This window comes from Lagopus muta, chromosome 1 (genome assembly GCF_023343835.1).
Source record: "Lagopus muta isolate bLagMut1 chromosome 1, bLagMut1 primary, whole genome shotgun sequence".
NCBI classification, from domain to species: Eukaryota; Metazoa; Chordata; class Aves; order Galliformes; family Phasianidae; genus Lagopus; species Lagopus muta.
The window spans coordinates 54,484,358-54,607,993 of NC_064433.1; the positions used below are offsets into that span (position 1 = coordinate 54,484,358).

At 35.2% G+C, this 123,636-nt stretch overlaps 1 protein-coding gene across 1 annotated transcript; it reads left to right on the forward strand.

Moving 5' to 3' along the window:
• Positions 1-55,751: 55,751 nt before the first annotated feature.
• IGF1 (insulin like growth factor 1) lies at positions 55,752-111,268 on the forward strand. Its single transcript, XM_048960856.1, has 4 exons — positions 55,752-56,053; positions 60,334-60,490; positions 94,323-94,504; positions 103,441-111,268. The coding sequence occupies exons 1-4, from the start codon at positions 55,991-55,993 to the stop codon at positions 103,498-103,500; spliced, it is 462 nt and encodes a 153-aa protein (XP_048816813.1). The 5' UTR covers positions 55,752-55,990; the 3' UTR covers positions 103,501-111,268.
• The last annotated feature ends 12,368 nt before the right edge of the window (positions 111,269-123,636 follow it).

Sequence of the window (123,636 nt, forward strand, 5' to 3'; positions counted from 1 at the left end):
GTATAAACACTGTAAATCATGCTGTGTTTTGGAAACAACTGCACAGAGAATTTGTTCGAGTAATTTTCTCAAAGTGACTGAAGATGATTCAAGGAGTTTTAATGGTCCATTTGTTCACTGAGCAGACATGGCATGCTTAAGGCATAGGGAATATTCATAAAGGGTGTGTGAAAATATGCTAACAAAACTATGCTGCGGATGAGCAAATCAAGATTACACAGAGAAATGCAAGGTGGCTAAAGCTGGACAAATTTTTAAAGTAATAATTTTCAAGGCCCATATCTAAAACTGGGCCTTAAACATATCTACAATCCCTGTAGCACGTAAGTCTCTCCTCCGAAGTATGGACTTGTGATCATTATCATGGTAGCAAGCATAAGACAAGCATGTGTAAATCATACTCTGAGAAAATGAAACTTAAACAAGTTCAGTCCCAGTCAGACAACAAAATTCCAACCCAAACAGTTAACATTTAGCAAAGGTAGAAGTGCTTTAATAAACAGTCCTGTAATGAAAAATGTTGGAACACCACATACACCACTAACACACCATCTTAAAGTGTCTCTAATTTCAATGTCTATGGCACATAAGTAAGTGATGACAGTTTCTCTGACTTCTCTTTGCAAAACGCAAAGAACTTCCTTTTCATGTCTTGAATCACAATGCAGAATTTTAACGTTCTAAATGCATCCCACTATTTTTCACATCTGGGGTATAAATTAAATAAGAGAACAACTGACTCCAAAAGAATAGATAGCGTTTGCAGATTGTGTGGCAGAAAATAGTAATAAAGATGAAAGCAAGGTGAAAGTAGAGTTGGACTGCAAGTCACTGTATGCCCAAGGGACAACAGAGCAGGTGAAAATATGGGGTAAAATTGGAAAATAATTTAGGCTGATATTTCTTCCTGTACAGCTCTAGAATGCATCTTTGGCCCTTATTTTTTAATTGACTGAGCAACTTATTTGTGCAAGAGAGAGTCGAAGTTACACAGCAGTTTTCCCTTGGGATGTGCTAACTTGAAGATGGATGTAATGATTTTCTTAAACAGAGGGAGCAGAAGAGATGAGAGTTCCATTGATGTTAATTTTCCCTAGAGTATTGTCTTTGTGAACATACAATTTAATCACAAAGTAAAATTAGATTATTACAGAATTAATAAGTTCATAAATTAAAAAGACTTTCCATGGTTCCCATCAAGACTTACAACTCAGAAAATTTAAAGAAATAGAACTTAAATCCTGCAGTTATATATAAGGCATAAGTAAAATGAACTTTCAATGTGGTTTTAAGAAATGGAACCAACTGATGCTCATAAATACCAGTGTGAGAACCTTCACAACCAAAGTACACTGCAGCAAAAACATCTGAGTACGGAAAGCTTGAGTCTTTAAAACCATACATTAGAGGGTGGGATAATCTCTGAAAACTAGTTTGAAGCCTGAAATAATACTAGAACGAATTGTTAACCTGAGATCTGATTTCATACTTTCCCTTTAGTGTCATATAGACAGGAGTTATCTTGAATATAGTGAAGCTTAGTTTGTCTGCATCATATAAATTTACATTTAAAGCTAAGAAAGTGAGTAATCTCATTCAAATTAATGTATGTTCCTAGGATCAAAGGTATAAATAACAGATATATCTGGTGTAGAAGACAGACTAGTAATTACAAGGAAAATGTACCTCAATTTCACGTCAAAGATCAAGAGGGATTTCAAAATCAATCAATAAATAATCAGTCTTGAAAGCAGAAGTCCATTTCTTAATTCTAGATGTCTAAAACAGGTATTTTCTGTTTGAAGTACCAGGTTGACTATAATTCATATGTTTTAAAGAACATTTACATGCAAAACAAAGTCAATAGTTTTTTTTTGGATGTCACGTGCATCTGCTATTGTCAATGAATTACTATTCCAGCTGAGAATTTTGTTGTAATAGTCTGGTATGTATTTAAATGCTTTGAATTCAGAAAATATGGTAATATGTATCTGTGGATCTCTACCAAAATAGAGACAGAATATAGCAAAAGTGCAGCAGGTTTGACACTTGCTGGTACTTGGTTCTGCAGTCATAGATGAGGTCCAAGAACTCCAAAAGGGTACTGTTATATTTCAAATCTAAAAAAGTATAAAATTTACCTAAAAGTGCCATTTGAAATGAAAATTTACCTTGATGTGCCATTTGAAATGTTCTGCTAAATGTACTGCTATAATTATAGTACTGTGGTATTTTACTGAATTATGGAGCCAGTGTATTCCACACACTCATAGTATTCTCTTTTTCAAATACAAAAAAGAAGAAAAAAAAAAAAAAAAAAAAAGACCATACTTCCAAGTTTTTGAGGTATAGTTCATTTCTTAAGAATTTGACAAGATGTTCTGTAAAGTTTTGCTGGTGCTGCACTTTAGCAGCAGAAGAAAAAAAAAAAAAAAAGGAAGATTTTTCAACAGTTTAGTGGAAAATCAATTACAAATTATGTGAGGTACCTCCAGAATTTTCCACAGAAATGGGAACACATCCATTCATTTTCTGTAAAACAAAATGGCAGAGTTCCCTGCAAATTTCTTCCAATTTTTCACCTCGATTTTTAACTGGACTCAATGATATTCTTGTTATATTTGGGCTTAAGACATCTTTTTACAAGACAGTTTTGTTTGTTTTTCATGTGATGTTTTCTCACTTAGATGGCAATTCTACTTAAGTAATTCCCATGAAATCTAACAAATCTAGTCTTTTGAAATCAGGTTAAACTTTGCAGTGAATACCACATGGAGATTGTGGGTATATAGACAACACAGCTTGTTTGAATATTTGTTCAAACAGGAGAAAAAAGACAGACTCCATGCAGGGTTGAGTATTTCTTGGGTTTGGTTTGGTTTGGTTTTTATCACAGTATGATGGAGACCAGTAACACTGAAAATGGCAGATGAGAACACTATTTTTCAAATTGCCAGGGAATAGAAAAATATCTAGAAACACAGAATAAATTTATGTTCCTTGTCTGCCTAAAGAAACTGTATCCATTCGGATAATCTATCTATTAAAATTCATAGCCCCTTTTCAAATAAATAAAAGTCTTTTTTTAACTGTAATTGGAATCCATACAATGCAAACTAAAAATGATCTGCAAATGCAAACCGATACCTCATATTTATAGCCCTGGTCTTGAAGAAACTGAGCTCTGGCTCCATCAGCCTAGAATTACCTCTGCATGCACTGAAGTGTCAATTTTTTGAACAGGAAAATTTTAATATGGGAAGGAATTACAGCACCCACTCACGAGTTATAAGAATGTACACTAGCTATATTCTTGGTACAGACTATATATATACCTTGTGTGGATGCATTTTAGAGATACGTCTATAATACAGATAGTGATATAGTGACTATATCTTCATTCTTGTAAGCTGATCATTATCACAATCCAAAAAAAAAAACAAAACAACAAAACAAAACAGGAACCTACTTCAAGATGAGGAAAAAGAAAGCTGATCTTGGAATGAACTTTCAAAGAAATCAAAAAGGCAAATTAAGTATTTTCTGATTAAGTTTATGTTTTTAAATTCTAAGGGAAAAAAAAAAAAAGGATTATTGAAAGCTCTATTCCTTTCACACTTAAATATTGCAGATCATCTTGAGTGCAATCACTCAGCATGCACAGAACTGACATCATTGACATTCATAATAGACAGGTCCTCCTTGACCAACCTCATCTCCTATGACCAGGTGACCCACCTGGTAGATGAGGCATGTTGACATAGTCTACCTCAACTTCAGGAAAGCCTTTGACTCTCTTTCCCACAGTACTCTCTTAGAGAAGTGGCAGCCCTTGTCTTGAGCAGGTGCAGTCTTTGCTGTGTGAAGAACTGACTGTAGGGCCAATGATGAATGGAGTTAAATCCAGCTGGAGTCTGACCACAAGTGGTGTTATCCAGGGACTGAGATTGGGGCCTGTCCTGTTTAACATATTTATGGATCATTTGGATGTGGGAATTGAGTGTACTCTCAGTAAGTCTGCAGATGATACCAAGTTGGCAGGAAATGTCAGTCTACCTGTGGATAGAAAGGTCCTATAGAGGGATCTGGGCAGGTTGGATGGCTGGGCTGAGGCCACAGAGGAAGTTCAGATTGGATATTAGGAAGAATTTCTTATCAGAAAGAGTTGTGACGCACTGAAACAGGCTGCCCAGGGAGGTGGCAAAGTCACTGTCCATGAAGGTGTTTAAGGAACAAGTAGATGTAATACTTACAGATATAGTTTAGTGGGCATTATTAGTGGTAGATGTATGATTGGACTAGATGATCTTAGAGGTCTTTTCTAACTTTATGAATCTATGCGAGCATTTAAAATACAAACAAATTAGAGTCCCTTCTTTCCTTCTCTCTGTTGCATGTCATATGATTTCAATCCTTCCATGTGACAGACAAGAAATAAAGAAACCTCAGCCTAATCCAAATGCCAAATTTGAAAATGAAATTATTGTAATAAAAGAACATTATCTTCCAATGTTACCTGAAGAAAGGAATTGTCCTAATACTTTAGAAAATTGATTGATTCTCAAAATCATAGAAAAATAAGTCTGTTTACTAGGGCATTAACACATTCTAATCTTCACGGATGGTTGTCCACTCTTACAGTTCAAAGCTTTTGAGAACTGAAGAGAATATGAACTGTCAAACTGAGTTCATTTCCTCTGGTAGCAAAAGTTAGAGGCATCCTCTGGCTTTGTTTATATTTATCACACTCCTTCCAGGCTTCCAGAAGTTGAGTATGCCCAGAAGAATATTCCCCTTTCATGTTGCTAATATGAGAACTTCATCATCTTATACTAACATTCACTTTATTATAGAATCTCAGAATAACGGAGTCATAGGGATTGGAAGTCCAATTCCCTGATAATGCACATTCCCTAGAATAAGTTGCAAAGGAAAACATCCAGGAAGATCCAGAGAAGGAGATATCCACAATCAGTCTGGGCAGCTTGTTCCAGTACTCTGACACCCTCAAAGTAAAAAAAATTTTTCTCATGTTCATATAGAACATTCTGTGTTCCAGTCTGTACCCATTACTCCTTTTCACATCGATGGGCATTACTGAAAAGAGCCCTGCCCCATCCACTTGCCAGCTAGACTGTAGATATTTATGTGTTGACAGGATCTCCTCTCATTCTTCTCTTCCGCAAGAATGAACAATCTCAGGGCTCTCCACTTTTCTTCACAAGGAAGATGCTTCAGGCCATTCATTATCTCTGTGGCTCACTGCTGGAATCTCTCTAGAAGTTCCCTGTCTTTCTTAACTGAGGAGCCCAGGACTGGACACGATGTGGCCTCAGCAGGGAAGAGGAGAGGGGGAAGATCACCTTTCTCAATCTGCTGTCCATTCTCTTTGTGATGCACCCCAGGATGCCATTGGTCTTCTGGACCTCAGGGGCACATTGGTGGCTCATGCCCAACCTGTTGCCCACCAGGACACCCAGGTCTTTCTCCACAGAGCTCCTTTCCAGTAAGTCAGCCATTCACTAGTAGCTATGCATGCAGTTATTCCTCCCCAGGTGTAGGACTCTGCAGTTGCCCTGGTTGAATCTCATCAGGTTCCTCACTGCCTCACTTTCCAGCCTATCTAGATCTCACTGAATGGCAACATGATCTTCTCTCAGCTTTGTATCATCAGCAAATTTGCTGAAGATGCATTCAACCCTTTCATCCAGGTCACTGATGAAGATGGACCCAGTACTGATCCCTGGAGAACACTGATAGCTACAGGCCTTCAACTAGACTCTGTGCTACACAACCCTCTGAGCTCTTCCATTCTTCTCAATCTACCTCACTGTCCACTCATCTTTTCTACACTTCCTAGCCTTACCTACAATGATGTTATGGGAGACACTGTAATAAGTCTTGCTGAAGTCAAAATAGACATCATGCACTGCACACCCCTCATCTACCCAGTCAGTCATGGTATTATAAAAGGCTATGAGATTGGTCTAGTATAATTTTTCCTCCATGAATCCATGTTGACTGCTCCTAATACCATTCTTTTCTTCCACAATAACCTCTTTTTCTTCCACTGCTATGGCCTACTAAAAATTAATTTTATCCAAAATGCTTGCTTTTATTACCTATGTACAATTAGAGTTCACAGACAGGATTGTTCAGAAACAGATCAATTTCAGCCTTGGATGGAGGTCTCAAATGGCAAAGATGAAAATAAAGACTGGACACGAAGGTCTGCAATGAAGCCCAAACCAAATGTTATACCTGGGGTCTGTGTCAAAGCAAGCAGATGGGCAGTATCCATAGAAGGTAAAATGAATTCAAAGGGAAAAGAGAGGAAAAGGGAAAAGTCTTCATTTATATATTCTAGGTGTAAGATAACATCTGAAAATTGATAGAAAGATCTGGAAGAGATAGTAATTAAAGTCAGTCGTTAAGTATGTTTTCAAGTATCTAGTGGAGTGTTACCTTAATACTCTGGCACTATTTTTCAAATAAAATAATTATTTTCATTTGAGAAGTTTTTGAGAATATTTTAATTATTATCATTGTCCTCCAAACTTTAACTACTACAAACCAGTTTTCTCCACCAGCTCCTTTCTATTGATGTCTCACGCACGGCCATTTTTAAGAGCTGGAAAATAAGTTCATGTGGCTTTCATGAAAAAATGTTTTGGTTCTCTGCTAGGCAACAATATATATAGTTTCTCTTAATGTTTTTCCTTAATCACTGTAACTGGCAAATCTCCTGTGTCCTACTATTGAAACTGTGTCATTAATCTGGAAAAGGTCAACCACAAAGCAAAAATTTAAATTGAGTTAAGCACAGTTCAAACATTCTATAAAAACTGGGAGGCATATTCAGAACGTTGAAGGGCTATTTAACTTCAGTTTTATCTCTCCTCTTTACAAAATCTTTGTGGATTCATTTCCCAGAGTGCCTTTTTTACAGTTTCTGTGCTTAATGCACCTCTAATTAAGTCCTAAATCTTGAAATGCCACTTTTTTTTTTTTTTTTTTTTTTTTTTTTGTACAGAACCCTTTATTCTCTCTCTATCCAGAAGGAAGCTGACAGTGCAGGTCTTTGAGATGATCTCTGCAAATATGACTACAGGAGTGAATCTCTGTCCATGCTCTCTTTGGAACAATGACAGGTCTAATAAGTGCATAGCCATCTGTCACAGTCTTAGTTATCATCTACTTAAACCAATAAAAGCTAAAAGAGAGAAGAGAAAGCAATTCATAAAGCAAAGTATCATATGCAAATCTAGATTATGAAGCAGGCAACAACGATCTATGTGAGGAACCCGCATGGAAAGACTGGAGAGCCTGATTAAATTACTTCAGGTCATTTCTATCGTCTGTTTTCCAACAGAGACCCTTGTCCTGTCCTGGAATATACAATGTCACCTTTTCATTGGAAAGGTTTCATATAGAGTTCTTTGTGTTCATAATCTACCAGAACTCTTTAATAAATGTGTTATTTCTCAGAGTGAATCTTCCAAAGACTCCAAATCACCCTTGCCAATTGAGATTAATGGCCCTGACAGAGTCCTTGAGTCCCTGAACTTTCCCCATTCCCAGTAACCTTAGGATCACCAGAAAAACCAGAAAGATGATCATATTTGCTTGATTATCCACAGTTTATAAAATACTGTTTGCTCTCTGCTTTAAAAGACAGATGATTCTAGCACATCCCCAGATTACACAGTAAGTACAATACCCATCATTTTGATGCTGATACAGTATCAGTGTTCACATAATAGAGAAATCAAGCTTAACAGTATTGTTTTGAAAAATCTAATAGGCAGAAACACCTCCAACTACTGCAGTCCACTACCTACATTTTCTTTTACATCTTCACAAGACTAAATTCTTTCAGTTAGTTGCCAGGCTCAAGCTGAATATAGTTTTGTTCACTACTAGATAATAAAATCAGAAATGGTTCTCAAGATAAATGCCTCCCAAATTCCTTCCAAGTGTTATGCTATTTGACACTTGTTTCACCAAGCATCTCCCTTCTCTTCTCTTGTTCTTGTAAATCTCAGACTTGTTAGCTGGAGACCATAATTTCACTACACCAGAAAAGGCCCAATCCTCACTGCCATATCCCCATCTATTCTTATATAACTCAGTATTGTTTTGACAGCAAATCTGACAATTAAAAAACAATTGAAAAATCTTGTAAACAATTTATCTGTTTATAACCTGCATAACAAAAAAAAAAAAAAAAAACAAACAAAAAAAAAGATGGAGAGAGTAAGAATACTGTATGAATCCTTTAATAATCTTTAAAATATTGCAATTCCAAAGCAAACATTATTTCCCTTCCATTATCTTCCAAGCAGCATTATAAAACACTTTCTGCCACTAAGCAGATTTCTATTCCTAGATACAAGAACTGCTATCCTAATATAATGTGTTACAACATTAAATTAGCTTTCTCCATAAAATATTTAATCAATCCACAAAAGTAGAATAAAAGATAATGGGCAACACCATTAAACTCATGAACATATCTTATAGCAAATCAGAGTAAATAACCACATCCTAAAACAGAGACGAATATACGTATGTGCATGTTATTTCAGTAAGAATTTCATTGGATTATTCATTTCCAAAAAAACAGATTATCTTCACTGTTGTTGAGATGAACATGTTTCAATTCTCACTGAAACTTCTGAAAGGTCCGTGTAGAAAAAGAAATTATTATTGTGGTTGTAAGTATCAGTACAGCATCAAAATATTGCAAATATAACCAATAAAGAAGAATAAATACATTTTATATGTAAACATCTCTCCCAGTATGCTAGCCATTGGAAAAAAAAAATATGGTTCTGCACAGATATACTGGCACTTTTTTTGCTTAATTTCACAGAATCACAGAATCATACAATTGCAGGGGTTGGAAGGGACTTTGCAAGATTATCAAGTCCCCTGCTGAAGTAGGTACCCTACAATAGATCGTAGTTAGGCATCCAGATGGGTCTTGAGTATCTCTGTAGAAGGAGACTCCACAACATGTCTGGACAGGCAGCGCACTGTAACATTTGCCATGATGATGTTCTTCCACACATTTTTACAGAATTTCCTATGTTCAAGTTTTAGGCCATTACTCCTTGTCATATTCCCACCACTGAGAAGAACCTAGGCTCACCCATTTGACCTTCTGCCTCTCTTTAGATACTTACAAACATTAATCAGATATCCCCTTGATCTTCTTTTCCCCAGGCTGAAAAGGCCCAGGTTACTCAGCCTTCCCCCATATGGAAGGTGTTCCAGGTCATTTATCATCTTTGCGGCTTTTCTCTGAACTCCTTCTAGTAAATGCCTGTGTTTTTTTTTTTTGATTGAGAAGACCAGAACTGGACACAGTATTCTAAATGTGCCCTCAGCAGGGCAGAGTAGAAGAGAAGGACTACCTCTCTCAACCTACCATCCACGATCTTTTTAATGCACCCCTGAATACCGTTGGCCTTCTTGGCCACAATGGCACACTGGTGGCTCATGACCAATCAGCTGTCTACATGAACACCCAGGTCCTTCTCCATAAACATTTTCTCCAGCAGATAATCCCATAACCCGTATCAATATATGCAGTTATTCCTCAGCAGGTGCAAGACTTTACATTTGCTCTCATCAAACCTCACCAGATTCCTCCCTGCCCAACTCTTCAGTCAATTTACTCATAGAAAAATAATAAATGTGATAAAAGTTCAAATGTACTATGCAATGTCATTTTCATAAGTCAGGCTGGATTTGCCCTGAAATTAAAAGAAATAACTTCAGAAGGGCAATGAAAAATAATTTACATATATATCAACAGTGAAAATTCTACTTAATTTCTAAGATCTACCCTAGAAGCAATAGTTGGATATTATTTGGTTTCTCCATGTAAACCTAGATATTTCTCTTAAATCCAGTAAGATCTATGAATTTCTTTTAAATACTTGTACAAGGTACAAGAAAATGTTGAGGAAAAAATAAAATCCCTGTGAGCTAAAACTTAATAGATTGCAGTTGGTTGCTCCAAACTGTTTGTGGTTAAAAGCATTTTAAAAGCACGGTGTTATTACATTATGAGTAAGTCAGGCTTTCTTTCTTTCTCTCTCTCTTTTTTTTTTTTTTTTTTTTTTTCCCCTCTACAGAGTAATTTTTACCAGGAATTGTCACCTTGAGAAAATCTTACATTAACCCAAATGCCAGATGTTAATTTCCCTAAACCCATTTTTGTGTGACTGTCTTCCCTGAAGTATCATGGAAGCCATAAGCCCAGTTTCAGGGGTACTGAGCACCCAGAGCTCCAGTTAAAGCATTAGTGGCTGTGGATGCTGGACAACCTTTAAAAACAAGTTATAAGGCAATGCTGCTGACATAGAGAAAGTAGTTCTGGAAGCTCCTAGCATGGAGAACACCCATTGACTCATCTGGTATTTCCATACATGAAAGCTTGGAAAACTATTTCTGTTCTCAAATCTTAGGAGAAGCTGAGACTTCATTTTGGATTTTCTTAGTTTCCATCTCACTTAACCACTTTAAAAAAAGTTAAAACTACCCTCTCTGTATGCATGCGTTTATTTACTTGTGTTTGTGTGCAGATTGATATGCAAACATACATGCACACATAGACAAATCCTTCTGTATTTTATATTGAGGTAGCAAATACGAACCTTTGTTGCTCTTCAGCATTTTGCTAGTTAGAGTTTACAGAAAGTGAAATGAAATGCATATAAATATGATTAATATTCCTGCCCATACCTGGAGTAGAGAAGAGAAGACCTGTGTGCTATAGAATCAGCAAACCAACCATTGCCAATGCCATTTTGGGTGATCTTCCAATTTCAAGAACGTGAGCATATGTACCTTTTAGTAGGATATCACTTTATTTTTGGTAAATTCAGTCTTGTGAACTTTCATTCTCCTCAGCAAACAATAAGGATGTAAGAGCTTTGTGATTAATATAGCTTGTAACAATGTTACTGGGAAGCCATCTGGTCAGATTAGGATTGCCAGAGCTTCGGATGCATTCTGCCAGCTACCAAACAGGATGAAAGGTGGAAGAAGCAGGCTCTGTAACATATGGTTCTCTATGATGGCTTTATATTTGCTTGGAATTCCCTCAAAATAAACAAAACTTTCTTTGCATTATCAGAAAAGTACTAGGAAAAGATGAACGGGCTAAGCATTAGGAACTTAGACTACGTGGGAGAAACTGGGCTCTAAAAAGGCAACAAATGATTGACACAGTATGCCAGATGCCTCCTACCATAATTCACAACTCTGAATTTCAAGAGAAAAAAAAAAGTATTGTTCTTTTTTCTCTTTGCAGATGTTCTGAAAAGCGAGTACTAAAACTAATAACAAAGAAATAATGGTTTTATACTTGTTTATTTTAATGGGAAAAAAAAACACAACATAAAACAGCTGCAAATATGAACCTTCCTTCCGTACTCTTTGGTGAAATAAAACAGTGTTGAGCTGGGACCCAAATCAATGCAAAAGGTATTTATCTTGCAAATATAGCCCTGACACTGTGTTCTGAGTAACCTCTTTTAGCCTATGGCTGGAGTAAGGATAAGTCCACCAGATCTTTTGAGAACAGGCCTGACAATAACAGCTCCTAAAAGCTCAGACTGCATGAAAATAGTGATTTACACTTTTATGAGAAGATAAGAAACCAAGTAATTTTTCCAACATTAGTTACATTTCCAAAAATAAGCCAGTGTCTGAAATTATGTCAAAAGATTTTGGGCCACGTAAGTTGCTTCAGTGAAGTTTTCAGTCAAAGAGCAGATAAGCTGTCCAAGATCTTTTCTGGTCTCTGTCTCTAAAACACTTCCTCTTATACTTCTTCTCTTTACAGCTATATGAATGTTGTATGAATATGAATGTATATATATATATATATATATATATATATGTTATATAGTTAATTTGGTGGTAAAACAAAATTATGATGTTCCTGTCCCCTTGCCTCTGTAATATAAACAAATCATGGAAACAAAGCTACAAAAAAGGTGTCCGTGGATAGCTATATCAGTTCAAGCGAGGGTGAAATTTTTATTCTGCTTCATATGCAAGTAAGCAGAGAAAAAGCTACCGGAAAAGGTAGCAAAATAAAATTTTTAGAAGTCCATCTCCATCTACAGCCAGATCAGTTCACCGAGCTGAATTAGTGAATGAATGCTTTCTCCTTAATGCCTCATAAAGGGAAGATGTCAAGACAGGAATACACAGCCAGAAGACTGGGAAGGGAAAGGCTGCCCATTTCAGTGACAGCCTTCACGTAGGTTCAATTATAACGGCCACAAAATCACTCCTGGGAAGGAAAGAGCCTAAGCCATAGTGATGGAGTGAACCATATGTTTGAAACTACCACTTCCTTTCTGTATAAGGACACAGGTAATAACCAAGGCTGCTTCAAGATCTTCTGCTGCTTCTCCAGTCTTCCTGTCCTGTTCCTCTGAGTCATTTTCTAATGTCTCTACTTCTCTGGTTCTTATGAAACTGTGTTCCTTTCAGTTAGAAGATCCTGAATCTTTCTTCTCTAGTAACAAGCACATGGATTTGGTACGTATTCTGTTTGGCAGTCAGTCTATCCTGTACAATTGGAGTGACAAAAAAAGGATATTTTAACCAAAGTTTTAATACTTCAAATGTTTGTACATATATGAAAGAGCATTCTGCTGCTCAATATGACTTCCATTAGCAACGTTCAGGTTTGTGGACTGAGCAATCATTAGGTGGCAGGACTTCAACACAGGTTTTATGTCCACATTCATATATAGCCATGAACTTATTTTGCTCTGTGATGTAATGTTAACTCAGGCAACAGAGGCCTACACTTTTAATATGAGAACATATTTATAGCTCTTTATAGGTAGACACAGGCAAACTTTTGTCAACATGAACACAGCCTGTAGCATTTAAAGTTCAAACATAGCATAGAGCAACTATGGAATCAGCCAAGAAAAATCAAGTCAAACAAGAAGAGAATTTCTAGTTTACAAAAACAAAACAGAACAAAAACAAAACAAACAAACAAACAAAAAAACCTATAACCCTATAAAACCTACTTTTTTTTTTTTTTTCATTAAAACCAGGCATTTTGAATAAAAAATGAATAAAAAAGAAAGAAGAAAAAGTACAAAGAGATACTTGTTCATTTGTTCACCTTTGACATTCAGGAGGATAAACAGTCCACAAGTTGGATGTGGTATTGACATAAGAGGCATCATTCTAATTAATATGGAACATAGAACTTTTATTGGAGAGCAAGAGCAATGAGTACAGAATAGCGACTTTCTGTTTTGAATATTTGGAAGATAGGCTCACACTATGACCCGCTTCCAGTTTCCAGTGGTATTAGGGGTGATGCCAGTATAAATCTAGTTGTCACAAAAGAACAAGTTATAGTATATATTAAACCACAAAAAAAAAAAAAAAAACACCTTTCAAATAACATTAAGAATATGACTTAAGCCCTCAACAGCTAGAAAATTCAGATTTAGGGCTGCAACTCTGTCCTCAAGTCAGTTCATTTTGTTTAGGTATTATAGCAGATATGAAGAGAACTCCATGAAATATGATGGTTTTGGTTTACAAGCATTAGCACAACATTTGGCATTTGTGCTAGGTAAAGTGTGCCAGTTTAGCTAGATGACAAAACTTTCTCATAGAAAAGAATGTTACATGAGCAAAAAGTCAAATCCCTGAATCGAATGTTAACAATAGAATGCATGTTTCCCTTTACTTGATTAACACTGTAAATCGTGTTCCTGGACATCAGATAGTTAACTTCTGAAAATATTTGCTGGAAAACATGAGAGTAGTGGGCTAACCTAGGATTGCATCCAGGTTTGAACTGAGTAAGCAGGTGATCACAGTGACTGTTATTTGAATATTCTAAAGATAACAGCCAAAACACAAATGCAGCAAAGTGGGTAGACAAATAGCAACGATTCTCTAATGAAAAATATATTATCATTTGATCAAAGTGATGAGATTCAACAAAAATGATATTTAAAAAGTAACAACAGGTTGAGAGATGAGAATAAGAAATGACTAAAAGCAGAAGACCATCCTCAGAAATGGAAGGAAATATTTTTTTCTGATATCCAAGAATGGGATGAGTTGCATCAGTCTGAGTTGATGCTGTGAAGAAAGAGAAGTAGAGCAACATATGTGCATGTTTTATTTATCCATACTTATGTCTTACACTTGCTGAAGTGAAGAGTGATTGCTTTCTGCAGCACTCAAACTTCATTATGTTTGCTGTCATGAGTTGTAAACATTCAGGATTTCCATTTAAATTTGATCAACCTCTGAATCATTCTAGCAAATATTATGAGTAGTTCCACCATCCCAGCAAATGTCAGCCTTCCATGAAGGAAAAACTCTGTAATTTACCATATTCTGCAGATAGAATTGAAGAGGTGGCTCGAGATTTTTCTGACTCATTATACAAGCAGAAATGCCTATCACTGAAGAGATGAACCAAGGATGCTTACAACATTTATACTTTGAAAAGTGCACATCTGGGAGTGAAAGTTTGACAGTGGAGTCCAAATACTCTGAGGAATTAGTGGATGGAAAGCATGCAGTGAGAAAATGTGCTAGAAATGGCTGAGCTAGAAATAGTTGCTGAATCTGACTGAGATGTGGGGAAATTAAAGAATATACATTTATTAACATGGACCCATAACACAGCAATTTGGTTAGGGTCTATCTGAGAAAAACACAACTGGAGCTTTGGGGAAAAAACACTGTGTTTTCTCACCTGCAAATCTCAAAGACTGACAGAATTTCAGAGGTCAGAAAGCACCTCTGATGACTGCCTTGCCCAAGGAACCTTCGCAGAGAAGGTTTAGATCATCTTGCTCAGACTCATGTCCAGTCAGGTTTTGAATATCTCTAAGGATGAATAGTCTACAGCTTCTTGGGCAACCTGTTCCTGCTTGATTACTCTCATTAATAAAATATAAATATATATATTTATGCTTAATCAGAATTTTCTGAATTTCAGCTCATGCCCATTGCCTTTTTCACAGGATACCAACAAGAAAGCTCTAACTTCATCTGTTTTACTCCCTACATTCAAGTATTTTTATAGTTTGATAAGATCCACCTCTTTTTTTAGGGTTAAGAACTTCTAGCCCTCTCATTTCACTTCATATATCATGTGGTCTGGTCCCTAAATCACCTTTGCTGGACCTGATCCTATATGCCCACATCCATGTAAACTTTTTTCTTGATGCTTAAACACTGTGTTATTACATGACTGATATAGGATAGGCAGATATACAAGATCAGCTACAAAGATGGGACAGTTTCTACGATTTTGAATATATAATAATAATATAAATAACTATAATTATAATAATGTGTCCAAATATTTGTATTGAATTCACTCTGTCTGCTTTGAGCAGAAAACTTACATGCTCTAACTGCTGCTCTCCTGATGCATGGTTACTTGTCAAGCTAATGTGCTCAGCTTGAACATGCCAAATGCAATTTGTGTAAAGCGGTATTTTGAGGCAATCAGTATGACAAATATTATTGAAAAGCAGACCTCAGTTTAATTCTCTGTAAAGTCATTCTTGCATTCAATAACTTTAATTTAAATGTACCACATTCAATCTCTCACTTCCCTACTAATATCAAACTATTCAGATAAAAAGTTTAAGCTTCAATGAATAACATCCCAGAAGAAAATGGAAATGAATTATCTTACTGCAGCATATTCTGAAACATTAAAAAGCACAGTTCTTCAACTCAGGACAATGTTCACAACTATGACCTGAATCTCTATTAAACCCAGAATTCATTACAAGCCCTAAATACAGCTGATGTTCCTTGAAAGGGTTGCAAATATTCTGAGCAAGCCATGACTCAATTTTCAGCACAGTTGCACCAAGTTTATTTGTGTTTGAATAAAAATAACCAAAATGCAAATTTTTGCATAGTTTCAAAACAAAATTGAGGGGTCAGGAGGGAGAGGAATGTGGGCTGTGTTGAGATTAACTTTACAGTTTTGAAGCAACCAAAACTCACGTTAAGCTTAACTTGATGAGTGTATAGAATCAAAGGAATCAAAACAAAACAAAACAAAAAAAGTCCGGAATAGAATCGAATGTTATTACAGCATTTATATCTGTTGGGGTAGCTAGGTGCTCTCTGGCATTTAGTAGTGACTTTTACATGTGGTTCTCACCAGGGGGGCTGTTACTGGAGTAGCGTGTGTAATTCTGAGGCTCGCTATTAAAATTAAAAAAAAAAAAAAAAAGTTATTAAAACAAATTATAGGATTCAGAAAGAAAAATAAAAATGAATAATGATTTGGAAAAGTAGTCTTAGATTGATAATTTATCCAAGATAAGTTCATCCGTCCAAAAGAAACCATTTAGGTGACCTGATAGTAGTTTTTGTCATTAAATTACAAGGCTTTCAATAGTTTGTGTTTTTTTGTTTGTTTGTTTGTTTGTTTTTTTAATTTAAAAGAGAAAAAGAAAAAAGAAAAAACTAAGCTAGAAATTAAAGTTGAAAAATTGTTAATATTAAGGTGCGTACTTTGAATCATCAAAATCTTTAACAAATAACATACAAACGTTACAGAGAAATTATTCACCACTTTAATACATTAAATGAAAAAGTAATGTCTTAACACACTTTTCCTAAATCCATCAAAAGTGGGTTAACATTAGGATTAATAAGATAAGACTGAGAATAATAACATTATAATAACTTCAGTCACAACGCAGAGAACATTATGGGAAGAATTCCCATAAATAGAAGTTTAGTAGACACAGAGATGAGAAAGTAAGTTGAAAATTTCTGATTTTACAAAAAAAGTTAGTAAGATTTTTCCTGCTGGCTAGAAAAGACGGAATAAGAAGTAAGACTTCTGAAATACCTTACCCTTATTGTCGCAAAAACTGACACTTTACAAGGAGTTAGCTGTTCTTCATATTATTTTAGTAACAAGTTACTTAAGCAAAACAAACAAATAAATGCTGATAATAATTCTCCCATGAGGCACTTCTGCTTTGAGAGCAAAGTAATGGTATATACAACCACATTTAAAGCCTTAGAAAATAATCTTTACAACAATATATCTTGCAAACCTATTCTTTTCTTCCTGAAGTATTATAGATCGTATTGTTTATCAACTATCATAAACAGAAGTGGAATAAGAAATCCCTACTCTATTAACCCATTCAGTGCAATCAACCTCAAGTGTAGCTCAACAGAATGTTCCAGTGTCTCACTCATACAAAATTACTGAGAATTTGAGGTAGTTAGCCAAATTAACAAAACTAATCATTTTACAAGAATATGCAAGATATTTACAACTGGAATTTGCTTTTAGTGAAAAACATTGAAGAATTTTACTCTTGCTGTCCCAGAACACAGCAGTAGTAACTCAGAAACAGATCCTCAGCTAATATAAAAGCTGCACTCTGAATCAACAGAACGTGAAAATATTCAATCAAAATGAAGCCAGAATATAAAAACTTTTAGACCAGGGCTGTTGGTGGCCCATTTTAGACTCATCTCCTTTTGATTAAGATGTATTTTCCTGTGTATCTTGCAATGGGGTTAAGCTACCAGAAGTTAATCTGGGACAACAATTCAAGTTTTGCAGTCAATTGAACAAAAGGTTCTCTCAAATTACTGGGAGTTCTGCTCAGTTGAAGGCCCCAGAATTTGGCCCAGTAATAGAAGGCCCTACTCCAATTAAGTTATTCATTTTTAGCCCTAAGCATTCCTCTTCCTCAGTGGAGTATGCCAAGAAAACTCAAAAACTGTGCACCACAGAAGTAATATTAAATTTTAACAATGCTTTGCTCTGACACAGGGAGGACTCTCAAAGCTATTTAGAAACAATGGCATGATCTGCAGCTGGAGCCAGGGAATTAACAGTATATGATACTTACAGATGTGCTGGTCATTGTTCATCTATCTTCTATGCCTTTAATGCTTAAGTTTTTCTTACATCTCTTGTTCCTATGCACAGGACTTAACCTAGTGCACTTAAATTGCACTAAAGCTACTGCTAGTTACATGCTTAAAGTTGTAAATGTCCAGTCAGGTAGTCAGCTGCTTATTTCTTAAATGTTATCCACTTGTAATTAATGCATATATACTTTTTATATTTAAAACATCATTTAATTGAACTGTATATTGAAATTACCGCTTTGCTTAAATGTTTAAAGTTTGCCTAATTTTGGTCATCTATATAGGCCACTGAATCAGTGATAGGTAACAACAAACAAAGCATGAATATGTTATTATACATAGAAGTTAAATCTGGCTAGGAGAGGAGAGGAGAGGAGAGGAGAGGAGAGGAGAGGAGAGGAGAGGAGAGGAGAGGAGAGGAGAGGAGAGGAGAGGAGAGGAGAGGAGAGGAGAGGAGAGGAGAGGAGAGGAGAGGAGAGGAGAGGAGAGGAGAGGAAGAAAAAAAAGCTTATAAAGCAATGAGTGTTTTGAAAAGATTATTTCTTCAGAAGTTTTGGATTTTGCTCTAATGCATTTTTCTACTTGTCGGAATCCTTCAAAGATATGTAGGATTATCAAAGAATGCTTTCCAAACTTTAAAATCAGGAAAATGTACTGGTCCTGATTAGGAATAGTCTAATTCACACGTGAGATTTGCATCTTATAGAAATTGTAGCATGGATGATGGTCATTCAGGAGCGAACTTAAAGGCAATTCTTACTTCTAAGTATGTGGCTTTGAATAAACATGTTTTTAAAACAGCAAAGTATACAACTGGCAACATTCATCAACTGATACTGTTTTGATACCCACAGGAGACAAGAGCAAGGCTGAAACTTACCACTGCAAGGCAAAGACCACTACCACAGTAGTGGTTGCTCTCACTGGTTGTTTCTGTTTTCACTACCTTTTATTCCCAGCTGCATCATACATGTTCCAGTCCATTCCAGTCTCTCTCTGCCCAAATTTCCTTGCCTAACCAGCCCCTGAGTATACCAGGTTAGCTGTCACAGTCTTTTTGTTGGCTTCATCTCATATAATGTATATATTATTATATGACTGTTCATCTGCAAAGAATTATTCTTTTTTTGTTCAACAGAGATAAAAATTTCTACAGTGTGATTAATCTGTCCAAATACAGATTACTAAAACAGGTTTCAGTCTAAATGTCCTTACAACAAATACTTCATTACTGATTAAAGGAAGCCTAGATGATTGTATCTGTTGTCAGTGTGCACATTACACACATCTCAGGTTCAGTAACTCATCTATCATTCTGAAATTATATTTGTAAATCAGGTGTTTGTAATTCAACAAGGAAAATACAGGTAGATGGCAAAACACACATGACTATTTCTAATACTTTACAAGAAGCAGATAAAAACCATTAGTGGCAAAATCCAAAAATGTTGCTCACTAGTCGTGTCTTATCAGCTGATCTCTGTGTTAATGGACTGTTGATTGAGTTCAAAGACTATATATTGTAAAAAGATTGATGAGAAGGGTACAACTAATAGGTAATTATTCAATTAAGATAATTTCAGCTTCTGATTGTATGAGCTACTGTAACCTGTCCCTGTTGTGAATAAGCATTCTTGCTCCCCATTCCTGTGCTAGCATTCACTTAGCTACATAATCAGCAAACTAATTGAAACAAAAAGTTAGTAGCCTTCATTTGGGTTGCTATTCTAAGATTCAAAAAGCATGAATATACCCACAATTGTCTGAGAATAGATGAGGTCACCACTTTTGGAAGAAGCATGTATTTAGATCGTCTTCAAGTGATTGTGAAAGAACAACTGTAGCTACATGAAGAAAACTACTTCTCATTAGCTTCTGCACTGCCACAGCACGTAGCCACTCAATCTCATCCCCCTGCTAGTGCCTGAGAGGTCACCTCACAACTCGGAAAGTACAAAATGAGCCCTGAAGAGGCAAAAATGTTGGTGTTAAGAGTAAACAGAATCAGATCAGGAGAAAGCTTCCTTTTTAAATTGGGAAGAAGTTAAGAAAAGCTGCATCCAGTATAACTCAGTGCTCTCAAACTTTCATTCAAAATAGGAAAAAAAACAGTCCAATCAAACCAGTCCAAAAAAAAACCATCTAATATAAAGAACATCTTTTGATAGATTCACCAAAACACAGAAGTTCAAGTCATCTCAGTAAAATAAATAAATAAATAAATAAATAAATAAATGAACTATTTGGAATAAAATTTGCTCCAAGAAATCTAATCTGAGATTGAGATAGATTCATACCCTTGAAAATTCACTTAAACAATAAAAAGTTTAACTACTGAAAACAAGATAATACGAGATGCATCTGAAAACTTTAATACGAGGTGGCATTTCCAGTCCCAATTAATAATAATTGTGGTGTAGAACCTTCTGCATGAAAAATTCTGATGCTGAAGTGAAAACACTGTTTTGCAGTATATGCTGCCACTTTTAAATGTCATTCCTACAGGTGCTACATGAGCATATACATATACTAATACTGAGGTCTATGCAATAATAGTAATGATGATGATAGTAATAATAATAATAATTTACCATATAATGTTTATCCGAGCAAAGATAAGTGGAATATAGAATAACTGATACCCACAAATAGCCCTGTGGTCTAAGCATATAGAATTATCATAATGCAAGTGCTTATGAACAAGTATACTCCAAAAACAACTTCAAACTTTAGCCTTCAAGTCTACAAAATAAGAATTATTATTTATTTATAGGACTATATTGTTTATGGAGTCTAGTAATGCACAGTATGGATATATTGAAAACATAGCCCCTGCCTTCAAGAGCTTACAGGATTAAGTCTGACCTATTTATCATAAAAATGTTGATCCAGATATTCACAGGGGTTTGCTTGAAGTGATATTCTGATTGCACAAAACCATGTATCACTTCAAGATCTTCTAGATAATATACTGGTAAAAGGAAATTTAACACACATACCCCCCTGAGCCTTGTGAGGGCCCAAGGGCTAATCAAAACCACTACAGGACTTTTAGCAACTAAACAGAATTAATCAAATCATCCCTGCTGTTTTCTGTTAATGTTTGGACAATCTTGCTTTTCTACAGTTTCTGTGACAGTCTGAGTAGAGGACAGAGAGCCAGAAACTCCTTGAGTTTTAATCCTGGCTCTGACGCTGATTCTCTCTGCGGCTTTGGGCAAGGAGTCATTGTTCTATAGTAAAATGCTTGTATTGGCAAGATGATGAACTACTGTAGATGATCTAATAAAATTTTTCCATCTTTAATTTCTATGATTCTGTAATACTAGCAACCTAAGTTTCAAACACCTATTTGAAGAGAGGAGATAAGCACCTACTCAGATTTCTGGCTTGTTAAAAAGTTTTTAAGTTACAGGTTACAGGACTTCACAAGACTGAAGCTATGATGCATAATTAGTATGCTGTTTAGGATCCTGTTAACTGCATTACACCAAGACAGATTTAATAGTCTTCTTTCCCCTCTACTAATCATTACACTAGCATTAGTTCATAGGAAAATCTGCCTGCAGTGATTTGGGAACCCTTCTGTTATGTTTAGGTGTTCTCCAGAATGTTTCAGAAGAGGAAAGAAACTTCCAAACCAGCCAGTGGAGGATATTTTTTCTTCTGGAAAAGGTAAATGAAGAGGTTAAGCTCAACAGGGCAAAGTTCCTAGAGTGATGCTTATGCCAATGCATACAATGACACAGTCATTGTATGAATGCCTGCATTCCCCAGCTGTTATAACCAGCTCAATTACACCCACCAGTTGCTGACTGAAGATAGACTCTTATGGGTGACTCTGACTTGACCTGGAGAATGGACTGAAGAATAACAGCTCCAAGTTTAGCCTAAAAAAAGTTAAAGCCACTTTGAAATCTGTTTTTTTCACAGATATGTATGCCATTAGCTAGAATGGAGAGTCAAGCTGTTTTTGCTGATATTTAAGTGGCTTCTCAAGGTTGCAGCTTGACAGAGAATCAGTTTTAAAGAGTTGATTACACACAAATGCTGTGTTTTTTTCTTTGCTTTGTCTTCTTTTATAATTTGTTGTTTCTGGAACTACTCAACTGGAATTACTCTTTTCCATTTAAATCTTCTTTAAGGATTAACTGCAGTCTACTTATTTGTTCCACAGAGGTTTTTTGAAAATTTACGGACAGTTCCCTCTTCCAACCTCTGCTCGGATTCTCTTCCATTTTATTTTCCTTGTTGTAAATGTCTCTCCATGCAATTGCATCTCTTTGACTACTTGTGATTACATCCTCAATTCTTTGCCGATCTGGAATCATCATTCTGCCAGATAACTCACAATTTTCTCTTTCTCACTGCTTTCATAATATCATCTCTTATTCAGTGTTGCTTTATTCTTCAGCTTGTGGCCCTCTTCTCTTCAATACTTTCCTAAATGTTCAGGACATCAGAATTTCCACATCTCACCCCCATCCTCATGGAAAGGAACTTACTTTAATAATATTTTTAAGTGGGTTTTCCTGCTTTAAGTGTATGTAATTTAAGTGTATTCTTAAGTGGGCCTTTCTTAAGATCTCCATGGTAAGGAATATTATTATTTTCAGATTTTACTATATAAACGTGAGAGTAATAACAATATGCATCTGAAAAATGTTATTAAACTTTCTGCGTCTAGAGAGACGGATGATGTGGTAAAATGAATTGCACTGCACATATAATTAACTTATTCTGCCATCCATTGAACACCTCAATAGTAAATGCTGTCTGCTGCTGTGGACACCATTCTGCCCTATTAATGTATATGCAAAACCACGTAAAGATGGGACTGCTTTAGATAGTCTGTAATTAGATTTGCTTATCAGTTATATGACATTCAAAGTATCATATGAAGGGAGAGAGCAGTGAAGAGTAATAGAAGTATGTTTCAGTGAAGGACCATTACAAGCAGCTTTCTCACTTTCCAGCCACAGTTAAAACTAACTTTCCCAAACCAGATCACACACAAAAACAATTACTGTGGAACTAGTTGCTAATAACTTATGTCCATGTTTGGAAGGGATAATTTTCTCACTGTTTTACCAGTTTTTATTGTTGTTCACTCAACTAACTTCACTTACTCTTTGATAAAGAACACCACCTTGGTCCTTGGCTCCATTGCCTACACATCATACAAAAGTATATAAAGTGGAAGGAAGAGAAATTGTTCCTTTAGAGCAGCAATCTTTTTGCAGGGCAGACAAGTAGGTAGACTTTCTGTATTCACCACATGGAAAATAAGAGCAATCAATACAGTCAATGTAGCATTAGCCACTATGAAGCTTGGTACCATTGTGGGAGGATGGGGTAACCTACAAGATGAAATGATGTAAGACAGCAGTCCCTCAAACCAACTACAGACAACTCAGAAATAAATGTGATTCCTGGCTCTTTCAAGGTTGCAGTGTATTCTGAGGTTCTTAGCTGTGTGCCAAGAGCCATAAAATTACTCTTTGCAATCATGTGACTATCTCAACATGAAAATACTAACAATGTTGACAAATTACTGTTATAAATTGAAATTTTGCCAAAACTAATTTTCACACCAAAAGGGATTTATCTGCCATGCTATTTTAACGGTGTTGTATGACTTGTGTCAATAGACTCTTGCTGTCTTAAATGACTATAACAATATGACATTATAATGAAAAATATGTGTGATTACTGGTATTTACTGCAAATATTGGTGGAGTTGTGAGGTTAAGCAATAAGGCCAACTACAGAGGAATGGCTGGTTAACCAGTTATCGCATTTTGTTAGAAATGAACGCATAAACCTCCAGACATACCACAGTTAAAAGCTATTTCAGTCAGTGGAAAACAACTGAAAAACATCTAGAAATGTCTGGAAAGGATGCCCCTCCCCCCAGAAAATTCTGCTTTTGAAAGTCACAAGAAAGTTATTATCCAAGCTAGGTCACTGACAAGAGATGTTGTTAATGATCCCATTGAAATTATTAACGCATTTAAGAATTACTTTGCAAACTACAATATTATATCCTGAGAGAATATTGAACCATGCTAGTTATTTGGATGAAGATCAAAAAAACTCAGGATGAAAAGATCAGACTCTGAGAAAGTTTAGAGTACTATATGATTAATAAAAATTAAATGCCAGACTATTTGCATTTAAATCCACAAAAGAGTGTTGACTGGATCCTACCACGTGGTTTAGAATTACAGGCTATCTAAGTACACCTTGGTGCACACAAAATCTTGACATTAATACAACACAAGGATAAGTCTACTGCTATAGTTATACACTAATATGGCAAAGGAATATTACAAGTTATGCATGACTGAAATCTTTCTTCAGTTCACAAAAAAGAACTTTCTGTAACATTTTGATATTAGAGAAATATTACAGCACTTTGCACACAAGAATTTTTATATATCTATGTTTACTTTCCAAGTAGTTCAAAGATAATCTAGGTTTTCCATCTGATCATGTGATATTAAAATATTATATGCATACAGAATTTGCATGGTATCTTACAATGAATGGTAAGATTTGCAGCCAGGTATTCTTAAAAAATCCCAAGTAAACTGTAGAAGATCTATTCCCATTTAAGATATCATCAAGACAGGAGACAAGAATTTTTGCTATAAAATAAAAACGTAGTAAGTGTAAAAGATAAAGAAGTTTGAAACAATTCTGCCAGAAGTGTTTTGGGATACTGAAATCTACTGAGGAAAAGAATACTGAACTAAAAATATGGTTTTTTTTCTATGCTTTTAGTCCATGGCTCATGTCCATTAAAAACTCCTATGTGCTTCATGAAAGCATGACTCTGAAATGAATAATTATGTAGCTGCTTTGTGCTCCGTCTGCAATTCATAGTACCTGGTTGCAAAAGGCATAGCTAGATAGTCTGTCGACTCCTCTTTCAAACTGAGTTTCTAGAACATTGACATCCAGGAGTGATGAACATTCTGCTCACACGTTCTGATAATTTAACACAGCTAAGGTTCAGTTTCAGATTTTAAACAGATTTTTTATACTTATGACAACTGTAACTAATTGCAATTTTAGGGTTGATTGTTTCAAGTGGAGTAGGTAAGCAGGGCACAATTCTGACAGATGACATAATTAGATGATTTAGGCATGGCAGCACAAAGTTTTGTGTGGAAGTTAAGTATGTGTGGTGTGAATGCAATCTACAGAAATCTGATGCTCTCCAATCTGAGAATTCACTTGTGAGGTTAACGTATGGGATGCAGCTCATGAACAGCCTAGAATCAAGTTTCTTAGTGGCTGTTGTAGTCTCTAAGCTAAGAGGAAAAAAGCTGGCTGTCAGCTTTTCTTCTTGGTTAGCTGTTCTAGAAGGTGGGGGTCTACCCTGTCGTAAGAATGCAAGTTTTCTTTACAGCTAATATTTTCAACGTTACATTTCATTTTTCTAGATTGGAAAATCAATAAATAAATAGAGGCTAACAGGCTGCGTGTGTGAAGATGAGAGAAGAAGAAGGAAGAGATTACAGGTATTCTACATGCTAAAAATACTTAAGGCAGCTTTTGACCTTGTAGATACAGAGGTAATGACAGCTATACTACACATTTTTGCAAACTGCTTTTTACTTTGCCATGCAAACTCAACTGAGCCTCTGCAGAAGCACTGGCACATTCTATTACCTCTTTGTGAATGCAGAGGTATTTTCCCTACACCATGGTTTTTTGTTATTCCTTTGCTTATCATTTAGGCCTTACATCATACTTTCTGGAATCCTAACAAACTGCATCCACTACTCTGGAACCTTCTTCTTTTGTTCAAATGAACTTTTATTAGTACTAATGGTCTTGTTACCTGTTCATGTATCTTTCAAATTTAACCCTGGTTCTGATCTAGATTAGGTGGGTGGCCATAGAAATATATTCTCCATCATATAGCATCCAAAGAACAGTTCAATTCCCTTTATCATGTTAGTGAATGTCTATTAAATACCTGTTGTCACTGGTACTACAGGACACCAAACACTACCACAACTGGGATCCTTCCCAATAGAAACTTCACGGAATGGCTAGACCCTACAGATTTGTCTCATCTCTCACTCCTCAAGTGGCCCCTCAGGCAAAAAGGAGATACTTTGGCATGAGAAAGTGTGAGAACTTTGTATTGCTGTTGTCTGTCACAAACATGTTTAAGCATTGAGTTGACTATTCCTGTGTGGAATACAAAAGAAAATTGTAAATTTAGTTATTTAATTCCATTTATCAAACATTTGAGAACAATAGCAAAATATGTTTTATTATTGACTACTTTTATCAAAGAGCCAGTGGGAATAAAGTGCTGTTCAAAGACAGAGAGCCCTTCACAAGGAAAAAAGTATTACCAAACAGTGAAATATATACAGTGAAACATATAGTTAAATGTACTCTTGAGGAGAGATACTGCTTAATCACATACTTACTGTCTCTGCTGAAATGAGTGCTGAGATAATACTGCAAAAGCCTCTAAATCTCACATTAAAAAAGGGTAACATTTCAATGCTAAAGGTATTTCTCTCCTGCATTTTGCACTCACTATCCATTCTTAAATTATAATGAATAATCAGAGATAATTACCATATTTCTATAACGACCGAGAACCTGCACATGCTAAAACATAGGCAATTTGATATTTATGAAATGTTTCTTTATTTATGAAGCATCTGTCTAGAAGTTTAATTCTCCCCACTCCAGCTTTTAATTACAATTCTAACGCAGATGAATAATGAAGAAGATTCCTATCTAGGCTATTAAAATTTGAAAAACGAAAACCCTTTGATGAATCTAAACCAACACCTCATCCAGCTACTGTATGAAGTTGTCAGTATTTTCGTTTATTTTTCTGTTTCCTATTTCATTCAGAGAGGTTAAAATAGGAAAGCCATAATCTGGAAAAGAAACAAAATGGAAGAGGGACAGGGGAATGGGTGTGTGAAACGTTTGTGAGGTTAAACAGCAAAAGGTTCAGATTACAGTGCATAAAGAGGCCAGAGAAATATTAAAAAAATATGAAGTTTATAATATTGGACAGAGAATTAAAAAACCTAGAGCAGCAGCATAAGAATAGATAGATGACAGCTGGGGTGGATAAGATGAAGAGAGAGAAAGAATAGGAAGGTCCTGATCTTGTTCCCACGGAAGTCAACGGCAAAACTCTCATTGACTTCAGTGGAAATTGGAGAGGCCCACAGTGAATGAAAATTCATCACCATGAGGAAGGGAGAGGGAGGAGAACTGGAATTAATAGAAGAATAAACAGGGTAGGGAGAATAAAAATTGAGAACAGTTATTGAGGCCTGAGGTGACAGTCAGAACAGCATGCATAGCCAAGACCATGAGGGAGCCAAAAGCCCTCCACACATCACAGGAATGAGGACCCGGCTGAGACCAACATTCTAGAGCTTTTACATTGACAAAAGCCCTCTCAATTTTGTACACCGGAGATGCCAGAATTTGGATCTTCACACCATCATTGATTTTTTAAATTTCTTACTCATCTATTTATTTACAAAATGTCAGGTCCTGTCACCTTGGCTTCACAATAATTTAAAGCAGAAAACACTGGGACAGCTGGTCAGGTTAGCTGCTATTGACTGTAGTGAGTAGAGTGCAAGGCAGCAGTGGAAGACTTTTAGGCATTACATCTAGTACTGTGGCTATGGTTGAGGTTGCTCAGCATTTCTGACCTGATGACTCTGGTCCCACTATGTCATTAAAAATGTTACTATATTTCAACTACTCAGGTGTTTCTTACTATGAATCTTGTCATAATGTTCTTTCTTTAACACCCCCCCCCCTCCCTTTTACTTTTTTCTTTTTTTCCTTTTCTTTTTCCCTTTTTTCAAAAAAAAAAGAAAGTTTGACCCAAGTGTATCCCAAAATCCTCAGAAATCAAGAGGCAGATAAAACTAGACATCATTCCTGGGGTCTTTTTCTACTTTCAGATTATGACTTTCCTTATCTTTGCCTTAGGACACCAGTTAATCTCCTATCCCCAAGCCTCACCATTTCCTCGCGAGTTAGCAAAAATTTGTTAAACTCACCAACGAAGTATGTGTATCCATTCCCCCCTAGTGGAAGATAAAAGCCTTCTGCTACTACAAATTACTTCATTAGCTCAAGTGCTAAACAGCTGTTAGATATTTCAAGAACCTAGCCCCATTGATGATCCATGTGAGGATCCACAGAATTTCACAAGATTAAATCCTCAGTGGTTTTTTTTAGTCTAATTTTTGTTCCTGTATTGTTGCTGAAATTAAAATTGGTTTACGTAGTTCTGACATGCCTCTCTTGTGCATTGGTATATGGAAACAATTCAAGTCTGTGATGATACAGTTCCTCATGTGAAGCCAGACCTTACTTAGTATTGTGGTGCTTAAAGCTCCACGGATGTGTAGAAGGTAAAGGGATGTCCTCAAGTTTAGAGCAGTTAAAGTCTCCCTATCTGATTTCTACCTTGGCTGCTTCTGCAGCATTTCAGTAGTGTTGAGAAAATGACATCATCTGAAATTTTCTGAAATGGACGTGGTTTCGTTTTTGTTGTTGTTTTCGTTTGTTTCTTCATTGTTTTTGGGGGGCTTTTTTTGTTTGTTTGTTTTGCTTTCTTCTCTTGCCCATTGTGAAATCACATAGCAAGTGTGAGCTGAGCTCTTAATGCTGCAACTGAGGACACTGGGACCAAAAATATCCCAAGATGATCTCTTCAATTAGGCTGTAAAACTGCCAACTGATCTATGTCAGACTGGCCACCCATGTTCTTTGGCTATTTTAGCTGTCACTAAAATAAAATCATTAGTAATTGTAAAGTGTCATGGACAGGTTGAAAAGACTAAAATATCTACAGTAGTTCTTCACATGGAGTTAAATCAGCAGCTACTTCTAATTCAGAGATTCTGTAATACTTATTTCATTTTCCCCAATCCACACCTAGTTTCCACAACCTCCCAGTGTAACAAGTATCTAAAATTCTGCTGCTGTATAGTCAGAAGCAACCCTGTCTATCCAGTGGAAACCTAGGGGCAGTCAACCAAAGGGGGTTGGAACTAGGTGATCTTTCAGGCCCTTTGCAACTCAAGGCATTCTATAATTCTATGATAATTCCCAGAGAAGCATGTCACTGTTAATAGAGTTTAATTCAATATGCAATCATTCCTAAGACTGATTTGAATGGAGAAATTCCTATCTATACCCATTAGAAGGCTTACTCCACTGACTTCTGCTAGAACCTAATTGCCCAAGAGAGTGATGCCTTCTGTTAGCTAATAGTCCATTCAGTACAGCATTTCTCAGAGAAGTAGGAGATACAGATGAAATTTTCCTGTTCTTCTGAAGTGGGTCATTCTTCAAACATTCACATCACAGGTTTACAAGGCATACTAGAAAGGGAGTATACAGGTACTGTTTCCAACAGAAACTATGCTACAACATGGAATGATGATGCGTACAAACTTTCTGAACAGGTGGTTTTCAGGCTGGATTAGAAAGTCCTCAACTCCACTATAGGTTCTTCATATTTTTAAATGATTGCTTATGAGAAAAAAAAAAGCAAAAAAAAAAAAAAAAAAAAAAAAAAAGCAAAGTAGATATTGCCTATCTTAGGCAGCAGCTGCTCATTAATTTCCTACATCATTCTAAACTACACATTCCTTAAGTGCCTGTAAGAAATTGTTTCACCTTTTACTCCTTCTTGCCTGATAAAGTGAAACTTGAATGCATTTTTGCAGTGTGATGACTGTGAAGTACAAATTGGATTCCACCACCAGAGACAAAATTAGCTAAACCTGAATTTCTGAAATGTCAATGGAATGCTGAAGTAGTAAACTAATGAATCCTTAACACAACCAAAACAGTACACTGAACTCCTTTGTTGTCTCCTCTAGTCAAATTTGGAAAGTAAGAATGTAGCGTACTGCACCAAGAATGACAGACGGACGCCTAAATTGCAAAGGTATGCTTTCCTGTACCACTGATTAAGATTCTTAAATTTTCCAAGACGAAAAGACTTTTATCTTCAATAATCCTCTATGGGCAATCCTGGAGACCTACTGAATTTGACAGTTAATGTTTAGAATCTTCTGAAATATCTTTACATTCCGAACAGATACAGGGTCTGATCACATAATTCCAAGTTTCTGGAATCCAGTGTGAGGTCACATATTTATTTTGCACTTATTCACTGATACTAATGCAGGAGCCCAGCAGAATTTTTTCTGTCCACAACAAAAGTTTCATGTTACAGATCAGATTTGGATGGCACATCATAAATAATGCATAGGGTCCTACATTGAAAAATGAGACTGTAAAGAACTGAAAAAAGACCAATTTTAAGTGAACACAATTCGTCATAGCTTTTAATGAGGCTGAAGTTCTGTAAGAAAAGTAGAACTTGGCTGTAGAATTAAAAGTGCTATGTAATTGAAACTTGTATCATACCCCATGTAGGTACAGTGTGCAAATTTTTCTTGAAACAGAATCCTCGTTGTTGGCAGCTCCTATTTTCTTAATAGTCTTCTGCATTATTTTTAGCCAGTTTAGATAAAGAAAGTAAAATTTTCAAAATTTATAGAAGGTTAAAATGCAGATAAAGGACAATTCTATATATCTACTGACTGAAAAACGGACAACAGTCTACTGCCTGCCAGTCTTTAGAAGTTGGCTTCAATTTATTTTCTTCCAGTGATTCAAAAACACATAGAGATGACCTGTTTATTACAATTAGCATATCTATTACAGGGTATTGTACTGCATAGATAATCTTATCCATTTTACAGAGCTGTTGTGAGGTCTAATCAATATATTGGTCTGGTCTTGCTTTCCTTCTGCATTTTTAAGAGTAATTTGTAAACAAGTAGTGTGAAGACCACATGCTCCTGCCTAACACATACAACAGATTTTGAAATCTTCCCCTAAAACTATATTAAAAAGTAAACCTTAGCACTGAACATATGTGATTTTAGCTAAAACCTCAGTACGATACTTTTATTGCCTTTACTTATGGCAATAAATCTGTCACTCCCTAGGCTGCCATTTTCAAATCAAGTGTCAATCATTTCCAATAGTCTTTATTAACTCTTCTTTTTTGCTGAAAGATCAAAGATAAAAGCTGAGCCTATGGCATACTATCAGATAGGAAATATTAATTGACTAAAGTATCTGAACATTTGGAGTAAATTTGAAAACAGAACGATCTGTTATATAAACTAATCTAATAGATTCCACACTTTGTATAGCCAGCCGCTGTCAAGTTACAGATTATGAAACCAAGTAATAAATCTTAATTTAAAAAATGTTTCTCCATTTGAAAAGCTTGAGAATTTATTTATCCTTTCTTGTTTTAATGTAAACTTGATTGAAGTTGGCAGAGCTCTCTGACCTGTAGGGGGTCTAGTATTCACTCAGATCCCTATGGGAGGCTGTGGATGAAGTCTCATAGAGGTCAATTGCAAAGCAAGTCATGTGATACATGCCTCTTCTTTGCATCACTTACTCTCATGCACACAACATGCAAATTGCTGGGACTGGTTTTAAAGATGGGTACTCTGAGGTGCTGAAATTCAGAATAGGGATCACACTCACCTTTTCTGAAACTAGTAAAAAAATAAAGAAAAAAAACTTTCCCACAGCTAAGTTTTAAGTAGTTCAGGACACAGTTCATCCTGGCTTGCAATCCCTGCTATAGAGGAACAAGCACTCTTCTCAACAGTCAGCATTTAAATGGACTCCAAATACACAGCTTTCTGATATGGCTACAAGTACTGGACACCAGTACATTTCTTAAAATATGCCAGAAATCACTCTGATCACAGCAGCTGATTCAGCACATTTAACCTACCTCTTCTTGCATGGAAGTGTCCTTCCCTCCTCTCAGTAACAAGGAAGTGAAGCCCCTTTCTGCTTTCTGGGTATGGCTTGCCCATGCAACTTTAAATTTAAAAGACTGTGATAACTTTTCTCTTCTTTCCAAATTAATTTGTATGTGCATGTGTGTGAATATAACAAGGACAAGAGTTAAGGAATTTTTACATATATACATATATTTATATATATTTACAGAACAGAAAGAGACAGCTTGGTTAGGTAGGATTCCTTCGTTTTCTAAGTATAGGAGGACATTAATCTGTCATTTATAACACTCCTATTTAAAATTTAACAACAATTGTTGATTTATAACACTCCTATTTAAAATGTAACAACAATTCCTGTGTTCAGAATGTTTGAGTGACAACAGATTCACCAACAGGTACAGAAAACATTCTCAAGTAATTAACCAGCATAAAACCCTCAAAAAAAACCCCACAAAACTGTAAGCATTAATCCACGAGATACTGCAGATTCACTGGGGTTTTAGATTGCTTTGGCTTAGCTCAAGCTAAAATATGGTGTGATAGAGGCCAACAATTAGATTAGAGAAGGGAGTGAACTGTGCTAATACACTGTGAAAAAGAAAATGAAGGAAGATGGTTTTTAACACATTATTTCTTCCTCATCTTTATAAGAAGAACAGTACATTACTTCTCAGGGGGCTCTGTTATTTTCAGGCATCCCATCTGAAGAAAGATATAATAATTATTATAAAAAAAGGAAGCAGACTCTTTTTCTAATGAGATATATCAGATTAAATATGGATAGCTGGAAAAATTCTACAGAACTTAATAGCTTTCAATGAAAGAACTATATTGTCAATTCCATTAATTTTTCCTTAAGTTCTTTATTCCTCTGAAGCCATCATAATCAAAGTCTGTTTAAACTATTCCAGTATTATATGAATTCATTAATCACTCAGTCTGCTCAATTCACTGTCCAAGATATAGAGAATTCAGTGTACAATTGTTTTTCTCATAGGGAAGCACCTCCTCTCAGAGTAACATCACAGACAGTCAGTTTGACCGTGTTAGTGATCAGCAGATTCAGAGTTATATGATAGAATCACAGATCATAGAAACATAGAATGGCTTGTGTTAGAAGGGACCTCAAGGATCATCAAGTTCCAACACCCCACCACAAGCAAAGTTGCCAACTGCTAGGTAAAATAGTAAATAAGATTGCCCAGGGCCCCGTTCTACCTGGCCTTAAGCACCTCCAGGGTCAGGCCATATTTATCAGCCCTCTGTATTTCACAACTAGGTATGATTTTCTGTGTTTGTAGGTTGCAAGAATTAGACAAATTCTATGTTTTTGTTTCTGTTTTTTTTTTCTTCTTCCAAAAGCTTGCATATTCTTAAATATTCTAACTAGCAAGAAAAAATTGCCAGTGGAAAACTACTCAGAGACATATGCTCTCCCATCAATTTATTCAACAATTTCCCATTAGCATTTACATGGAGGGGAGAATAGAATGCAGAATGCAATAAAAATGTGTTTCACTAACTAAATAAATTCCTTTATATATTGTGGCAAGACAAATAAATAAACCCAAAGATTTACAAACAGTCACCTTGGCTGACATTTCACAGAGTTGGAGCCTTTAGCAATATTTTTTACTTAACTCCATCCTTGCAAAGCTTGATCTCTTTTCCCAAAACCTCATTTCTCAACTCTCCCCTGCTCTCCTCTTTCAGGCCCACTTCCCAGTTTCTCTCTTTCTTTTTCCTTCCAAGGTGTGATTGCTCTCTTTGCTCCCCAAAGTCTCCTTCCTTATTGTTTTGCTCTGCTTTAATGAGTCCAAGCCTTCGTTCTACTCCAGAAATTGCATTTACCCTTTTTGTTCCCAAGCACATCTGTCTCCTCCAAGCTTTCCCTCCTGTTCTGACCTTCCTGTACTTTAAGATATTTTTTGCCAAGTTTATTTCCCCTTTGTCTTTCTTTTTACTTTTCTGATGCTTTTTCTTCTCTCAGTGAACTAAAAATGTTACTCTTTTTTTTTTTTCTTGAGCAATGACAAGTTACAATTTGAGAACTCACATTTGCAAGCACAATAAAATAGCAGCCCTTGTGGTAGTATTTTCACCCTAGTATGAGCAGGAAAGGAGACTGAAAAACTGAGCCAATCCAGACACCACTGAAAACAATAGAAACTTTCAAGACTTATCAAGTGGCATCTTGTCCTTAGCCAGAAATTCATACAGAAATGCATTTTGCCATTTGATTTTAAGCTTCCAATTTCTAATTCAGTTGTAAAACTTTATACTCAAATGCAGTGATAGATATAACAATACCTGTTTAAAATATTCAGATTTGATAACTTGATGTCATCTGTATGTTAATTCTTGCAACTCTCCTATAGACTTGTTATTTTTTTCATGATTTCCATTGAATATGACAGAAAAAACGTTTATTTTTCTGCCTCTAAAATGAGCAATATTCTTACTTTGTCCTTCACTGATGGATATTACTTTAAAAAGTACGTTAAAACTTAATATTTTGTGCAAAAATAACGTTACAGGCTATTTGCAGATTAGTTTACATTTTACTTTGCTGCTAAGAAAAGAATGAATTTGTATCAGATGAGAGGGGGTTCTTCCTTTTTCCCAGAAATGCTAATAAACACTTTGCTAATTCATTCACTGAGGCAGGATTAGAACATAAGCCAACACAATAGATATTTCTTATTTAAATTCATTACTTTCCTAGTGCTCTATGCTACATTCCTTAGCCAAGCAAAACTCCTACAGACTTCCTGTATCAGGTCCATCATTATGATTTAGTCAATTGACAGAACCAGAGTGGTACCATCTATTACGACTGGCAAATAACATTTGAATTCATCTCCCCGTTATTCACAGGATGACTCATCCTGTGTCGTACACACTTCATTTTTGATTTATGTAAGATGTACATTTTAACATCTTTTTTGAGAGTTGCAATTATTTAATCTATTTTTGTCATTCTATTCACTTGCTTTTTCAAGTCATTTTGCATTAATAATCAGTCTCCATTCTTCTTCATTATTTAGTATTATTTGGTATAATGAAGTGTGTGCCAACTAAGACTTTTGGATGAGTCTTCTGTATGAGTGACACATTTACTGCTGAAAGTTAAAACATATAAAACTTCAGATACTGAAAAAGGAAGATATTTGTAAAAGTACTGTTTAGTTTTGAACATTATGATTGTGACTTGAGCCAACTCAATAATAACAGTATGCTTTTCCCAACTATTTGTATCTATACAAGAAATGAATATGTTGTCCCCAACAAGTCAATACTGAGAAATGAATCATCGAGGTTGGAAGGGACCTCAGGAGATTGTCTGTCAATCATCTAATAATATCAGCTGCTCTCCTCTCATCTATCACCTTCTTGCTCTGAATGGGGTAAACTAAAGCAGGTTACATAGAAATGCATCCAGTCAGATTATGAATATCCTCAAGGATGAGTTATTTACAATCTTTCTGAGCCACATCCTCCAGTCTTTGAACAACATTGCTGCAAAAAGCTTTTTTCTTACATTTAATCAAAATTCCCATGTTCTCATTTATACTCATTGAATTTTATCCTTTTACAGGATACCACTGATAAGCCTGGCTTCATTTTGTTTACTCCCTCCCTTCAGGTGTCTGTACACTTTGCTGCCACAGGTTAAATGTTAAGAAGGCTAAGCAAATAACTGAGTATCATGTTAGCAGACTTTCACTTCTCATCCAGAAAGCGTATAGTTGGAAGGAGTAACTACTTAGATCTGTGATACTCATTATAACAATGTAGGCCATTACTGGAGATTGCCATTTGGCATCAAAAGTACAGTTCTCTCATACACTCTAAAATATCTATAACAAGGTGTCAAATCCCCAAATGAAAAGAATATCATTACTTTTTGACACAAGCCTGTACAAATTAGCTAACTAAAAGAGGCTGGATAATCTTCCATCATTTGGCTAATACATATATCTCAAAGGCACATGTACCATGAGCAGAGCCAACATTTTTTTCTAAGATATTAACAGCAAAGTCTTCAGCACAACTGATTTGCACTTCATGCATATTTATCCCTTGTCATCGTTTCCCAAACCTCTAAATCTGTTCATTTTGTTTCATGGCTGTTTCCACAATTGTAGTTCACAAACCATCAGTCACTCCGGTGACACGAGGGAAACTGATGACGATTCTCACACATTTTAAGGGATACATATATAAATGTATGTATATATATATACATACGCATATACACATATTTTTTCCTCTTTTGGTTCAAGTAATCCAGAACAATGTCCCGCTATCAAGAGCAGGGGCCTGGTGCTGTAACAAATTATGATACAACATGCTATCTTCTTTGTCTGCCTGTTCACTCTTAGCCAGAAACAAAGAGAAAACACTGTGAAATATTTCACCTACAAAGAAGACAACTTCAACTGAGACACATTTTTACTCGTGCTACAGACTAAGATCCATTTACATTTGTCACAGCTGAGCTGATGGATGATAGCATGTTAATACACTGTAACCTAATCTGAAATCAAGGATGACAGAATGGCATTAACAATACTGGACCTTCAGCTCTACAGAAGATAGCGGGCTTATGCTGCTGTTCTATTTTTGTGTCACCAGGGATACTATGTGTGGGAGGAGGTATCACCCAAGATCTCTAATGAGCTAAAAGTTTGTAACTAAACTAATAGCTTGGATTGCCTTCTCCAGAACAGATGAGTAAGATTGAGGAGTAGTAACATTCATACAGTATACATATAGTATTCTTATAAATGTACAGTGGCTATTTATTGACTGAGGATAAGACACCTAAAAACACTATTTTCCTCCCAGTTCCTTTTCCTCCAGATATTCAGTGGAAGACTTTAAATTAAGCTGTAGTACCTCCATGACCTTTCTAGATATTACACTATGTAAAGAGATCCCGATAATGAAGAATAATCAATATATGTACATCATCAAGACATTGATAGCACAACCTAAGTTGAAACACATCATGCTATATTGAAGTGTCTTAAGGTGAAAAATTTTTACATGTTTTAAGGTCACTGAACCAATTTGATTAATTTTGAATATTCCTTTACTATTTCATGGTAGTACAAATGTATTAAGACTCTTAAGTTCTGTTTAGCTAAAATTTCACACAGTGGTAGGTTAAACCTCTTTGTTGATCCCAGGATTAGCCTTAGCTTTTAAAGCTCATACAAAGAAAAGTTCTATAGTCCTTTCATCTGAAATCTTATTTTCTTTAGGATTATAAGATAATGCATCTGGAACAACATTCATCCAGGTTTGTGGTTTATCTGAAAGTCAGTCCAAATTCCAGTAATCGCAAATGACATCTGGCTAAACATGCACTTGGGTCAAGTTTAGACCTCAGCCACTAGAAAAGGCTGTGGTTAAATAGCATGCTAAACTTGACACCTCACAAACAGAGGAATACATATTCAGTACACATCAACACAAAAAGTTAAACACTCCTTTATTTTTCTCATGGCTCAACATTTTCTTTCAACAGCTTTCAAGATTTGTTGCCAAAAGCTTTTGTGGTGTTTATATAGTGTTTTCTGTAACAACTTATGCTAAAAATATGCAAACATATACCTGATGCTCCCTATCATTCTTTAAATCATAAATTGATATTTCAGAGCTGTAACCAGTGGATCCAAAAGGCAAAAATTTTATTGTGTAAACTCAACAGGCAAATAATTTAAGAAAAGGAAAAACCAAATTAAAGAACTAGTTTGACTGTAGAGGACATATCAGAAAATCTGTAAGTTCAAAATCAACTTAAATTCAGGTTAGTTTTGTCAAACTGTAATTAAACTTGGAAGTTACAGGTTTTTATCAGCTGTTTCAGATGTCAGTTCTTAGTGAAAGGTGATATCATTGTTTATTCTCATTCCCCTTTTTCTTGTGATGATGGCCTTGTCTTGCTCAGCATTATTTTTTGGTTCTGAACAAAAAGGCCAACTATCACCCCATAGTTTCTCTTGGGTCTAGGTTCACTCTTGCTTACATTTTTAAAACTTCACAAGAAGTGAATTCTTAAAAGTTACTCTTCTTGAATCACCCAAAGTGTTAAATCTCTTGTGGACTTACTGCACCTTACATCACTGTAGAATCGAATACCAAAAGACACTTAAAGAGAATCAACTCCAGTCTTGAAAACTATTTAATGATCTTTGTTTACTGACTGTAATAACATTCTACTGAGTGAAGATTTGTAGATAATAGACTTTCATTAAATACATATACTGCTACATGAAGTACCATTCATATCTGTTGAGTATTTTTCATGCTAGTTTTAATTAAGATGTTAGCAAGTCATTGAAGGCACACTGTATTTTTTAAAGCAGTACGATCTTTGCTGTCCTTCTTCCTAGACTACTTACGCTAAAGATTCCACACCTTGGTATTTTCGCTGTTGCTTTTTAAATGATCATACCATGTAAATCTATCTCCTGCTGGGCTTTGGGTTTTTGAGTATTAACATTAACTCTGAATACTTTTGCGTGCAAAAGATATCACCCGTGGTATTCAATGACTGGAGATCCTTCATAGCAAAAGATATTGTGTAATTAGAAACATCCATCTCAAATATTCCAGCTTGTTGCAGTTAGCAAAGAGATAGCAATGAAAGGGAAAATTTATGTTAAAGGAGACAAGAATAGACAAGATAGAAAAGATAGAAAAGATAGACAACCCATGAAAATACCCACAAATGAAAGAAAATAAGAGCACATTACACAGCAGAATTATAGTAGCATAATACTTGCTGCACTGCAAAATGAAGTGAAGGAGAAAGCAGAAAACAACATGGCAAGAAAGTAAAAAGGTGCAATAAGCCCACTTATTAGGAATAGGAAGAGTAGAAGAGAAGAGGTGGCCAAGAATTTGATTTAGGGTTTGCGTTTGATTTTTGGTAATATCTGATAAAGCTTGACCTTGGATAATTCTTAAAATATTTCTACTCTTTTGTCTCTAAAAATATATTGTTCTTTTGAAAGTACATGTTTTATGTTGCTTGTATACTCTTTAATTACTCCCTCTCCTGCTTTTAAGGTGACATTTTATGTTATTATATTTACAGCTCTTTCCTATTCCTTCTTCACAATCATCTTTTTAACTGACTCCTATTCCTTTGGCTCCAGACTGAAAGTAACGTCTCCACTGTTGATAGCTTGCCATGGTTTTATAATTACCCCCAGCTGTTTGTAAAGCAGGCTTTCTATCTTAGTAGACCTTTAACTTGCTTGTTCATTTTTCTATTGGTCAAATGTAGATAAAGTCTATAATGCCAAATAACTGTACATCGACTCATTTGCAAGATTACCTTTGTTTGCATACTATTTTCAGAACATTTCCTTACTTTCTTATAGAGACACTTCATATTTAGCATTTTTTATTAAGAATTTCTTAAAAGCTTTTCTAGAAGCTGGGCCAGTACCTATTTATAATAGTTATCAGTATGCTAATTGGTAATGCTGCAAATAAGTTTCCGTAAGTAACAAGGACTACCTAGGTAGTGTTACTGAGAGTCAGATTGTGTTTGTTTCTTATGTTGCTGGATGCAAAAGAAGCTGATTTCTGAATGAACCACTTCTAGAAAATTATTTAATAGTTGTTGGAATGAGAAAAAAAAAATCCAGTCTACCATAGGAGATGAACGTACATAGATAGGATAGAATGTTTTAAATTTAAATGATAAAGAAGTATTTATCTTCAGAGAGATACATTTTTCCCCTTAAAATATTAGTAGCTTACTCAGAGTTAAATACCAGCAATCCAACATTAAGGCTATAAACACAAGCCTTAAGCTTGTGCTTTAGCTCAAATTCTCTATCTTTCCTTGTCAGTATGATTAAAGGCTCAGGTTTAATGTAACTGATGTCTAAGGAACTTTAATTTTCCTTTGATAAACTGAAAAAGAAATCATTTCTTTTATGTTAATCCAAAGGGCACAATGTTACAATGGTCTCCTTGTGATGCACTTAAACTTGTGAAAATCTGTTCTTATCTTTAGAGCCCTGTCGTAGCAGCTACTACAATACCCAGACAGATATAAGGGTACATGCAGTGGATTAGTCTGCAGCAATTAGCTATCAACACTTGGTAGTTGTTGCTATGGTGGGAAGAGAGTCATATATAATTTCCCATAATGATGACAGTAAAATAATAATTGCTTCAGAGTAAAACCCAGTGGAGCAGGGAACATCTGGAAGTAAGTAGGAGAACCTGAGGCCCTGCACATTAAGTATATCTGGATAACTGGCTTGGGGAGTGTGTGTGAGGGGGTGGAGGTGATGTTATTTGGTTTCTGTATTCTACTAAATTTACCACTTTTGTGTCACTGTTCTTTCATGATTACCTGGGCAGATATGTGTGTAGCTTTAAACCTTTGTGTAGAGCAAAACAATTTGCAGGGAATATGAAATCTGTAACAGAATGAGGTCTATAGATTTAAAGTCTATAGCAGAAATTAAAAATTTAGTGTTGCTTTCATCATTCTAATCCAGTGTTATAATTCAGGACCTTCTTTCTACCCTTTCTGCCTCTTTTCTAGAAAGAATGCCTGAGATATTTCCTGTGGCTATGACATGACACGTGTAACATTCATATATATTTTAAATTGTTTCCCTTATATTTTGTGCCTTGCTTCATTTAAGAAGAAATTTAACATGACAGACGTTCAGCTCAAAGGAATTCATCTTGTCTGTTTCATCACTGGAATTAGATGCCTCACTCCTATCCCTCTTTTCCATTTTCATTCAAATTGGATGGAAGGAACAACCCTAGCAGATTCAGCTCATCAGCTATATTGCTGGTAAAAATCTATTTGGAAAACAGATCCCTCCACATGAAAATGTGTGTGTTAATTAGCCCCTTTTGTGTCAGTCTGCTTCTGAGCCAAGTCTGAAGAGTCATTTGAGGGCACTGAATGTCTGTTCTGAAGAAAGGCTTACATGATCGAGAGTGTCATGACCACTTGAGAAACTTTCTTAAAGGATGAGAACTTTTCTGTTGGCAACATGTTATCAGGAACATCTAGTACAGCACCATCAAGGATTTTTCTGTTTATTTTAAAAATATGCAGACACTACAACTCCTTTTGGTTGTAGTGGTACAGAGAATTGAGGGCAGAAGGAAAAATATGCAGACGAAGATTGATTTAATGAATAAAGTACATTTCATATTGAATAAGTGTCTGGATTCAAGTGCCACAAGTTTATCTGTCAACTCTGACTCCAACTGTAACTCTTCTATGCACAGATGAAAGCAAAGAAATACAGCTATGTCTTGTAAATTTCATCTTCCATTAAGAAGGCTAGCCATGGACAACTGAGGGGCACTGGTCAACTTGTAATTTGCAAAAAGAATAAAATTCAAGGGCATCTGCATGATATGTGACCATATTTACTAAATGTGTTTAGGATTTAAAAGCCTTGCTTTTTTTGCTTATTCAGTTGTAGCCAATGAAGTGTAATGTAACACAAACCACCCTCACTTCATTGGCTCATATAGGGCCTCAGTTCTCTGGGTGGAACTGGAGTGAGCAAGAAAAAGCTAACCAGTTTCCTAACTAAACCAGCAAGTTTCTTCATTCACTGCCCCCACGTGAGTCCATAAACTCAATCTATCTTTCCCACTCTCTTCTCAAAGAGATACAAGGGTTATTTTTTCATAACCACCCCAAACTGCATTTTTGAGAAGACACTACTTCCTTCCATTCTCAACTATTTCAGAGGCTGCCAGAGGCTGCCCCTCTTCCCAGAAGTCACTCACAAAGTCAACAAGCAGTTTACCCTCTAACTGTTTTGATGTTGGCCTGCCTTCCAGCAATTCTCAATTGGCACATCATCTCCTGCAGACTATAATCGGCTTGGCACATGTTAAAACAGCCATGCCAGGGCTATGGCCAGAAGGAGTCAAATGCTGTGTTGCAGTTAGTTTGTCTTGTTACAGTTTCACCAGCACATTCAAAACCAAATTCTCTGACTGGCCACATTATCTAGCACTTTAAATCTCCTTTATGATGAACTTAGAGCATTGCATGTCAAGCAATGTCAAGAAATAAAACCCCAGAGAGCTCTTCTCCAGAATTCTTTACACAGAATTCTTTACACAGCTCAGGTAGTGTGCACTCCAGTCACATAGCCCTGTATTCCAAAGTATCAAATCAGAAGGCACAGCCTGCCCTAATACAGTCATGGATCAGACAGCCTAACCTCCATGCCTCCCTTCAAAAACCCTTCTAAACAGAACAAATTCATAAAGCAGGCATTTTTATTTGTATACAAGATGTTCACATCTGGGAGAAGATCATGATCATGTCCATGGGGATAAGAAAGGGGAAGTGGACTTCAGCATTCCCTGTGAGGAGAAATGTAATGAGGCAGACACCTAAGCCTCCAGTCCTTTCTCCTATTGCAAATAATGACAGTGGAATCTCTCTCCTATCTATATGTCCACAATCTCCTTCCTACTAAGCCAAAACAGCAGTCTTAGCAGGCAAGATCACACCATTCAGCAAAAGTAAGAAGAGCGTGCTGATTGTTAAAGTGATTAAAAACACAGCAGCACTCCTCCAATAAACTCACCTCTGTTTACTTCAGTTCTATGTATTCAACACTGTGAAGTCAAGGCAAGTGATTCTATCCACCTAACCTAAAAAGAGTGCAGAGAAGGCATCCAAAACATCCTCAAAACTGATCAGTAAAGTGATTGTAAATTACTGCCCAATGAATGACTGACAGACATTGAGAAGGATCTCATCTCAACCCTGTTTGTTTTCAATCTTTTACTTTTTGGTAAGGCAGGATGTCCTGTTTGCAGTAGTATAGAGAAACTGTAATAATGGACATTTTTTAATGAATACACAGTGGAGAAGACAATAAATCAGTACAACAGAGAAGGCTAGTGGCACTCACTTTGTTCATTGTTGTTCCACATGCACATGTTGCTCTTACAGAACATTTTTTTCTTGCAAGCTTTGAAAATCCTTGTTACTACCCAAATGATATTTAAATTTTCTGCTTTTTCCTAATCCACCTTCAAAAACCCACTAACACTTGGAAAACATTCAAACAAAGCAGCCCATTAAGGGTAGTGCTTCTGTAAAAATGTCAACTCCTAACCTGACTGCAATTAATATGGATAGCCTTTTCATATAGATTTTGGTTGCATTTGTTATAAATATCTTCTGTCTTTTGTGTTCTTTCAGTTTTAAAACAGAGCAAAAAAGATCTGTCATTGATGTTTCACTACTTTTAAAGTTTTTTTTTCTTCGTGTAAGGCAAATACAATCTGCTTAAATTGAAAAGTAGAAATTACTTTTACACTTAAGAACAAAATCCAGGTTTGCTATTCATGAAAAAAAAACTATTATTTTTATCTAATGCCTAATATATGTTGATATAGATGGTAAATTTCCTTTATTATGCAAGAGTATTATCTATGAAGACCGGAGTCTTCACTGGGTTGGAATGAACATTGACAGTTCATATTTTCCCTATAATAATTTTGTAGTCTTTAATGATCTTTATAGCACTCTCCAGAAATCCACCTGCTCCATATACAATGCCTCTGCGTTTTAAGAAAACCAGAGAAAAACTCAATGGATACATGGCAGTCATTCCATGTAGCTAAATTCTTGTAGTCTCATTAATATTACCAAGCATGCTCATGATGCATGCCCAGAATTGAGTAAATGCTGTTACAGCAAAAGATCCTGGTGCAGCAAAGAAAAAGAGACTTCAATGGAACATGTATTGATGATAGGGAAACAGTGAACATATACACATAAGGATGTTAGGTTGCTTTGTTTCTGGGCAGCAGGTTCACTTCCCTCCTTGAAGCATTCTGCTTCCTCCCTTACACCTCTCCTGTCATGCAATTACAGAAAAATCAATGGCAGTGATAAAGGGATGTACTGAGAAAGCTCCCTAATGAAAGGCAATATGAGGGGCCATAGAGTGTTTCTGATATAAAGCAAAGGAAACTATCCTTACAAGAGGTACCTACCTACAAGAGACTGTACCCCAAGGATATGGTGCAAAAATGAATGGTTGAAAATCATTGAATATTCATTGGAGTCTTGTACAAATACTCTCCCTGAGCTGCCCTTGTCAGGGAGATTCGCCAAAGCATTTAAGAGGATAGAATCATAGAATTTTTTGAGTTGGAAGATACGTTTAAGGGCTATCCAGTCCAACTCCCTGCAATGAACAGGGACACCCACAGCTAGATTAGGTCCCTCCAGCCTGACCTTGAGTGTCTCCAGGGATGGGGCAACCGCCACTTTTCTGGGCAACCTGTGCAGGTGCCTCACCACCCTGATTGTAAAACAGCTTTTTTCCTTATGTCCAGTCTAAATTTCCCATCTTTTAGTTTAAAACCATTTCCAAAACATTTCCTACATAACTCTAGGACTCACAAATAACTTTCTTGCTTTCTGTGAGAGTGAAGGGCCACCATGTCTTTTCACACAGGGAGGGTAAGTTGTGGAAAAAGTCATTTCCTCCAGCCTACTGAAATGACTAAAAATATTTGACAGCTCCTACTGTAACACAGAAGTTACATAAAATATATAAATGTATAATATTTCACCACCTCACAAGGTTTTGATTTCTTCCCTGAAGTTATAACCTAAAGATCAGTGTTTATTTAACATTTTTGAACAAGTCAGAACATGTCCATCTAAGACTAGTAAAATGTACTCAGTGTTGGCAACGAGGCACAGAATGGCAAGTTTCTCCTGCAAAAACCTTTGAAACATAAGCAAATAAAAATATTGTTTTTGCACGTGTTAATATAGGTCACTTAATTTTATGGTTTATCAAAGATCAGTCGTGTATTGCTATGCTTGAATCTGTGTGTGGTTTGTTTCCTTTTTCTCTTCTGATACTTTTGGTATTAGCTCAATTTCAGAGTTCCTACAAATTTACTGTAAAGGATCTGTTTGACAATGAGAGAAGGAGTTGCCAGCCATGCCAATTATAGTGATTTTGTGGTGTGGAACTGTATGCCACTGGGAACTGAAGGCCCATGACTGAAAAAAGAAAATGCTTTTCTAGGCATCTCTCTTTCACAGTTTTCATTCAACTCAAGATACGCCTTCCTAGCATGTTATCTAAAGAAAAATATTAGGTTAGCATTAGGACTTTTTGAGTAGATGATATTAAACAGGGACACAGAATAAATTCTTTTTTTTTTTTTTCTTTTGCCTAGGAAAGTAACATCTGGAACAAATAGAGTCTTTAACTGATTATCATTAACACAATTGTGTTGTGTTCTCAAAGAGCTATTAAAAAGTGTTAACATGGTTACATCATGAACTTCAGCTGGTTCTTATAACACATGAATCAACCAAAACCAGAAATGTTCACATAATGCAAGTTTAAGATACTGTGTTTTGAAACATGATTTTGAGAACATTTTCATTAAATTGAGGATTACTTGCCAGTTACTGCAGTCAGTTTGAGAAAAGATGTCGCTACTCATACCACACTGGACAGTTTTTAAGCATACATTTAAATATATTTGCAGGTCTGCAAGTAGTAAAGCCGCCAATCAGTTTGGATGAATAGACAAAAGCGAAATGATTCTGTCTTGCATATTATTCAAACACTGTCTTTTAAACAAATATCACACATAATCAGAATTAAATTCAGGCTAAATTAATTTTGAAATAAGTTAATAAATAATTTTAAACGCTGTGTGTCTTGAAGGGTCTGTAACAATATTAAAAATGTCTCCCCATCTAGTCCCCAGTGGAAAGCGACAGCCTTTTTTTTTACTATGCACCGCATGACGCATGACTACAAAGCAGGAAGGAAAGAAAAACATAGACATCTGTAGCTGCAGAGATAGAATCAATAACCTAGGAACTGTCATTAACATCTGTTACAAATCTCTTTTGACACCAGTGCCTCCCTGTACACCTTTATGGAGAATAACTGCATCAGCTAAAAAACATTTCTTTCAGCAGACAGACATTCTTGACAGAGCTTCCCAAGTAAATCATGGTCACACCTCAATTAGTTCATCATATATACTAATATACACAAGGTCATGCAACTGGTACCTCCAGAAAACTGAGCAACATGAAAATACGAGAGGCTCTTTCCCAGACAGTGTTTAACCATTGAGGTTTCTGTGACTCCATTTGAGCACTGAGAAGCAGACCTAAAGCTTCCTAGTTCAGGTGTGCATTTGTCCACATCCTGAATCTTGAGTTAAGGCTTGAATATGTACCCTTTGCTGTGGTTTCCAAAGAAAGACAGTGTGCAAGTTGCTCACTCTGTGAAGTATAAACATAGCCTCTGTAAGAGCATTACTCAACAGCACTGGCCACAATAACACAGGCTGTGCAGCTATGGAGAAGCAACAATAATTTTGTGGCAGGAAGAGAGAAACATGAGGAAAAGAAGTGAGTATATCATGCTCAAAGCCCAAGAAATGACATTTTTGCTATTCAGACAGGTGTTTTACAAGACTGGAAAGTGGTCTGGGCAATGCCAAACATGTAGCTGCTCATGTAGCCATGATTCCATACTTTATTAATCTGCAATTACATGACCACATAGAATTTTTCCCTAAGAAATTCTCCCTTATTCAGGGAAGAAATTAAGTGTACAGTGGGGGCTTATTAAAGGGTTCAGGTGAAACAGTAGATCTTTTTTTCTTTTTTTTTGTCGTATGACGTGCTTGACATTTCAACTGTGAAGTCTTTTTTTCCTACCTTGAGGGGAGGGGCAAAAGAAGCAAACAAATCTTGTTCCACATGTATGAACTAGGAATTGAATGGGATGTCTTACTGGCATTCTAATATGAATAGAATCAAATAGAGCAATCACAATGGATGTTGCTCCAAAAGTTTGCTTCCTATATTTCCATGGAAACTATAAAATAGAGCACAATAACAATATTTGATAGAGCAAGTTCTCATCTACAAGATACCATTTTTCTACATTGTCATCACCATTAGCTGTGCATTTTCACCAACAATGAACAAAAGCCTGCATACCACATTCAGAAAAATCTGCACCAGTGGAAGCGACCCATTTCACAAATTCAACACATTCTAAGACAGTAGGTTTCAATTTTGCTGTTGGACCCATGGTTTATTGATTAGTATATGCAGTTTTAGAGCTGTAACACTCTACAAAAATATTACAAGTTTACATGACACAAAGCTTCAAATGAAACTCACTGTACTTTTTAAAATTTGCTGAAGTTTTGATGGGTTTTGTTTTGATTTTGTACCTGCAGTCTTTATGCCAACTCACATAACAACTGCTGACATCTCTGTAATGTTATAAAGAATTACATGCCATATCGTCTTCTAAAACCTACGCAAATCAAATCAGCCCTGAATTCTGCTATGCCTTGTTCAGCAGAAACAGGATTTTATGTTCAGAGCTGATTGGGCTCAGACTTGCATTTCTGTATGAGTCAATAGCATGTATATTTGGTATTAATGATTATAGAAACATTCCCTAACCACTTCACATGTAAAGAGAAGCTCATATAATATTTAAGGATTCATAAATTTAGAACTGAGAGATTGTCAGCAATGTTTATCACCACCAATGGACAAAACTTGACATTGTCAAAAAGTCTACTTATGGCATCGGGGGTTGCTTTATTGGTCTTGATAAAAATCTGAGTCATTTGCCATGTGACAGAGCAACAAAATAAACACCACAAACATTGCAAAATATATGTAGACAGCTGTTTGTGTGTGTAATTCTTATTTAGTCAAGAAACACAAGGATAGAAAAAGAAATATATAAATAAAAACTTACAAAATTAAAGAGCAAGAAAAGATTTTTGTTCCACTGATACAATTTGCCACACACATCACTACATTTTTCAAATATTAAAGTTTTTTGAACCACTGATTGAAGCCTCTCAAAATTGCATCAGTATTCAGATCTATCCTATAATGATAATGTCATTACCCATAAAAAGAAAGATTCTAAACAGCAACATTTCTCTATAAAAGCAGTAATAATATTTGATCTATAAAATGCCCTATGTAAAAAAATAGTCATGCAAGAAAAATAATGATTTCACAAATTGAAGATGTGGTAGCTATAAAATGAAAATACAGAAAAATGAAAGCTCCATTTAAATGGATAGCAAAATTTGAAGTAAATTTGTATTCTGTCTTTCAGTCATTTGGAAAAATACTAAAATTCCAAACAATTAAGTCAGTTGGCTTATGAGTCTTGTTTATCTCCACCATCTAAATTTCTGTCCCATGACACTTCTTACAGAGCTTGCTCCTTTTTCATGACAATAAAACCTGCGTTCTTACTTTTTTGTGTGGTTTTGGATGTGACAAAACATTTTAGATTTGTGGGTGTTTTTTTGTTGTTTTTTTTGTTTTGTTTTGTTTTGTTTTTTGAAAGATCTAACACATATTCTACATAACACTGAAGGAAAGTAAACAGTTATGGAAAGTTAGTTTCAAATAAATCTTAGCAATCCTAAATAGTAACCACCAATTAGTATCTAAAGAAACCAACCAATGTAGCTTTTCCTCTTTCCCACTAGAAAGCAATCCTGGCAGTAGCCTCTGTGCCAGCTGTTTCTTTTCCTTCTTCATACTCTTTTTTCTCCCCTGTGCAGGAGCATGGCTTAACCCATGTGCAGGTTTAGGGACTGAAAACAAAGTTTAGAGCCAATGAATCTGTTCTTGGAATCAGAATACTATTCTATAAATCAGACATGGACTAAGGTTTACTAATTAAACTGCTCCCTATGCATGACAAGTAACACAACTGTTATCTTACTAACTTTATATATTTTATCATATAGTCATCAGATAAAGAATAGTAATTCCAGGGGAAAAAAAAAAAAAGGGTTGCGAATAACGTCCTTGACAAGAACACTTGTGGATAGTGTAAAGGGAAAAAGAAGAAAATAAGTAAAAGGAAGCATCTGTTGGGGCTTCATCCAGCTATGCTTAACACTTTTGGAAGATGACAGAGACATAATATGTGCAGGGCTACACAGTAACTTGTCATTTCCTATAAATATAGAGAGGTGTTGCTCCGGCCACCATAGTGTTTTCCAAAAAATACATAGCCTGGCTCGCTCTGTTTTCCGTCTATAATCCTTAAAGTACATTGCAAAGTATTTCAGAATTGTTGTTCATATTTTACAGATAGGAAAATATGGAACTGATTGCAGTAATGGCTCAAGTGGCTCGAAGTAGTACTGTAACACCAGGGTAAAAAATGATAATACGCAGCACAATTCAGCACAGACATATTTAAGACCTATTAGAAATGAAAGACACATTTTCATTTGTTTCAATGCATTCAAATGCAGGATGCATCAAAATCTGAAACCACAGTTTTGTAAAAAGTCTTAATGGCCTAAACTACCATCAGTGTTTAGAAAGCATATGTTATTTTAAAAAAAAAAAAAAAAATCTGGTGAAAATAAAAGGTGAAAAATACATCACACTTACTAAACAGTTATTCTTCAGAACCATAGAATTCATGGGTGTGTGAGTTAAGATAGATTTGCACCTACTATTCTTCTAAATAATACTTCTTAGGACAACAGTTGCAGAAATAGTTTCTATGTCCTAGGGATATATAGATGGAGGCTGGATCTTAAATGACATTGGTTATCTTTTTATCACAGTGAAGCACACATCAATAAGAATCCATGTAGCTTTTATTTGTGTAAATTTTGTTATTCTGTGGGTTCTTTCTGTATAGTCATTGGAATTCTGTCGATTTTACTAGCTCAATAGCTAAATAAATGATTCGGTAGTTTCTTAATGAAAGCACAGCTGATCAAAATCTTGAAGTTATAGTTAACTGAAGATTATAGTTAACTGAAGATTATTTATGGATTTCTGTTAATTTTTCATAAGCCCTTAATGTTTTGATAAAAATAAACCTGCTCATTGTAGTTAATAGGTCAAATTAGAAGCAACGTATCAGTATCTTCTGTTTGAAGAAAGAAATCTAATAAAAAGGTCAATAAGGGGGCTCAGTCTTTGAAGATGCAGAACATACTGGCTTCTGTCCAAGAAACAATTCAGAAATGTTATGAGATAAGCCACTTAGGTGTAGTAAATCACGAGTGTGAAGAGAAATGAACCCAGAAGAAAGAGTCCTAAGCAATGTCGTATAAGCCTGAATTAGTAGTAAATTAAATAAACTAAAAATAGAGTAAGTGGCTGTTTCTTTTTCCTTAAAGATATCTTATTTCATCTCTAAGGATGTTTGCTTACAAGAAAGTTATAGAGCAGGGATAAGTATTCTTTATTCTTACTCATGCAAGAATTCTTCAGGTCAATGTGAAATAAATATTTTTTGCCATGTTTTCTGTCTGATTTGCATGGAAATATACAACGAATCTATGACAGAATGCACAATATTCAGTTTGTTCTCCTTTACAGTCCTTTCTAAGGCAGCAAAAATAGAAAAACAAATCATATGCATGGGCACTAGAATTCACATGCCTAATATATGGAAAAGGAAGAACACTATAAACCACGTACATAATTCCGAAAGTAATGCCTCCTATTTATTCTCATAGAAACTACAACAAAGAGAACGATAATTTGATAGAGAAAATTCTCTGCTACGAAACACCTTTTTTGAACGTAGACACAACCATTGGCCATGCGCTTCTGCCAGCGATGAAAAAGAGCCTGCATATCATGCTCACAAACATCTGCGCCAGCAGAAATGACTCACTGCCACCACTGTTGAAATGCACAACCCACCGCCTCCCTGTGCTCACTTTCACTGTTTGGTGCCTCTCTGCTGCCATCTGTCACAGGGCAGCAAAGTACAATTTTGGCAGGAAGATTCAGCTTCTATTGCCATGCCACCAACATCCAGCCTCTCATGTTGTGGGCTAACAAAAGAGGAGGCACTACTTTCAGAACAGTCTTCATATATCTGGTAGATTATTGTTCAAAAATACATGATCAACAGATGCATCTTTGAGATCATTCAGGAAAAAACAAATATCTCTACAATTCATCTACTTGTGGAAGTAAAAGTTTAGAAAATGAGAGAAATACCTAAGGTCATACATGTATCTCTGGGAGACACAGACATTTAAGTGGCAGTGGAAGTCAAACATACATATTTCCCAGGCTACTGCAATTCCCATTTGTTTTGCCTTCTTTCCCTGTATGCAGGCATTGCACTATGCAGTAATATTTTTCAATTTTCTTTCTTTGTTAATTCTGACTTTTTGTTTCTTTTAGAAATAAAAAAAAAAAAAAGCAATTTCTTGGAGCAAAGATGATCTATTCAGATGATCTTAACATTGGGAAAGGGAGAACAAGACTACAGACGGCTGAAACCGGGGATTTCCAGTTTAATGGAAAATTCTGGTATTCTGATTATTCAGAATCAGAATAAACTATTTCAAAATTTCCCACAAAACAGAAATTGAAAAAATACCCTAAAAACTATGCTTTCAAAAAATGTTGAAACACATTTTTTTTTTTTGACATTTTAGTTTTGTTAGTTTTACACTACTTTTCATATTTTATAGTTTTTGTTTTGCCAGAAATAACTGCACGTTATCTGTTGTCACTTAATTAAGTAATTTCCATAATAGATGTTATTGTGGTGGGTTTTTTGTTTGTTTTTTAAATCTACTTAAGTATTTAAATTGCGAAAACAGTACATATAAAAATTGATGTGTATTTCATTTGCATAGGAAAGTAAGATCAGTATTTGGCTTTGTACTATTTTTAGCAGAAACTTTCTAAATCTCCGTGGAAAAAAATATAATATATTATATTGAAGGATATTCCAAATGTAGACACTCTAATTTCTGTGATAAACTAAATTTATAGAATTACTCAGCACATTCATTTAACGAACCCATGGGTTAATTTTGACTGTTATTAATACCAGTTGTTTCTATCACTTCTACCCATAAAAGAAACTCTGAACTGAGGTCCTCACACACCCATTCTCTTGAAACATGTTTTTCTTGATCTGTGAACATAAAAGGTTTCAATTTCCTTGATTCTCATTTAATCGGGAAACTTGCACTTTCCCTGTTTTGCCCTAAAGAGAAACTGCTTTTCATGGCACTGCTCTTCTCTTTTGTCTTTCTTTAATACTACCATTGTAATGACAGCTCAAATGTAACATCATTATTCTCCCCATCAAATTTGTACCTTGTTTTTCATGTAGTGATGATACTACTTAGGTCACCATGGGAAAAAGTGGGGTAGCTCATTTTTTTGTTAGTCCAGTTTTTAAAAAAACAGTTGGCAAGGATTTTTCTACCTGTCTTACTTTGAATTTCAATGCAACATTTCTTATTCACACAATATTTACCTTCACCTGTTTCTCCAAAGTTTCCTAGAAAAGAAAGCTAAACTTCTCCAATAGCAAACAAGTAAATAATTCATGTGAGACTGTAAGAACTAAGCAGTCATTTCTGTCTTTCAGGAAATAATGCTACATTGTAAATAACATTTTATCTTATCCAAAAGCAAGCAAGATGATTAATGAAGTAAATAAAAAGAGAATTCTCCAAACCAAAAGACCTTGAGCTGGATGCTAATAAGAAAATAAGGAAAATATACATTCAGATTATGCTAGAATGAAAATGTTGATTCTCCACTTTAAAACCTTTTCAGAAAAGGATCACAAAAATAGTAAGTGACAGAAGATATAGTATCTCTGTTTATGAAGAAGCCAAAGGTAATACTCAGGTCAAAGTCCGCATTTACAAGAATCCTAGATCAGCATGCCAAAATAAGGCCTTATGGTGGGGTCCAGTTACCTAAACACTGTTGCTGAAGGCCATTTGAGATGCCCTAAGCTATCCGAGAAATCTATCTAGGGTCAGCAGATATGACACAGAGAGGAATTACATATCTTTCAGTAGTGGAAGCTGGAAGACATGCAGGATATCCTACAGCCCTAAAAATGATACTGGATGCCCAGATTTAGGGAAACAAATACTGCCTTTAATGCCTAGCTTTATGATTGTCTCCTCAAAAAATGAAAAGAAAGGAGAGGAGAGGGGAGGGGAAGGGAAGGGGAAGGAATTGAGGGGAGGGGAGAAAAATACAATACAATTTCCATTAGCGCAACAAAATGAATTCAGAAACCAGTCAATACAATCAGTAGGCTAAATAGGCTAAGGAGGCCTACTGAAGGGCTGAGGGAAGACTGATAAGACAGTGGTCTTCTAGCGGTTCTTCTGCCTTTTGGGGGGAACAGGGAACGTATTACCACAACATTCAGTACCATTCAATCAGCTTGTATCTCACTGCATTTGTATATGTTCTGTGCAGAATTGCTGTTTTTAAGACAATGATATCTATTCTGATTCTACCTTGATTCCAGAATTATTATCCTAGTATAGGAAAAGAAACAGCAGTTCTATATAATAAGTAACTCGATATAGGTACCAGTGAACTAGTATAGGAGAAGGCAAGAGAACAGTATACACTTTGCCTTTCAGGCACTGGAAAAAAAAGCCAAAGATATTCAGACTATTGTCTTTTATAGATTTAGAGCAATTCTGCTGAGTCCAATTGATTTTTTTTTTTCTGAGTATTTTTATGACTACCATACATTATGGAGTTTACAGGTGCATTTTATTCAAAGTTGTAGATATAACTGCAACTAGTCATTAAGAAGTAAATCATACAGCAATTTATTCTAAATGGTTTATTACCTAATAGCTTTTTACCAGGAAGAAATGAAAAAATCTCTAGTAATTAGCAGACTGCTATACTGAGTAGAATAAATGATCAGAAGAGAAGCTGTGTTTTAGGAGAGTAGTGATTCCCAGATAAATATGTCCTAAGGAATATTTTATTTCCTAGGAAAAAAAAAATATGGAATGGGTTGTAAGAAATGTATTGCGCTGTTTAACAGTAAGTCTAAAAATTATTACCAAAACTCTGTCATTGTTTTCTTGTCCTTTCACAAAATCACTTGAAAGTGACAATTAGACAGAAATGGAGTGCTTCCGAAAGTCAAATTATATTGCTGGAATGAAGGTACAGAGTTCAGAATGGCTCCATCGAAAGAAGATGGATCAGTACTATGGAGAGAAACCACAGTTCTTTGGCTATGAAAGACAAAAGTTCCACCTTCTGCTGTGTGTTGCTGTCATGATCAGCGGAGGCCTGGTAAAAAGTCAAGAAAGCCACCATGAGGAGTAAAATGAAGGTTTGAACCTTGGCAGTGGGGATGTGAGAAATGTACCGATTCCTTTTAATATTTAGGAAGATAAAGGAAGAATTGCATGCACACATCTATAGTACTACTCTTCTCACCTCCTCCTATTAGGCTGGTGAAATAAGTGATATATGTGCTGCAAGTTGGGGTATCCCTTGGGATATTCTCAAGGCATATTTAGAACCATGCCACTGCTCAATGAACTCTGAATCACAGTGGAATTAATAAAATATACCAGGATTACAAAATAATGTGCCTTCAGTATAAATGCGTATTGGTACACTTGAAATTCTGATTGGTATTGCCTCAACTAAACAAACTTACCTGTGATTCTGCCATTATGAAAATTAGAGGAAGCCCCTTCCAAGGAGTTAGTTTATCTAACTCTAACCAGCTTAACATTACACAGAGCAGACTATCAGCCATCTATAGAAGATACTAATAACCAACTACATCCTTTCTGCCTGGCTAGTATGATAAGGTTCAAAGTGGATCTGAAAACTGAGGACCTGAAACAATATGACCTCAATTATTATTTTTAATAATACAGTACATCTAGCTGTTATGGTTTGTGACATGTATTTGTTTGCAGTCTTGATTAATGCTCTAGTTTTAAATGCCATCTTCCAAAATCAAAGGCTAACAAGTACAAACTGTATCCATAAAACAGCATCTCAATTTTATTCTCAATAGCTAAGTATTGAAATGCAAGCATACATTATAAATAGAAAAACAGCTGGCTTGGAGCACACTGCAAGCCACTAACACAGTTGAGGGATTTGAATGACATCATAACCCGTGAGAGCATGCTGCTGGCCAGCTGGTGTTATTTATAATATACTCATAATTGAGGAAAAATAAAAAGGCAAAAGTTAGGTATTGCAGAACTAACAAATTCTCTCCTCCCCAGTGTCACTTAAATTATTAAGAGTAATTATGAAAATTGCTTCTAAAAAGGGGAAAATCGCCTTACAATTACAAGAGAGCATTTAAAATAAAAGTAAGAGAAGCCCTTCAAACTAGGCTACTTGAGTTACTACATTCATAGTACTGTAAATTCTAGGAAATTGTATGACTTCTGTGTGGTTGCTAAAGGATCACAGGGCTGTTTTGCCCTATTTACAAGCAGTGCTCAACAACTCTTTTACTTTATGCAAATGACAAACTGTTATTTTAGGGTTAATAGCACAGAGAGTCAGTGGTTTTAATTGTTAGTCAGCATGTAAGCGTGCCAAGTTTAGTAACGTAAAGATGCACTTAAAACAAAGTAAACTGTCTGCCCGTCTCTCTAGGTTAAAATAAATGAAATAAAATACCTGTGTCTCTGCATGAATGAAATGTGCACAGTTGTACACAGGAATATAAAGGTATACAGACGATGCCTTTACCTATGGAGGCTTTTGTCTATTTGAAAAGCAGACACATACACACAAAAATGCAAATGTACACATAGCCACCCGAAAGTTAACCAGAATACATTCTCTTATTTTCCGTGGCAGCATAAGCTTTTTTGTCTGCTAACCCCTCAGTCACTAATTCACATTCTTTTAAAGGGGAAAAAATATGCTTCTGTGCTCTAGTTTTAAAATGCAAAGGTATGATGTTATTTGTCACCATGCCCAAAAAAGTCCTTACTCGGTAACTTTGCCAGAAGAGGGAGAGAGAGAGAAGGCAAATGCTCCCCCAGCTGTTTCCTGTCTACAGTGTCTGTGTAATGTAGATAAATGTGAGGATTTTCTCTAAATCCCTCTTCTGTTTGCTAAATCTCACTGTCACTGCTAAAATCAGAGCAGATAGAGCCTGCGCAATGGAATAAAGTCCTCAATATTGAAATGTGACATTGCTCTCAACATCTCACATCTCTCTGGATTTCTTTTTTCTCATCATTACTGCTAACAAATTCATTTCCAGACTTTGCACTTTTAAGAAGCAATGGAAAAAATCAACAGTCTTTCAACACAATTAGTTAAGTGCTGCTTTTGTGATTTCTTGAAGGTAAATCTTTATTACTATTTCAAATAATTTTTTAGCTTTATTTTACTGTGTGTTGTCTGCTTCTGCTTTGAAGAGTATGTGCACTTTTCAGTAGCATTATTTTAGTATTGAGAATTATTTCTAAATTGCTGAACATGCAATTTTATGTGATCTGGAAAATGGCTATATGTAATAGTTGCAATTACATAGATAAGTATAAGGGTAAACTATTGCAGATACATGTCTTAAATGTCACTTCTGTTCAGAGAACTTCACAATATTTCAGTTATGTCATTATTAAATAGTCCAACTACATCATTGTCTATATTGTTAATTAATGCTTCTGTACAAGAACTTTTAGCAGTTTTCTGCAGGTGCAGATTTTTATAGGAAAATGGACATTGTACACATGTTAAGTTTCTGTAGTTTGTTAAACACAGAGATAAAATCTTCATGCTTTCACACAGAAACTTTTAAGGGATGTTGTCACTGCAGCAATTTTCTGGCAGCACTGTTGCATTTGCTTGTTTTTTTGCTTTCATATGTTAAAAGTAAATGTGAAGTTCTGTTTGTTTTTTACATTAGAACCCAGCTGCAACTCTTGCTGACCTTGCATATTTGTCTAGCTCAAGCAATTGTATATAAAGAAAATGGAAATTCTCCTACATGTTCTTCTCCAAGTTTTTTTCTTGTAGGGAGGGCTGATTCATGAAAGTTTGCATATGAAGTTTCATGTTATGACTCTAGAATTTCTAGTCATTAATATAAGCTGTCATTAGGTAAATTTGGGTTCAGTATGTGCACTGACCTCTGTTTCTGTCAATTGGCTCTTGTTCAACTTTTCATTATCAACAAATTTATATCCTTCAAGAACTTATTCTCTTTAGTGGCTTGAAGCACACTTATGCAGTTGACAGAATTCTCTTGTTTTAATTGTTTAGGGCCTAATTATTTTTTTTAGAGAGACTTACTCCCTTCCTTAATGTGATTCAGAAGAGCAAGTCTGTAAATGCAATGGATAAAACCATTCTCCTAATGTACAAATGGGCATCCTTTCCAGTCTACTTGAAAGGTGAAGAAGTATTTTTTTTTAACTGTTGAGCAAAGCATTAAGAGACATAAAAGTAATGTGCTAGTTCTTCAGCTGATGCATCCTGCCAAGCTTCCTGGGAATCAATGGAGCATATTGATTTAGGTTAAGATGTAGCCCTGATTTTTTTAAAACAAAATTAGCAGTATTTAAACCTTGATCCATCCTGAAGTACATATGCTTTATATATAATAAATGCTAGGGAATACTGTTATTAAATGTTAATTGTAAACTTTTACTATGACTTGGTAATTAGATCCAAAAACTATGTAGCAAAATGAGTATAACTTTTTTTTCCTATAGCATATACTATCCATAAGAATTTTTTCTCACATCAAAATATTTATAATTATTATGAATGTCAATGTGCTATTAAAATGACCAAGCATGGGAAGAACTCCTATGCACAAACTATGCCAACTAATAGCTTGTTAGAAGAAGTGGATTTATATAGAAAACTAAGATGTAAAAGAGATGTAGAGTGCTCATATATGACATTCTTCTGTGGTGCCACTCTTCTGGACTATTAAAAGAGGAATGCAGCAAAAGCTGGTTATTTTACTGAAAAAAAAAAAAAAAAAGAAAAAAAAAAAAAAAGAGGAAATTCCAGCTGTGAAAATATGGTCAGTCATTCTATGCAACCAAAAGAAGTGTTTAACCAGGCTCATCCTGAACCTGTATTCAATTTCCAAATGTAATTAGATGCTTCAATAAACCCCACCCACATGCCAATGCATTTTCTTTTAAAGTCTCAACTTTCTAGTGAAACTGGGGACACTGTAAGAACTCTGCCTGTTTGCAAAGGACCTGAAGCAATATTGGATTATAACTTTGTATTTTCTTAAGACTATTCTCCTTAGAAATAATGGGAACTGTGATTTAACCATGAACATATTGAATCAACTAATGTTGTATTTAATTAAATTGATGAAGTATAGTTAAAGTCTTAAACTATGTTTTGGAATTAGTTTTGACACAACAGCATTTAAACAAAAAAGTAATTGACTCCCAGAAACATGTTGATCTTTTCTCTCTCCCAAAGTTTTTACTTGGTTGCAAGTACTTGACTGCTTTTAAATTTGGAGATAAAGTGTAGAAATTCTCTGTGGTTTATACTGTGCAGCCTTTTTGGCCTCCAGTAAAGGAAAAACAGTAGATAATCTGTTTTGTTGTAGTCTAGTGCTGATATTTATCTTAAAATGTAACCCAGCTGAAAAGTCATGCAAAATACAAAATTGTTAAATGTCTAAGATTTATATTTATTTCTGGCCCAAATATTACACAAGAACAAACTGTTAAATACATAACGTTCTTGTATTTATAATGCCTTTCTCCCGTCTCAGCCTGTGTGCTGAACAGCTTTCTGATTTACCTCCTCAGAACTAGGAACCATCTTAAACCACAGGTGGATAACATTAATCTTTAAAATTAAAAAATATGGCAAGGGAAAAAAGAAGTTCATGTTTTTAAGATATGGAATAATTACAGGAAAGAATGCCATGTGTTATCATTCATTTATAATTGACCTTCCTCCATCTGCCACTGTAGTCAGCAGATGTCCATGCATTAAAACTTGTTGGTTTTTCCATGGCAAAGTTGGCTAAAGACTGTTGTGAATAGGAAAATAATTATTCTTTCTTTTCATGAGATAACCTGGGATTTAGATTTGCTTGTTATTTTCGCAGTGGAAATATTATCAGGAAAAACAGAGGGGTACATTCTGACTTATTTATAGACTTTTTTCTTACTCAGCTTTGACTTAAGCTGAAATAGGGGACTCATCCAGCAAGATGCTAAGATCTCTTGCCAAGAAGAAAAGAATACTTACAAATTATTGACTTAAATGAGAGAAGGCTCAATACCCCACTGGATCAACTCTCATATGACCAGACAATAGACAGTTTCGTCAGTTTTTCAGAAGTCCAGTGAAAAAATAAGAGAAACAAGTCCCTAAAAGAAACTTCAGGAAATACTACTTTTTTACTGCAGTTGCTAATGTAAGGAAGTTTTAAGCCAAGGTTAACTGTACATAAAAGAAAGATTCATAACCTCTTACCTGACTGCAATACTAAAATTAACCTTGCAATAGAATGAAATTAAATGCAGATTTACACCCTTTGAAGATAGCATTTTTGTCAAATGATCTAAATCAGGTCAGAAAATGCATTAAGCACATTCTTCACTGTTCTGAAACTAAATAGAAATAGATTTTCCTAAGACTCAAAAAAATTCTGTTGAGTAAGATCTTCTGCTGCTACTAAGTGATACTAAGGGAAGTAGACAAAATGCAATTGGGCAAATTGACACCCACTGAGGATCAACCATACTTCAACCTTATGTCTGGGAAAAAAAGACTTCGCATCCAAGTGTGATGAAATATTCATCACCTGTATTTATGCCTCATAGCCAGACCTGAACTAAGTAGATAGAGAAAGCATACCTGCTTCTGTATTTCTATCAAATACAAAAAAATCCTTCGCTATTTCTCCTCTTAATTTCTTGAATGTTTCCAAATGTTAACCTGCTTGTAACAGAAGACTGGAAGAGTCACTGAATGTAGTCCCCTATGGTAGAAGGTCCCATACAATCTCTTTAGTAACTTCAGCAAGTTCTATCTTAAAATACCTTTTTATTTTGTCTTAATGTTTTCATTCGTAAAGTGTCTGGACAGCCACAGAGCTCTAATAATTTATTTTTTTCCTCTTGGGCAAAATTTCCTTTCATCTAGTTAACAGCTATTTATTCTTATGACAGCACTGCTGTTTTAAAGTTTAAATAGCTCTTATATACCATTTCCACATGACCCAGCGCATTGACAGACAGCTATTTTCCCTATTAGCCTACCTGGACACAAACAGAACAACATAAGGCTGTCCGATTTTCCTTACCCTAACTATTCCAGGCTTCCTGAGTTTCTTCATCTTTCTGTAGTACTATTCCATATCCTTCTCTAACAAGAGCAACTATTAATCATAATTCCTGCAAGGCTTTCTAACTACATGTGAGTGTAAACCAAGAATACTTACTAGATTAAGTCATCAGTTTACCAAATGTTAAGTCTAGAATATGTAGATTGCAGCCTACCCTGATACTGCATATATTGTCTAACAAATTACAGTACATATGAGCTATCAGTTTATACAGGTGCAGGATTCTTTTTTTTTTAAGACTCTGTTGGGAAACTGACACAGTACTTTTCCTTCCTTGGCAGGTGAAGATGCACACTGTGTCCTACATTCATTTCTTCTACCTTGCCCTGTGTTTGCTTACCTTAACCAGTTCTGCTGCTGCTGGCCCAGAAACACTGTGTGGTGCTGAGCTGGTTGATGCTCTTCAGTTCGTATGTGGAGACAGAGGCTTCTACTTCAGTAAGTCAATCCTTACATTCAACTACTAAGGTTTTCCATGTCATCCATTTGAGTTTGCAACTGCTTTAAGCAAGCATAGGAATTATCCGACCAGGCTGCCAGGTACCACTAGTATCCTGGATCTCAGAGATGCCCAAGCCTTCAGTGACCATTAAATCTCAGTTAAGAATTGATATGTTCCTATATTCAGCTCTCTGAGATTTTGATGAATTTTACTTTTCAGGCATATTATTGTTTTTATAACTACTTACCAGCTGCTGCTATCATACCTGCTATGTTATTACTTCTCCTGACCTGCCACTAAAAATAAGGAAATGAAAGGACACACTGGACCCAAGATATTCACAGAGCAGAACTGCACGTACCTATTATCTCAGACTATTCGTAAACAGTTTAAGTACACATTGTATCATATTAAAAACACACAAATCTTCAACATCTGGTTTGAAAAAAAGGAAAAGCTGGAAGGCAGCAAGCAGAAAGGTACTGCATCCAAGTATCCACATGCTACATAAGTTAAGTACAGGTGAAGGAAAATGCTTTCATGGTGAGATAATAAAGAATATTTCCAGTACAGATAATAGAGAAAATTAAGTGTGTAACAGAGTGGATATATTAGTACTCAAGAAACTTTTTGGAGCAAGTTGGAAAATAAACATCACAATACTTTGCTGTGCTTTAGTTTGTGCGAAGCTCTTAGTACCTACTTACAAGTGGCATCAAGATCAAGAATACACAACATGTAAATAATAGAAGTCTACTTCCAATTTTCAGCTCTTGCTACTCAAATGCTATAAGGATAAGGAAACTTTTAGCAAGGAGTATGTTCATTCTGAACTCATTCATGAATATATATAAATTCAAAACAGACATAAAATTGTGCTTGTAGAGCCTGTGAAATTAGTGCTTACTTCTAACAAAATAATTTCCCAGACTATTCTTGTCTGAAGTTACCTGTCTTTCAGGGCCTCAGTTCCCTTTCCAAAAAAGGATATAACTAACAGAAGGAAATATGCAGTGGTTAGGCTATAAAGACAAGAATCTAACTGAAGGTTGTTTTTATTTTCCTACATATTTTTTATATTCTTTGCAAAGTCTACAATTTTTTAAGAAAATTTTTCAATCCTTGTTTTATCCCAATAATTCCTGCCTTCCAAGATTTCACGTTCGTTTTTCTGATCAGTTTCCCCCTACACCATTCCTATTCATTTCTACACATGGATTTATTGATTTCAAAATTTATTTCCTTGCTTGGAATAAAAATAGAACTGGGGAAATCCAAACTCTTGGACCTTGACTTTACAGAAAATCTGGATTTCCTCTACATACAAATTGCTGACATTTTCATTTTCTTCTTCAGACATTCATTAAAGTTTACCCTTTGAACCTGAAAGTCTCAGTTTCATGTATGCACAGTAATTCATTAAAGCACTCAGAAATTTTCATTTTTCTACCAGTTCTTTATTTGTTCACCTAGACAGCACAATCTATTACAATCATCAGCAGATAAGTTACTCTTAATGGACTATTTGAGTAGCATACATATGCTTTCTCTTTGTGATTTGAAGGAATTCAAAGGAAGACTTTCTTATTCTCCTCTTTTTTCTACATCAGAAAACAATCAGACAATTTACTTTATTGTTAGAACAGCATAACTTTTATTTCTTTTTTTTTAACCGTGTGTGGATTTTGGGCATTTTTCCAGTCATTTGGCAAAATGCTGCTTGTTCAGAGAACTATCACACTTGCTTCCTGAAAGAGTGGCTGCTACTGCCAAATAATCAGACAACATTTCTGTGCAATTATTGTGTTGCTCAAGGTAAAAATATATGTCAAATTCTAACTATCAGCAAAAAAAAAGAAAAAAAAAATTTTCTTTGCTTTCAATCTCAGTTGTTCTAAAATTACACAACCTGTTTCCAATCTCTAAAGTCCCTGAGCTAGATGACCCTTTCTTTAAAATAACAGGACGGCTTTCAGAAGTTTTTCAAAGGAGTTCATAACCCTTGCAATCTTGACTTTCGTCTGGCATCAGTAAGAGGCTTCCTCTCTAGTTTTCTTTCTTGTGTGCTTACATTCTAAGTTTTGACTTGAAATTAGTATAACTGGTGACACATTAAGTTCTACTTTATCTTTGTGAAAGACTATGAAAGATTTTACACGACCAATGTGTTTTAGTAAAGTCTTACACTGTTGTAATTAAGAAATCGCAACAAGAAATTTATAAAGTTAATACCTGGCCCTTGGGTGCCAAATCATGTATGTCCTATGCCTGACTCTACTATTGATTCATGAGGAAGCCATTTAATCTGTTTTAGTGTTCTTCCTCTTATTTATTAAAGTATAATAAAAATTATAGTAAGTTGTTTGGTAAAACAGCTTCAGAACCTCCTATCAACTGTACTTCAGAATGCAATATATTATTGGAAGTTTAAACGTTGTTTGATCTAACAGTACGTTTAAGAAGACTACATCGTTTGCAGAAGTAAAAATGCAGTGAACTTTTTTCTTTTACAGTGAAGAGGACGTCAATTTAAATTGTATTTTAAGCCCTCTATTCTCATCTTCTTGTTCCTTTACATAACGTATAATCATTGATTATGTTTGTCTTTAAATTGCTCACAAAATAGCTCTGAGGGAAGGTGGGAAGGTTTTCTTCACTAGAGACTTGAAATGTACCTTTTAGCTGAGGTGGATCTCCTGGTTCAGATTCAAGGCCAAAGCTTCTGACTATTTCTTGGAAATTGTAGGTGGAAATAAAGATAGAATTAATTGTGATACTTTATGTAGACTACCCCATAACCATATAACGACATCTACTACTAGGACTGGAATAAAGATTTTTTCTTTGTATACTCCGCTCATGAAAACTAATTTCCTAGCTATAAAATGAAATTCATTACAGCTTCTGAAGAGATGATTGAGCTGCTTACCACACATGAAGACAAGTATTGACTTCAAGAGGAAGTCAAAACATGTTTCTAAAACTTGTGTTCTTCAAGAGGTGGATTAACAGGGAGCATTTTTTTTAAGTTATTTAGGGGAGAACAAGCATTTACTTCTTAAACTAGTCAAAAAAATAAAACAAAATATCCTTTTTTTTCATGTTAGTTGAATTTGATTGAATTTGATGGACAAACATTCATTCTAACTCGTGTTGTTTTCTAAGGTAAAAAACAAAAATACACACACACAGAAAAACAGCAAGCGCACTTTGCTCTAAAATACTATATTCTCTTTTCATCTAGTTTCTTCTCTTTTGAAAATATTTATTTTCCTTTCCCATTACATGGATAGTAGTTTGGCTAACAGTCTATGCAAATGCCAATAAAGAAGTAGTTTGCCTATTTCTTTGGTTACTTTTGATTGTTCCAACCTCTAAAGCCCAGGTTCAATGACAACAGTAATTTGGAGATGTAGCACAGAGTATCAACTTCAGGAATAAAAATGAGTCTTCTGAATCTAAAAGCATCATTTGCACAGAAAAGGAGGAACTGAATTTAGAAACTTGACAGTACATAGTTTGTCTCATATGAGAATGGAGGGAATGGAAAATGACCTAGCACAGGCTTCTGTGTTATAAGTGTGAATCTTTAACTACTCCATATCTGTAGGAACTATGAGTCACTAGCTCCTCTGTGTATCTCTGATTGAAAGAAACTGTAATGTTACCAGGAATGGTGTGCTGAAAAGCTGTGGTGGACATAGATCTCACAGTGTCAGTGACAGACTAACACAAAAAAATATTAGTTGTCTTGGCTATGTCCACTCAGCAAGATCTGAGAGTGTTTTTAATTTGAGTTCCTTGGCTTGGCTACATGCCCCATCCATGTCCACATCCTGCATCCATGGAATATTTCAGTCTCTTCCTCCCTCTTACCCTCCTTACATCTTACAGGGGATTTGTAGCCTAGAAAGGAGCTAAGGTGCAATTCAGCCAAGCCCAGAGTGTCAGTGCTCAGGGAACCAGAACTATAGATGCAGTTACTGACACATTTTTGTAAAACAAAAGATAGCTGGGGCTTCTAGAGTGGTATCACTGTACAGTCAAATAACTGATTGATGTTTGTAGTATGCTATGTTGCCCAGTGTAAAAAATCACTGTGTAAATTCTCTGAAAAAAAAAGCCTGTCTTTAAGATTATTTTGTTCTTATTTACCTTATTAAGAATGACTAGAAGGTACTCAATAAAGCTAGCCTTAGTTTAGTGAGGTTAATATTCTTAAGCTACCTCTTTAATAACAGAAATAGAGATTCATCTTTCTCTATCCGTAGATGAGAGAACAAGTCTGGGAGGATTTAGCTTTTAGCATAGACTAAAGTTAGACTGTATGTAAAAGTCTCCTTTACAACTAGTTCTTCTTCTGTCCCCAAGAATTCCATTTCCTTTCAGTCCTTTTGCCATGAGGGACTGCAGTAGTAATTATAATTTTGAGTAGAGCAGAAGCAAGACATTGATCAAAAGTTCATGCTGAAACATCTCTGAGATAAGTCCGGATTACTAAAGCCAAATAAGTATAGTTTCTTCAGAAGTTTAATTTACATATGTCCTTATTAGGTGTTAGACATGGGAGATGCTAGTGCATTTTATGTTTGCCTTTATCTATGCACTAGACAAAGTTTCAAGTTTGGTCTCAAATCACAGAAAGCTGTTATTTGAAATTTAATTCCTCAACTGCAGTTAGCTATATGTATATTTAATACAATGTTTAGTCTCATGTTGGATAAAATCACTCAAAGAAGCACTCGGCAAGACCAGCATTTATTCTTGGCATAGATGCCCCTCTTACTTTTCCGCTGAATCTTAAATACCAAGAAAAAACCCTTCACTGACTTCAGTTCTGGCATATATATTATGCCAAAACTTTGCATGTGGACATCTTCATTTGTCTGGTACTAATAATGAATTAATATTTGATCAACAGCAGGAACTGTTGCAAAGCAAACTATTCACTTTACCAGAAACACAGCCTCTTGATTAAAACTCTTCCACCAACTAATTGAGCATCTAGGGTAATCTATACCAAGTACTCATTCAAAGAAGGAAGTTCATACTGCCATTTCTCTAAAGCTTATTTGGCATTTTAGTTCTTACACATCTGTTCAAAACTCTCTCACACCCACTGAAAATCAAGTAGACTTGAAGCTATTTTCATTTCAGAGCTTTTCTGAAAAAGAATGCCTCTGAAATTATTTATAAAATTATACTCAAATGCAACATTTGTCTATGATACAAGTTTAACTGATCAAAAATACGACCGCAAATGAAAGGGGTACCAACAGTTAATTCATTTTTCATTCTAAAAATTAGTACCAAAAAAGGAGCACACACAGCTGAGTATTTTACATTCAATTTATCCCTGTAATATTTGCAGGATCTTCCATGTCAAACAGTAGAAAAGGCCTTCAATTCATACTTTTGTGTGTGTGTGTGTGTGTGTGTGTGTGTGGTACTTTTAATCCAAAGTTACTATTCAAGATACAGCACAAGTAGTGGGTTTAATTGTTAAGTGACAAGCACATTTCATGTTTGGATTAGTAAATGAAGTTCTGAAAACAAAAACTTTAACAGAGATACAGTCTTCGAAGGGGAGGAACCTATGCTGATCAGTGTGTAATTCCAACCAATAGAAAACTTTACATTGTCACTGTATGCAAAAGTTGCCTATTTCAACTAAAATACTGTACATTAGACATGTACATGTGTATTCTAACTGTATCCAATACAGTCAAATCTAATGTGTTTTTATTGCTCTTCAAAGACAGAGTGTAACTTGTTCACTTACCTCATACCAAATCCTTTGTTAATAAAAACTAGAACAGCTGTATATCAAAGAAATAATATCAAGTTATGCCTTACAGGGCCCATCTTTCTCTTTTCTGACTCTTCAGGTAATTTTTCTGTTTACCATCTTATTTTTGAAATTCAGCTGTGATCTCATTTTGTCATCTATGAAATGTAACTGCTACAGAGTAAGAGAATGACTGCTGAAGAAGACCCTTTCACTTTCTTATGTTCCCATGTAAGTGTAGGAGTAGAGAAAGCATGCTGTAAAAGCACTTTCTGTAGAAAACTATGGCCTACTCCCAAATCTGAAAGTGTATGTTGTTACATATATATATATATATATATTTAAAATATATGTATATATATATAATAATTTGTTTATAGTGTTGGCACAGTTTCTTGATAAGCAGAAATTTACACAAGGCTGTGAGTAAGCAGCAAAAAGAATGGGTTGGCTCAGACCATTCTGATTCAGTCCAGCTCTGTGAACAAAATGGCTTTCTTTCAGAAAACGAATATTCTAACAATACTTCATAACTATTTCTTATTTTTTATTATCTCCAAGCTGATACTGTCAGCCACTATAAACAGCAGCTTCTAAGGAAAGTAGATACTGCTGAAAATTGTTTTGACTTCAACAGAATGTTTATTAACAGCCATTTATTACTAGGCAATGGACAAAATATTAAGTTCCACACACAAACTCTTTGCTTCACACCTTAGTATTTTAAAGAATATTTTCAAATGGTAGGAAAAGTATAAGCGTTGTGGGGAAAATGGTAATGAGAAGAAATTGTAATCTGAAAAGATGATCACATTCCTAACTAGCTCTGATGGTTTTATGGTACTGTATAAAAGGCACCTGAACTACAGTAGAGATATTTCTTTAAATATACTGCAGTTTTCTTTTAACTCAGAGACATCAAAAGGACTGGATGAAAGCTTCTACTATTACAATGAATTTTTAATAGCTTTTTTTTCCTGTAACTCCTTATTGATTACTACAGGTTACATGAAAGCTAATAAGGACAACTATTTTAAGTTAACATAGCAAATTTAAAATGAATATACTTCATACCTTGAAATTGCTGTAGTCAAGTAAGATGTAATAATTTGTTTCTACAAGCCCTGAATTCCTGAATTACTAGTCAACAGGTCTTCCATGAAAAAACTTTCCTACGTATTTCAAGTTTTATGTTTCTTTCCATTAAAGTTTCCAGCCTTTCACAGACATATTTAGTTTGGCAGGAAGAATCTGGTGACTCACAGACTGAAGAGATTTGAGAGCAAGCTACTGAAAATGTATCTAATTTCTTCTTGTGTAATTTGGGAGCAAGCTACTGATAGTATGTCTAATTTTCCTAGTTTAATCAGATGTATTATTGGCAAATACATATTCTGAATAAAAGCCATGTTTATTTCTGAAATATATAGCTAATATTAAACCTCAAAACACCATTAATCCTTGCTTTTAGAACACTTATGTTTTTTCCTAATTGTTTCTGGCATCATATGCTAAATCAATGGGCACCGAATGAAAACATATACAGTACTAAAATCATTTGCATTATGCTCGTATTTACATTTTCAAATTCAGAAATATAAGCTTTTTCTTGCTGATTTTTTTTCTCTTCTTTTTAAGGGAGAATAGAGGTGTAGGAATAATTGGAGATGTTATTCCTCTGTGATTCATATGGAGAATAGATGTACTAGAAGGGCTCTCATATTTATTTATATTGATTCTATTGTTGCTTATGCCTCTTTTCAGACAAAAGTCTCTTTTAAATTAAGTTCTTTCTAGAGAACCTATGACAAATGTATCATTTTCATTTATCCACATACAGACTGAACCTTTCTGAAAGATTTAGATTTAAAAAAGCTTGATCCAATACACAAGCAGATTTTTCACATTCACTCCATCTACTCTCAGTTTCTTAAATGAGATGTTGTAGTTAGGAGATTACCGAGCTCATTTTACAATCTGTGAAAGGAGTCAGAAGCTTTCAGATCTCTCTGTAAGTTGTGGATATGCCATAGCACAAACCTTTCCTTCTTCTCTAAATTAAGTAAAGAGGCTATGGCAACTGCAGGCTTAAGTTAGTTAAGTTAGTTGAATAAAGACTCTCTATTAAGTCCTAAATTAAGGTGCTCTCATAAGGACCATACAGAGATGTTGTGTCGAGCTTGGGCTGCTCCTTGTCCTTTCTCTGCCTCAAGGTTTCCCATAATAGATAGGTTTAATACATTCTTCAAAGGACAGGTGTCAGGCTACTCCTTAGGAAGCACTCTGGGTACTCTACAAGACGTAAATAAGAGTGGTGTTGATAATGAAAATATGGTATTAATACATTTCTATTAAAAAATAAAACCTTAAAGCAGTATTTTATCTGCATTCTATTAGAATTATATATATATATAATTTTATTGCTGCAGTTACCAAGGTCTAATAAAAAAGCATTTTCCCATCTTTATTGGGTACGTGCCAAAACTATTATCCTTTATGCTCTGGCCATTAACTTTTATTCTGTAGCCTTTATCTTAGCTGTGTGTATAGTAGTCTGCTAAGAAACATTCAAGTAGGAATTTGTATTCCATTCAATCCATTATTTACTGTGAAACTCAAAAAGAATAGCTTCTTCTGTCTCTGTTATTTATCCATATCAAACATTGTTGCTAACTTAAGTGCTGATGATCACTCATGTAGGAATTGGATTTTTCTTACTGTGAACTATGTTCTGGAAAATAAGTACAACTGTAGCTAACCTAGTAAGATTCAGGTAAAGCTTGAAATTTCTAGCTGAAAGACAAGCATCTTGCATGTGTTTTGAGACTAGATGATCTTAAATGTCTTTCCAATCTTAATGATTCTATGATTTTATTCTATGAAAAATAAGTAATATTCCTTCATATTTTATTCCCTGCATAATAAGACAAGGTGCACTTATCCATGCAACAAAAAATGAAGCCACTTTTTATACTGCTATTCACAACGATTCATTCCTAGTCCTATGACTGTGCATGGTCCAGCAGTTTTCTAAGACAAAGAGACAATAACAATATTTGAAACCTAGAGTGATATTTAAACACGGAAATCATACCTCATTAAAGAAGCAATTTCTCCATTGAAATGTATGAATTACCAGGATTGAGGATGATACCAGAATGATGCTCAAGTAAGGTTTGAGATACTCAGTGATAAATCAGACAGTTTGAAGATTTAATTTATAACTACTCATGATGTTTTAAGATCATATATAAAAGCAAATACACAACTGAAATAAATAAGAATCCTTCCTGAAGTAAGTAGCCATTCACTGAGTTGAATCAACAGCCCAACGCCCCTCTACCTTCCTCACTTGAGTTTCTCCCTTCACTCAAGATGATACAGAAACGCTATAGGACCACTCCAAAGATAATTGCATTCTGTGACCTTTAGAGTGATGACTTCACTGGAAACATAAAATTTCCGAAGCAGCTAGGAGAGTAAGAATTAGTAGGTCATTTGGATTTTGACAGACTGTTAATATGAAATATTTTAAAGCAATCAGAGAACCATAAAAAGAAAACAAACAAAAACCAGAGAAGTTATGCGTTGTACCATTCCCAGTTAGTTGACTTTGGGGAAAATAGTTAGAAATGAGGGCTGTGCTTGTTTATATGGTGTTCTCTGATTTCACAATTATATATTGATTTCCACATTTAAAAGTCATGCAGGGTGTAAGGTACTTGCATGATCTTGTATGATATACTCAAACACTCATAAAATTCTGTCTCTATTTAAGGAATTTAATACATTAGATCACAGAATCACAGAATCACAGAAACATCAAGGTTGGAAAAGACCTACTAGATCATCCAGTCCAACCATCCACCTATCACCAATAGTTCTCACTAAACCATATGCCTGAAATAATAACATAATAATATTATATAATATAGCTATAATATAGCTATCCCAAGATACAATTATTTCAAAAAGTGGAGTAGTCTAACTAATGTGTTCACTCAAAAAATAACAGGAAGATATTTTTGTTTTGCAAAGAATGGAACAAAATTCTATAACAGCACCTCTAATAGCTTTATGTGAACTACTATAATTTTTGCTACATAATCATTTAGTTTTTGAAAGCAGTAGGACAACTATTTCCTGTTATCACTAAGAAGATTTGCAAAATGAGCAAAAATTATAAGTGGTGATATTCTTACTGTCTGGTGCTCTTTTCAAACATAAATTCGTATTCTAATATTAAACAGGTGAACCTCAGATCTGTGAAATTACCTAAATTTTTGGAATGAATCAGACATTAAGCCCCTATCAAGAATCAAATAACCAATTGAGTTATCTTTATGAAACAGGTGATAGGGCCGTGGCTTTAATTTTTGTAGGGATATAATAACAAAAAAGCATGTTTCTGCAGTTTCATATTGCAGAAGAAAAAGAGAAACACTGTCAAGGAAAAGCTGTTATGTAGTATAATAGGGAAGGAAGATATATGTTACCAGAGAGGGGAAAAATAATAAAATAACAATCAGGTATTTTTTCTAAAATTCTGATCCTCAAAATACAAGAAAAAAAAAAAAAAAAAAAAAAAAAAGCTTAAGAAACAAATGAACAGCTTTTTTCTTTCATTTTGCTTTGTTTTGTTTTAGTATGTGACACTAAATAATCCAGGATAGCCTTGTTCAGGAGTTCATTCACTTTACAATCCACTATTAGGAATCAATGGACTCAAGATTATCTGCTAACTTCAATTGGCTTTGGCTCAGTGCAATGAGGATAGTGTGAGTTAATTTGAGGAGTTATCCATATTTACCTAAGAAAACAATGATCGATTTTCCTAGGCCTTTTGACTATAAGCATCATTGGACCACAGTTATTTTCCCTTGACTGGATTCCCACAGGTTTCTAACCAATCATCTGTTTTTCCTAAGAGCTAACAGCTGAAATTTTGGTATTTTTCCCCTTTTATCATAAATCATAGAATCATAGAATCATAGAATCACTAAGGTTGGAAAAGACCTAAAAGATCACCCAGTCCAACCGTTCACCTATTCCCAATAGCTCCTACTAAACCATGTCCCTCAACGCAACATCCAGTAAATATAATAAAAAAACTAAATATAGTAAATATTATTTATCTTATGCAATCTATAGATACTTCTCGTGCCTGGTAAGAAAAAGGAAAATACACATCGGGAAATCATTTTAACATCTGGCAATAGCACTGCAAATCAATCTGAGAGCTTTGTAGTGTAATTTTAAAGTTCATCTACCACTTGTACATGACGTAAACTATTAAGAATACCAATTTATTCAGATGTTTGTTGAAATGTCTGAGCTGTCCTAGGTTTTGTGGCATCCAAATGCCTACATCTAGAAGACTGAGACAAAATTTTAGAAGCGTTGATCTATTTTTAAAACAGTTTATACCCTGTTTTCAAGATAGGGTATAAGTCTCTTAAAAGTCAGTGAGTCTTTGGAAGACTCCTAAAGGCATATGTGGCAGATATACAAAGTTTAATAGGCACTGAAGTGGCAGATAGATACTCAAGACATTTTCAGAAGCGAGCATGCATCCAAATTTCCACTGAAATAAATGATAGATGGTCCTAGACAATTATTTAATACCCTTCTAGGCAAATACCTTTGGTTTTAGTCACTTTAGTGATTCTGGAAACAGGAGTCAGGTTCCTTCCCTGCTTGTCTTAGTTCAGTTATGGAACTTACTGAATGCTGGTGAAAGAGCTACCATTATCAACAGCCCTTTAAAATAAGAGTTGGAATAATGACTTAGCTTCCTCTCTGACGTGAAACATACTAATACGCTTAATATGAAATCTTCTTATTTCTAGCATAAGTATGTGAGGCATCAGATGAAAGCTAATAATTTCCCAAGTGAGCTAAAAATAATGAAGGCTGAATTTGGATAAGTATTCAAAAGAAGCATTCTGGAACAGATAGTGGTTAATAAGGAATATAAATTATATATTTCTACTAACCTTATTTGCAAGATGCCAAGGCCTGAATGTGGATCACAAACATTATTATAGGATGAAGACTGAACATGAGAAAAGTAATAATCATTGCAGGAAGTTTGAGACAATTCGTATTTTATTGTTTGGTTTGTCTTATAAACTGAAAACTGTAATTTAAAATCTCTAAAAATTCTTCGAAGTGATGTTCACATGAGATCTTGTTTTGAAATTCTAAGCACTTATCATTTTCCAATGAAATGAGAGCATCTGATAGCTAAATTTATCACAGTAATGTTAAATGAACTGTATTATAAGGAGTAAGACAATCCACAGGGTTTATTTTAAGTATTAGTTTGTGTAACCACAAATAATGTAGGAGTGTATGAATTGAATGTATTTTTAAAAATGTACGGTCGCTAAAACAGAAGAGCTTAATGAAAAAAAAATAGTGACTGAAACTGTGGTGCTTTAAATCCCTTAAAATCAGGAGATGTTAACTGTAATTTTGTCACTTTACATGGTCATGGGTCAACCAGTTTTACATTATGTTACAGGTTTTTTTAATAAAAATTGTGTTCATAGTTACACAGGGATGCATGCTTCATTGGAGAAAGAATAAACCAGTCAAATATTTACTTTTTTCTTCATTATCTAATGGGTGGTCTTGTGTCCTATTGATTTCAAAGATCCAAATGCTACAGACAAAAAAAATTAATATTTTTCTCATAAACTCTTCTGGAGTGCTCATCACAGAAGTATTTGTTTGTTATGCTCAGACAAATGCATTGCACCATACAACTTCTCAGAAGATTACTTGTTTCTATGAGCATTTACAAGGTTTTTTGACCTACTAATTGTATTCCCAAATGGAGATGACAAAGATTAATTTGGTAAAGTAATTTTAAAATTTCTGCTCGTGCTTTGTATATTCAGAACAGAATACAAATATCTTGGAAATTAACCTACAGATACAGTTAAGCAGCATTGTTCCTTTTTACAGGGCAAATATGCCCCATTCTACTTGAACTAACAAAGCACTTTTGACAAGACACTTAGAATCAAAAGCAACCTAATCTTCCTCTCCTTTTCTTCAAAACTAAGCATCATTACCCTCTTCTGTTGCCATTACAGCAACAGAAATTACCTCATTCCTGTGAGCTGCACAAATTCCAGAGCAGCTGCTGTGCATCAGCAAAGCACTGACCAGGAATAATTTTCATTGCCAAGTGGCTGGTGATAAACAGAATTCTGTGCAGAATCATCTAAAATTGTAATTGATTGAAATCTATTGGTCCAGAGATCTCATTTTAGATGAATATATTTAAAACAAAACAGAATATAAAACCTTTGCAGCTATATAAAAGCTGAAGCAAATTAGTACAGAAAAGCCCTATGGTTGTTTGCAAAAATTCGTAGTGTGCTGTGGTTATGGAAACACCTCTCGGAGTTACAAGCTAAGCCTTTAGCTGGAATAAGTAACTTCCTGTCTCCAGTAACAACAACATAAATTAGGCTTATCCATTCATGGCTAATATTCTGAAACTACCAACAGGATGGAAATTCATTCAAATAATTTTACAGTGTGAATGTCAGCAGAGACCACCATTGCAGTACTCGTATATGAATAAAGTGTTTTTCACTTATCAACCTGGGCTGCCAATGGACAGTAAACTGGTTTAAAAAATCCACATTATGTGACAATTTGTTTTTTCTTCCTGCTTCCCCCATGAATTATCACCAGCACTGTAAGAAAGACTAGGAAAACTGTTCATTCTGAACCACCTAAACAGGTACATACAACAAAACAGTTTTGTTTGTTAAGTCCATAGCTGCCTTTGGCTGGACATTTTCAAACAAAGGAGATGAGAGTGCATCATTTCTCTATTGCCAATTTTGCTGATTTCTTATAGTCTCAAAATACATATAGATGGCAAGGAGAATTTTGATGTAATTCTGTACAACAGCAGACTGTCTTTTTACTGACACAACTACAATCACAGAAAAGTTCTGGATGAAATAGGCAGTTGAAATCTGAAAGTCCTGTACAGTCAGTACAGGAGTCAGTACAGAGAATCCACCTTTTCTTTGAACCACTTTTACCTCTTCAGTTTCCATTATATAAGCATGCTATGTTGAAAGCAGAGTCATAATGTTCTTTTAAACTACTGCTTTGAAATAATTTTAGACACATTTAAACTATTGCAATTTAGTTGCTGGCCACTTGATTTCAGTTCAGCCAGTGAGAAAGCATGCGATTCAATGACCCTGAGTTCACTGAGATTACTGGAAAACCAAAACAAGGGTTTGGAAGTCCACTGCTTTAACACATAAAGAAATACATTAAATACTTCAAAAGATATAAAATTCTTAGAACTGTTGGACAGGCTTCTGTGTGTGAACTTTCCTGTCCAAGCAACATTGCTAAATACTGTGACTCCAATCAGAAGACTGACATTATGTTGTTGTGTAATTCATAACCTCATAACTCAGTGTCACTTTTAAAAATACTTTATATGTGCATTCAACAGCTTAAAATTTCAGCTGTCAGATATTAAATAGCGGACAGATCAGGAGGTTTATTTTGAAATATGAGTTCTTTATATTTTTTAGAAAGGAGAAAGAATGTAAAGGTTGTTTAGCCAGTGTTAACACTAGAAGCCTAGAGTCAAACAATAATCAGGAATCACCAACTGGAAGGAAAGCTAATCTCATTTTGATGGACAAGAGTAAACTTGAATTTTTACAACACAACTGGGACAAAATGCACCTAAATGCACATAGTAACAAACACCATTGAGATCCTACAGAGCTCAGTAAATGGTATGATTAAATAGCCAAATTTATAGCCACATATAGGTTAGGCCCAACAACAACAAGCAATGGAGAACAGATGCTCAGAGTGTAATCTTCATATCCTTTTTTTCAAAAGTAAGAACCTTTCTAAAGCATCATCTGCTGCCATTGCACAAATCACCTCATTCCTGAGAGCTGCACAAAATCCAAAGCTGCTGCTGTGCATCAGCAAAGCACTGACCAGAAATAGCTTTTATTGCCAAGTGCCTGGTAATAAACAGAATTCAGTGCTGCCAGGTATTTGTAAAGGAAGTGAAGTTCTTTGCTTCAAATGACATACGGCAGGGGCTATCTGCTGTTACCCATAACCCAACCTTCTAGAGTATCAGTATAGCACTTCAGAGGCACTGTGTTGGTCTGATAGAATCTGTGAGATCACAGACATCTCTGAAGATATTATGTAGCCATTGATGATGCACTGAGGAGACCACTAACAATGTCTTTCTCTGTTATACACAAAAGTACAAAATAACATAAAATAAAGGCTTACCAAACCCATTATGCTGCATATTATTCAGTGTGATTTGAGGTTCTCCTTTCACAAGGTAAGGAATGATGTGCCCCTTAGAAAACCATCATCTGGAATAGACTGAATTATAGATTCTTTGGTATGAACAAAAGCAACTGTGTATCTACGGTAGCAAATAAAATAATAAATACCATCGTGTCTTTCAACACTTAGCAATAACTACTACTTAAAGAGCTTAAGATTTCTGGGCATATCTTATTTTCAGTATCAAACCCATATTCACTTGATTTCTTTGTATGCTACCTAAGATGATCTTGTTGCTATCCAGTTTCTCGTATGTACAGTGAATTTATTTATCATTTTTGCACCCATAAAAAGAAGCAGTGAGATGTTGAATTGTATGGGTCCAGTAGTACACAATTATGGTTAACACTTTTTTTCTTAGTAATCCATGAATGGAATTCTGAACACTAGAAGTAGGTGTAAACTCTTACCTTTTATATTTTAAAGAACAGATCAAACACCCATTAAACAGACAGCAGCTGGAAGGGCTATGGCTATTTCTAGATCTATCTTAAATAACCTTGACCAAATCATTTTATCTGTATTTGTCTTACTCACCATGTGTGAAAATGAGGCAATGATGTTTATTCACCTTTTAAACGTTTTTAAAACCCACTGATTAAGGTCACCATTCAGATCCATCCAAACACTATTTTTTAGAAGCTTACCCGTATGTAAACTCAACTATTGGAAAAGTTAAAATTTTAAGCAAAATTACACATTGCAGTAAAGGTAATAACTTGCAAGTAACAGTTTCTCAGACTTAAAAGAACAGTTCAGTAAATACAGAAAAAATGCATTTTTTTTTCATAGGGATAAAAATTGGCTACTGCTGGAAGTTAATATTACTGCAAGGAATCCCTGAAACCTTTTTTAAGCAACACTTGAACAGTTATATAAAACTTAACAGCAAGTAGATCACCCAAGCAGGCCCCACAACCTACTGCAAGTATATGGCACAGGGTTCAGAGGTTACATGAGACCAGCTTTCCTAGCCAAACAAGTAAAACCATAACACTTCCAGGCACTGAAACACTTTTCCTTGGACTTCAACAGAAGCAGATGTGGGGCTGACTACATACTGAACAAAAAGCATAGATAGAAGAAAATGTCAGGAAAAAACATAAGCTCAGTTTGCAATTTATCCGTAATCATCCTTTCACATGAACACTGGCTTTCTAGTACTACCCTCTTCATCTGAAGATCAGTGCAAATCTTCAAATAATTGGGAGCTTACTTCTTCATGTGTGCTTGAGATTGCTCTGCTAAGCAAACTGATGCAATATTTCAATTTTCATTTTACTTTGGGGTGTAAGTTCTGAGTCATCATCGTTTATTTTTCTCCAAGCCTTCAGCTTGTGTTTTCTGTTTTTCTTCCTGGATGTGTCATAACAACTGCATTGTACCACCCCAGTAAGATGGTAAAGCCCAGCAGACATCTGCCAGTGACAAAATACTGTGCTCTCACTCTAATTCCCCACACATTCCACTCTTCACACAACTTTTCTCGCATCCTCTCAGTAATGTGGTAGAGCCTAGTAAGCAATTTCTTTTCATTCTCCACAACATTCTGCCAACACTAACACAGAGATGAAGCAATAAATCAAGAGTTGCCTCAGAGAAGAACCTACTAGCCTTGCATGTTCTTTTTCTAGCCCAGTTTTTGTCAATATTCCCAACAGGTTAACCTCCCTGAAGTCAGTGACTTCCCTGTAGGTAGGCTATCTGTTAGTTTTGGGTCAACACTGTGTTAATTAACTTCGGAGGTATTTTTTTTTTCAAAATTGCAAAGTAATTTTGATTTGGGAAAATCGTTTGAGAGATGTTTTACTCTTTTCAATTTAACAGAAACTGTTCAAAAGTTTCCGACATTTGTGAACACAAGATTGAAGGGAAAATAAATCCCTTATTCTGAGTTTTGAAATCTCCATTTTTCATTTATAAGAGTTGCTACTGTGGTACATTTGTTTTAAAAATAAATATAATCATCACATATCAGAATTGCATGCAGGAGAAATGGAGGTGAGAATGAGTAGTTACAGGAAAGCATTAAAAGCAAGGCAGGAAAAGTCTCATCTCAAAAGAGGTAAACATGATGGATCAGATGAAAACGCAAGTTAAGATAGAGGGGACTTTAAAAGTTACTATTAAAGTTCTGTATTTGGCAGCTACCTTACCTGAACTAGGACTTTGATTCCTTTGAGGGTGAATCATGTTTGAACCAGGTTTCAAGGACAGTTCTCCTCTCACAAACGCACAGCACTTGCAATTGCATCCAATTTTTCTTACGAGATCGGGGTTGGACAACGATTGCACCGTGTGTTAGCAATTGCATGTGGGTGGATAGCTATATAAGAATCAGTCCTGCAGCCCTGGTTGGTGCAGACTGTGAAGCAGGCTGCAAAGGATCTCTTCAGAAGTACTCACACCAGTCTACCTAACCACAAAGTAGCCACATCTTGCTTAACTTACATGTCAGCAAAGACCAAGAGCAAATGTTAAGAGAAACCTTCCCTCAACAACCAGGTGGGGAAAAGCCAGTACTGGATGTTACAGCAGCAGTAAAAAAATGGCAGCAGACATTCTAAGAAACAGAAGAGTTGCCAGATAACAACTTCTTAAGATTATCATGTGGCAGGTATAAAAGCAAAAACTGTGGCAGACTAACTCTTTGGAAAATTGATCTGACAGATACTTACACCAGATTGATAACTATTTACACCTATATTTATTGATACGGTTCAGAACTTTGGAAGCCTGAAATTTTCACTTCATGGAAATAGAAGAGTTGCACAGTAAGGCAGCCATATACTTAAGAGAAGAAGGTGTTAATTTTTCATAGGGGCATTCTTCTACTTTTATTGTCAGAAATTATTCAGTTGTTTTGTCTGCACCTTTCTTTCTCCCATCCTTTAAAAGAAGAAAAACAAAAACCTATTGAAGACCTACAATGCAAAACACCTGGAACTCTGTCATTTAGATTTGGTTAAATTATAACAAATTTAAGGCGGAGATTAATATTAGAAAGTGTCAGGCAATCTAAAGTTTAGGTGTTGCTGCCTGCACCAGCTATTAGTGTCACTGTCAATATTATGTGCCAAACAGTCTTAATTTATGTGTGTGACTAACAGACTTTTCATTTTGCTGCTCAGTTGTTTATAGTGTTGCAGGATATTTAGTTTGCGTTTGTAAAAGTATTTAATTTTCAAACACTTACATATGCTGCGTGCAATAAGGCAGTATGAATTGTTCTTTAGGGATTGGGCTGCCCCTCACTGATTCAAGCTTGAGCTTTACCAGATGCCATATCCAGAAGAGCTAATCCTCATTTTTTCTACTTCTACATTCACTAAGTATGATTTTTACATAATTGTACCAGAGCACTGAGACAATAATGAACGAATGGTCCATGTAGAACTCTGGAAATATTTCAGCAATGTTTGTGAGGCAGTGAATCAAAATGTGTCTGAGCAAGATATGGGACATGGTGCAACAATGCTTAGATTCTTTGGAACATAAGGAAAGAGCAAGTATTCTATCAGAGATATTTTATCATTCATTTTTTCATTCATTCAGCCAGTATGGTGTCTAATGTGAAAATTTACAATGTGAAATAATAAATTAAGAACATCTGTTCTATTAGGAAACAAATGTATTACTCAATAATTACTACCAGTTTCAACACTGAAATGTTAACAGTATGTACAATTTTTTAAAGACTTCACTTCTTAGTAGTTTTATAGGGTACTGGTCTGAAACACTGTAGGTACTTGCCAGATGTGGTACAGTGGTAAAGTAACGCTATTAACAGAGAGCGTGTTTATCCTTAAATCACCCCTCTCCTGTTCTCTCAACCAAGGAGAAATGATTTCTGAATTTCCTAATGATCTCGCAAGATAAACATTGAGAGTTATTAGATCTAGAAATAATTATATTAAAAAGAGCATTATATTTTTTAATTCTAGTGCTAAGAACATAAATCTTTCCTAAGTCCTACTTATCAGTACAATGACGTCATCCTGGAGTAGGGAATAGGATAATCTTCCTTGTTGCTACATTACTGAAGAATGGCAAGGAGCTCTGATAAATGTCCCACTCACTGTATGTTTCCTTACACCCAGTCCTCTCTTTTACACTGGACAGAACAAACTGTAGATTTTAAAAGCCGTATATTGTTTTCAGTATTTCTTCTATCTTCTCTCTCTGCAGTACTGCAACATGTTCCAAGCATTTTTCAGCGCTTCCACTCTGCTCTTTGCCTTCACTCCACCAGCTGTCACTCCAGTGACATTTCCAAAGCATGAAGCTAACAAAGAGCAGGGTAGAGCTTAACTGCTTAAGCTGTGGAGATCAGTAGCGGTATTTTAAAATATCAACAGAACTCTGTGTATTGGGAGCAATTTCTGATATCATTACTTGAATAGACAGCAGTGTTTATTTACCACACAAGCAGTTGCACAGAATGTATTTCGGTTGCTTCAGAAACTCTTAAAAGTTTACTGAACTATAATACACAGGTATTTGATGACTCTCTACCATAATGTTTAATTTAAATTAGAAATTAAGAAAGCCTAGCCTGATTAATACTAAGAAATTTCTGCACAGACAATTAAGAAGCTATTAATAATGTGGAAAGGAGGCCGAAGTACAGAGTATAGGAGAGATACTAGAGAAGTGTTACTTCCTGATTTGCACTTATTCTCTCTAATTGTCAAATTGCAGGATCTATATTTACAGGTCATGACCTGAAATTTGACTCTAAAATGGAGTTATCACATGGGGGTGCCTTCCTATAACAATTAAGCTTTCTTTTCACTTCTTGTTTTTTAACTGAGCCTCTGCAGTCCAAGATCCAAATACTGACAGGAAACCTATTGCAATGTGCAGGGAGTGCAGTGTTTCCTTCAGTCTGTAAAATACGAGTCCTACTACTGTGTCAGAGCACACAGAAGCAATGATTAGGTGTGGGTGCTGGCCACCAAAGTGCTCAGGGCTCCCTAGAGTAACAGGCTCGCAATGCTGCATATACTGCTACCAGCAACCAGCACTCCTGCAAGGTGCCTTGGCTGGAAGGAGCAATGAGTGTGATAGATCCTGGCTATCAACACCGAAGTAGTAAAGGGATTGTTTCAGTTTTTCAGTAGATCTTTGCATCGGGAAGAATTTCTAAAACGCATTTAAAAGACAGAAAGCCTCTGTATTAGGGTAAATTTTAGCTCTTCCATGTTGATAACACAAGTCTTCTGGAGGTCTGATCAGTTTACCCTATAGTAGAAGTAATATTCTGGATATTTCAGTGCCCAGATCTATCAGCTAGAGACACTTAAAGGGAGCTTATAAGCAGGAAGGAAATCAACTTTTTACAAAAGTAGGTACAGATAGGACAAGGGGGAAAAATTTTAAACTAAAACAGAGAAAAGTTGGATTAGATGTCAGGAAGTATTTCACTCAGAAGGCAGTGAGGTGGTACAAGCTGCCCAGACAAGATGTGGGTGCCCCATCCTTGGAGGCACTCAAGGCCAGGTTGGATGGGGCCCTGGGCAGCCTGAGCTGCTGGGTGGCAGCTCTGCCCACAGCAGGAGGTTGGAAATGGGTGGCCTTTAAGATCCCTTCCAACTCAAGGCATTCTGTGATTTTATTCATTCTCTTCATTACAACAATTACATACTCTTCATTACAACAATTACTTCTCTCTATCTTTTATTAAATAGAAATAATTTCTATAGATGTCACCACAGAGGGCAATTCATATAATCATAGAAGCATGGAATGGCCTGGGTTGAAAAGGACCACAATGATCATCTAGTTTCAACAACCCTGCTATTGTCAACCACCAGACCAGGCTGCCCAGACTCACATCCAGCCTGGCCTTGAATGCCTCCAGGGATGGGGCATCCACAACCTCCTTGGGCAACCTGTTCCAGTGTGTCACCACCCTCTGAGTGAAAAACTTCCTCCTAATACCTAATATCTAACCTAAACCTCCCCTGTCTCAGTTTAAAACCATTCCCCCTTGTCCTATCACTATCCACCCTAGTAAACAGCCGTTCCCCCTCCTGTTTATATGCTCCCTTCAAGGATTGAAAGGCCACAGTGAGGTCTTCCTGGAGCCTTCTCTTCTCTAAGCTAAACAAACCCAGTTCCAGCAAGTTTTCTTCATAGGAGAGGTTCTCCAGCTGTTACCTGGGGTATTTTCTGCAGATGTTGCATAGCTGCTAGTCATGCACACCGAGAAAGAAAGAGAAGCAAACAGTCTCAAATGAGTCAATACTATGCAGCTACTTCCCTCGTCTTTGGTTTGTGATTTGCATCATCAAGATTAAGAAAAAAGCAGCAAAGATGATGTTTATGTTGATTGTTTTCCATCATCTCTAATTCTAAATGAGATATATGTTAAATGTATCTGGTCCACAAAATATTGCTCTTAAGTTCTATAGAGAAAACTTTATGCAGTAGTCTATTTTTGTGGTTTTAATCTTTAAAGTGATTACAGTTGACTGAATAGCAGTTTTCTGATACTAGATGGAAAGTAAAAACAATTATAAAGTTTAAATTGATAACAACTTATTTAATGACATGCTGTCTAACTGCTAGAGGCATAAACAAAGGATACCTAGAATGCCGGAATGAATTTAGGAAATTCATTAGAAAAGTTATTAAGTGACATTACAAAGAAGACAAGAAGTATTGTATGAGAAGCATATGCAAATGACAGATGAGGATAGATTGCAAATAATTAAGCAAAATCACAAGAGATGTAGTTTAGACAGTAATTTAGAAACTGAGAAGAGAAAACAGACTCATTTTAGGCAAGCTGATTTAATTTCACTTCCTATTATGACTGCATTCTGGATGCTAACCTGAAACTTTTCTGAATTTCACAAAGGAGGAGATTGAGGTCTGCAGAATTAGTGTCATCTTGGCTAAGGCCCTTCAGCTGGAAACCTCACAGGATCAGCCACACTCACTAAACTTGCTGAACTTCTCCAGCCAGGCTGCACAGCCTCCTTGGTTTATTTCGGCACCTCCTTTTTTGGCTAGCAAAAAGCAGTTCAGAGGAATGCAAAATGAAAAACAAGGGGAAAAAATTAATCCAACTTTCCCAAACCACAGAAAACTTTCATTTGGTATACGTTTTGACCAAAGTTTCAGTGAGAGCAATGGTCAGATTTTATCCAAAAATTACTCTGAATGGAAGGAACTCTGAGCAGTTTTGATGCACAACGACTGAGAGAGAAGCACTATGCTGACAGAATCTGTATCCACACTCTTGAGTGTATAAATGCTAAAAGTGCAGATGATTGCATGTATAATCACAAAATTGAATTTGATTATTCTATTTTATTATGAAATTTGGGCGCCTAAGGATAAAGTTACTTTGAATATGCTATAAGAAATACTTTCTAACTCTACATCTGTGATGGTTGAACATGACTTAATATCTCCTGGACGTTAGCCCTTTCCTTTAATTGCATGAAATTATACAGAAGAAGCAAATGAATACATTACAAGGAGTACAGTTTTTTGTTGTGGAACTATTGTTTTTTAGCTATTCGATTTGGTTAAGTTTATCAATATCAGATTTGATTGTAGGATTATCTACAATGCACTACAAAAGAGCAGTTATATGAAAAAATTAGTGACCTTATTAAGGCAAATTTTGGGTATCTACAGGTATGCCCAAAGACTACTTTCCTATCTACAGGTTGACTCTTAATTTCAAGTTTGAATACTAGATTGTTAATTTCAAATGCAACTAATAACTTGCAACTGTGGAATAGGTAAGATTCACAACAAAAATATTTGAAAAGACTTGAATACTTCTGTCTATGTCCAAGAAATATCTTCAGACACAACTCAGAATCTACACTGTCAGAGAATCAAAAACTTTTAAAAAAATCTTTCAGGTTTTGAGATTTATTATTGTTTCAAGGAACTATAGGTGTTGAAGGCATGAGAATTAAAAATGGTTGTGATTTATAATGACCAATATAGAGACTTAAGGAATTCTTTAAAAATATACTTCAAAAGAATTACGTGTTTGGTTTTTCTTTATTATTATTTTCTGTGATACCACCATATGAGTCCTTCAGTAGCCAAGTATGCTTAAGATCAGTTGGTGGGGTTTTTTTTTATTTTTCCAGAATTTCTTTTTCCTTTTTTTTTTTTTCCTTTTTTTTCCTTAAACACCATAGCTCCTGAGCAGAAATACGTCCAGCCTGATGTAGAGGATCTCATGATGTACAAAGTCACTGGCCATGTTGAGAAGAATGATCTTGTAGACACAGCTTACTAAGTTTACACATTACTCTACCAAAATGATAAATTAAGTAGTTTGCAACATCGTAAGCATACATACTCATACGACTTCTTTTCTCACGAAATTGATTCCTCTGCTTAAATGCTTGTGGATGCACAAAGTTGTGGCCCAAAAGAAGTCAGTGAGCTTTTAAAAGTGGCATGTGGAATTTAGAAGCTAGATCAGTTCCAGAAGGAATTAGGGTCAAAATTTGAGTCTTTTTGGATTAAAACTTCAGCATCACCACAGCCTTTTTATACTGGTAATATTCCTATTTAACCCTGACAACAAGGAGGGAAACAAAAGCGCAGTATGACGGCCAAATAAGAGAAGACATGAAGAAACATCTTCAACTGATGCTGAGATTTCAATCTTTAATCAAGTTTAAACTTGTTGGAAAGGAAATGGTAAAAGAATTCTTGTTACTTAGAAAAAAACTTCTCTTTAAATGGAAATGAACTTTTAAAAACTTCAACTTTCCTGAAAAGGCCATAGAAACTTTGCAAATGAGACCTTCAAAACATTTTCTTAGAAAACTACAATGTCTTTTGGAAATTGTGACTGGAGATGGCATTGTCAGTCTTGTATAAGTATGATTACTGCATATTTGCTTCATATGTATCTTTATTACCTATAAACACTGCCATCTTCAATGGTCCCACAACAAACATGGTTTTAGTGTATTTCTCCCTGAACTATTTGAGCGTTACTTTGATTGCATGTACTCTGCAAGTCTTCTGTGATAAAAAGATGGGCTGGGTAGTCAAGGCGAGTAAGAGTCGTTTCACTTATTGCTCAGGTTCTTGTCCCTGTCACTGGAACTTATCTTCCCACCTCCTCTTGCTGTATTAAATCACTAAGGAATAGAGATACTACTGGTAGAGAACCAGTGCAAGTGAAAGGCAAGTCAAGCATAGCACTATATTTAGCTAGATTTAACAAGATTTTATGTCCAGATGCAATGTCCCTTTCTCACTCCGGTGACTTCATCCTCACTCCCTAATTGCTATGTAATTAGCTGGAAAGTTTCACTTTTTCTTTATCTTGTTAGACAAACTTAGCAGGAGTGTCATGACCTCAAAGGAATGTTTGCTTTCAAGATTAGAACAGGTATATGGTTAAGATATTGACCAGATGTGCTTATGTTGATGTCAGTTCAATTCCTATCACTGTCACAGCCTTCTGTTCTGCAAATAATTGATAGCTGGATCACACAAATATTCAAACTAAGTAGCATCTTCCTCTGCAAAGAGCTCACTTAATTTCAGATAAAGTACTGTTTAACATCAGTGAAGATAAAAGAAACTGACTTTAAATTTTTCTGTCTAAATTCCCCTTCAGAATACGGTGGTTAATCTGTGTAGGTCATCAAAACTTTTCTAAGTCAACCTCAACAAAGAAAACACCAATAGCCCCAAACTAGCAGACAATAAAAAATATTTTTTTCTGGAAAATATTTAACATTTAAAATATTGTTGGTAAGAAAGATACATGCTGGACTTCAATTGAAAGCATTAATATATTTTACTGTTGCTTAATTTTTAAAAATAGTGTGTTTCTGACTTCTAGAAAAAATCTTAAATAGTTGAGACTCTAAACAAAATTACTGCACAGGTGCAAGGCTGAATTTTGTTCATTTCTTATTCTCAATTACTGCATAGAACAGTATACAAGGTTGGATGCTTGCTGACAAAGCCTTTAGCAACATCTTGCTAACCAGAGCCTATAGCTCTGTAACACATTGCATAATAGAGAAACGGCACTGAAGTCAACTGTGTTAGACAAATACAAATCTAGTGTGAGAAGTGAGTCTTGCCCTTCCTGATATCTTCTTTCTCCCTCCTACTCTTCCTCGTACCCTGTACTGTCATATTTGTTTCTAATGAGGGAAGGAAACTTGCTGGCATCGTTCTCTATAATAGATTGAATGACAGTGGCCTGCTTTTAATTGCTTACACCCTGTAAGGACTGCTGCCAGTTGGTAGCATGTAACTATAGTTGCACACGTGGATAGTTTGAAAGATATGAGATACGAGATGTTTAGTTTCATTGTTATGCAACAGCCACTTAAACTTTCTGCCTCTAATTAGGTAATGCAGACATAAGAGTACCCTGATTGTCATTTGTCATTTGCTTTCACTTCTCAGAATACATCTGAAAAAGAGTATCTTGATAAAATCCCGATTACACTGCAAGACATTGTATTTCTTGTGCAATCAGAGGCATTAATTCTGAGAAGCAGTTGGTCTGCTTCATGTTGTACAAAAGAATTCTTTTGTTCTTACCTCCTTCAATGAATCACATTACATCCACTGCCTGCACATCTTTCCGGATGCCATGAAGATACTGTTTACTCACTAAACTGCAAGATTGGAAGGCAAATTAAATGATTGTTCATTATCAGCCTGATGCTGAGCCCACTGAGAGCAATAGAAGTTTTATTTTAATAGATTTTGGATTAGGTTCCATATAAGTATCTTCAAGCAACTGATTCATAATAGAGGAGAACACAGAAGATTTCCTAATGACATCAGTGATCTTAGGATTTCACCCAATTTTGTTTTTTGCATGTTTATTCATTTGGAAATTCCAAATAAATCAGAGTTTATGGGCTAATATATGTATATGGCTATGGGATAAGAAGGGTAGGGAAGGTCATAACATGATTTATTGTTCTTTTACTAGGCACAAGGGTAAGCAGTTGTTAATTACTGTGAGAGCATATACAAGAAAAGGAACGAATGTATACTCATTACAGATGGATGACTGTATTACCATTGTACTCCTGGCTGCATAATAGTGGGAAATATCCAGATGTAACAACGACCTTCTGGTTTCTAATTATCTTGTCCTAAACCTTGATAAACCTGCTCCTACTTGCAAGAGTGAATTTCTGTCCGGCAAAGCATTTCCCTTGCCAGAGTACATATATATTTGGCAGCATCTTGCACTTTCCAGCTCTGGAATCTGATGTAAGCTTGTAAATTGTGCTTGGTTGGCAACATTTTCACCCTCTAGAGCACTGAATTGGTGTAAAATAATACATTATACTGTTTCCCACTCTTTCTCCTCTTTCTTGTTTTTTTCCTCAAAAGAATTCTAAATTCTAAAATTTCTGCTTTGTATTCCAGCGCAATTTTCACAAAACTGTAGGTCTTTCTCTTTACACATTGCATCTGGCTTAGCAACTACTGTGTGAAGCATAATGGCTCTATGGCTCTATCACATGCTTAGTACCCTTAATGACCTCTGAAGCAGCAGTTCCATAAGGAGAACAGAATATAGTTAATAAGTATATGTGAGTGAAAATCGCTACAACTGCTGTTCTTGGGAAATAAGATTAGAGGAGGATATATATACATACAATTTAAAATACACTGAAGAACAAAAGTGCTCCTGAAAGCATATTTCCAGAGGAGGGGGGAAAACATTCTTCAACGCTGTGGCAGAGTACCTGATAAATATAGAGAGATAAATTAAATTATCATAACTTTTAGGATAAATCTACATTTGTTGGCTAATCAACTTCACTGAAGTGAAAGAGTTCTTTTATTTTGCACTTGAAATGTTTATGAGTTCTCCTTTTTTTTTTTTTTTTTTTTTTTTTTCCCTAATGTGAACTTTTAAATGTTGATTACTCAGGGAAAAATCTCCAAGAAGTCAAAGTCTAATAGATTTCTCTTACAGAACAGTGTTAACTGATCCTAATCAACTAGTATTTTAAATGGCAAAGTTGTTAACAACAAGCAAAGACCTTCTTGCCTTAGACTGAGTAATTAATACAATCTGGTATTCTACAAAGCAGTAACTCTCATGCAATATCTCAATATTAACAAATGCACATGCTTTCATAAAGTTTCTCTTGTGCATACTGATAAAGCTTATCCTCTATTCTCATGCATATTAAATTAGACTTCAGAGCTAGATCATCCATTCATTGAGCATTTATAAATGCTAATATATGCTCATTTTGATGAACACAAACAAAAATCAGCCTAAGCATAATTATTTTTTGGCACTGACAAAACATTGGAGGAAAGTGGAAGCTAAATATTAAATACTGTAGCTTCAAAATGCATGCAAATTATTTACATGAAAATCAGAATGCCTACTTTGCAAAATTTAAATCACAAGGTACTTCTGCTAAGGAACTTCAGGAAAGGTCACAACATTTGTTTTTTGCTTGTTTATTCATTTGTGTATGTGTTTCGTTAGTTCATAGAAGTATCAGAATACAGGCATTTCCTGCTGATTGAACACTGACTCATAATTTTCCAAATTCTGATTATAAATTTCAGAGTACTCTCAGCAAGTATTACTGATATAATACTAAACCATTTGTCTAACATCTTCAGATGAAAAGAAATATCAACAATCTCATACTCTGTATGTGCATTTATTTATAATACATAAACACGGAACATAAGCCAAGAGGCATAGAGATGCATAACTAAATATTAGATTGGGTGGTATGCTTTTTAGAACAAATATGGGTCATCATATTTAATCATGGAAAATAGAAATAAATTACTTTGTAGTCCACTTGCAGTGCATGCTTTGTGATTTAGGACAAATCACTTGCAGTGCAAATCATGTTACTTTACTTCAATTATCTAGACATTGCATGCATACCCTGAGAGTAGATCAGGTAGCTTTCTATAGTCAAAGAAAGAACACCGGCTCTCTCAGAGAACAGTTTATTTTGAATAATGTGCCCCAAACAGACCAAGTTACTCTTCAGATGCACCTGCCTGTTGACTATCTTAAATTTGACCGCTAATTTTCTGATAAAGGAGCTAATTAAGATGAATCTCAGATTTATCTGCTTTGCCACCAAAAGGCAGAGAGCAAATAGAACTCAAGAGTACTTCAACAATGAACTCCCAGCCAGGACCTAGCACAAAGGACATTCTTGTTCTGTTACTACATCGCAGTATAGCAGTATAGACTCTTATCCTTGTTTTTCAAGCTCAGAAAGTTCTCTGTGGCTGAACTACTACTCCATGGTATGCCTACATACATCCAGATAAACACTGGTAAATGAGAAAAAGAATTTTGCATTCCACCACTTCAAAGAATCTCTCAAAAAAACAACAACGGAAAGAAAAACAAAATCCAAAAAAACCTCCAAACTGACCTTCCAAATCGATCTTTCAAAATTGTACAGAACATGTTATCCTGACATTTTATAAGAAACGTTTTGAGTTTTTCAGGTCAAAAATACAACAGTCACAACATGTGACACAACATATGTCAACAGCATTTTATGTTACTAACGCTGCAGTTACAGCTGAAAGTTGACTATTAATAAGTGAGGACCATAGTTCACTGCATTTCAAAGTTAAATTTTTTTCTAAATTACAGTCTAAAAATCACTCCTGCGTTCTACTGTAGGGCCTAAAAAGACACTGAAAGGTTCTACAAATAAGAAGTCACAAAAAGCTTCAAGGACACATTACCCCAGTTCTTTCTAAAGTCCTCAAAAACTGATTTTTTTTCTGTTTTTTTTTCTGGGCTGTTTTTCATGTAATTTCCTCCCCTTAATGTTACAACAGTGGATTTGATTCTCTAAAGAATGTCTAGTTAGTCTGACAATTGAAACTTTTACAAACCACCTACACCAGTGATTCTAACATTAAAATTGTCAGTAGAGCAGAAGCATCAATGAAATATTTGGGGGTTGGGAAACAAACAAATCAAACATAAACAAGATCTACTGAATTACTACAGTGGCTTTGCGCTGTTTCAAGGGAAGTGCTGTTAGTACAGAAGCCAGCTGTTTAACTATTGGAATTCTGCAACTTGGCCTGCTTTCAGTGAACTTCAGAATAGTGTGACTAAACTTTGTCTCTTCTTGTAGCACATGGAAAGAAACATTCACATATTTGGTACAGCAGATTAAATGAAAGCCAAAAATTCTATTAACTTTGACCTACACAATATGAAACCTCTTTTGAGCCTGAAACTGACAAATAAAAAAAAAAAGGAAAGAAACCTCCAAGGAAATCAGTGTACATCAGCAAAAAATAATGCCCAGGACTGTCACATGTCCACAGGCAGCACTTTGAAGGTTGAGTAAATATAAGGAACTTTTTTGATGACAGCTGGAGGGTAGCACTGAAATAATGTCAGAAATATGAGAAAAAATGTTATGGGTGCCCAGTATACTCAGGATCAGTCCATATTTTAAGACAATATCATAAAAACTTAAGGAACAGAATACTGATATAAAATGTGCAGAACTCCCAACCATTTATTTACTCATATGGATTTTAGTTTACAGCTTAAGTTCTCAGTTAAATCAGCCATTATGCAAAAGAGCACTTGGACATGTGCTCAATGTTGAATAAGTGCTTTACTACAACTTACTTGAACATTGGTTTAGATCTAAATGCATCTGATAATGATTATCTAATTCTGCAGTCCTTTCAGAAGAATCACAGAATTATAGAATCATAAAGGTTGGAAAAGACCTCGAAGTTCATCTAGTAACTCATTCCCATGCCCACTAACCACATCCTGCAATGCAATATCCACATGGTTCTTGAGCACCTCCAGGGACAGTAACTCCACAACAGCCTCTGAAAGAGTGCATGAGCACTCTTTCAGAGAAGAAACTTTTCTTGATACCGAATCTGAACCTTTACTGATGCAATTCAAGGCCATTGCCTCCTGTTCTATCACTATTACTTGGGAGAACAGGCCAATCCCCACCTCACCATAACCTCATTTCAGATTGTTATACAGAGCGACAAGGTCTCCCCTAAGCCTCTTCTGCATACTAACCAACTCCAGTTCCCTCAGCCACTCTCCCTGAGACTTGTGCTCCAGATCCTTAACAGCTCCATTGCCCTTCTCTGGACACGCTCCAGGGCTTCAGTGTCTTTCTCATTGTGAAAGGCCCAAAACTGAACACAGTACTTGAAATTCAGCTTCACCAGTGCCAAGTACAAGGGACAATCACCTCCTGTCCTACTGAATATAGCATGGGCCAAGTACTGATAAGACCCACAGAAGTGATCACAACTCCTTGCAGTTCTTTGTCTCATCTCTATCTGTAGTAGTATTATGTATTGCAGTACTTTAGAAGACAATAGCAATTTCAAATTTGTTGATTTTTAATTAATGTAAGCATTAGGTATTGCTCAAAAGTAGAGCCTAGAATTACAATATGAAAAATAATCAATTTTTCCTATTCTTATCTATTATTTTGCCTAATCTTCTGAACAAAACATCACAGATTTTACAATCAAAATAATACTGATATATTGTCAGAATGCTATATATCCCATTGCAATAGAAGTTAATCGAGGAAAGAATGCATTGAATTATATAATTGAGCTAAATTTGAAATGTCAAAACTTAAGCTATGTTGTATGCTCAATCTGGACAAACTGAAAAGAATTATGGATTGATAAAAAGGACAAAGGACATTTTAAAAAAATCACCTCCATTAACCAGTTCATCTTTGGCTTGTTTACTCATTTTTTTAATTTTATTATTGTTTAACATTAGCATTAGCAATGTTAAACAATAATAGATTTTGCACATTTCTGAGAACATTTACTTGATTATTTCCTTTATAGCATTTTTGTGTAGAAATGGATCCCATAAAAATGCCACTATTAGCCATTAGTCATTATTGGAAGAAAATTCTGATCAAAATATTCCACTAAGGAAAATTACCCTAGTAAATGCTCTACCAAGTAAATAATTGGTTTCAGCAAAGAAAAAGGACACTTGTTTTGCTAAACAACTTTACAAGTTCAAGATATTTGTAGTCTTGCTTCTCATAGCACAAAGATTTCAGCTGTCAGCTTCTGTACATAACTTTTGGAAGTTCCTGGCAGAGATATTTCATCTTATTGGCCTTACATTTTGTCACTGTGATATAACGATATCTGTCTAGTATGAATGTCAAGAAGATCTCACGTGTACACTTCTTAGAAGAGCTAAACATAATTAATCCTAAAATTTCTTATTGGCTTGACAGATTTTTTTAATGTATGACCTATTTTCTAGATAGAAAGCTCATGATAAGCCAGCTGAAACCTACAAATGAGCAGTCCCTCCTTATTTCTACTATAATCGGTAGCATGACAATGGTACAATACAATCTACAATACAATACAATACAATGGCAATGGGTACAGTAGCCAACCTATGTACTTTGCGAGCTCCTATGAAATACTATTCAAAGGAAAAATCCCAAATGAATTTTTTTAGAGTGTGCTTGCTTATGAGACATTGATAGACTGAGAAAAGAATGTTTAACTAATCAAAAATTTGTACCTGCTGTTCAACTGGATCTATTAAGAGAAGGAACCAAATTTCACAGAATCACAGAATTTGCCTTCCTATGTTTTAAATTGGAGCAGGACAAAATATGAGAGCGCTCTGGGTATTCAACACAGTAATGACACCCCAGATGCTATCATGACAGCTAAATTTTAAGAGTATTAGGCTTAGAGAATCCAATTAATAGGCTTCAGGAAAAAAAAAAAAAATCCAGTGAACAGCTTGTAACTTATAACTCAGTGAGTGAAAATAGTCTGGAAAAAAAAATCCAACAACAAATCTTTATCTTCCTATTCATAATACTTTTCAGTGATACACAGAAAACAATGCGCACTCACAAATCAAAATATTACTGTAGCATACTCCTGGCATGCTATTCTGTTTAGTCTTATGAAACAAATAATTTGTAGCAGACAATGTACAGTATAGAGGCCCTCAGTGAATTGCAATCTACCAAGTAAGCATGTTTTTCTTTTTGTTTAATTTATAGTCCCTGGAAAAAAAAGACATTTAAAAACCTATTGTCTGGGTTTACAAAGCTCATGAGGATAGTTAGTTCTTAGCTGATTGTACTGCTGGCTAAAATGTTAGACATACTTTACCACTAGAGGTCTTTTCATTTACGGATGTACTGAGGCCGCATGGGTTCTTCATCAGTGGACATATGTTTTAATCACAGGGATCTGCAAAATGCAGTGTTGTCTTCAAATTGACAACTGCAGACCAGATATGTGATTAACCTAGAATTTCTGTGTAGGAGGTAAGGATTTCTCAGAGAGAAATGGAATTTTCATCTTTGTTGATATACCCTTTCCCTTTATTTAGCTTCAGTAATTTCTAAAAGCTGAATTCCCTGCCAAACTCTGAATAACAGAGTTTTGGTCTCAGTGATAAAACTGAAGAGGAAAAATATAAAAAAAAATCTTGAGCTGACTGAATTGAGTTACTTCATTTTTTTGGCTCCTTCTTTCCTTTTTTTTCCATATTTTGGGTTTTTATCCAATGTGGATTGTCTCTACATGGAAAAATTTAATGCTGAAAATGTCAAAACAAAACATTTAATCTTTTCAAAATTTTACTGTCTGAAACCAAATTCTACCAGAATTTAAAAATAGACATAGTAAGACAGCAATTATTTTGTTTCTTCTGTGAATTTACTGTTCATTCATTTCTAGAGTCATAGAAGGGCAACTACGTATCCAACTGGGCTTTATACATAGAAGCCCTGGAAAAATAGGTCTGTAATCTTTTCATAATATGTCAGTGAAAACTCTAGGTAGTAAAGAAATCAGAAATCCTTGACAGTGCAAGAATTCTGTGAGTCAAAGTGTAACTCTTTACTGGAGCTGAGTGGAAAAGGTAGTAAAATGTATTTTCTACAGATGCCCAGTATAAACACTAAACACAGGAAGGACCATGTTGTGTTAGTCCAGTTTTCCATCCTGTGCAAAGCTATACAATATAAACTATTCTGTCTTTACCTGTTCCATCAACCACAATCCTATTTTTGCTGCATTTCATTAGTTACTGTGTTAGCTTATTTCCTCCTGCAAGTTTTTGAACTTGCAGATCTTCCAGCCTGTGTAGTTTTATACAGTTTTCATTTCCTGTTTGAACATATTCTAACTTCATACAGTGGCTTAATTTCATTTTTCTCACTTGAGAATACTTGAAAGTACTGCACAGGTATGATCTTTAATCGTCAGCTACCTCAATCAATACAATGATCAGCTTTTGTCTAAAAGCTAAAGGATAATTTTATTTTGCAAGTCCTCTAAATGCCAGGATGTGGCTTTCTTCTTCTCCATTTTCAATGCCAAGGTAGTTCAAGAAAATCTTTTGATAATAATTTTCTGAGAAGATATATGCTTGCTCAAATGCTTAAATGCAACCACTCATAGGCAGAGGTCAAAGCTGGCCATTTCCAGGAGTATCCTTGAAAGCTGTTATCTAAGAACAGCCATAGGTGCTGCATCTACTACTGTTGTGCTAATTAAGGTAAACATAATGCAACTTAATATGATTGCTGCTGAGGTCTTTGCATTTTCTTTCTAACATGAAAACTTTCCATTTGTTTTTTGAATAGGTAAGCCTACAGGGTATGGATCCAGCAGTAGACGCTTACACCACAAGGGAATAGTGGATGAATGCTGCTTCCAGAGTTGTGACCTGAGGAGGCTGGAGATGTACTGTGCTCCAATAAAGCCACCTAAATCTGCACGCTCTGTACGTGCTCAGCGCCACACTGATATGCCAAAAGCACAAAAGGTAGGCCAGGCCAAAAGACAAAAAGTTCTATTTTAGGAAAAGAAATTTATGTCAAGGCTGGTTACTTAGCAAAAAGCTGATGCGTTCTGCCTACTAGAGACACTGAGATTTAGTGGGTTTGGGGAAAATAGCCTCCATGGTAGAAAATAAGGAGAAGATTCATCTCTTAGAATGCTGAATAAAAACCTGCAATTGCTAAGCTAGTAGTTGTGAGGCTTTATCCTGCTTCTGGGTATTAACTGAGATGTACTTACGTCATCTGATCATAAATAGCACCTAAAACCTCTCTCAAAAGAGAAATCAAACAGAGTTTTTAAATACTCATTTATCCAGAAAATACTCACTCATCCATTTTTGTAAGGAAGAAGCAGACTGAGTGACTGAGAGGTCTTCTAGTATTCTTTTTATTGTGTAAATGAACAAATCATTTTCTTCTTTCATTATTGTTTCGGCTTTTTAGGTTTTTTTATTTACCAGAAGTAAATTAAATTGATAATTTAACTCCAGTCACTACATACTTCATTTTAACTGCTTAATGTTTAATATGTGTATTCTCCAAGAACTGTAAATATTCATTGATATTATCTATATAGTTACAGAATTCAGAGCATTCAAACATCTGCCTATGTTATGTAGATACTGTACATATATGTTGTTAAATCTCTTTTATCCTCAACAGAGCCTATAGTTCAGCTAGGCTGCCATTAAGTTCTCTTCCAACTCTCTCCTATTTGAGTTCCGAACATCTGTTTTACATGTTATCTGTCATCTTCTGTAAACCTACAATAATATATTTTATTGCTGTTGACCTTTTCTCTCCTATATATATGTTGTTCCCTTTCCTACAGTTTTCTGAATACTTTTTCATATAAGGAATTAAACTGCATGAAATCCTAAGACATCATATAAAGCTAGGAAACCAGTCCTATGTACTAATTTTCTTAACATTATCTTCATTAAATAACAACTGTAAATGTTCTAACATCACTTCTCTTCCATAAAATAACCAAAGAAAGAGAATCCTTTCCATCTCTTCCTTAAGGATTTTCAACCTTTTAAAGTAATGGCTGTATGATTCTTCCTGAGAAACATCACCTTAGTCATGAACATCTCAGAAGATCCACACAAATGTGTGTAGAACATATGCAGAACACAACTATGGACAGAAAAACCCTGTAGTTTATTAATATCAAGGCACACATACTTCTAAGGCTTGTGGATAAAGAAGAAAACAAGCTTGGCCTGTAGTCTCTGCACTTCTTTCCATAGTTATTGCTAGGGTGATGGGTAAAATGTTCTATAATACCATGTGCATGAAGACAAGATATCTGCTAGCTCTTTGATAGATCTCCATGCCACTTTCCTTAGAGGGCCAGGGAATGTCCTTCTTTAACAGATATATTTTTCCCTGTGGGAATACATGCAGGAAGACACTTTCACAAACTGGAAGAGCCAGAGTGAAGGCCTTTGCACATTAGATGAGAAGGAGGTGTTTGAGAAAGAATAGTGTGCATCAGGGCCTTGCTCCCATTCCTCAGAGAAGAGATGAGATATCAAACTTTAAGTTTTTAAGAAGCTTTTAGGACAGTGCTTTTAGATATTGCTTCTAGGCTGCCCAGAGTGGAGTCAGGGGTTGGACTCGATGATCCTTATAGGTCCCTTCCAATCTAAGATATTCTAATTTAAGAGGAAAAAAAATAGAGCGAGTGTGTAGTAACTGAGATGAACTAGCTGCAGCAGACAGCATTCAAGAAATGAAAAGGATAAACAAGAGGTGAAAAGGACAGTAAAAAGACAATGAAAAACAGTAAAAAATAAGGAAGGGAATTAAAGAGTCTCGTAAGATGAAATATACTGAAGAACTGAACAAACTATGAAGTACAGAGTTTTGAGAAAATGGGAAAGAAAATAAAATTAGAGAAATATTTCCTATTAAAGAAAATAAAACTGATGAAGTAAATGTATAGGAGAAGGAGGAAAGAGATGATCTGAAGCAAAAAATTCATAAATGCTTCTTGATGGGAAATTGGCAATAAAATATTAGAAATCTTATAGGAAAAACAAGCTGAATTTCTCCTTCATCTCTGTTAATGTATAAAATTAGATTGAGGAAACAAAAATATAGGAGTAGGAGAAACTATAATTCTAATTTATGCTAGATAAGAGGAACATATAGTTAAAAGAAATAGAATGCAATAAGAAAAAAATTATACATCAGAAAGCTCTAATACATATTTCCGTGTTATTATTTACTCTTTCTTTTTGCAATAGTACATGCTTCCATTAAAGAAAGACAATGCTATGTGCATATCTTTTCTTTGGATAGGTTCACTATCACAGAAAGATATTGGGTTGGTCAAGCAGAACTTGCCTTTCATGAACTCATGCAGGCTGGGCCTGATTGCCAGGCTGTCCTGCACATGTTGTGTAATCCTGCTCATAAACAGGGGCAGACAGAGAATGATTGATGTGGCCTGGGAAACCCAAAACGCCTGTGCTGGTAGAAGGCTAGCATCAAGAATCAGTTTTATCCAAGTACAGAGATTGTATGTGTAGAGTTTTCTGGGTGTGGTTTTTTTTTTGTGTAGTAAAAAAACAAGATTTTTTTCTTCAGGATTGTTATTTGTTCCATTCTAAGACCTTTATTCATAATCAAATATAAAAGTTTTCCAAAAGCTAAGCAATAAAAACTTTGATAACATATAAAGTGATATTTTACATACAGCATACTTCACAGATTTAAAAAAATGAAAGAGGAAAAAGGCAGTTAGAAGTGCTTCTTTACTGCCATAAATTCTGTATGCAATGGAGCACATACTCAACCTTAATTCTCAGTTAGATACCAAGCTGTCAATATCTCTGTAATTGTTTTTCCACAGTCAGCCTGTAAAAAAATTATCTTAAACTGGGGCAGCCAATGAAAGTACCAGACATGGATATTTGCTTGCGCAAAGAAATAAAGTGTACATCAGAGCACAATGCTACAGCTGCTGGCTAACCACTCCAAAGTTTCTTGTGAACCAAATGGGCTAACGCAGAGTATGGATTTCAACACTATCGACCTTAATGAAGTTGTGATCTATAGAAACATGTCGTTTCTGTAGTGCCCAGCAGTCAAGCGTCCGACTCAGACATCTATTCGAAGGATACCAAACTCATTAGAGCATGTGTGTCCTGCTTTAAAAGAAGTATCACCCCAAATCCCTGAAATATTTTATATTCTTTGAGCAATAGCCTACAGAGGTCACCAAACCTATCTGGGTCAGCAACTGCCTGCAATGAAAAAATGTTTGTAATATGAGAGGTATTTTGAGACGTTGAATGTTTTTTCTCCAGTGCTGCACAACTGATCCAAGCGAGAGTATGTGAAAGTCCATAAAGAAGTGGCAGCTTTGTTTTCAAATGCTTAAAAGTTGACGGAAAAGAAAGTAACTTTCTAGTAGATTTGACAAATGAGCAATGGTTGGTCAATGAGAAAATGTAGAAATAGTTTTTTCAGTAGCCATCATATGTAGATGTAACAATCAGCAAAATTTATACAAGACCAACGTATCTGTCTAAAATTTAGCAAGCTATTTACTTTATGTGTGTTGGTTCTCTTCCCCTGAATAGAATCTACAGAGATAATTTACCTTCAAAGTTGAATTGAAATAGAATAGGATCTATAATCTTTACTCAATTAATGTTTTCTAAAGTATGTTTCCATGACCATTCAGATTCCTCAGTGTAGCAGCTGCTCACCAGAAACACAGAAATGCCATAATAAAATGAGAACTAACAGAAACACAATTGATTTTCTCCAGTAAGTTACTTAAGCAAAACTAAGTGATTAAACTTACATTTCAATTTAATGTTTAGACTGAAAAAAAAGATGTTTGGGCCAACTGTTCTTCTGGACAGTTTAGCTATGAGAAACAGAATTATTTTACATCCCCCTACAATACTAAGGCCAATACTATACAGACTGCTTTCCTGTCTTTAATTTATTTAATTTGATATATATTACTTTTTTATTTATCATATGTCTGTCATATATCCATTTATCATATATGTAATACTAATGTTCTTTATTTTTATATATCTCACTAGTAGACGGAATGAAAAAAAAAAAAAAAAAAAAAAAAGTTTTGAAAAAGGAAGATGTCCCTGAACTTTTAACAAAGAGAATGAGTGTGAAACCAAAGCACATTACAGATCTTTTTTTCCCCTAACATTATGAGAATAACTACTGACCTTGTTTTTAGATTAGAATCTTATTTAATGAGAAAATGCATTAACTAGTAAGGTGGGAATAAGAAACAGGGAGAAAAACTTTGAAAAACAACTGTTTGGTTCAAGCAAAGGAGACTGAACTGTTTCCACAATAATTATGTATATACTCAAGGGAAGACTGCAACTTTTTTGAATGAAGCAGTGCCATAAAATCAATGTCCAAAGCTGACACAAAGGCTACAAGATGCCTTGAGAATTATAACATGAATTTTGCATTGATAAGGCTGATTATAAAATTCACTAGCCAAAGAACAGGAAAAAAATAAAAGTAATTTAGTGCCATGCCCTTGCATCCTAAGCAAGGCTGAAGAGATGTACAATTTGGTATAATTTAACTCATTCTCAGAATTCTATTCCTTATTCTTATTTAGGATTTATATGTGGAAAATACACAAATGTATTAATAGCAAAGTAGTAGTAGGAAGTGGGTTCTCTCAAAAGATCAAATACTAGCCAACATCCTTTCAGATTATATCTCATCTTCAAAATTTAAATAAATACTAAGTGGGACTGAGAAACAGTGAAAATATGATGGTTTTACTCTAAGAAAATCTCATTGAGAAAACAGAAAGCATATTGCATGATTTCTCATTAGTCTTTCTAAGATTGGCTTCATCTTTTGTAATTGGCTCTTTATCAACTCTCAGATATATTTACAGACCAAAATATGCTTAATGGCATTAATCCTAATTTCTACCACATCCATACTACATTACCAAAGCCAGCGAGGGACCTTTTATGTGTAAGAGATAGAAGGACTTGGCCTCTTCACTTCAGAAAATTTTCTCCCATTGCTTACTTTCCAGTCTTGTTATTTTGTTACCAACCACACTGCCCACAGAGCTAAAAAACTTTCAAATAGACCTTAGAGAATCCGTAGCTAAGATATCATGTGTGTTACTACAAACATTAGACTTTCCATTTATTACCAATAAAGCAAGAGATCTTTTAATGCCAATATGAGTTTTGGAAGTCCATCCTAATAGCATAAGAATGCTGTTGCATGCTTCCCAGTACATTTCATCTTAGCTAAATGACCTTTACTGTCACTGAGGTTGTTGTTATCCGTGAGTCTCCAAACATCCATGCTTAAGGTGGTAGGCTTAAAGTTTGAACTTCTCTGTTCACAAAGTGACTTATGCAAAGTTGACATTTTGCAACTGGCATCTTAGAATGCTTATTACATTTGTCTATATCTAAATATCAGCTAAAAAGATCAGACAAACAAACATCACATACACACAAAAAATCATTTTTAGTTACTTAATTTCAAAGTCTATAGAAATAAGGCAAGGTTTTCTATACTAGAGTAAAGACGTGTCTGAGATCCTGATTCAGGCATTCATATTTTGTTTTAAATAGTCTCAACATTGCATACTTGGAAAAAAATGTGTTATATGTGTCAAAGGACTTCCTGGCATGCACGTTAATCTATTTATGGATCAAAATGCTGATTCCAGATGAGAAACTGTTCTAAAAGTTACCTGCCATCTTCCCTCAATTTCAAAGCTAGCCTGTACATTGTGACAGCTCTTTCTCCATATACATGCAAGTATTAACAGCTATTACTGAAAGCTTGCTTTATTTCAGTGATTAAGCAATTTTGAAGTCAGACAACAACATTAGTTGAAAAAAATTTATTACTGAGGTGAAAATGGCTGTTGTTTCATAATAAGGCTCTTACTTTTCTTATAGATGATGAGCGTGCAGCCTTTAAGAATATTTGACTTTTTCTTTCTTTTTTTTTTTTTTCAAATAGAATGCAGTGTATAATTTGTTTCTTATATACTAGTAAACTTTCTTCAAAAAAGAGATTCTAGATGCAGCAGTAACAAGGCTATTTTGTTTTGTTGCCATGAGGGAAAAACAAGACAGATGAGTCAATGAATTCCTGTCTTCTTAGTGCATTGTTACAATATAAGCACTTTGCAGAAGTGCTTATCATAGAACCTAGGTTGGAAAAGACCTTAAAGGTCATCAAGCACAACCATCAACCTGACCTACTGAGGCCTATCTTCATGTCTTTCAGTGCTGTGTCCACACACCCCTTATATACCTCTAAGGACCAGATTCTAACACTTCCCTAGACAGGCTGTTCCAATGCCTAACCAGCCTTTCCATGAAGCAGTTCTTCTTGATATATAACTTAAACCTCCCCCATCTCAAATTCTGGTCATTTCCTCTATCACTGGAAAAAAAAAAGACCGGCATTCTCCTCACTGCAACCTCCTTTTAGGTAGCTATAGAAAGCTATGAATGCTCCCTTCAGCCACCTTTTCTCCAGACTAAATAGCCCCAGGTCCCTTGGCCACTCTTCATAACTCTTGTTTTCTAGTCCCTTAACCAGCTTAACTGCTTTTCTCTATTCACACTCAAACAACTCAAAATCCTTCTCATACTGAGGGGCCCCAAAGTGAATACAGTATTTGAGATGTAGTCATGTAAAAAGAGGTAATCCCTTCGCTAGTCCTACTTGCCACAAGATTTCTGATGCAGGCCAGGATACCATTGGCTTTCTTGGCCACTTGGACTTGGCTGGCTCCTGATCTCACTGCTAACCAGCTTTTCAGGTTCTTTTCTGCTGGACACACTTCAAGCCACTCCAGCTACATACTGCTGCATGGAGTTGTTACAACCCAAGTGCATCAGCCAGCATTCAGCCTCATTGAATGTCACACAACTGGACACAGCCCATCTATCAGCCCATCCAGGTACCCCTGCAGAGCCTCCTGCCCTTGTGCAGATCAACACTCCCACTCAACTTGGTCACATCTGCAAGCTTACTGAGAATGCACTTGATCTCTTGATTCAGATCATAGATAGTAGCATTAAACAAAATACTTGTAGCATGAAGTAGGATCCTTAGCTCATGTGAAGTGCTACAATGATAGTTTAACTGAAAATCATAAAAAATCCAGAATGAGTACTTTAGGGTGAAAACTAAAGTGCAAGTGAGAGGAAACTAGAGAAACAAAAGGTAGAAAAGCTGGAGAGAAACAAGCAGCAATAGGATAATAAAAGCAGAATTCTGTTGAAGTTTTTGTTTCTGTCCTCAATCCATTCTAAGAAAATTATTTTATAGCTCTATCAGTAAAATTTGATGAAGATAAGCCCACATTCTGTTGAACTGATAGAACTAGATGATTAATCTCTTCTTCATTCAGCACTGTACTTTAGGCTAAGAAAATCTATAAAGGAAGATTCCTAACAAAGAAATATCTTTGTCATGAATACTCCACTGTTAACAAATTTCTCTTGTCAGCGATGATAATTTTAAGTTTAGTTCAGTGTTATTGCTTGGTTGTATAATTAATTTGACACTTGTTGGTTTTGTTGGATTTGGTATTTTTTTATATTCTAAAAGACATAATTCAACATGTATCCATCAGAACCTAATCCAAAACCAATGGCAATCAATAAGCTGTATATGAGCTAAAGTTTTGTAATCTTTCATCACTTTCTGATTTTATGTTTTAATAGATCCAAGAAGCAAAGTAAAAAGTCATATATGAAATAGTACTTTATATAGGAAATTGTTTAAACATATCTATACTGTAACGCACGAAATTAGCACATATTTTCCTTCTGTCCATCAGAAAAGCAGATGTTTTCATTACTTTTTAAGTTTCAGAGAATGTTACATTTCTTTTTCTAGGGCTAAAATAGAAGTCAGTGCAGTGGCACATCTCCATACATATGCCTCACTTTTCTCAGTGAAATTTCATATTTTGTGGTTTTCTTATGACAGCAGACATAATTCCTCTTCACAAAGAATTTCACTTCTGATGACAACTATAAAAATAGAAAGTCACTTGTCAATTCTGCCTCTATTCCAATAGAGAATGGGAAGTTTGGAGGCCAGCTAATATTTATCAGCATGGTAAAGGAAGAAATCAAACAAAAAAAAATGTATATAGCAACTTCCAGAAACTCGCCTATATATGGAAAGATGGTGAACTGAGGGCATTTATTCATTCCAAAGTCCTCTTGATTTGTTTGTCACATTGCTCTGATTATGAAAATACAAATGATTTGGCTGCTGCTGCTGCAGTAAACCCACATATATTTTAAAATACATGCTAAAGGCCTTATCCAACAAAAACCTTACCTACGCATCCAATATGCAGCTCATGCAACATGTAGGTAACAGAATTCCACCTGGTAATTTTGAAAACCTCTGCTCACTGGGTACCAAAGCCCAGAAGGCTCCACAAACCCTACAGTCACAACTTTAAAGTTCCCTTGGCCCCTCTGCATCCTGCTTTTGCAAACGCCCTTGTTCTGAAAGAAAGAAAATTTATGATACCTAACTGTGTGTCTAAGGCCACCTACGTTCTCGTGTATAGAGGTTTCCTCTGCCAAAATGCTCCAAAATAACAGCTTCCACTTGGTTGACTTTCTCCAAATATCATTAATATGCAAAATGCAGTTATGTTGCAACTATTTAAGTCAACAGTGACAGCAATCAAGATGTTTATACCTAGAAGAAGAGGAAAATGACAGTACAAATTTTAGGTAGTCAAGTTCTCAGCAATCTGGCAGAAGAGCTCTAATAATTCTAGCATTTAGGATAACTTTTTTCTTACTAATCTGTGTGGTCATATAGAACATAAAATTCTTTCTGGAATGACTTTTTTTTTTTTTTTTTTTTTTAACATCTTCAGGAACTGCATTTGAAGAATACAAGTAGAGGGAACACAGGAAACAGAAACTACAGAATGTAAGATCACGCCATCCAAAAGAACGAAGAATGAATGTGCCATCTGCAGGATACTTTGCTGTAAATAAATTATTTGTTAAACATTGGAAGACTAAAAAAACTATGGTTTAATAAGCTTGATGCAATCTCAACCAATGGGCATTCTCCCGGTGAACAATGCAACTAAACATTCCAATATTAAGTCTTTTAGAAAACAGAACATTTTAACCAACTCAGAGCGAAAAAAAAATCTGTGGTTGATATATAACTGTGTGTTAACCTCTTTTAGATGTCCTGCACAAAATCTCTTAAAGTCCTGTGCCCCTCAAAAGCCTACAAATTTATGGGCCTTTGATGGATCCAATTGCACTAAATTAACCTATGAACACTGGCTGCTGGAGTCATTCATCAGCCTTGTCTAAGTGGTGTTTTTTTATTTGCACTTCTATACAAGCAACAGGCTGTTTGTTCTACAGCGTCTGATAACATTGTTTGTCTACCCCTTCATATTTGCACAGTCCGACATTCCCAGTAACAGCAGCAGTAAGGTAACATATACAGTTTTGAACATCCATTAATTCCATCTGTGCCATTCTGACAGAACATGGGTTACAGATACAATTGTTTTAAGACAGCTTTATTTTTCCTTCTCTTGCAAAGATGCAGTTTACTGCAACTTGTGAGACAAAAGATTTTTAAAAGCAGTTACAGCATACATAGGCTCTCAAAGCGTTAATGATTCTTCCAGGTAATTATTTGCAACAGTATAGGTAACTTTTTTCTTCCTCCATATAATGCAGTATGTAAAATTTAGCATATCAATAATACGCATATATCAAACAATATGTAAAAATCTCTGTTTTATAGTACAACGGTGCTATTTTATAGTTTGTTATATGAAAGGGTCTGGCCAAAACAGTAATAGGTAAAAGCAAATATGGAAACATGAAGTTCAAATAATAAAATAATGATGTGAATATTTGGTTTAAATTACTAAAACGGTTATGGATTCCAATATGGAGAAAACTTCCATCTTCACAAAAGAAATTCAGACATTTTGCTTTTTTTTTCTTTTAGCTGATTGAATGATGGTGTTTTCCCCCGGTTACATGAAACACAGATTTATAGATGACTAGGTGCAGGAAAGACAATTAATAAAAGAGTTTTCAAATAACTTTAAAAGGTAGCACATCAAGGCCTAAATCTTTCTGAAATATCAGAATTCTGTTCAAATATTTTTGAAGGTTAATCAGGTCCTCTACCATTTCATCACTTCCCAAAATCTGACGTGACTGAAATGGCTGTTAATCAGCCCACTGCATCTCTCTGTAAATCAGAAAATCTAAGCTAATCACCAAATTACGGTGTAGAAAGTTTTCAAGAAAAGATAAAAACCATAATGGCCTTCAAACTGTGACTTTAAAAGCTTTGTAGGAGACATTTAATATATTTCCAGATAATATCTGACATATAAGCTTGATATGCAGTGCATTGATTCTAACATTAACAACACTTTCTTCTGCCCCATTTTTGTGAATCTATTCAGTGCTAGATTAACCATGCAGTAAAGGTGGATAGATAGCCAACAATGTCCTAGAATGAACAATAAATAAACGTGAGAGAAGGAAAGAGAATGCTGGGGAGAAGGCACTGCTTGATCCTTTGCAGAACTGCAGCATGGTTCCATGTGACTTCTTCCACCTCACTACCCTGCATGCAGCAAGGAAAGAGATATCCCTTGGTCAGACTCAAAGTGGGCATCAGGAATATGGTGTGAGGGGAGCAATTAGAAAGATGTTAGATCCGATTTGTAAAGGCAATATTTGTCTCTAAAGGCTCAAAGCTGCCTCATCTTCTACCGCATCTATGGGGGTGGACTGAATTGATTAAAATACAGAAGAATCTCTGTAGATTATATATTGCCCAGTTCATCAAGAGTTTCTTGTGAACCAGACAGGAAATGTAGGTCTTAAAAGTGTAACAAATTAATTCCTATTTTATTTCTCCTTAGGAAATTTGAGTTTCGTATTTCTTTCAAGAAAAGGGCAATATTTTCTTGTGTAATTCTTTAAATCATTTCCCTTCTAGGAAAAGCATGCTTTTGTGCATACTAGGTTACCATTACAATGTAAAAACAGAACAGTGGCTGAGTATTTTACTCAGCCACAGCTGTCACTGACTGTGATAGGTATGTCAAAAAATGAAGTTACAAAGAAGTAGATGGGGAAGCTAACCTAAATTAGGTACGTACATATTTACTACCAATTCCATACAAAGTTGCAGCAAATCTGTTATCAGTCATGGTCTTAATAGGCTTTTTTGTTGTTGTTGTTGTTGTTTTGTGTGTGTGTGTGGGAGGGATGCAGAGGGAAGTGGCTTTAATTTAAATAGTTGCTATGAATTCTTAAATGCATTCTAAGAATGAGACATTATTTATAATCTAAAATATTTCTTATAGACAGTGATATTTAACATTAGAATTTGACAACTGTCTAAACAAATCCCAGCAATTCTTGAAAGAATATCTTTAATAATGAATAGTTTCTAACTTCAAAGGTAACACTTGACATTACTAGAGAAAAAACAGTATCACAAAATGTAGACTAGATCTACCACCATAGAGGTGAGAAATACATAGATGGGGTATGTATACTTGCACAAAAATTCTCCAGTCATAAGGCAGTGAGCACATGATATGCCAGTCAGTGAGAAAGAAAAAGGACTGCATTAGCTTAATAATCTCAATTAATCCGCTACTTAAAGAAGCTGAAGTATAAGCCAAAACATCTCCCCCCCAAATGTACAAAGTAGTCTGACTTGAAAAATTTCTTAATTAGAGATTTTCAAAAGCACTCCAGATATTTAGGAACAGTTGTTCTACTAGATATGATTTATTCTCTTAAATCACTTAAGTGATAAAAAAAAAATTGCGCTCTCCATCCTTCCATGTCATGCAATACACATGACAGAAGTCACAGATTTTTACATTCTAGAATTGACATAAAACTCTAATTACTATACAGAATGTCACTAAAGTGCAAATGTAAAAAAGTTAATTAAGCCTCATTATTCTCAGTTGTTCAAAAGTTATTCACATCTAAACCCTCTGAAGTTAATATATCTCTTTCAAAGTAGAAAAATGTGAGTCACAAAAACAATAATCATTAAGATTTTGAATGGAAAATGAATAAATATTCTGCTCTAAATGTACTTACATATACACACTCATATCTGTATGGAATACTGGTATGAGACTTATTGAAACCATTTAACATAGAGAGACAAGGAAATTAAAGCTTCCTTTGCAGAACCGAATTCCATTCATAACTAGCAGCCAATTCCACCTGCTCCAGAAAATAGGTGTTGAGTTAGTATCAATGCTAAGCAGTGACTGATGAAGACTCTAGGTCAAGCACTGTGTCCTCCTGGCTCTCCATTTTAATAAGCAAGTATATGATAAGACAAGATCATAAAAATGCATGTATATTTGCTTTTCCTTTACTGATTTGGCCAACAATGCCAAAGTGGTGCTATTGTTTTGTTTAAGAAAGTACTTGACTAAAATATAAAAGAAAGCATAAATATTTTTTTAATGTATGAAAATGACACTTATATAGGTATGGTTATTGAAATAGGAATACAACTAGCCATAACTTTTCAACTTTTTTTCACTCCAAAATGAAATCCTAAATCCAAAAAGAAATCCTAAATCCATGGGGATGGAGCATGAGAAAAGATTTAAAAAGATATAAACATTCATAGACCTGAATTCTGAATCTTTTCTCAAATCTGAAACACATATGAAGAAAAGCATTTAAAGTCAAAGAACAACGAAAATGACTGAAAATCTGTTCAGATTACTGAAAAAATTCTGTACCATACCAAAGATTTTTAAGACACGATCCAGACTGAAATCAGTGTTGAGTTTGGCTTAAAGTCAGTGGCATTACATAATTGAGATTCTTATTGAACACAAGCTTTTGTTTATATCTGATTACTTTCTCTTGTACCTGATTGCTTTCCATGGTATGCCCCAGAGGAGTCACTATTTTTTAAAAGCAGGACAAAAAATGAACTTAACCTTATCAAGGAATGAAGAAACAATATATTCCTAAATGAAACTGTTGCTATTTTTAATTCTCACCAGTTTCAAATTGTGAAAAAAGTTGAAATATATGGCTAATAGTCTGTGAATTTTTTTAAAAAGTTTATGTGGTCACTATGAGCATCTTAATGTGCAAAATTACACATTTCATTGTTTTGTTTTGTTTTTTAAATGATGGTAAATTAAGCCCAAGTAGAGATTCTTGGAACCTGTAGGCTAGATAGAATACTGATTTTCTGATAAAGGTAAAAATCAATATATTTAAAATGTTCTATTTTTAGTTTGAAAAGGAATAGTAATAATTTATTTGGGGACTCAACACTGGTCCCTCTTTTAAGGATACTGTTTAGTAAAAACAAGTCTTCCAAATACCATTCTTATATTCAAAAACAACATTCATTCCTCCCTCCTCCTTCCCCAGTAAATCTAGTTAAAACACCATCGGAACGTAATTTTTATTATTTGTCTGTTACTTTGGGGGATTGTTTTGCCTTGCTTCACTTTGTTTCTATTTGGGGAGTAGGGGAAAGGAGGAGGAGATGAGGCCTTCGAGTGACTGAAATTTTTCCTCTTGGGTACAATCCACAAAAATAATTTGCCTTGATGAGATTACTTATTATCCAATTCATGCATGAAAATAACATTAAGTAAAGCAGTCATTAACACAAAGTTTTTACTCATTCTAATCCTACATTATACATTTTGCTTGTCACAGCATCGTAATATTCTACTGGACTTAAACTGTCCAAACGCACAGTATCTGATATAAATCTTCTTTGATTTTTTACATGAAGGGTGTTTTAAGAATATCTGAAACTTGATTACATATAGTACAGTAAAGAGATACCAGTCTAGCAGAGACCAAAACAAGAAGGACCTCCCTGATGCTTATCTTACATTAGGAAATTTTATCTTAGTTATATAAAGGGTGTGTGTACTTGTATGTGCATATGTATATATACATATATATATTATATATGTATATATATGTTGTTAGAATGTGTGTATGTGTACATGTGTGGGCATGTATATTATGCTTTTATTCTTTTTCCTCTCAAGTAAAATTTGAATTTGTTACTTTTTACGTATTATTTCACATGGATTATTTTCAATAATCCAATTGGAAGAACAGTGTATAATATGGGTGTCACAAGATAGATCCAACATCTGTTTTTCACACCTCAAGAAATCACTTCATTTTGATATCATGAGACTCTTCTCTGCTGTCATCAAGCAAATCTATTTATCTGTTTAAGTATGGGTGTAAAATACAAACTCTGAATACCTTATTTTGGAAATATCAACTTAAGAATTCTATTTCGTCCTTCTCTGGATGACTTCTGTTAGATGAGATTTTTTTTAACTGCATGTGTCCTTTCAAATTAAGAATAATGTGTAATACAGGGAAGAATTAAGATTTCTGTCATTTAATAATATCTCCTCTATTATTCATCAATTAGATGCTCTTTACAAGTAGAATATATGTTTTTCTATATTACCCTTAGTGATTTCAGAAGTGGAAAAGACTTAGTACTATAAATTCATATATACAAAAATTTTTATAACTTTTTTGATATCTCTGTATTCTTCAGTGACTCCTTATTTTGCCACCCTTGCTCACAAAACTCAAAAAATCAATGTTATACTTCTGCTGCTAAAAAATCTTTCCAACTAATGTTATAAATATCCATTTACAATATTTACATTCACACTTGATAGAAGTTTTTAAAATCAGCATAAACGTGGTTGAAAGATTTTCTTCTTCATATTGTAAAGGTATGAACCATTTTTAATTGAAATCAAAGACATTCCACCTTACTGTATTTTACATTTGTTAATACCATCTCATTGCTTGGTAAGCAACAGCAAAATAAATGCAGAACAAACAGGACTGTCCTCTATCTTGGTGATAAAATCACATTTCATGTACTCTTGTGTTAAAGAAAAAGTTTAACCAGATAACTATAAATACAACTGATTATGTGAAATTTATATTTTATAGTGAAATATCTAACTTTGTACATTTTGAAATCAAATGAATATTCCATTATTTCTGGTTTACTGGCATTAACCTCATCAGTGGTACGAAAAATTCACTTCTGCAGTGATTAGAGGCAAAGAAGACCAATAAAATGCTGCCAATGAAAGAGACAGAACGGCCTTTTTTCATCCATGGAGATGTATTCTATCTTAAATATATCTTTTTTTAAAGTTTAGATTAGGATTTAAAATTGACTTGATATGAATACTATATAAGTATGATACTCTTCACTATTTCCACTTAGAAACAAGTTTGAATATAATAAAGCACATGCAAGCTACACTGCATGATACAGTAGATAAACCTTACCTTTTGAGTTATAACCATTTCTAAGGAATTATTTCAACTGAATTCTATAGAAATCCAGTGCAAGATGAAAAAATAAAGCATTGTTAAAAGTGTATAATCATAATAGTTGCCTGATCAAACTGTCTCATCAAATTAGTGTCTCCACTGAAAGCATAATGATACTGATAACGTTCTAAACAGCTTTAGCTCTAGTATGATACTTCATATTGCTTTTGTCAAAATGTGATAGTCCTGTTTTACAGTTTCTTAATTCTTGGAGTCTATGGGTTGAATAACAAACATTTATCAATCCTCCGAATTTTTGGAAACAAACTAGAAGAAGCAGCACCATCTGCTGCTTATCATCAGATAACACATGGGCTTCCTCTCCCACCAACTTATCTGCACAAGACACCCAGAAGTGCTAACTGAAGCGACCAATAGCACTTATTTTTCAGAGATCACCCTTTTAAATAGAAACATTAACTATCTTCTATCCCTTTGCTTTTGGACTTCCTCTGGTATCCTGTCTAAAACTGCGGTTTCAATGATGCAGGCATGAATGTGGATACATGAATTTCTGATTTCACTACTGAATAACTCTACTATTAACATTTCAAGTCATTAAAATGAAACAGTGACAATTGTTAAGTGTTCATTAACTAAAAGCAATTTAAACTCTCTATTAAAGTTCTAACTGGATTTATTCTTTCTTTTTTTAATTTTCTTGTGCTTACTCATAATACAATGTCACTACTTGATGACAAATAATATTTCATACTGTGTATGTAACATCATTGTGTTGCAGAATCCCCCAAATACCTCAACAATGTCTTTGTTGCGCTATTCTCCCCATTTAGCACTTAAAAGCTTTTCTAGTAATGACCAAGAAATCAAAAGACAGAGCTCCTAGTATGTATAAACTTAAAAAAAAAATCAAGAATTTTTGCTAGTTTGCAGTTCATGTAATGTCATCTTGACCATTCTCTTCCCCTGTCTCTACAAGCTGTCTACAACTCAAAACTTTGTTCCATAAGTAATAGTGTATTCATGCTTTTAAAGGCTTTTATATGCTTTTATGGTAGGTAAAGGCTGGAAGAGGTAGTTGACTGATTTTTCACTTTTATCTACTTTGATTTCAGTAAAGGGCTTTGTCACTCTGTATACATAAAGGCTAACGCACCCTTTGGTTTGTAGAATGTACTGAAATGTTTGCAGCCCTCTTGGTATCAGGTCCAAAATGTGAAGCATTACTGTTAAGAGGGTATCTTTCTAATGTATTTGTATGTATAGCTTACACCTCTGTGAGGTCTAATAAAGGATTATGGTTAATAAAAAATGTGTTGAAAATTCCTCATCCACAAAGATTTTGCAGTAGTTTGCATTCTTCTCTTTCTCTTCCCTGGCGCATAAATTTTGATTCTCAGAATATACCAAAACCAGAACACAATATGAGTAAGCCTCATTACAGAGATAAAACTGACATAGAAAGTTAGCTACTTACTCAAGAGTCTTGAAAATTTAAAGTGGCAGTAGAATGAGTTATGAAATCTACAGATAAAATGAACAGTCAGTGAATGACAGGAATAAACTGGTATCTGAATTTCAGTGTATAACCTCTCACCTCACCAAGCTTTTTTCTATATGAAAACTATACGTAACATATTTGTACATATTCCATCTGGTCACAAGAAGTCAGATATCTCTACTTGACTTAAGTACTCCATAATTCTGTCTTTCTCTATTGACTGTGGGCAATGCTTTACATACTGAGACACTGCCAGTAGGCTCATAGTTCTGGAAGGATTGTGGGTAGCCTAACCACTATGAGCGTAAATAGACACAACAAAAGACTCTGACTCAGGAAGTTCCTGAATTATAAATCAACAGAGAGTAAGAAAGTTTCGCTTCATATTGCCTTCTTCTAGTGTTTTTCCCTGGACATTCATTTTGGCTACAGTGCAAAACAGTTTCCTGGACTCATTTCCCTATCTCATCTTCACTCTAACTTCTCATATTCTTATGTATTAACCCTGCTGACATAGTAGCCACTCAAATTTAAGTGCACACTCTCTAAGTGCACAACCCCTACAATATTATCATTCACACAGAATTCTTTATTTTATATTTAAATATTAACAGACAATCATTTTTAAACCCACACTGTCTTATCGCAGTACTTTAATTGAAAATTTTGATTTAAATTGAAAAATTTATAGAGATTTCAGTTTGAAAAATATTTGTTACTGTCTGATGACAAGATGCAGTTAACAGAGACCACAACAATGGGTTGGATTGGCAACATGGCCGTAAAACATTTTTAAAATACATTTGTCTGTAGACTTAATTACAGTTTTAAAAAAAGTTAATTATATGTATCACACACATTACCATAAGTTTCCAGTCATGTATCAACACGATCAAAATAAAAACACTTGCCAGGGATAAAGAAAAAATCTAAGAAATGAGTAATAGTTCACAAATATTAAAACGTTAATGGCCAGCTCTTCTCTTCAATTGTGTTTTTCCTCAGATGAAGATAGTTTAATTTACAGAAGTCCTGATCAAAGACTTATTGCAAATAAACCAAGCCTTCATATTGGCTTACAGCAAAATCATCTTATTTATTGCCCCAACATGGAACTGGCTTTGGGTCACAGATAAAGAGAAAATCAGTCTACAAATCAGTTGCTGCTTGGTGGCTAAAGGAATTCTGTAAGCTTGGAAAGAATTAGGAATATCAGTAGCAGCTATTAAAATATGTCATAGAAGAAATTCTTACCACATATGTGCAAAGTGGTATTCTGCGTGAATTTAAACTGATTTCCCCCCATCCCCACTCCCCAGAAAGCTATAGTGATATGTGGCTTTTTCCTTTATTTTTTTTTTTTTTTACAATGTTTTCTTACTGGCATCTTTTGGTTAAAAATATCTTTATTTGCACATTTCCTTCACTGTGTCTTAAGAATCTGTATTTTACTTATTCTATCTCTGTTAAATTATTTTTAGATCAAGTTGATTAGTGATGATTCTAACCCAAACCCATATCTCAGTGAAAAGGAGTTAACTCAGAGAAGTCGGTTTTACCAACTGAGAAAGTGACGGAGATATTAACATTTATAACAGCTTGCACATGCTGCGCTATGTACAAGCCACATACAGATTTTTTGCTGGCTTTCTGAAGTCATTTATCACTTCTATATTTTGACAACCAAAACATACAGAAGAAATTCAACAGAAATGGAAGAGATGTGTTAGTCAAACTGAGATAAAACAAAGATGAAAGCAGGATTTCCAGTTTACCACTGGGTCGTTTTTTTGTTGTTGGTTTTTTGGAGGAGTTTTTTTTGGGGGGGGGGAGGGGGGAGGATGGGGACAGGAGTGTTTGTTCTTAACCTTTAATACAACAAGCATTTCAATTAAAATGCACTGCCTTTCAACTAGCCACCAAGCCCTCCAGGACTCTAATTCTCAACATCTGCACTATCCCCCATGTAATATTTTCACTCTTTTCTTTTTTCTTTCCTTCTGTAGCATTTATCATGTGTTCTTCTTAAATAGTGACCCACTTCAATAGGAAAAGCAGCAAGTGCAGAAAATGCCTTGCCAGTCTTTCCTAGAAGAACAACAAAAAACTAGTTAAGCCTACTGATCTGGGCTCCGTGATGAGAAAGTTTTCAGCACCTTCAGGCTGAAAACTGAATCAAACCAGATTTCCAATCTTCAGTGTATATGGTGATGATCTCATAACTTGGAAAAAAGTAGAATACTAGCATTTTCAGGCTGCTGATATTCCATTATTTAGTATGCACCAAGCCGTTCAATAAGGTCAATACGTTTGAAGACTTAAATAATGTATAGGATGGTTTCCAGATCCCTGTGTAGCTTACAGGTGAGAAGTATATTTTAATTCTTGAGACAGAACAGCTCTGGACATACAATACACCATAGAGTTTTTCTTCACTTACAGATATTTTAGACTAAAAGAATTTAGAGCAGGGAAATTCAGTTATTACCTCCTTTAGCAGGCCACAAAGGAAGCTGCTGATATTTTATCAGTTTTTGTCTAGGTGTTAGTATTTCAGATATCTATTTTCTTTAGTTCTTGCAAATAATTTGTTTCCTTTACCTTCATTATTTGTATTCTAGTTCTCATTGCAGACATACAGGGCTATTACCTGAATTTGCAAAGAGATTTTATGGAAGCTACTTTGGACTGCAAAATTTCTATTATAGTCTGTATTCACATTGTGCAACAGATATACTTTCCTTAGCTAACATTCTTCAAATCCTTGCTTTTCTGAATATACTTTATATTATTGCCTTTTTTTGCAGATTTTCATCTGTATATCATTGCTAGTACTACCCAGCTTCAAATATTTTTTAGTACACATAATACACTCTTAGCTCTTAAAACCGAGTCAGTCTAAAACCGAGTCAGTCAGTAAATTTCTTGGTAGTCTAACATGCTGAGCATCACCTTTCACAGCTTTCTCAAGTATACGTGACTTAATATTTCCTGTTATTCTTGTTTTGTCTAAATAAATTTTAGGGTTTTTTTTTTTTTTTTTTAGCATACCTTTTTAACTTAGCTCAAATACTGACTGTTCTCCAACATGCCAGCCAGCACACTGACAGCTTCAGTTAACTCAGGAACAGTTTCTCTTACCCCTAATTTCATTTTCTGCTCTTTTTATTTTAGTGTCAATACTGTGTGTAATCAGAAAAACGAGATAGTGCAATAATAGCTCAACTAGGAATATATTAATCCTGTCATTCTCCAGTGACTCTAGTAAGTCAAGATATTGTTGTTTTCAATTACTCCCCTTTAAATCAATTTTTAAATAAAATCTATATTACTATAACAATACCCTCAGAAGTATTTGACTGCGTAATGCATTGTAAGTCCATTAAGATATACATTCACATATAAATATACATAAATATGTATATTCATTCATCAACTCATGATGCAAAGACAGTTGGGGCACCCCTCTTATGAAGACAAGCTGCAGGAGCTGGGCTTCTTCAGCCTAGAGAAGAGAAGGATTCATGGAGACCTTGTTGCAACCTTCCAGTATTTATAAGGATGGAAATTAACTTTACAAAAGGGTAGATAGTGATAGGACTAAAGGGAATGGTTTTAAGCTGAAGGAAGGAAGGTTTAGGTTGGATGTCAGGGGGAGGTACTTCACAGAGAGAGTGATGAGGCGCTGCCACAGGCTGCCCAGAGAGGCTGTGGATGCTTCATCCCAGGAAGTGTTTAAGATGAGGTTGGACAGGGACCTGGGCAACCTGGTCTAGTATCTGATGCAGAGGGTGGTGGCCCTGCCTGTGGTGGGGGGGTTGGAACTCTATGATCCCTGGTGTCCCTTTCAACCTAAATCATTCCATGATTCTGCGATTCTATGACATGCCCTTTATTACTTCAACTGAAAGCTATGCAATGTGTTTTGTGATTTCTCTCTGTAGTTACTCCTCTTTACTTCCTTCACTAATATTTTTCAACAATATTTAATAATACATTCAGCCGTCACTTTAATTAATTATTTCAAATTACTGTATGCCTTTCAAAGAAATAATAAACTGAATGGTTCCTATATTTCACGTATTTTCTAATTCTTTGCCTTGCAAGTATTCAGACTCCTTGATTTTTTTTTTTTTGCTAGTTGCCATTTTTCTGTTGTCCCACTTCTTTTCCCTGTTCCTGTACTACATCTTGCTTTCTACTCCCTTATCCAGTGCAAAAAACATCACTCCCACATATTTTTTGACTTTTTGAAACAGAATTCATGTTTGCGCATGTTTATTTGTACAAAAATTTAGTACCAAACATTCTTTCCCCATCCCTCATGCTCTAATAATTGTACATCCAGGGAACCCCTCAAGAGAGCATTTTCCATGCTATCTGGTTTCTCTGTGAGACAGTAAGTCTAGGCCATGAGGAAGAACCTTTGTCCTTCTCTTTGCAGTGTCCACCACTCTTTCAGGCTTCCAAGCACCACAAAAATAGAAATCTATTTGTTTAAAGTTCAAAATTTCCAACTTGCTCATTATGACTATCACACCCTCAATGGAAAATGAATGTTTTCATTTTATTTGTGATGGACAAAATAAATTCCCTAATATCATACGGCCTACTGGTGTCAGATTGTCCCTGGTAACCTGATTAACATATCAGGGTAATTCATGCCACCACAGTGTTTTCTCCAGCATCTTATGACTTCTTTCTGACTTGTTATATCTGTTTCTTAAATTCTCTCAAGCACCCAAAAGGGTGACAGTCAAGAGAATCTAAAGAATTAATTTTGATTCAGATAGACCTAGCATTAGTGTTGCTTAGCAGTTCTTCCAGATAACTCTAACTTCACTACCGAAAAAAAATAGTATTAGCAAAGCAAGAGGGTAGACTGTTATACTTCTGCATTGTTCACAAACATTTTCTCCACAGCCAAAGACAATGAGAGAGCTTTCTGATGCATACTATAGCCTCCTTTCCTTTCTGCATAATGCAAGTAGCCAGCAGGTTCCATCCTACTGTCCTTCATTACGAGACATTTTCCTGTTTTCTATACAATGAGTCACAAAAACAACAATATACGTACCTTCTCTTTAAAGGCAACAGTATATTAAGATCTAGAATGGTTTTCTTGAAAATCACTAGAATTTTCAGATGATTTAAATAGGACGATTTGATGAAGACATGAAAAGCTTTGCTCTTTTTCCACCACAAATTCCTTATGACTTTAGACAAGATTGTAAAATTTTTGTATCCAAAAGTATCTAGCTAACAACTGAAAGTGTTAATACTTCTGTATTAAGGAAACACTTCAAACCCTCATGGAGCATGACTGTAGAGAACTACAGCCTGGCAATAAAAGCAATGGGAATAAAATTTACAGTCCTGTGTTCATTCCATTTTAAAAGAGCATAACATGCAGACAACCCCCTTTAACTTGCTCCTGTTTTCTGATGGATTAATAGATTCTGATCTCTAGAGAGTAATTCAAGAGGCTGTAAAAGTTATCTGATTATTAGAATGACATGAATGTATGCAGAACAATTTTACGTAGATGAGGGGTTACCAGCGGCACAAAAGGCTAGTAAAGATGTGGCATGCAAGATAAAATTTTGAAAGGTTCATAAAACTATCAAGTCAAAAACAGAGCAATCAAATGAAACTTCCATTTGGAATGTCTCTCCAACTCTAAAATACTTTGTTCAATATTTGGGTGAAAGCAGTGTTCAAGAATTTCTAATAATACATTGGATTCTTAACTACCCAGCTCACACACTAACACAGAAATGGCAATTATTCATCCAATTTACATTCAACTACAGATGCTTGGGAAAAGAATAAATCTGAAGTTTTAACTTCAAAAGTTTCAGGAAACTGAAGTAGTACCTTATGACGAAGATCTCTCTAAAACTCTCAGTTTAGAAATGTGTCACATGGTTCCACAAATTACTGAAGCCTGAACATATTAACAAGGTGGTATGCCATAGAATTTGAACATAACATAGAAAAAATGACAGTGAAAAGTACAGATAATTACATTATGAGATCATGAATGAATAATTCTTTCTACTTAAGAACATCACAGTGTTTTTCAAAAGAAAATGAAGCAGAATTACCTTCATTTTGCATCAGAGGGAAGTCAAAGACAAAATTCTAGCTAATGTGTTCAAAAATATGTAAGTAGTCCATAACAGAACCAAGAGCTGCACTCAAGAATTCCAAATGTTAAAAATACATATCTTGCAACATGCATTCTATTTCTCTAGACTTGAAAAATGAAGTCTCAAATGTAGGATAGCTCTGATGAGAAAACTACTAAAATCAATAGGAATTAATGTCAGGGCCTTTGAAGTGTATATGACATCCCTTTCCAGTTATAAATAGATTATTAGTCTTTCTGTATCATGAGACAATCAAAGTTCACATATTTAGATTGGCTGCCTGCTTAAATTATGAAATAATACATATATAATATGTAATATATTTCATATGTGTTAATGTATATACATAAACTTCATCAATTTATGTGTGCATATGAGCCTTTTGATAGTTCATAGCCACTGTTTTAAATTTTTCAGCAATAAAGAATTTAACATGTGTACCAAAATACATAGTTAACCCAGAGTTCTCAGAATAACTCCAAAGAAAAATTAAGCCATAACATTCATTAGAGCAGTGTTATTTACACACATAATGTTTATATATATAAAAATATATAAATTAAATATATTTATATAGGAAATATATTTATGTTACTTTGAAAATGCCATCATAAGATTTAGGCATGAAGTCCCAGACATCAGTATCTATGAGACTGCAAATCCAGAATGCAGAAAGCAATAAACTGCTGTTCTGACATTAACTTAGAAGTCCTACTAAAAACATCAGATAGTACAGTCTTCAGCTGTCACAGATTTCCAAAATGTCCTATAAACAAAAACAGACAGGTTTTTAATCAACAGATAAACATTTACATTCTGCTTTTTGGAGTGCAGTTGGGACTATATATGTATTCCTGAACCTGTTCACTTGTTATTCTTCTGCCAAAACATAGCCTGTCTGCTGGAAAAAGGATATTCGGCAACCCTGAGATGGTGAAGTGCTTCAGTACCTCAATTAAATAATCTCGAGAAATCACCAGCTAGGTGGAATGAAATCAGGAACCTACATCACATAAGCAGCCAAATTATATTGAATCGGAAGAAATAGGCAACTACCCCATATCTCTCAACACATATTCTATCAGTAAGGCTGTGCAAAAAAAAGTCATTCAGAGTTGCTATGTTCAGGAAAGAAGAACAGTGATACTAGGGAAAAAGCATATATGCAATGTGACAGCAGCACAGAATATTTCAAATGTACATGACTTCTATCAGAACACAAAAAATAGCTCAACTATAGACCTGCACAAGAGCAAAATCTACTATGATCAGTGAGAACCTCTCTTTTGATACTAATGAAAGTAAAGAATGTTCACACGTTGACAAGTTCAGTTTTGTTTTATTAGGACAGGAAGTACGACTATTCTGCCAAGCACTTTTGCAGCTCATCATCCTCTCAACAGATAAATATAACCACAAATGTGGGAAAAATTCTCTTTAATAATTCTGAATGTATTCACATAATTCAGTTCCGAGTGTAAATTAAACATTTCAGTTCTGGTGTCTTGATCTATTAAAAAGTTTCAAAGCAAGTTATTGCTCTGAGTAGAATATCAACTAGAGGTTTATCTTCTCTATGCAACAACTGATCAAGATACTTGTTAAAAGAAAAATTCTGAGTCTCTGCACAAGAATGAACTGGAAACCCTTCCTGACATGGAAAACACAGCTTCTAAACTTAAACTTCCACTTCTTTGATTTCAGTGCCAAGTTTCATACAAGTAAAATGTAGGCTAGTGGCTATCAGTTAAGTACAATTTATCCATTTTTAATGTTGCTGACAAATTAGAGGCAGCTAGAACGTCCCCAGATCCCTCTTTCAAGACTGTTTTTTGTGTTACAAATGTGAAATCCAGAAGGTAAGTTCATTAACTGCAGGCGCTTTGTGTCAGACATGAACATTTAAAGGGACAAAACAGCGAAATAAAGGGAAATCACAAAGACAACAATCAAAACTATCAAAACAATGAAGAATCACCAAAATTATGAGAAGAATATCCTTCCTTTAAATATGTTTCATATTTTATCAACACATTCCCATGGTGGGCAAGCCTTCTCCAATATTTTTAATATCTTAATTGACCTACATTTGAAAACAAAACTGAAAAACTCTATTTTTGTGATTTAAAATTAATAAAATTCTCCTAGAAGTTTCTAGCCCAACGTCCTTGAAAGCACTTTGATAGTGAAGAAAGCAGTAACCAGCTGCAGCTTCACAGATGCTGAAAATGCATAGAACAAATGATACTGATTGTAATGATATGTTTCAAAGCAATAGCAGTGGAGCACTTCTGTTGAAGACAGCCTTCCTGTTAAACAGAAGACCAAGCACAGACTCTTCCTCTTATTCTATATAATATGACTAGTACAAATTGCAAATCTCTTTAAATGCCTACAGGGTTCCTGACATTGAAAAGAAATTAGAAGAAATCTATCTAAGGGCCAAACAATATGAGTCAAGATTCATGCATTATTGGAAATTACATAAAGCTTTCAGTTAACTAGTAGGAAATAGGAATTGCAATGACAACATCTAAGTACAAATTTCTTAAAATCAAGTCAGTTTGGTAAATTTACTTTATTTCCTTAATATCTGCTTCTTGAGACAAACTTCCAGCGACAGCTAAGATCTCACTTTTAAATAAGAACTCAGGAATTTAGTTTAACAGGATTGTCAATTTTGTTTAAATATGTGCAGGTCACTTCAAAAGCAATGACTCCCATTTATTTAAATGGAAACTACAACAGGTACAAGGGGTACAATAACATTATTTGATAGAACCTGATCTCAGCTACAGATCACTTTTTCAACATAGTCACTATCATTTGCTATCTGTTTTCACTAGCAAAGAAGACTCTGCATGCTGCACCAGCAGAGATGACCCACTGTTTCACAGCTGCTATGACATTGTTGGTAGAAAGAAGTTAGCCACACAGTCCATCCTCTATCTGTTTAAGCTGATGAAAGCGAGAAGGTGCCAGATCTCAACTATACAGTAGGTGTGGTAGGACAGCCAGCCAATACTGGTAATACTGGTGCTCCACAGTCTTTTAAGCTGGTAATGCACCTGGTACTACTGTGTTGCAAAACAGAGACTGTAGTCTTCTCAGACTTGACTCTTGAAATTGTCACCTTCAGCCTCATACTGTCCATTAAGTCCTGATGAACTTGCATATGGCGCTCTGATTCTATGTGAGCATTTGTGATACTTGTCTGATACATGCAATGTTCAAATGTTAGAGGAATCATTTCCAATTCATTGAAGCCAACATTCAGCTACAGTACACAGTAATTAGGTTATGACACCAATTTGCACAGATAAGATGATCAAGATGCTCTTCACCTCATGATATGACAGCTGTTCATGGCTATCTGGAACATGGTTAGTCTTCCACATTGTTGTCAAAACAGCTGAGATCCATCACCCACTGCCTCATTTCATTCACATCCACTGTTTGGTCTCCATAAATGTTCAGTAAGCGTCAGTGAATGTTACCAGGTGCCATCTTCTCCACATGGAGAAATTCAATTCCACACCTTTGCTTCATATGCACTTCCATATCAGATGCCATTTTGTCAGACTGCCTTACTACTGCCATCTGTCACATTGCAACATGTAATCTCAACAGGAAGATTCAGCCTCTACTGCCGTACCACCAACATCCACCTCTGACATCATGGAACAACATCACATAAAATAAGAGGCATTACTTTTAAAGCAGTCTTCACATATACAATGTTTCTAAACTGGATATTCCATGTAGCATAGTCTACTTCAGCATCAGAACATACAACCAGTCAATAACTAGTCAAGAATTCCCTTTTTCACTGGAGAAAAGAAGGCATTCTCTCCACAAGTGCCTGCTGGCCCTGACTAGAAATGTGATTTGTCATACTGCACAAACTTTTACTAATCTTGGAGGAATGGAAAATGTTGAACCATCTAGAAGAAATTACTAATTCTGGGACTGAATCATAGAGTCAAATTTTATCTGTTTGGAAATCCTGACAGTGATAGTAACACAATTTTTGGAGGGGGGGGGGGGGGGGGGGGGGGGGGGGGGAAGAGTTTTAATTAAAATCTGTCATATTGTCTCAAAATTATTTGCATATGATGTATATTATATGTATAATATACATAATGTATATATTGATAATATATACATGTATAATGATAAGGTGCAGATAGGTATTTATGCTGCTTTCTCTATGTGGCAATCCTTTGAAGAGATCTAGCATTTGTAAACTCAGTAAGACAAAGTGTTCATAAGCACAGTAAGAACAAAATAGAATTTTTCATTTTCATATATTTAACCTAGCTAACATTACTCAGAACTGATGTGATAAGCTGCATAACTAAACAATTTCATCACTGAGTGTAAAATTCTTAAGCAGAATCAAGCAAGCAAAAAATGGAAAGGCAAGAGTTTTCCAACACTGTCAAAAATAGCTGTTTGGAAGTTACTGACAACCTGAAAACAGATAGTCTTTAAAGCTTATTAAAGTCCAAGAAGCAACAGCTATATTGCTTAATTGAGCCAAATACCACATCTCTGTGCTGTATGTACCTGGTTTCTCATAGGTAATATTACACAAGTTACCCAAAGTAAGATCATTTTTGCTGGGTCTGCAGATACCCCTCCATTATCTCCAAGGTCGAAGGCACTGCCAACCCTCATACAAATTCTGCTAGATGCAGGCAGATTTAAGGTCTTCATTTCACCTCTTGGTTGTAAGGACTACTTAGTCATCAATTTACACTGGAGTGTCTTTGATAGCACACTCGACCTTAAGTTCCAGTTTTCCTTACAATTTTTTTTTTCCATCTGCTTGATGGTATAAGAAACACAGCATAACTTCAGTAATGTTACTGCACTCAGAAAAATTCTGTCTTGATAATTAGAGATAGCACCAGCTAAAGGGTTTACACCTGTCTTGCTAACTACCCTTCTACACTACCCAAGAACTTGGCTACTTCCTGAGGTCCGAAAGTAAAATAGCTAGTTAGCAATTAAACCCAGATTTTTAAACCCTTCACCTGCTTTCTTTTCTCTACTTAGATTCTCCACAGGATTCTTCCTTAAATGTAGTAAGAGTGAATAATCTGCCTTCCTCTTGCCCCATAACTGTCTACATGCACCCAGTCAAAACCAGATCACATAGAAGCAGCTAAATAACTCTCAGCAGAAATACTGGGAAAAAAAAAAAAAATCATGCCATGATGCTGACAGTGTTCTACACAACAACCCTGGAAGTAAAATATATATATAATATGTATTTTTATATTTTTGATTTATATATATATATAGACACACTTATATATATATATACACACAATACAATATACTATGTATATTGACTGATATACATATATATATATGTGTGTGTATGTATATCAGTCAAAGGCATCTTTTCCATCATGATGCTCTGCTTAAAAATGCTTTGAAGTGTTTCCCTATGTTTATTACTACATTTTCATAAGAGTCAAAACTTACATAGAAGACACTGATTCAAAACTCACTCTTACCATGCTTTTAATGATTAGGAAAAGTGATTATTAAAGGTTATTATGTGACAGGCAAGAGATTAGACTTCTAGTGTATGCACTCTAAAACTAAATGAAGCATCACATAATTATCAGAATTATGAAATAATGCAAGAATCAGAGCCAGTGGTTGGTCCATGTTCTAAAAACTGTTATTCTAATCATTTTAAGCATGAAATATGACTAATTTATTATTTATTACTGAATTTCCAGACTTACACATTCATCCAGAAAAGATACATCTCTGGTTCAAAACAATTTAAGGCTGTGGGATTAAAGTCTTATTTTCTTGATGCAATATAATGCAAAAATAAGATACATTCACGCATATAACAATGACTAAGAGATTGCTAGTGACAGTAATTCCGTAGCCTTCCCTTTTCATCTTCCCCAGTGCTTTTGTATCACACGTAGAGATAAATCCAGAAAATCCCAGAAACCCAACAAGGTTATCCTACTAACTATAAAATAGCCAGACATAACTTATGCTTCTAATTGCCA

Coding starts and splice junctions, on each gene's coding strand:
- IGF1 (XM_048960856.1), top strand. CDS start 55,991: ATGGAAAAAATCAACAGTCTTTCAACACAATTAGTTAAGTGCTGCTTT. Junction 60,491..94,322: donor AGACAGAGGCTTCTACTTCA/GTAAGTCAATCC, acceptor TTTTTTGAATAG/GTAAGCCTACAGGGTATGGA. Junction 94,505..103,440: donor ATATGCCAAAAGCACAAAAG/GTAGGCCAGGCC, acceptor TAACATCTTCAG/GAACTGCATTTGAAGAATAC.